The sequence below is a fragment of the Sphaerodactylus townsendi genome, linkage group LG04 (genome assembly GCF_021028975.2).
Source record: "Sphaerodactylus townsendi isolate TG3544 linkage group LG04, MPM_Stown_v2.3, whole genome shotgun sequence".
In the NCBI taxonomy this organism is placed as follows: domain Eukaryota; kingdom Metazoa; phylum Chordata; class Lepidosauria; order Squamata; family Sphaerodactylidae; genus Sphaerodactylus; species Sphaerodactylus townsendi.
This window is the reverse complement of record NC_059428.1, coordinates 22,295,735-22,425,015: the sequence shown is the minus strand read 5'-3', so window position 1 is coordinate 22,425,015 and position 129,281 is coordinate 22,295,735. Positions and strand designations below refer to the sequence as shown.

The window sequence follows — 129,281 nt, the reverse complement described above, 5'->3', positions numbered from 1 at the left end:
AATTGATATCTAGTATTCCCAAGAATTCTGAATTTTACCTGGATACCTAAAGGTATCAAAAAAATATCAGTAAGGTATATATTACATCAGAAATTTATGACTGCACACCCTGCCATAGTTCTTCTAACAAGATATCTGAATCTAACAGAACTATCAAGCTTTAACTGAGCAACAGTGAAATTTGGCTTCTTCAATAGTAGAGTTGGACTTTTTCAATACTCCATTCAATCATGGTGCCACCTTACTGCAATAACCCTGAAACAGTATTGTTCTGAGGAATAGTAAGGTAGGCTATTTGAACCAGGGACTTCCTGACAGCCCAATCCAGAGGGTTCTGGCTGCCAGGGGCAACGCTGCTGCTGCTGCTCTGCCTCCCAGGCAGGGCTCCCAGGCAGCACAGGGAGATAGCCAACAGTAGAAAATCCCCACCACCATCTGAAAGTCATCCCTAGGGCAAAACAGATTTATGTAAGTCCAAGACCAGTGTCTGGAACGCCCCTAGCCTGTCCCCTCCTGTGGCCTGGTTTACAATCCAAACAAACACCTGTGTGGCTAATGGTATTAATGCACCAATATCTCTAATAGTCAATATATATACACTTAAACAATTATAAATAAACTTTTTATACTGTATAACATAAACCATATCTACACAGGATTATTACTGTGTGATAATGTACACAAAGTAACATAAATCAAATAGTCCCTCTACAAAGGGCTCACAACAACAAATTAACATTGAACAACATCCACATGGTCTGTCATTCCCCAGTTGTTGAACAACTTTGTATACCTTCACAATGGCCCGTTATCCTGTGTAATATTAAGAAATAATCATTGTCAATACACAAAGTGAAGGTATACACAGTCATACAAAGTAATTCAACAACCAGGGAACAACCACCCATGTAGATAGTGTTCAATGTTAATTTGTTTTTGAACAAGTCACAACTAGGTATACAACTAGGTATACATTTAACATCTATATGCGACCACTTGCTCAGCTGGTACGGAGCTTTGGGCTGATCTGTCATCAGTACGCTGATGACACTCAGCTCATTCTGTTGATGGAGGGGGGAGCTGCCGCCGCCCCTGCAGCTCTACAGCAATGTTTGGAGGCGGTCGCTGGTTGGTTACAACAGAGCAGGTTAAAACTTAATCCATCGAAGACGGAGATCCTTTGGCTTGGTCATGGGGGTGAGATTGGGGATTTCCAGCCGCCGGTGTGGGAGGGGGCCATATTGGCGCCAACCCCCCCTCTGTTAAGCATGGCATGGGGGGGTCCACCTGGATAGATCTCTTTCCAGTGGGGGGCCAGGTGGCCCATATAACTTCCCGGAGTTGCGTTTTTCCATCTTCGACAGGCCCGTCGTATTGGCCCCGCTTCTCTCAACACTGACCTAGCCACTGTCCTTGATCCATGCAGCGGTCACCTCCAGACCTGGACTATTGCTTAACTTCTAAGGCTCTCACTGGCGGGCCTTCCCTTCGCGCCTGATCCGGAAACTGAAATTGGTCCAGCTTGTCTGGCGGCGGTTGCTCACAAGGAGTGCCTTTTAAGTGAACACATCTCCCCTGTGTTGCGCCGCCTGCATTGGTTACCTATCGAATTCCGAAGATGTTCAAGTTGTGAGTGGTGTTGACCTTTAAGGCCTTCTGGCGGCCTGTAAGGACCCTCGTACGCAGGGACCGCATTACCCCATATGTCCCGGCTCGTCCTCTCAGATCGGCAGAAGGCGAATCTCCTGAAGATCCCTGGCCCCTTGATGGCCCAGCGGCTGGCCTCCACACGGGCCAGGGCCTTTACAGCCTACGTGGAACGTGCCATCCAGCTGTTAGAACCCCTCGGGACCTTGGAGAATTCCGCGGGGCCTGTAGGCCGAATTATTCCACCGGGCCTTCAGGAAGGCCCAGCATGCCGATAATGCCCTTCCCTCCTCCCCTTGCTGGTAGGGTCCACTAACTTGTCGCACAGGGACCCCTCCTCATTTTGTGGAAGAGGGTGGTATATGGGTTTCGTGGGCCCTATTTTAGAATGTACCTGTTTTAAGATTTTTATGTTTTTGTATGATTTTGTGTTGTTCACCGCCCTGAGCCCTCCGGGGATAGGGTGGTATAGCAAGTTTAATAAATAATAATAATAACAATAATAATAATAGGTGTCTGACTTCTCCTTCAGTATTTCATGATGTGAAAGACTTGTAAAATTTAATACTTTATTGTTGTTACTGTTGCTGTTATCATCATTACATTTTAAGACACAGGGACCAAGTTGTGGTAAGACTACTGCAGTGTCTTTTTGTCTAACTTCTATCACCTATAACACTCCAGAGTCTTGTGGCTGAGAGAGGACAAAGTGTAGACATTTTTTTAAAAGAAGGGTCAAAAAGCTGATGAGATACACAAGTCTATATTTTGCAGCGCTAAAATGTTCCACTCAATTCTTCACACATTTGTTTGGGGACAAATCAATAAGGGAACACTTGGGAAGCAAGAAACAGAGTTAAGATCATGAAAGTGGATAGCTGTTTTTAGTGTGTTATTTATTCTAGGATGTTTTCCTAGGATTTATTCTCGGATTAGCCTTAATGGTTTTCTCTGGATTTAAGAAGGGAACAAATGGGGTGACAATGCAGTAACAAGGAAACCTGGGCAGGGAGATGATTTCACCCAAAGATCTGTTAGATCTTTAGCTGAATGATTCCCGCTGGATCCAGAATCACCCTGACTGCCCGTCTGCTTGCACTAGGCCAGCTTGGAAGAGCCATTTTAAGATTAAGTATCAATTATTCCATAGCAGTGGGTGCCAACTTGGGAAGTAAATTGCATTCAGCTGGGCTGGGTGTCTCAATGGTTGAGTCCAAGTGCATAACAGCAAGGCATACTGCTGCAAATTGTATCCACAGGTTTTTGGGAGTAGCACCTCTTGAATTCAGTAAGGTTTACTGATAAAAACACACAAAACCAAAGAACATGGTTGCAATCCTAAAAGTACTTAAATGTAAACGTACCCTTGTTTTCTTTTACTTCTCTTTTTTATGTTTTTATTTATTTATTTTATTTATTGTTCTACTTTTATACCGCCCTCCCCTGGAGGGCTCAGGGCGGTTCACAACAATAATAAGACAGTAGATATATTAAACATTAAAACAGTTTAAAAGCAGCATTCTATTTCTATATCAGTTAAAACCAAGATGGCATCCAGCTGTTTGAAGCTCCTACAAAAGGGAACAGACTGGTTGTTTCCAGGCACACTATCAGATACGGCTGGGACTCTCCAAAGGCCCGGTGAGATAACAAGTCTTACGAATTTCAGGAATTCGTTGAGGTCCATGAGACCGGGACCAGTCGGAGGGAGAGCATTCCACCAGGCAGGGGCCAGGGCAGTAAATGCCCTGGCCCTAGTGGAGTAGCCGCATCATAGAGGCCCGAGGGGATCACGAGCAGGTAATACCTCTGCCGAGCGCAGAGACCGACGTGGGACATATGGGGCCAGACGGTCTCTTAGGTACGAAGGTCCCAAACCGCGTAAGGCCTTAAAGGTTAACACCAGTACCTTGAAGATAATCCGGAACTCAACTGGGAGCCAGTGCAAGCGATGCAACACGGGCATGATGTGATCTCTGAAGGCACCTCCCGTGAGCAAACGTGCCGCCGCATGCTGGACCAGTTTCAATTTCCGGATCAGCCGCAAGGGAAGGCCCACGTAGAGCGAGTTGTAATAGTCTAACCTGGAGGTGACCGTTGCATGGATTACAGTGGCCAGGTCCGTCTGGGAGAGGAAGGGGGCCAGCCGCCGGGCTTGTCGAAGATGGAAAAACGCAACCTGGGTTACATGGGCCACCTGGGTCTCCATTGAAAGAGACGAATCCAGGTGGACCCCCAGGCTGCGGACGGAGGGGATCGGTGCCAATGAGACCCCTTCCCACACCGGCGGCTGGAAATGTTAATTTAATAACATGTTACATCCATCTTTCTGTTACCAAAACAAGTAGAAAAACATCTTTATAATAATGTTGAAGTACGCTTCCCATTTAGATCTATCAACTGAATCTCTAGCAACTGTGACAACGACACAGCCTGGGTAGTTAAGGCTGCATCTGGAAGCACCTAAAGGATCGATTGATAACTGGAGGGTTTTGCACATCCAGGTACTACTGATTTCTTTCTCTTTCCACCCTTTCTTCTTATTCAGTTGGGAGGACATGGAAATTTCTACCCTGAAAAGAATTAATTTCTCCTCTTGTAAGCCTGGGCTCTGGGGGGGGGGTGGGGGGGGGGGGGGGTGGGGGGGGGGGGGGGTGGGGGGGGGGGGGGGTGGGGGGGGGGGGGGGTGGGGGGGGGGGGGGGTGGGGGGGGGGGGGGGTGGGGGGGGGGGGGGGTGGGGGGGGGGGGGGGTGGGGGGGGGGGGGGGTGGGGGGGGGGGGGGGTGGGGGGGGGGGGGGGTGGGGGGGGGGGGGGGTGGGGGGGGGGGGGGGTGGGGGGGGGGGGGGGTGGGGGGGGGGGGGGGTGGGGGGGGGGGGGGGTGGGGGGGGGGGGGGGTGGGGGGGGGGGGGGGTGGGGGGGGGGGGGGGTGGGGGGGGGGGGGGGTGGGGGGGGGGGGGGGTGGGGGGGGGGGGGGGTGGGGGGGGGGGGGGGTGGGGGGGGGGGGGGGTGGGGGGGGGGGGGGGTGGGGGGGGGGGGGGGTGGGGGGGGGGGGGGGTGGGGGGGGGGGGGGGTGGGGGGGGGGGGGGGTGGGGGGGGGGGGGGGTGGGGGGGGGGGGGGGTGGGGGGGGGGGGGGGTGGGGGGGGGGGGGGGTGGGGGGGGGGGGGGGTGGGGGGGGGGGGGGGTGGGGGGGGGGGGGGGTGGGGGGGGGGGGGGGTGGGGGGGGGGGGGGGTGGGGGGGGGGGGGGGTGGGGGGGGGGGGGGGTGGGGGGGGGGGGGGGTGGGGGGGGGGGGGGGTGGGGGGGGGGGGGGGTGGGGGGGGGGGGGGGTGGGGGGGGGGGGGGGTGGGGGGGGGGGGGGGTGGGGGGGGGGGGGGGTGGGGGGGGGGGGGGGTGGGGGGGGGGGGGGGTGGGGGGGGGGGGGGGTGGGGGGGGGGGGGGGTGGGGGGGGGGGGGGGTGGGGGGGGGGGGGGGTGGGGGGGGGGGGGGGTGGGGGGGGGGGGGGGTGGGGGGGGGGGGGGGTGGGGGGGGGGGGGGGTGGGGGGGGGGGGGGGTGGGGGGGGGGGGGGGTGGGGGGGGGGGGGGGTGGGGGGGGGGGGGGGTGGGGGGGGGGGGGGGTGGGGGGGGGGGGGGGTGGGGGGGGGGGGGGGTGGGGGGGGGGGGGGGTGGGGGGGGGGGGGGGTGGGGGGGGGGGGGGGTGGGGGGGGGGGGGGGTGGGGGGGGGGGGGGGTGGGGGGGGGGGGGGGTGGGGGGGGGGGGGGGTGGGGGGGGGGGGGGGTGGGGGGGGGGGGGGGTGGGGGGGGGGGGGGGTGGGGGGGGGGGGGGGTGGGGGGGGGGGGGGGTGGGGGGGGGGGGGGGTGGGGGGGGGGGGGGGTGGGGGGGGGGGGGGGTGGGGGGGGGGGGGGGTGGGGGGGGGGGGGGGTGGGGGGGGGGGGGGGTGGGGGGGGGGGGGGGTGGGGGGGGGGGGGGGTGGGGGGGGGGGGGGGTGGGGGGGGGGGGGGGTGGGGGGGGGGGGGGGTGGGGGGGGGGGGGGGTGGGGGGGGGGGGGGGTGGGGGGGGGGGGGGGTGGGGGGGGGGGGGGGTGGGGGGGGGGGGGGGTGGGGGGGGGGGGGGGTGGGGGGGGGGGGGGGTGGGGGGGGGGGGGGGTGGGGGGGGGGGGGGGTGGGGGGGGGGGGGGGTGGGGGGGGGGGGGGGTGGGGGGGGGGGGGGGTGGGGGGGGGGGGGGGTGGGGGGGGGGGGGGGTGGGGGGGGGGGGGGGTGGGGGGGGGGGGGGGTGGGGGGGGGGGGGGGTGGGGGGGGGGGGGGGTGGGGGGGGGGGGGGGTGGGGGGGGGGGGGGGTGGGGGGGGGGGGGGGTGGGGGGGGGGGGGGGTGGGGGGGGGGGGGGGTGGGGGGGGGGGGGGGTGGGGGGGGGGGGGGGTGGGGGGGGGGGGGGGTGGGGGGGGGGGGGGGTGGGGGGGGGGGGGGGTGGGGGGGGGGGGGGGTGGGGGGGGGGGGGGGTGGGGGGGGGGGGGGGTGGGGGGGGGGGGGGGTGGGGGGGGGGGGGGGTGGGGGGGGGGGGGGGTGGGGGGGGGGGGGGGTGGGGGGGGGGGGGGGTGGGGGGGGGGGGGGGTGGGGGGGGGGGGGGGTGGGGGGGGGGGGGGGTGGGGGGGGGGGGGGGTGGGGGGGGGGGGGGGTGGGGGGGGGGGGGGGTGGGGGGGGGGGGGGGTGGGGGGGGGGGGGGGTGGGGGGGGGGGGGGGTGGGGGGGGGGGGGGGTGGGGGGGGGGGGGGGTGGGGGGGGGGGGGGGTGGGGGGGGGGGGGGGTGGGGGGGGGGGGGGGTGGGGGGGGGGGGGGGTGGGGGGGGGGGGGGGTGGGGGGGGGGGGGGGTGGGGGGGGGGGGGGGTGGGGGGGGGGGGGGGTGGGGGGGGGGGGGGGTGGGGGGGGGGGGGGGTGGGGGGGGGGGGGGGTGGGGGGGGGGGGGGGTGGGGGGGGGGGGGGGTGGGGGGGGGGGGGGGTGGGGGGGGGGGGGGGTGGGGGGGGGGGGGGGTGGGGGGGGGGGGGGGTGGGGGGGGGGGGGGGTGGGGGGGGGGGGGGGTGGGGGGGGGGGGGGGTGGGGGGGGGGGGGGGTGGGGGGGGGGGGGGGTGGGGGGGGGGGGGGGTGGGGGGGGGGGGGGGTGGGGGGGGGGGGGGGTGGGGGGGGGGGGGGGTGGGGGGGGGGGGGGGTGGGGGGGGGGGGGGGTGGGGGGGGGGGGGGGTGGGGGGGGGGGGGGGTGGGGGGGGGGGGGGGTGGGGGGGGGGGGGGGTGGGGGGGGGGGGGGGTGGGGGGGGGGGGGGGTGGGGGGGGGGGGGGGTGGGGGGGGGGGGGGGTGGGGGGGGGGGGGGGTGGGGGGGGGGGGGGGTGGGGGGGGGGGGGGGTGGGGGGGGGGGGGGGTGGGGGGGGGGGGGGGTGGGGGGGGGGGGGGGTGGGGGGGGGGGGGGGGGGGGGGGGGGGGGGGTGTGTGTGGGGGGTGGTGGGGGGGGGGGGGGGGGGGGGGGGGGGGGGGTGGGGGGGGGGGGGGGGGGGGGGGGGGGGGGGGGGGGGGGGGGGGGGGGGGGGGGTGGAGGGGGTAGGGGGGGGGGGGGGTGGGGGGGGGGGGCAGGGGTCGGGAACCTTTTTAGTTCAAAGAGCCATTTGGCTCGCTCGCACAGCCCCCGCTCATACGCCCCCTCGCTCACCCCCCGCCTGCTTGTTTGCCCACTGGCCCCCTTGCTCGCTCCCCCCACCCGCTTTCTCGCCCGCTCGCTTTCTCGCCGGCCCCCTCGCTTGCTCACCCCCCCGCCTGCTTTCCCGTGCCCCTGCCCCCCTTGCTCGCTTGCTTTCTTGCCAGCCCGCCCGCTCAACGCACCCCCCGCCTGCTTTCCTGTGCCCCCGCCCCCTCGCTCGCCCACTTTCTCGGCCGCCTGCTTTCCCGTGCCCTTGCCCCCCTGGGTCGCTCGCCCGCTCGCTCAACGCACCCCCCGCCCGCAGTCCCATGCCCCTGCCCCCTCGCCCGCTTGCCCGCCTGCTTTCCTGTGCCCCCGCCCCCCTCGGTCGCTCGCCCGCTCGCTCAACGCACCCCCCGCCCGCAGTCCCATGCCCCTGCTCCCTCGCCCTCTTGCTTTCCTGTGCCCCCGCCCCACTCGCTCGCTCGCCCGCTCGCTCAACGCACCCCCCGCCCGCAGTCCCATGCCCCTGCTCCCTCGCCCTCTTGCTTTCCTGTGCCCCCGCCTCGCTCGCTCGCCCGCTCGCTCAACGCACCCCCCGCCCGCAGTCCCATGCCCCTGCCCCCTCGCCCGCTTGCTTTCCTGTGCCCCCGCCCCGCTCGCTTTCTCGCCAGCCAGCCCGCTCGCCCCCTCGCTCAATGCACCCCCTGCCCGCTTTCCCGTGCCCCCGCCCCCCTCGCTCGCTCGCCCGCTCGCTTTCTCGCCCGCCCGCCCCCTTGCTCGCACCCCCAGCCGCTTTCTCGCCTTCTCGGCCGCTTGCTCGCACCCCCCGCCCGCTTTCTCGCCCCCTCGCTCGCACCCCCGCCCGCTTTCCCGTGCCTTACCCCCACCCCTCGCTCGCCCCTCGGCCCTGCCTCGCTCCGCTCGCTCGCTTACCTGCTCGCCTCACTGCCTTAATTTCTGCCCAGGCTTCCCCAGGAAGGGGCAGCCATGCCAGAGCCGCACGAAAAGCGGCGAAGAGCCGCTTGCGGCTCGCGAGCCGCGGGTTCCCGACCCCTGCCTTAGAATATTTAAATATGGCTATCATGTTACTCGTTAATCTTCTCTTCTTCAGACTCTACATATCTAGCTTCCTAAGCCTTAGGAAGAACTTCTTGACAATAAGGGCTGTTCAACAGTGGACACTGTCTTGGCTTGTGGTGGTGTCTCCTTGTTTGGAGGTTTTTAAACAGAGGCTGGATGACCCCTTGTCGGGGTGCTTTGCAGGAGCAGCAGTGGCGTAGGAGGTTAAGAGCTCATGTATCTAATCTGGAGGAACCGGGTTTGGTTCCCAGCTCTGCCGACTGAGCTGTGGAGGCTTATCTGGGGAATTCAGATTAGCCTGTGCACTCCCACACACGCCAGCTGGGTGACCTTGGGCTAGTCACAGCTCTTCTGAGCTCTCTCAGCCCCACCCACCTCACAGGGTGTTTGTTGTGAGGGGGGAAAGGAAAGGAGATTGTAAGCCCCTTTGAGTCTCCTGCAGGAGAGAAAGGGGGGATATAAATCCAAACTCTTCTTCTTCTATATCTGCTGGAAGAGGTTATGAAAAATCTGTCTGAAATGGGTTTCAGTCTAAAGCCAGAGCAATGCATGAGCTACAAGTCATCCCTAGCTGATATGATCTACTGAATCAGGGCCATTGATGTCCTTACTGCTCAGCAGGGAAAACCTGTGCCCTGTTGGGAGAACAATGTTGTTTATATATAGATGAGAGTGGAACTATGACTACTGAAACAGAAAAGATGAGAGCTGAAGTACAGGTGTTTCATGCAGTTGACCATGGTAAACATTGGGATGTAGCATCATTAGAATGGTTACCTGATATGTCCCCATTAAAGTCACTATTTGCTTTTTGTTCCAGATAATTATAATTGGACCTTTAGTGTGTTGTAATATACAATGTGCTCCCCACCTTATCTTGAATTGTGTCTCTTTATTTGGCCAGAGAAGAGCCCCAGCTCCTGAATGTGCTGAACCTATTTTGGGGTGCTACTGAAATTGGAAATGATAGCTTATGAGTATAGATTGAGCTAGAGATTTTAAAAATTGTGCAAAGAATTCTGTTGATTTATTTAGACGGTTAGAGAATTTTTTTTTAACGGGGGAAACTGTAGGGGCCAAAACTAAAATTTTGTTTTTATATTATAAGACAGAAAGTTGTATTTATTCACTGATATAACATTTCTTCTTGCTAAAGAAAGTTGTATTAATGTATTAAAAGGATTGAAGCATTTATTCACTGATATAACATTTCTTCTTGCTAAAGAAAACTGACAAGTTTTCCCTGTTGAGGCTGCTTTAGAGGATATAAAGCAGAATGTCCTCAATTTGAAAGCCTTTATTGGCATACAAAATAGACTAGTTTAAAATACAGTTAACATGGTAAAGATAACTCACATTGATAGCAGAATGTCCTGTTCTTATATATAGTTTGTTTTAGAACTTTTCTATATAAGCTGGTTAGAAAAGCCACTAAAATGTTTATTTACCGGTTTATTTATCGGTACATTTACCGATGAAGCAGCTATTTAACTGTGAAAGAATCTATCTTGTTGCACTCTGAACACTGAAATGTAATAACGACCCCTTTTGTGGTTTTACATTTCAAAACTAAGTCAGTTTTGAAATGTGGATTGCAGGAATGGGAGAATGCAACTTATAACATCACTGGGTTAACTTGTAATGCCGAGTCATCTCCTAAAGCAGAGTATTTCTTATAATCTGTCTTGGCACCCACATCACAATCTTTCCTCAACCATGGCCTCTAATAGCTCCAGAGCAGTCTCTCATTTCTTTTACAACACAGGCAATAGGTACATCCCTGCAGCAGTAAAGGTATTTAATGCCAAAATTGGATTACAGTTACTGTACGGGTCCCCAATTTGGATCTCTGCAGTTAATAAAACTATTAACACTTACAATCCAAATTTTTGCACAAAATAATGGGCCTACCTAACACCGTTTTCTTTGCTGCTTTATGCCTGGAAATAGGACAGATTACATTTGAGACTATGGGTTGGCTAAGGGCATTCAAATACTGGCTTAAAATCCATTACCAACACGACTCCTCAAGCCTCATTTATTTTTTTTACAGGATAGTAAACCAATGTTTTGGTCCAATATTATCAAAAATAAAATTGAATCTATTGGCCTTTCCCTGGAATTGCTTAGTATGCTCACCACTAGTGAGGCTTATAACACCCTGAAAGTGAAACTTCTCGATGTGGGATTCCAAACACTGACCAGGGCAGCCAAAAGGACATGCTCACCCCTTAGTCTAGCAATACCCCCGCCCCAAGGTCAAATAGCTATCTATCTAATTTCCTTGGTTAATCCAACACAACGACGAGCCCTGGCACTTGCCAGATTTAATGTTATGCCCTCCTCTTTTCTTTGTGGCAGGTTCAGTAAGCTCGAAAAAAACTCAAAGACTATGCTCCTGCAATCAAACTCAGATTGAAACTATAGCCCATTCTTTCTTTCACTGCTCAAGAACCAAGAGAGTCAGAGACAAATATGTAAATTCCATTCCACTATTTACTATGGCCCTTGCAGAATCGGTTGCTATTCTGATCCTTTTGAACAACGCCGACCCTGAGATTGTTGCAGACTTTCTCCTTGAAATAATGGAATGTAAATAACCCATTAATGGGTCTATGTACGTTTAAAGTAAATGTCATTAACTTTTCTTCATTATGCCACCTTATTCTAACACTTTACTGTAATATTACAATATATTATGATTGGAATGTAGCATGTTTCTGTAGCTGCTCTTGAAACATTTACTTGCAGTATCAATTTTAGATTTAACGTGTGTTGTAATTCCTGTCTTTCTCTGTTTTGTTTTCTTTTTTTCCCTTTTTCTAATGTCAATAAAGGCTAATAATAAACATCACTGGGTTGATAGAACATCAGGGGATATTAAATGACGGATGTTGGTTTGCTCTTGGGCCATAATTCTGACAAGGAGTCTTTTGATAATAGAAGAACAACAATACAGAGTGTACAGTTTATGTTTTGTGGACAAAAACAATGTCATCGATGAGGTTGCAGTGATGCGCCTCTGACAACTTGTGAACTTGTATGAATGCCTGCATTTTGCTTTTGTAAACTACTTTCAACCTCCAGGATCTAGCAGAGATCCTTTCATTCTGAATAAACCTTTTCTCCTATTAATTAATTAATTAATTAATTAATTAATTAATTAATTAATTAATTAATTAATTAATTAATTAATTAATTAAACTTTTATACCGCCCCATCCCCGGAGGGGATTGGCTGTTTGTTTGTTTATTGGCTGTTTGTTTGTTTGAGACTTCTAGGCCACCCATCCCAAAAGGCTTCAGGGCAAAGTACAAATCAGTAAGAAGAAGAAGAAGAAGAAGAAGCGTTTGGATTTATATCCCCCCTTTCTCTCCTGAAGGAGACTCAAAGGGGCTTACAATCTCCTTGCCCTCCCCCCCTCACAACAAACACCCTGTGAGGTAGGTGGGGCTGAGAGAGCTCCAAGAAGCTGTGACTAGCCCAAGGTCACCCAGCTGGCGTGTGTGGGAGTGTACAGGCTAATCTGAATTCCCCAGATAAGCCTCCACAGCTCAGGCGGCAGAGCTGGGAATCAAACCCGGTTCCTCCAGATTAGATACACGAGCTCTTAACCTCCTACGCCACTGCTGCTCCTAAACTAAAACTAACAGCAGTAAAACTAAAACAGCTACCACCCAGGTTTGGAGAAGTTTGGTTTATGTGGACCAATGTTATGGACCTCAAATCTGTAGCCCCCATCTCCTATTAGCTCCTATTGGAAACAATGGGAGATGGTGCACCCCCTTTGGGAGTCCATAGCTTTGGACCCCCTGAACCAAACCTCACCAAACTAGGACGGTTTCATCAGGATTGTCTCCCAACAAATCCCTGAAATTTCGGTGCTGCTAGCCTAAAAACTGTGCCCCCTGCAGGCCAAAAATAAAAAATACTTAAAAAACAAGGCCACAAACGGGGGTGGAGCTTCAGACATGTAATGGGGGTTTGAACCCAAGAACCCCCTTACCTATGTCCTTGCATGTACATATCTCAATTTCTTATTGTTCCTCCCCACCATCCCCACCCCCTCAATTTCCACTTCCCCTTCATTTAAATCTAATTCAGCCTTCTCTATGATATGTTCTGCATACAGATTGAAGAGGTTGGGAGTTTAAGTACATCATTTCTTAACATCTTTCTGTTTCTCCACAGTGTATCCTAATAGTAGCCTGTGGTCCAGAGTACATATTGGCCATCAAAGTGATCCTAAATTTTCATGATTCACACAGTCAAAAGCTTTGCTGTAATCTCTGAAACAAAAGCTGATTTTCTTCTGAAACTTAGGCCCCTTCCGCACATGCAGAATAATGCACTTTCAGTGCACTTTGCAGCTGGATTTTACTGTGCAGAATAGCAAAATTCACTTGCAAACAATTGTAAAAGTGGATTTAAAGTGCATTATTCTGCATGTGCGGAAGGAGCCCTTGTATATACATCCAAATTTATCTGTGATTAATTAACTGCCTTTTAACACTTTACTGCAAAGATGGGATATCAATATTTAAAGCCAACATTTAATTTAATTCATAGTGTGTGTGTGTTTGCTGTCAAGTCATGGCTGATTTATGACAACCTTTGAGGAGATTTCATGGCAAGAAATAATGGGAAGTGGCTTGCCATTGCCTGCCTCGGCATGGGCTTAGTGAGTTCTGAGAGAACTGTGACTTGTCCAAGGTCACCCAGCAGGCTTTATATTTATGGGTGGGAATTGACACCCATTGCTCCAGATTACAGTCCAGCACTTTCAACACTATACCATGACAGCTCTCATGATTAATGGTCTGCTTAAGGAATAATTAGGGAATCTCAAATAACAGCAATGGAAAGGCAGATTTCTTAAACCTTAGAGAACTGCGACCTATCAGAGTACACTTTGCTGGAGCAGAAGGGCCAATGGCCTAAATTGTTGCAAGGCAGCTGAGGTGAAATTATATATGGAGTTGCCAACTGGGCTGAGAAGAAAATCTGGAGAAACCGGGTTTGATTCCCCACTCTTCCACATGCAGCTAGTATTAAGTATCAACAAGTTAAGAAATAGTTAAAGGGACAACTAAATATAAAACTGTTAAGTATCAAATATACACATGTATTTATTATAAATAATCTACATATTATTAAAATAATCTACATTGATAAAAGGCCCATAATAGCCTGCCTTATGCACACAATAACGCAATCACAGTACACAGGGCACTTGTTGATCTTTAAAAACTGATGCCTTCCGGCCAACCGGCCTTCCTCAGTGGTCAAAAGTAATACAATAATACAGTGTATTAGCTACCAGACTGCAAAATACAATTACAACATTTTCATGACTGAGACCAGTTGTTAAGAGATTTATTTTAGATTAGCACCCAGGTCTTTCACACAAAGTCATGTTCTGTTAGACTTAGAGCATATGACGCAGTGTGCCAACCATGCCAAATTTTGCTATGGCAAAATCCTATAATGCCTCTTTCAATCTGGAGCAAATAAATGACCAGATCTAGATTGTGCTTAAAAACCTCCAGCCTCGCATAGGCTCAGCTGCGAGTGGCTGGTTTAGTAAGCTGCATGGCGATGGTGGAGATTTGAACTCAGGCCTTTCAATTCTTACTCAGCACTGGGTCTTTTAAAAGATTGTTCATGCCCACAAGTATCACCATCATTCTTCATAGCAAATGGAGAACTCACAAGAATATTAATAATAACCAGCAACATTATTGTTATTGAATAACTGCAACAACATCATTGTATGATGCTGCCTCTTCCATTGCCCAGTACAACTTCCATGCCCTTGCTGACCTTCTCTTAGCACAAACATAAGATTTTTAGCTTTCACTGCAGCAGACTAGCATGGGATCCCCACTGGACTTGGCACTAGGGCTGAGCTGGTCCATTTATTTGCTGGGCAAGTTACCTGCATGAACTATCAATAATGTCAAAGATGAATCCACATATAAGGCCAATGAAATAAATTATAATAATAAATTTAATTAAAAATGTAACTTTTATTTACATAATTTAAATAATTATGTAATTTTAGTTTATGTAATTACATATACATATAATTATATAGAATACACGTACATATATACATAATATTAAAAAAGAGCATTTTAGATTTATACCCTGCCTTTCTCTCCAGTATGGAGTCTCAAAGTGGCTTGCAATAATCTTCCTTCTCTGTTTCCACAACAGACACCTTGTGAGGTAGGTGGGGCTGAGAAAATTCTGAGAACTCTGACTAGCCCAAAGTCACTCAGCAAGCTTCATGTGTAGGAGCAGGGAAACAAACCTTGTTCACCAGATAAGAGTCTGCTGCTGTTATGGAGGAGTGAGCAATCAAACCCAGTTCTCCAGATTAGAGTCTACCACTCTTAACACCTACATCCTCTTGGCTCTCAAGAAATCATTGGGATACTGGGCAGAGATCATTGGTGGGGAGGTAGTTGTGAATTTCCTGTGCTGTGCAGGGGGTTGGATCGCTAGATAATCTTGGAGATCATCCATTTCACCTTTATGTTTCTACCGAACAGGAGTGTTGTGACAAAGAAGGCCAAAAATAACCATCATAAGAACAAGCCAGCTGGATCAGACCAGAGTCCATCTAGTCCAGCTCTCTGCTACTCGCAGTGGCCCACCAGGTGCCATTGGGAGCTCACATGCAGGAGGTGAAAACAATGGCCTTCTGCGGCTGTTGCTCCCGAGCACCTGGACTGTTAAGACATTTGCAATCTCAGATCAAAGAGGATCAAGATTGGTAGCCATAAATCGACTTCTCCTCCATAAATCTGTCCAAGCCCCTTTTAAATCTATCCAGGTTAGTGGCCATCACCACCTCTTGTGGCAGCATATTCCAAATACCAATCACACGTTGCGTGAAGAAGTGTTTCCTTTTATTAGTCCTAATTCTTCCCCCCAGCATTTTCAATGTATGCCCCCTGGTTCTAGTTTTGTGAGAAAGAGAGAAAAATTTCTCTCTGTCAACATTTTCTATCCCATGCATAATTTTATAGACTTCAATCATATCCCCCCTCAGACGTCTCCTCTCCAAACTGAAGAGTCCCAAACGCTGCAGCCTCTCCTCATAAGGAAGGTGCTCCAGTCCCTCAATCATCCTCGTTGCCCTTCTCTGTGCTTTTTCTATCTCTTCAATATCCTTTTTGAGATGTGGCGACCAGAACTGAACACAGTACTCCAAGTGCGGTCGCACCACTGCTTTATATAAGGGCATGACAATCTTTGCAGTTTTATTCTCAATTCCTTTCCTAATGATCCCCAGCATAGAGTTTGCCTTTTTCACAGCTGCCATGCATTGAGTTGACATTCCCATGGAACTATCAACTAAGACGCCCGAATCCCTTTCCTGGTCTGTGACTGATAGCACTGACCCCTGCAGCGTGTATGTGAAGTTTGGATTTTTTTACTAACCCAATCAGAGCATCTTAGAGGAAAGGCCAGAAAGATTTTCTGTTGTTAACAACTAGACATTTTGTCGAAGGCTGTCACAGCTGGAATCACTGGGGTGTTGTGTGGTTTCTGGGCTGTATGGCCGTGTTCTAGTAGCATTTTCTCCTGACATTTCCACCTGCATCTCTGGCTAGAGATACTCCACAGAGATGCCAGCAACAGATAGGTGTGAGAAATGTCAGTAGAAGCTGCTACTAAGCTATAACCATACAACTCAAAAGCTACACAACTATAAACAAGACATTTAATTACCATATTTGCTCATACTGAAAATGACCCTAAATGTAAGGGCCCTTTTCACAAATACACAAACGAAAATTTATTACTTGACACAAGTGTAATTGTATTGTCGAAGGCTTTCATGGCTGGAATCACTTGGGTGTTGAGTTGTTTCCAGTGTAATTGGCTGTTTGGCATTTCCCAAGCTGTATGACGATGGTCTGGGAGCTTTTGTTACTGCAATGAAGCCCAGAAAGCCCACCATAGCCAGTTGATTCTGGCCCCAAAAGCCTTTAATAATACATACAAATGTCATTTCTAGGCAAATACAAAACAATCCCTCTCCGTTTTTCCATGGAATCCCTAGTCTTGCATTTCAGGAAGTATCACAATAGTTTCTCAGCCACATGCACCGTTCTTCTTTCTGAACTGGTTTGCTGCATGCAGGGTCAATTTTGCAACTGTCTCTTCCAAAGGTGACGATTTTGAGTGACTTCTGGGGTAAGGTTCTTTGCTCGCAGGTCTTCATTGATTGTGCACATCCACCGTTTTCTGGGTCTGCCAAGTGGGTGGCTTCCACCAGGTTCAAGGTGCAGGGCTGTCTTTGCTACAGATGTTTCCTCATGGCGCATGACGTGGCCATACACATGCAGCATAAGAGTCCAGAATGGAACCTCTATGTACAAAGGCTTTTACCTTAGCATTCCAGAAGATAGAGATAAATGACAGGGACGCAACTATTCCAACCTTATGATTAGTGGACTTCCTAGAAGTATCCCCCAGGCCTCTCCTTGGACCCAGGATGATGGGCAGAGGGATTTTTGCTCTTGCACAACAAAATCTTTTTGAAAAGGGCTTCTCAAAGGCCACCCGGGGTCCTACACAGGCCAGCAGGGAAATCTAGACATGGCTTTCTAACTAAAGCATCTGCTACGCTGTAGAATGTCAGAGACTCTAATACACAGTGTAAAAAGTACATCAGTGCTTGATGCACAGACTTTACAGGGGAGAGCACAGTTTGGGAATTTCTCTTGACTCCTCTCCTAATCTTGGCCCAAAACACACACACACACAAACCTAACACTGATCCATCCGCTCACCACCCTAAATATCGTTCTGAAGTGTTGTTAATACAGGAAACTATGAAACAAGAATATTAATGCACTGTTGCACTACAGCTGTGAACATTCAATAAACTTTTTATAACGACTACTGTGTCTTCTCTATGTCTAATTTATTTGATCTTATATCTGATCAATATGTTTGCATAATTCATGCGACAAATCTTCAAATTCATATAACACTCAAAAGTAAATTTTCACAGCTTTAGTGCAACAGTTCATCAACATTCTTGTTTCATATTTCCTGCTGCACTAAAATATTAGTATATAATACAGGAAACTATTACATCTTTAATACCTGTTCCGGTTCCGGCTTTTACCTGACTCCCCTCCCGCCCCGCCCCTGCCATTATGTGAGATGGCTGAAAAGCACGGGATCCCCCGGGAACGCAACGCTGTGCAGAGTTACTCCAGAGTAGCCCCATTCAGCTGCATGGGGGATCGCGGAAGGCAGCTGGCGGAAGTCTTGTCCAGGGGCTTCTGGGCGAATCTGAAGGGAAGGGCAGAAGAATTTTGCATGGCCTGAACCACTGCAAGGGTTAAACCTACCGAGCTGTTTGCTAGAGCGGCCGAGTACGAGGGAAGGCGGATGAGAGGAAAGGCTGTTTGGAGGGAGGGACTTCGCTACTGAACTGGGGGGCTTCAGATGTGGAACGGGGGGGGGCTTCAGATCTGGCAGCCAGATCCTGGGAAGGTTTACTCACGAGTAAGTCACGAGGGAGGATAAGCGCTTCAATCTTGGCAGAGCTAGTAACCTTCCGTGTTTGTGTTTAAAGGGGGGAGCGGGTGGGGGGTTGAAATGCTCTTAAAATTTGGTTTTGTTATGTCTATCTTTTTAAATTGATTAGCCGTCCTGGTGGTTCTTGTGGGGGAAGAAAGGCGGGATCTGAATGTTTACAAATGAAATACGGCACAATGGGGTCCTCGGCCGTGAAAGTCACAGGAGGCCCAGGAAGGTTTCCTTGGCTCAGTCACTTGGGAGAACCATGGATGGCGACTGGCACCCCACTAGCTACGACACGTTATGCTCCCACTATCTCATCTGGAGTTCAATGCCCCCCCTCCCCACCACACACACACTCCCTGTTCACAAATCCCGGCACCCCTCTGCCTGCCTGCTGGCTCCTCGCACAAAGGTGCTGCCTATTGCATTCATCCTATTTTGGAGATATCCACAATGGTTTGCCGATTCTCAGTCATTTTATCCAGGGCTCCAGCGTATCTTGAGATGAAGCCCTTTAGACAGACTGATCTGCAAACATTGGAGGTCAGACTCCTAACATCCACTTTTAAGCAGCCTGACAGAGATGGTTTTATCCCCCTGAAGAACAAAATAGGCATATCTTTTGAATGCTTGATTAGTAATATAAAACAATGATGTTAATCCTGACCCACAAAGTACAACAAAGATGCCCCTTCTGTTCCAACGTAGCCCCCTTCTCTATTGGTGTGTTGCTGCCTTTGTAATATCTTTCCCTCCCTCCACCCCTCAATAGTCATGTGAATAAGAGTATCTTTCCACGCTTACAGATTTCCTGAGAGATGGGGAAGGAGATGGAAGAGCAAGACCCAGAACAACCTGGAATTGGCAAGAGATCAAGGAAGGGCCCCCATTCAATCCCAACAGGGAATGGTATTGAATTCAGGGAACGAGCTGTGGCAGAGACCCTGGATCAGGTCACCCTGAACTCAGATGTATACGGACAACACTTCCAGCAGTTCTGTTATTATGATGCTGATGGGCCCCGAGAGGTTTGTAGCCAGCTCAATGGATTTTGCCACCATGTGCTGAAGCCAGAGCGACATACCAAGAAGCAGATGATAGATCTGGTGATCCTGGAGCAGTTCCTGCTCATCCTGCCTCCGGAAATACAGTGCTGTGTCAGAGGTTTCCTTCTGAGTCAGGCAGAGGAGAAGATGCAGGGAGAAGAGGTGAGGAAGTTTCATTCACCCTATTCAAGTGATGACCTTCACCCAAGGCTTCCCTGATAGAGATTTTTGCCTGTGGAGAATTCACTAGGCTGGTATGAAAATCTACCCCTGATTCTTGCCTCTGTGATTGAAGCAGCTCAGCAGGCTGCTGCTGGGGTGAAGAGTCTCAGGCCCCTTCTGCACATACAGAACAGTGCACTTTCAATCCACTTTCAAACCACTTTGCAGCTGTACGGATAGCAAAACATACTTGCAAACAGTTGGGAAAGTGGATTAAAAGTGCATTATTCTGCATGTGCAGAAGGGACCGCAGAGTGGTCCAGGATTCGTATCCTCAGCCTTTTCTTTCTCATCCCCCTTCTTGCTATTTCAGATGTGGGGTCCATCCATGAAGACAGAAGCTAAATTCTCTGAGGCAGAAGGAGCTCCTCAGGGTGAGTGGCAGAGAGCACAGGCCCAGGAGCATGGCCAAGATGCCCTCGCACATGGTAAAGGCTGCCAATCGAGTACCGTGTCATGTTTAAAGTTTTGGTACTGACCTTTAAAGCCATTTGTGGCCTTGGCCCTGCTTATCTGAGGGACCGTCTCTCGATGCTCGCCCTTTAGGCCCCCTCCGCTCATCGAGGAGGACTCTATCATTGGTGATCCCTGGCCCCAAGGCTGATCTGGCACAGCCTCTACAAGAGACCCAGGAGCTTTTATAGCTCTAGCCCTCACCTGGTGGAACAGTCTTCCTAGTGAGATCAGACCTAGCAAGTGGACTTACAGAGTTTCCGCGGAGACCTGTAAAACTGAACCTGTTCCATGCCAGGCATTTGGCCAACAGGAATAATCTCCAACAGCCATAAGAACATACTGGCCTCCATTAAGGTACACAAAGAGGTTGAGGGCCAGCCATCTACAGCAAGTTTAAAATGTGTATTTTATGTATTATTATATGTTTTAAATTGTTTTTATGATTGATGGACACCGCCCTGAGACTTTGGGGGAGGGCGGTATATAAATCTGATAAATAAATAATAAATAAAATAAAGGTGACTTGCACCCAGGTGGTACTGTGGAAATAGTGGATTTGTTGGATAAAAGATTTAGAACCGGAGGTTGAAAAAAACTTTTGCACTGAGCAGTGATTTCTGGAGCTCAGGGCAATACGATGTAGTGATGGCCACTCACTTGAAGGGAGGTTAGGCAGATTCATAGAGGTGAAATACATCCTTATTCACATGAACGAAAATATATTTCACCTTTCTTCCATTCGATGATAAAGACAACTGAAACAAAAAGTAGACAAATCTGGTTGTAAATATCAGCCACAGCTAATAAACTTAATCTCCATGTTCTAGGGCAACACACCATTGAAAATCAGTTTCTAGGGGCCAGGCGAGAGCCAGCGCAGTTATTAAGATGTTGGACTAGGATACGGGAAACCCAGGTTCAAAGCCCCACTTGCGCCATGGAAGGTTACTGGGTGACCAGAGCCAATCACACCCACACTCATCCCTCACCCTTGGATGTATTTGGATGGGAGACCTCCTAGGAATACCAGGGTCATGACGTGGAGGCAGGAAGTGGGAAACTATCTCCAAGCGTGTCTTCGCTTGAAAACTCTACAGGGGTGCCATATGTCAGCTGTGACTTAATAGATATAAAGGTGGGTAATTAATGACTGCAGTGCCCTGCTTAAAGGTTTTCCAAGGGCATTTGGCAAATCACAGTCAGAAACAAGAGACCATGTTTTTAGTACCCCATCAGCTAGGGGAGGGTATTGGGGTGGACGTGATATGTTGTCTGACCAAAAGTCTGGATGCAGTCACTCTGGAAACCCATTGGTATTACCTTCGATTTTGGGAAGCATCGAATGATATGCTAAAATCACAACTGGTTTTTTGGCTAGTTGTGACAGTGACATGTCATGTGACATAATTTCCAGCCCCTTCTTGTTCTCCTGCAAGTCTAAACATTAGGGCACATGGAAGAGACCCAAAAGGGGAAGCACGGACGTCTGTGCCAGGATGAAAACGCCCATCTGAAATTTTAGAGCTCCAGAGTTAAGGGGACAGTAATAACCTGTCTCAGAAGTCTGATACGTGGATGTTTAGTCCATCCCACATCTCCCACCGTTTACTAATATCATCCCAAGGTCTCTTGAGTGTAGGTTGGACCAGGTTTCACAGCCCAGGTAATGAGGGTGGATAAAGCTGGAGCCAACCAAGAAAATACAATGGAATATTTAGGCTAACTCTGAAGAGGTGAGCGAACATGTTCACAGAGGATAGGGCTCTGCAAGGCTGCTAGTCAGAATGGATACTAGTCATAGTTCCTGTCTCCCAAGTTATCAGAGGAGCATGTCTTTTAAATTAGGTGGTGTGGAACACAAACAGGATAATGCTGCTTCAATCATCTTGCTTGTGGGATTCTTATAGGGGCACCTGGTTGGACACTGTGTGACCAGATCGCTTGACCTGATGGATCTTTCGTCTGATCCAGCAGGGCTTTTCTTATGGTCTTCTAATTTTTCTTTATTTGCAGGCATTAAAGAGACTATGTCAACCCATCAGTTTGCTGCTGCTCCTCCAGTCCAGGTAGGGGAAATGAACAGGGAACAGCTGGTTACCCCCTTCTTTCTCGGAGGGGAGGTGGGGGGCTTATTCTCTTTCTGTCTGAGTGAGAGAGGCTCTGAATGCCCCTCCCTTTACCCATGCCCAGTTCTCCATCCTGCCCCTCCCAGAATATCTCTGGGAGGTGCAGGATAGCCAGACAGTTTCTGGCTGTCATGATTTCTGAGGAGGAACTCCTCTCCTTCTTTCAGTGTCCATTTTTCATTGAGGAGGTGACTGTGTATTTCTCTGATGAAGAGTGGGCCCTGCTGGATCCAATCCAAAGAGCTCTCTACAGGGAAGTAATGCTAGAGAACTATTGGAGCCTGGTCTTTCTAGGTAAGGATCTTTCAAAGTAGCCAAAGGTGAAAATTAATGCCATTAGAATGATGCCGGATTGAAAATCTTGACAAGCATTGCTCACTTTTAGGCCTCCCTGCTACTTTGTTCTGCTGGGGGTCTCGAGGTGGTGGGGTGGAAGGGAAAGAGATGTTCAGCATGTCCTGGTAGAACCATTCAAGCATCGTGGGTGTCCCAGGAGCAGTTGAGGGCAATGTTGTGGCCATAGTCCAAGCCAGATGTCAAGCCAGGCCTGAGAGGCCCTCAAAAGATCCTGGCCTGAAGACAGGTCAGGGCTGAGAGGCCCTCAAAGGATTCTGGAAGGTGCCACATCCTAACTTCTCAGTTGCCAACCTTTACAATACACTCTTCTACCTGCCTGGGATTATTGCCATCTGCTCTGGCTGTCATCTGGAATGGCTCTGTCCCATTTCTAGTGGTTGGGATTTTGTGCTATGCTTTTGACCATGTTTCCAGAATGTTTCCTCTTGGATTTCTTTCCTTTTTAATATAAGAATCCGGACTTTTTCTCTCTCTGCCAAAAAAGCTAAAAATGTAGAGGAGACTACACAGGAGACAGAAAGCCTCCCATACGAAGGGATGATGGACAGTATCTCAAGACAATCTCAAGAGACAGTTTCTTTCCCCGATGAGCTGGCTGCAGGTGAGTATCCTTCAGAGGAAAGAATAACCATGGAGGATTTCTGATTACTTCTTAGAACTCTTGGTTTTGGTTGAATTATAAACCCTGCTGGTTACTGAGGCTTTCTGGAGCCTGGAATCTGGGAGGTTCAGAGGCTCCTTCTGAGCTCTCCTGCAGCTCTTGAATGGCTATGGTTTTCTAAAATATTGGATATTCCAGGGGAAAGGGGCTCTTAACTTGAGAATACCCCTGCTGGATGAGGACAATGCCCCACCTCCTATTTCCTAGATCACTCAACCAGAGGTGTATTTCCCTAGGGACATGGGGTACCTTGGTCACCGGTTTTGGGGGGGGGGGGGCGGCAAAAATTTCTGGTTTGTATATTTTTTATTTTTAAGTGTTTTTTCAGTTTCTGGCCTGCAGGGGGCGCAGTGATTAGGCTAGTGCAGGGGTAGGGAACCTGCGGCTCTCCAGATGTTCAGGAACTACAATTCCCATCAGCCCCTACCAGCATGGCCAATTGGCCATGCTGACGAAAACTGATGGTTGCAGTTCCTGGTTCCTGAACATCTGAGAGCCTGGGAGGTTCCTACCCTGGGCTAATGGGCAGTGGCACTATTCAATTTCAGGGTATCATCCAGAGACTGTCCTGATGATACCACTCGAGTTTGGTGAAGTTTGGTTCAGGGGGGCCAAAGGTATGTGTGAGGAGTTCAGGAACATTCTGAAAGTGTCAGTTGGAGGATGTGGCTCAGAACACAGGAAGGGCAGTTAGTGAGTGAGGGTTTAACTGAAGCTGAAGCCCAGTTCGTTTTTTCCTGAAGTTTTCTTTTGTTAATTCGTTAGAGCAACTTGTAAGCTTGCCTGTTATATGTAATAAACTACAAAAAAGAAGTTTCTATGAGTGTATTGAATCAATAAGCAATTCAAGTAGAAGGGGACTGTGGAGTCTTCCTTGACATGGTGGCAAGCGGAGGGATTTTGAAATACACTCAGTGAAGGAGCATTCTTTGTTGGTAAGCAAAGAGTGTAAATTTGCTCTAGTACAAACCACAGATTTCTAAAGTTGAATGTGCATGATGGATCTAACCAGTAGTAGAGCCCTCGATCTAAAAAAAAGTGAATGAGGGTGCAGGTCACACTGGAAGAGCTCCAGAATATGCACACACCATTTTTTTTTCTCAGCTGAGCCAGAATCAAGCGAGCAGAGTGGTAGCTCAAGAGTTGGGAAGCCACTTGGGACAGCTGTTGGAATGGCAAAGGAGTTGAGAGACATGGGATGAGAATGACCAAGAAAAGCGTCCTGTAGTACACCCCAGGAGGACTACCCAGAGTTAATGCAACCAGACGTGGGATAGTATAGATAGCGAGGCAGATTCCATTCCCTCAGGTACCAACCAGCACTGAGAGGGATGGATGAAGAGTGCACATAGCGCTTATGCATCGCGACAAGAAACCACTCATGAACTTGCTGGTGCATTTGGATAGACAGAGGTGAGTCGCACTGCGACTTGGCAGAAGAGACAGTTCCCCAGCGGTATCCAGCAGAAGGGGTGAGTCAGTGGAAAGCTTTTTTTTAGCTTCTGTTTGGAAGCTGCCTTGAGAGAAAATAGAAGTCTCCCTAAAGAGGAAGCAAGTGAGGGCGTTATGGCCTATGGCGCTTGCTGGAGATTTTAGCTCAGTTATTAGGTGAACTTACACTTGGGAAGAAGCCACCTATGAGGAATTTTTTTAAAAGGCAGGCCCTTAGCCAGATTTTGGAAAATCTGAGATCCAGTTGAGAGAGAAGAACTGAGGGAGCTTTCCACAAGAGGAAGCGAGAGCTATGTTCGCTTTTTATGGCCTCGGGATTGAAACTTATAGTTCAACAGAATGGTATAAGAGCTGCAAAGGTTCAGTCCATAGAAGACTTTTGCAACTTGATAGCAAAGAGAGCAATTTTTTTTCACACACTCCCCGAAGAAATCTCAGCTCTTGTTCAAGCTTGGCAAAGAGAAACTTCCAGGATTTATCTAGCAACATTGCTTGCATGCTGCAGACCAGATGGCCGCCATAAAAGAAAGCAAGGAAAGAAAACCAGCACGCTTTTGTATCAGAGAAGAGAGAATTGTTTAAAACCAACCCGAGAAATATTGAGCTTTACGTAAGTAAAGAGATGGAGAAAAAGTTCTGTTTCAGAGAGAAGGACTAATCTCTTTCCAAAGGCCCAGTAAAACCGGCTTGAGATCTATACACCAAGGAATATAATCTGCTTTTTTGTGTGGAGAAAGGGGTCACTTACAAATCTGCCAATGTGCAAGAAATAAGAGAGAAAACAAGCAAGGGTGCAACATGTTGGAAATCAATCGGGTTTGGTGCAAAAAAATGAAGATTGGGAGGAGATTAATGATTCAATCAGGAGTAGTTCTACTTGTTCCAGTGAAGGAGAAGAGCTATTTCTCGGGGTCACCGTGGTAGTATGAAGAACTCTGCTAAGTCCTGGAGAAACTCTTAGCTTGACAACTAAGAGATATGCTGGTGATGAAAGAACTTGTTAAATCCACTGAACAAGCAAACCAAGAGTGAGAATGGGAGAGTTACAGCTGGATTTGATGTAAATAGTGTGATATCTGAGGAACAGGAGACGGTGGGTTGGAGATCTCAGGGCTAAGTGAGGGTGTTACTTGAAGTTGTGGGTGGAAGGTTCTGTTGACACAGGGGCAGATATAAGTCTCTATCAACAGAAAGTTGTTAAAAACTAAAATAAGTCATCAGTTGGTGGGAAGGGATGCAGGTTTACCCCATGTAGAAGGACCCCTATGTACTTAGATTTAAAGTACTGGATTCATATCAGACTCCCCAGAATTGAGAAAGGTTATATATGCCATTGTACATGATGTTTCTGAGTATGCCTTTTATAATTGGAGCAGATGTGTTGTACAATCTAGACAAATGAGCGAGTAGTTACTAGGTCAAGAAACAAAACAAGCACTCGAGAAAAAGAGAGAAACAGAAGGGGCTCAAAGGGAAATTAGAAGATGTACATGTGAAAAGTTTCCAACTAGGATTCCTAAAACTCGGAAAAACTTAAGTCAAATATAGGTGAGCAAAAGAAAAAAATTAGGTGGAAGTGGAGTTGACAGCAAAAAGCTGAGTTAACTAAGCTCACAATTGGAGGGAAAGAAAGATGAGTCATTAAGCACTCCTAGTCCAGCTATGGAAGTTGAAACTTTCCATTTTGAGGGATAAAGAAAAATGTATAGTCAAGTGAAAGGTCTGAACAGTTTAAAAAATGAACAAAGATCATGTACTACTCTTTAAAAGAGTTATGTGAAAAGGCAGAGAAAAGTTGCTTCTGGAGGAAGTATCTAAAGAAAATCCTGAGAGATTTATATGTCCTTCGGCTTTATTTGTATACGCCATAAAAAAATGGAGGCAGGGCTTCTTTCTGAGAAGGAAAAGAAATAACCTTACAGTTAGTAATTCCAAGAAAGTACAGGGAAGCAAATTTTAGAACTAGCTCACTTAGTGTCCCATTGGCTGGACACCTAGGAATAAGAAAGCGACTATGGAAAGAATTCAAAGCCGCAGTCTTTGGCCAGGGTTGACTAAAGCAGTTAAGGATTTTTTGCAAGACATGAGATGTATGTCAGCGGGTTGAAACACTTACTAACAAGAACTAGTGTGTGAGCTACGACCCTACACCAGTAATTGATGAACCCTTTGCAAGGGTCAGTTTGGACATTTTAGGTCCCTTTACCTAAAAGTAGTTAGGAAAACAGTATATTGGAGTTATAGTTGACCATACAACCAGATTTCCTTGTGCCTTTTGTGTGAGCAGTTATTACATGTATTAGTGCTGCTAAGACCTTAAATGGAATTTTGTGTCCACATATGCAGGTGATAGAAAATTTACTAATGACTGATCAAGCCCTCTAATTTGATGTCTGGGTGATGAAAATTTTCTGTGAGTTAGCTGAGGGTTCAGCATGCCCTGTAGTGGCGGCATTATAACCCCTCAGTCAAATGGTTTACTGATGGAAGGCCATTCAGAACTTCTAGGACAATTGTTGAAGTCTTATGTACCTGAAAAACATTCCAATTCATGAGATCAAAGCGGTACCATATTTAGCCGTTTGCTCTCATTGATTCAGTCCAAGAAAGCCTAGGATTTAGTCCAAATCAAAGTTATTGTTTGGTAGAGATATCAGAGGGTCCTTTTGGGCTTAGCTAAGAACAAATTGGGAGAACTTTACTGACAACTCTTTTGTCCCAAAGGATGTAAATGCATATTTCCTGTGAGCTACAAAAGAACTCATACAGGAAGTGCAAGGACAGCTACAGCAGAGAATTTAAGAAACAGGCTCAGCAAAAACAAAGACCTACTTTGTGGATGTTACAGGCTAGACCACGCTAGCTTTGCAGTGGGTAATAAAGTTTCTTATTACTGTCAGTGGATAAAGCCTATTATTCAGTTGGATAATGGCTTAGAGGGACCTTTATGTGGAAATGTACAGGTTTTACCCAATGACAATTATGTAATTCAAGAAGATGATGGGCAGAGAACTGTGCATGCAGAATAGAGTTGAAACACCATTGTGAGAGAATCTGTAATGCTTTTTCCAATTACAAGTTATTTTCACCCTAACGAGATGAGTTTGTGGAATGGAATTTTGAGGAGTGTTCTGATGTGAGTAAAGTTCAATTTCAGATGGTTTATCAGAGGAGGCAATGTAAGCAAGTTAGACATTTGTTAAAAGGATTCCTTTGAATTGTTGTTTACCTGAACAGCCAGGTTTGATCTCCACCTGATTTCCACCACATTGACACTGAAGTGTCAGCACCCTAATAAAAACCACAATTCATACCCTATTATCTGTCAAGTATGAAAGAAGTTGTGGAGAAAGGAGGTTAAACAAATGTTGAAGTGGGATATTATTGAGCCTAGTAACAGTGCATGGGAGCACCCATGGTACTAGTGAAGAAAAGCAAAGTCTAGGGTCTGAGGGTGACCCTCCCTGAATTCAGTAGACTGTGTGTAGACTTTAGAAGATTGAAATCTAATGACAACTCTTGATCCTTATCCCACAACTCCCCGTTTGGAGGGTGGGTGGAAAGATTAGCTAGTGCTAAGTTTATAAGCACCTTGTACTGTTCAGAGGGGTGTGGCAAATTCCCCAACTTAAAGAAGCCTCTGAGAAAACAGCCTTTTGTATGGGTAGCTTGGGCATTTTTTCAATTTAAAGAGAATGCCTTTTGGGTTAAGCAGAGCGTCAAAACCTTCCAGAGGTTGATTGATAAGGTTCTTAATACTGGGTTAGATTATGCCTTTTGGTTATCAGGATGATATAGCCATCATGTCTGATTCCTGGGAGAATCCATTTGAAACATATCTGTAATGGTTTTGCAGAAGGTTCAGGAAGCTGGGTTAACTTTGAGACCTGATAAGTGTCAATTTGGATGGAAGGAGGTGATATACCTTGGTCACTGTGGCCGGCCTTGGTCAAATTAAGCCTCTTTAAAGCTAAGGTTACCAGTAGTAAAAATTGGCCCTATTCCAACCACAAAAAGGATATTCAGTCCTTTTAGGATTAGCATTAGGTTTTTTTATAGAAAGTTCAGCCACCCCTCAACTAAGTGAACTAACTTACACCATTATCAGACTTATGTAAGCGTTTAACTCCATTTAAAGTTGTTTGGAGGCGATAGATGTCAAACCTACTTTTGGCCAGGGGTAAAAGGTTAGCTGTTATGAAATGCTCCAGTATTAGTTGCTCCTAGATTTTAACAAACCATTTTGAAGTGTATACTCGATGCTTGGAACCAGGTTTGGGTGCTACATTAGTTCAGAAAGGCGAAGACCAATTCGATACATCCAATAGTTTTCTCTTGGTAGAAAGCTGTTACCCACAGAATGTGCATACTCAGCGCATCGAGGAAGGAATGCCTAAGCCATTTGTGGGCAATCAAAAGAAAATTACATCCTTACCTAATAGGGTCTAAGTTTATTGTAAGATCTGACCATAATCCCTTTGGCCTTTTTGAGCAAGATGAAAAAACAACAATGCTCATTATTTTGAGAGATGGTCCCTTAGCCCTACAAGATTATGAATCTTGGAGATTAGACATGTAAGGGGTAGGACAATGTGTGCTACTGATACACTAAGTGGAGTCAGAGTGTGGTTAATTATATATACCGTCTACCTGTATGGATATGATTGGATCTTAACTGAAATTTTGAGACATTTAGCCCCTAAATTTCAACTGAAAGAGGGCATGTAGAGGACCAGGAACATTCTAGAGGGTGTCCAGTTGGAGGATGTGGCTCCAGAACACAGGAAGGGCAGTTAGTGAGTGAGGAGTTTAACAGAAGCTGAAGCCCAGTTAGCTTTTTTTCCCTGAAGTTTTCTTTTGTTAATTGGGTTAAGAGCAACTTGTAAGCTTGCCTGTTATATGTAATAAACTACAAAAAAGAAGTTTCTATGAGTGTATTGAATCAATAAGCAATTCAAGTAGAAGGGGACTGTGGAGTCTTCCTTGACAGTATGGATCCCCAAAGTGGGTGCCCCATTCCCCATTGTTTCCAATGGGAGCTAACAGGAGATGCGGGCTACCCATTTGAGGGTCCATAACGTTGGCACCCCTGAACCTAACTTCACCAAACTCGGGTGGTATCATTAGAACAGTCTCTGGGTTTGTGGAGAAATAGCTCCTCCCCTTCCTTTTCTTTTTCTTTCCTCCCCTCGTCCCATCAGGTATCATGGATTTGGAGGACTTTAGAGATTCCAGATGAACCATCAGGAAGTGTTCCAGGGGAAAAGATATCTTGACCCAGCCTGACCAGTTCAAAGGAGGGTGGGGTCTGGGATCTGATAAATTGCTGTGAGTGAAGGGGCGAGGGCTCTTCTTCCTTTCCTTCTGCTGAGCAGCAGACCTCTTGCCTCAGCTGTAAAGGCAGCAGCCATTTTCGGGACCATGTGCTGCCATGCAAAGCAAGGCTGTTCCGTCATAATTTGGAGGCAGCCGTGGAATGAGAACAAACAGAACTGGTGGGATAAGAACAAACAGAGAACTTGCATTTTGGAACTGGGCACATGCACGCTCAGAGAGAGCAACGGAAGTTTTGTCGAAGGCTTTCACGGTTGGATTCAACTGGTTCTGGTGGGTTTTCCGGGCTGTGTGGCCGTGGTCTGGTGGATTTTGTTCCTAACATTTCACCTGCATCTGTGGCTGGCATCTTCAGAGGTGTATCACAGAGAAAAGTCTGTTACACACTGTGTCTAAGTGAGAAGGGAGAGTTTGAGTGTGGTATATTGTCCATGTCCCAGGGTGGTGAACCAATCCTTGAGTGTTTGGGGGGAACTTGCTATGCAATGGTGTGGTTGAGTGCAGTGTATTTCAGGTGGGTTATCAGTCCATTTTTTAAGTACTGAGAGCCAGGCTTTGCTAATTTTTAACGTCTGTTCTTATTGAAGTTGTCCTGGTGTTTGTGAATTTCAATGTTGCACTCATAGGTCAGATGTTGCCAGATGACATCACAGCTTTATTTCAACACTGCCTAACAACCAGCTACTTCCAATGGGACAATGAATTATTATGATCAGACCAATGGGGTGTGGAAACCCCTCAGCCCAGTGGATAGCCAATTTCTACATGGAACATTTTTGAGAAACAAGCCCTCAAAACAGCACCCAGGAAACCTGCAACTTGGTTTCTGATTTGTGGATGACTTACTTTTACAATCTGGAGCCATGGTGAGGAGGAACTGCTGAATTTTTCTGAGAACCACCTGCATAGCATGCACCCAAACATACAATTTACCATGGAAACTGAAAAGAGGGAAACTGCCTTTTAGATGTATGTCTTGGTCTTCATGACCCATAACCACCAATTAGAGTTTCACACAATTATACAGAAAACCAACACATGTACAGGTCGGTGTTGCATAAAACTCCAAATAAATACACATACAGAAAGGGCATAATCAAAACTCTGACAGATCGTGCAAAGCAGTTGTGAACCTCATCTCCCTGATGAAATCAACCATCTAGACTAGGCTCTCCAGACTAATGGCTACTCCACTACAGAAATCAGAAGAGCTTTAAGGCCAAGGAAAACCCAGAGGACTGAGGAGGAAACAGCCCACCACTGGAAAAGCATTCTCTACCATACATCAAGGGAATCACAGATCCAAAATAGAACTGATGATTAAAGCACATTACCTGAGTAGACCATCTGGCCTCTAAACCTTAAGCACCAGGAAAATACAGCAACCGTCTTATGCTCAGCAAAGGACAAGGAGAGACCCCCTCACTTCTGTGGCAGGAGGTATATTGCATAACACCTGTAGTGGTGTGTGGAAAGGTCTACATAGGAACCACAAAACGCATGACATTCAGACCTCGTTATTAAGAACACGAAGAAGAGACACTCGTCGGGTTTAACCATCCTAATCTGCGGTTGCAGAACATGTAAGTTAAAACAAAACTGGCATAATATTTTGTTTGAGGAACACTGAAATTCTGGACAGTCTCTAGAAGCTTTACTATGTCAGACTGCACAGGGAGGCGGTTGAAATTCCGCAAACACCAGGACAACTTAAATGGGAATGAAGAGATGTTAAAATTGTAAAAGCCTGGCTCCCAGTAAGCAATTCTTAAAAAAAACTGGGCCAGTAGCCCCACCCATGGCCACATGAAATTTTGCACTTCAACTACACACCTTTGCATGGCAAGTTCCACCCAAGTACTTTAAATGATTGGTTCCCCACCCTGGGACATGGACAATATACCACACTAAACTTTCCCTTCAGGCTTTTTATGTGGTATTTGTTTCATCTGAATGTGGTATTTGTTTCATCCGAATCTCCAAACCTTGAAAGTGATGCTGTTTCAGGGTAGGGGAGAATCCACTTACGAAAGCATCACTTTCAATGTTTAACTAGGGACTAATTCTCCTTTAGAGAAGAATTTGGGCTCCCAAGTTTAAACACCATTGAAAGTGATGCTGTTTGAGGATGGATTCCATTGGAGGTGTTTTGTGAAAAATGATGCTGACATTTGTTTGGTAAATGTTTTACTGGGGGGTGATTTGTGAGAGATTTACATGCTTAATACTGACTTGCACTGGCTTGGAGCTGTTTCTCAAGCTAACAACCTTCCTCATAGGGGTTGGTGTGAGGACAAAATTAGGAAAGAGATTTGGTGGAGAGAAAGCCATGTATGTTTTTCTGGGGGTGGGAGGTGTTTTGTGAGCTGGTGCAAAAAGTTATTGTTTGGTCATGGTGGGGGAAGGTGGCCACACATACTGGAGGGGGGCGCGTGCCAAACTCAGGTTTTGTCCCCGGGCTCCAGAGTGAGTCTCTGCACTCAACTAGGCCAGTTGGCCCTAATGTGGTGAACCTGAGCACCATAGCTCCCTACTGATATCTTTTGTGCCACTGACCAAATTTTTTTAGGGAGTGGGTGGGACCTAGTCAATATAAATGGACTACTGGAGATTTGATTGGCTGTGCAAATATTTACAAAATGTTACTTTGACAACATTTGCAACCGCAACTCAGGAATGTAGACTGTGGCAATCATGTTGTGGGTGGTTCCACCTCCTGCAAGTGGTAGGAACCATTTTGTTAAGGCTGAGGTAATCCACCACCCTGCCATGTCAGAATTCCAGGGAAAAGTGGAGGAGGTGCAACAAGGCCAAAACCCCAGTAACCATTCCTTATAGCTGTGACCTAGATACCTTTGGACCTTAACTGCCCCATCAACAACTGGCACTTCTTGAAAAAAACAGTGGGTGTCCCTGTTGAAATGTAGGACTCACCAAATGAGGTACTCCCCTCCTGATGCCAGGAAACACATTTTGTGAGGCTCAATCCAGGTTCTGATGTCTGCGATGATCCCAGTATGGAAACTCTGTATAATCAAAGGGCTCATCATCGTAGACATTTCTTGTATCTAATCATGAAAATATCTGCATGGGAAGTAAAATGTGAAGGGAGGAGGAAATATTCTCTGCCATCTATTTCCTAGAAGTAATTTGGGAAGTTTGGAAGAGGGGTGTGATAGAATATATAAACAGCACTACTGGAGTCCCTGGCCGGAGAAAAGATGTGATGACTGGCTCAGGTTGAGAGGATGGGAATGAGAAATTTTGATCATGGAAGCAAAACACACACCCATTAATCTAGAGTGGCTGATTGGTGGCTCACCCCCTTGCATGACTGCTGATTCAATCTCTCTGTTCCCGCAGAAAATGTCAAGGAGATGGTTGGGGAATTCCATGGCTTTTCACTGAAAATAGACAACAAAGAAGATTCTCAGTGTCACTTCATAAATCAAGAGAGACCAGAGAGGCAAGAGAGAAGCCATGGAAAAAAGATGATGGAAAAAACCATTCCTTTCCAAAAGGGGGATTTCCACGATGCAGTTGACATGGCAGTGGAAACATACAAATGCTTGGACTGGGAATTGAATGTCTCAAGTCAAACTCAAAAGCAAAAGCTCACTAGAAAAAATAATAACTGGAAGTGTGGAATGAGCCTCCTTTGTGGAGAAGAGCTCAGTAGGCACCAAGGAATCCATATAGCAGAGAAAATGCATAGCTGCTCAGTGAAAAATGAAAAGAATCTCTCCGATAGGAAGACACATAAATGTGGACAGACATTCCATAGCAGTACTGATTTTGAACAGAATTTACAAACCCACACCTTGGAGAAACCTTTTCAATGCTCAGAGTGTGGAAAGAGATTCAGGCGTAGTGGCCATCTTCATCTGCATTGGAAAATTCACAAAGTAGAGAAATATTTTGAGTGCTCAGAGTGTGGAAAGAAATTCAGCCGCAGTTCAGATCTTCAAACGCATTTAAGAACGCACACAGGAGAGAAACCTTTTGAGTGTTCAGAGTGTGGAAAGAGGTTCAATCAAAGTTCCCATCTTCATACACATCAAAGAACCCACACAAGAGAAAAGCCTTTTGAGTGCTCAGATTGTGGAAAGAGATTCAGTAACAGTGGAAATCTTCGTGTACATCAAAGAACCCACACAGGAGAGAAACCTTTTGAGTGCACAGAGTGTGGAAAGAGATTTAGTAACAGTGGCAATCTTCGTGTACATCAAAGAACGCACACAGGAGAGAAACCTTTTGAGTGCTCAGAGTGTGGAAAGAAATTCAGTAACAGTGGAGACCTTCAAAAGCATTTAAGAACCCACACAGGAGAGAAACCTTTTGAGTGCTCAGAGTGTGGAAAGAGATTCAGTCTCAGTGGCACTCTTCATCTACATCAAAGAACTCACAAAGGAGAGAAGCCTTTTGAGTGCTCAGAGTGTGGAAAGAGATTCAATCAAAGTCATTATCTTTATGTGCATCAAAGAACCCACTCAAGAGAGAAGGCTTTTGAGTGCTCAGAGTGTGGAAAGAGAGTCAATCAAAGTCACTATCTTTATGTGCATCAAAGAACCCATACAGGAGATAAACCTTTTGAGTGCTCAGAGTGTGGAAAGAGATTCAGTCGGAACGGCAGTCTTCATCTACATCAAAGAACCCACACAGGAGAGAAACCTTTCGAGTGCTCAGTGTGTGGAAAAAGATTCAGTAACAGTGGCAATCTTCGTGTACATCAAAGAACCCACACAGGAGAGAAACCCTTTGAGTGCTCAGAGTGCGGAAACAAATTCAGCAGCAGTGGAAAACATCATGTGCATCAAAGAACGCACACAGGAGAGAAACCTTTGGAGTGCTTAGAGTGCGGAAAGAGATTCAGTCACAGTAGCAGTCTTAATGTACATCAAAGGACCCACACAGGGGAGAAACCTTTTGAGTGCTTAGATTGTGGAAAGTGTTTCAGTCAAAGTGGTACTCTGCAGGTACATCAAAGAACGCACACAGGAGAGAAACCTTTTGAGTGCTTAGAGTGTGGAAAGAGATTCACTCACAGTGGCAAACTTTATCAGCATGAAAGAACCCACACAGGAGAGAAACCTTTTGAGTGCTCAGAGTGTGGAAAGAAATTTCGACGTAGTGGAGACCTTCAAATGCATTTAAGAACACACACAGGAGAGAAACCTTTTGAATGCTCAGAATGTGGAAAGAGATTCAGTTGCAGTGGCCATCTTCATTTGCATGAAAGAACCCATACAGGAGAGAAACCTTTTGAGTGCTCAGAGTGTGGAAAGAAATTCAGCAGCAGTGGAGAACTTCATGTGCATCAAAGAACCCACACAGGAGAGAAACCTTTTGAATGCTCAAAGTGTGGAAAGAGATTCAGAAACAATGGCAATTTTCGTGTACACCAAAGAACCCATACAGGAGATAAACCTTTTGAATGCACAGTGTGTGGAAAGAGATTTAGTAACAGTAGCAATCTTCGTGTACATCAAAGAACCCACACATGAGAGAAACATTTTGAGTTCTCTCCCAACAGATGTAATCAATCTGTCCTTGTTTTCTGGGGTCTTCCTAGGGGTTGGAAGAGGCAGTGGCAAGGCTGCTCATGAAGAAGTCATCTTTGGATCCTGTTGATCTATTCAACTACTGTCCAGTGTCCAATTATTCATTCCAGGGTAGTATAGTTGAGCGAGCAGCTGTGGTGCAGCTTCAGTGCTTCTTGGAGGACACATTGATACTGGAACCTTTTCAGTCCAGCTTCTACCTTGGCTTTGGTAGTACTCATAGACAATTTCTGAACTAGAACAGTGTTGGTCGATGTTGCTGTTGTTGCTTGACCTGACAGCAGCATTTGATACCGTCAATAACAGTCTTTTGGCTCACTGCCTTGCAAGTGTTGGGATACGTGGGACAGCCCTACATTGGCTGATCTCATTTCTACAGGGCCAGGGCCAGAGGATGATGGTAGTGGAGAGCACATCACCACAATATCACTTGGTGTGCAACATCCCATTAGGGACAATCCTTTCCTTGAAACAGTTTAACATTTACCATTATGCAAATGACACCCAGCTGTATCTGATGATGGGTGGCTTGACAGACACTACTCAGAATGCTTTGGCCAGATGTCTGGAGGACATGGGGAAGTGGTTGAAACACAACCAGCTGAAACTAAATCCATCAAAAATGGACATTGTGTGGCTGGGTCAGGGAGATTGAGGCTGGGGTGCGGGGAAGAGGGGCTACCTGCTAACTCTTGCTGGGACGCAGCCAACACCTTCGCCAATAGTCAACAGTTTGGATGTGATACTTGATGCCTCTTTCTCTGTGGTAGCTCAAAAATGTGGCTAGGCTGGTGTTCTGTCATCTAAGCCGGGCCAGGCTACTAGCTCTACTTGTTGCGCCCTATTCTAGCTACAGTGATCCATGCAATGGCCTCCTCTAGGGTAGTCTATTGTAACTTGCTCTACGCTAGGCTACCTTTGAGACTGACCCAACTGGTTTAGAATGTATCTGCATGACTTCTTGCTAGAACACTGTGGCAGGAGCACAACCAACCAATTCTCCACCAGGTGAAATTAGAGAAGCCAACAAAAACAAAAATGTAGTGGTAATGGGTGATTTTAAAATGCATGTTCAGGTCATAGTAAGGAGATATGCTAAATGACTGTGGCTTAGAGCAGATGGTTGTGGAACCAACCAGGGGAGAGGTGATCCTAGATCTAATTCTATGTGGGACCCAGGACCTGGTGCAGGAAGTCAGTGTTGTTGAGCCGATAGGGAACAGCGACCACAATGCTGTCAGATTCAGTATCTCAGCATGCGAAAAAGTGACAACTACTAATATAGTTACATTCGCCTTCAGAAAGGGAAATTTCTCAAAGATGAGGGGGATAGTACGCAGGAAGCTGAAAGGGAAAATCAAGAGGAAGTCAAAACTGTCCGCCAAGATGCTTGGAGGTTATTTAAAAAACACAGTCTTAAAAGCTTCCAGCTGGAATGTGTTCCTGCATAAGGTTAAGGAAAAGGCAGCACCCAGTCCAAAAGAAAGCCACCATGGTTAACAAGAGGTTGAGGAAAGTTCATCAGAAAAAAGAAAATGTCTTTTAGAAAATGGAAGTCCAGTTTGACTGATAGAAGAATATGAGAGGAACACAAAATGGTGGCAAAAAAGAGGAAGCAAGTTACCTGTAAGGGAAGCAAAAAAGGATTATGAGGAACTCATGGCTGCGAACATCAAGACCAGCAACAAACAGTTCTTCAAGTATATCAAAAGTAGAAATAGCTAGGGGAAGCGAGTAGACCCGTTAGGATGACAAAGGGAACAAAGGGTGTGCTAAAAGAGATGACAGGGAGATTGCAGAGAAGCTGAATGAATTCTTTGCATCTGTCTTCACCCAAGAGGAGGTGAGGAACATTCCTGCACCTGAACCAAGCTTCTTAGGAGGCGAATCCGAGGAACTAGCGGAGATAGTGGTAGACAAGGAAGAAGTTCTGGCAGCCATCGATAAACTAAATGCTACCAAATCCCCTGGCCCAGATTGCATTCACCCAAGAGTTCTTAAAGAGCTCAAGCATGAAACTGCTGATCTTCTCACTTTAATATGCAACTTATCCCTGAAATCAGGCTCCATCCCTGAAGACTGGAAGATGGCCAATGTCACACCAATCTTTAAGAAAGGATCTAGGGGAGACCTGGGAAATTACAGGCCAGTCAGTTTGACATCTGTTCCTGGTAAATTAGTAGAATCTATCATTAAAGATAAAATTATAAAACATGTAGAAAAGCAAGACCTGCTGAGAAAGAGTCAGCATGGCTTTTGCAGAAGCAAATCCTGTCTTACAAATTTTTATTTTATTTATTTATTTATTTATTAATCTTATATACTGCCCAACCCCCGAAGGGCTCTGGGCGGTGAACAACAGAAATTATAATTACATATAGGTTTAAAATAAGTTAAGTTAAAATGCAGCAAATAATAAAACTTACTAGAGTTCTTTGAGGGTGTAAACAGGCATGTGGATAAGGGAGAACCAGTGGACATTGTCTACTTGGATTTCCAAAAGGCTTTTGATAAAGTTCCTCACCAGAGACTATTGAGAAAACTCAGCAATCAAGGAATAAAAGGGGAAGTACACCTATGGATTAAAAACTGGTTGAGAAACAAGAAGCAAAGAGTGGGTGTAAGTGGGAAATTCTCACAATGGAGTGGTGTCCCCCAAGGATCCGTTTTGTGACCATTGTTCTTTAACCTATTCATAAATGACCTGGAAGTAGGGGTGGGTAGCGTGGTGGCCAAGTTTGCGGATGATACCAAATTATGTAGGGTGGTGAGAACCGCAAAGGATTGCGAAGAGCTCCAAGCGGACTTTGATAAATTAGGTGAGTGGGCTAAGAAATGGCAAATGTAGTTCAATGTAGCAAAATGTAAAGTGATGCACACAGGGGCAAAAAATCCAAACTTCACATACACGCTACAGGGGTCAGTGTTATCAGTCACAGACCAGGAAAGGGATTTGGGCGTCTTAGTTGATAGTTCCATGGGAATGTCGACTCAATACATGGCAGCTGTGAAAAAGGCAAACTCTATGCTGGGGATCATTAGGAAAGGAATTGATAATAAAATGGCAAAGATTGTCATGCCCTCATATAAAGCAGTGGTGCGACCGCACTTGGAGTACTGTGTTCAGTTCTGGTCGCCACATCTCAAAAAGGATATCAAAGAGATAGAAAAGTGCAGAGAAGGGCAACAAGGATGATTGAGGGACTGGAGCACCTTCCCTATGAGGAGAGGCTGCAGCGTTTGGGACTCTTTAGTTTGGAGAGGAGACATCTGAGGGGGGATATGATTGAAGTCTATAAAATTATGCATGGGATAGAAAATGTTGACAGAGACATTTTTCTCTCTTTCTCACAAAACTAGAACCAGGGGGCATACATTGAAAATGCTGGGGGGAAGAATTAGGACTAATAAAAGGAAACACTTCTTCACGCAACGTGTGATTGGTGTTTGGAATATGCTGCCACAGGAGGTGGTGATGGCCACTAACCTGGATAGCTTTAAAAGAGGCTTGGACAGATTTATGGAGGAGAAGTCGATTTATGGCTACCAATCTTGACCCTTTGATCTGAGATTGCAAATGCCTTAGCAGACCAGGTGCTCAGGAGCAGCAGCAGCAGCAGCAGCAGAAGGCCATTGCTTTCACCTCCTGCATGTGAGCTCCCAAAGGCACCTGGTGGGCCACTGCGAGTAGCAGAGTGCTGGACTAGATGGACTCTGGTCTGATCCAGCTGACTTGTTCTTATGCATTGGTTACCAGTGGAGTATTGAGCCAGGTTCGAGGTTCTGAGGTGCACTGACATTCAGCAAGGAGTCACTGGATAGTATGTCACCAGAAGTGGGGCTTCCATTGGCTTGTGTGCTGTCAGTTGGGCCCTACTGGATCCCTCACTGGCTCCTTCACTCACCTGTCCTCCTAAGTCATCAAGGCGAGGGGCAGGCATGGCTATTTTGTGGTGGGCTTTCAGCAGCCGCTTGGCCCCGCCCAGATCCCCCTCCCTCCTACTGACTGTCAGCCTCCCAGGCCAGCCTCCTGCCCGCCTGCCTTCCCTGGTGGCACTAGTCTTCCCTGCTCGCTGCCTCTGTCTGTGGCAATACTACCTGGCCCAGTGCTCCAGTGCTTCCTCGCAGCCTTGTCCCAGGTTTTTGGGTGAGTGCAGCTACCATGGGGGGAGGGAGCAGCAATGGGGGCACAGCAGCCTTGAATCCATTATTAGTCTGTGGAGCAGCAGAAAACAAACTTGCTCCATCTTCAACATGGCAGCCCTTCAAATATTTAAACATGGCTATCATGTTACTCCTTGATCTTCTCTTCTTCAGACTAAACATACCTAAACATTAGGAAGAACTTCTTGACAGCAAGGGCTGTTCTACAGTGGAATATACTGTCTTGGATTGTGGTGGAGTCTCCTTTGGAGGTTTTTAATGAGAGTCTGGATGACCACCTGTTTGGGTTCTTTGTTTGTATAGTCCTGCATGGCAGGGAATTGGACTTGATGGCCCTTGTGGTCTCTTCCAACTTTATGGTTCTATGATTCTGTGACTTCTGAGCTGGGTCTATCCTGAGAGCTCTTTTTCCACAGTGGGGAGTTTATCTGCTGGAAGAGGTTTTGAAAAATCTGTCCGAAATGATTGATAATGGGTTTCAGTCTACAGCCAGGGCAGTGCATGAGCTACTAGATGAAGTTGTCATGATATGTAAACAAAATGGAGTTCATTTCCTAGGATAGCAAATAGCTTAGTTAGCAACAGAGACGAAGCGAATCACCTTTAACGTGATTGCTGGATTAGACTGTGACTGCTCCTTTGGAAGACTGTTGCTGGGCAAAGTACCCTGCTTGAATATATAAAGCAGTGTATAGAACGCTGTATATATTCTTTAGTTATCTTTGTGATCTTAGCTTCATCTTAGTGCTTAGTCTGTGTATAGTATTGTATAGTGTTATGCTGCAACTATAAGTAAAGCCTTCTTGTGGAATGAACAACTTTGTGAAGTGCTTCTTCTTCCTAAGAGGTGGGAGGCTGCAGTGTGAACAGTTGGACTACTAGACCTGGTTGTCAACTCAATAGTAGTTCTGCAAAAAGTAGTAGGGCAAAAAGCTTCTGTAGGTGGGGAAGGGGTGGGGGTGAAAAAAGCTTCTGAGTGAGTGCTAGAAAAGAACAAAGGGGACGTTGCTAACAGGCAGGTGAAAAAGTTAATGTTCAGAAAAAAGGCCAAATATGGTATACAGGAAAAAGGTGAAGACAATTTAAATAATGGAATGTAATTGGATCATGCCTTAGTCTGTAAACCTTTGGTCCTCCCAGCAAGGGCCAAGGGGAGGGAAAACGCCCACTCGTTAAAAGTGAATATATGCATGCTGTTTGTGACTGTTAGGTGCACCTCTCTCAGTTGGAAGACACCTGTTGCTTGCAAGAAATGTATTTTAATAAACAGCTGTTTCTTCACCAAGCTTTGCCCAAAGTTCTTTAACAGGTCTTGAACCTGTGTTTCTAACAGAATGGTGACCTGACATGTCCCAGTTAAAGTGACTATTTGCTTTTGTTCTAAATAATTATAATTGGACCTTTAGTGTGTTGTAATATACAATGTGCTCCCCATCTTATCTTGAATTGTGCCTCTTTATTTGGCCAGAGAAGAGCCCCAGCTCCTGACCCTGCAGAACCTATTTTGGGCTGTTACTGAAATTGGAAATGATAGCTTATGAGTAAAGATTTAGCTAGGCTTTTTAAAAAATGTCCAAAGAATTCTCTTGATTTATTTAGATGGTTAGTGTATTTTTTTAAATGGGGCACAACTATAATTTTGTTTTTATATTATAAAATGGAAAATTTTATTAATGTATTAAAAGCATTGAAGCATTTATTCACTGATACAACATTTCTTCTTGCTAAAGAAAGCTGACAAGTTTTCCCTGTTGAGGCTGCTTTAGAGGATACAAAGCAGAATGTCCTGTTCTTATATATAGTTTGTTTTAGAACCTTTCTATATAAGCTGTTTAGAAAAGCCACTAAAATGTTTATTTACACTGGGGGTCAGAGGACAGCGTGGGCGTGTCTTTCCAGCTGCCCGGAACTGTACAGGAAGGCAAGGTAAGTCTCTCGGACACACCGGAGGGGCCAAAAGCGGTGCCCTCCCGCTAGTGCGGTTTGCACCGTGCCGGCGTGAAGACGCTGCTTTTGATAAAACTTGCTCAAGGAGTATGGGCGGGCCTAGCATGGTGCTGCTGCGATGCAGCAGCGCTTGCTGTGCAAACAGCGGCCCAGGGACAGTGTTTTTCCTGTCCCTAGGACGCTGGTTTCCACCCGTGTGGAAACTGCCTAAGTCAGTTTTGAAATGTGGATTGCAGGAATGGGAGAATGCAACTTATAACATCGCTGGGTTGATAGAACTCCAGGGGAAATTGAATGACGGATGTTATTTTGTTCTTGGGCCATAACTGACACGGATCCTTGATAATAGAAGAACAACAATACAGAGTGTACAGTTTATGTTTTGTGGACAAAGACGATGTCATCACTTTCGGCCAACTGGCCTTGCTCAATGGTCAAAAGTAATACAATAATACAGTGTAATAGCTACCAGACTACAAATTACAATGTTTTTATGACTGAGACCAGTTGTTAAGAGAGTTATTTTAGATTAGCACCCAGGTCTGTCACACAAAGACATGTCCTGTTAAAGGGTATGATGCAGTGTGCCATCCATGCCAAATTCCGCTATGGTAAAATCCCATGATGCCTCTTTCAGACCAGAGCAAATAAATGGCCAGATCTAGATTCTGCTTAAAAACCTCGAGCCTCCCATAGGCTCAGCTGAGAGTGGCTGGTTTAGCAAGCTGCATGGCGATTGTGGACATTTGAACCCAGGCCTTTCAATTCTTACTCAGCACTGGGTCTTTTAAAAGATCGTTCATGCCCACGAGTATCACCATCATTCTTCATAGCAAAAGGGGCTCTCACAAGAATATTAACAATAACCAGCAATATTATTGTTATTAAATAACAGCAACAACACCATTGTATGATGTCGCCTTTCTCATTTCCCTGCACAACTTCCATACCTTTGCTGACCTTCTCTTGGCTCAAACAGCATAAGATTTTTAGCTTTCACTGCAGCAGACTAGCATGGGTTCCCTGCTGGACTTGGCACCAGGGCTGAGCTGGTCCATTTACTTGCTGGGCAAGTTCCCTGCATGAACTATCAAGAATGTCAAGAATAAATTCACATATAAGGCCAACAAACTGAATTATAAAAAAAAGTGTAAATAATTTTAATAATTATGTAATTTTAGTTTATGTAATTACATAGACTCATACATAGACTCATACACACACACACACACACACACACACACATTATACTAAACAAAATTAGATTTATAGCCTGCTTTTCTCTCTTGTATGGAGTCTCAAAATAGCTTGCAAAAATCTTCCTTCTCTTTCCACAACAGATACCTTGTGAGATAGGTGTGGTTGAGAATGTTCTTTGAGAACTGTAACTAGCCCAAGGTCACTCAGCAAGCTTCATGTGTAGGAGCGGGGATACAAACCTTGTTCACCAGATAAGATTCTGCTGCTCATGTGGAGGAGTGAGGAATCAAACGCAGTTGTCCAGATTAGAGTTCACCACTCTTAACACCTACACCCTCTTGGCCCTCAACAGATCATTGGGATACTGGGCCGAGATCATTGGTGGGGAGGTAGTTGTGAATTTCCTGTGTTGTGCGGGGAGTTGGATTGTTAGATAATCTTGGAGATCCATTCCACCTTTTATGTTTCTACCGAACAGGAGTGTTGTGACAAAGAAGGCCAAAAAGAACCATGTATACCAATCAGAGCCTCTTAGAGAAACGATCTGAAAGACCAGCCAGATTTTTTTGTTGTTAATAATTTTGTCGAAGGCTTTTATGGTTGGAGTCACTGGAGTGTTGTTTGGTTTCTGGTCTTGCATTCCAGGAAATATCAGAATTGTCTCTCAGCCACTTGCACCATAAGAGTTCTGAATGGAGCCTCCATGTATAAAGGCTTTATACCTTAGCATTCCAGAAGATAGAGATAAATGACAGGGACACAACCATTGCAACCTTTTGTGGACTTCCTAGCAGTATCTGGTGGGCTTTTCCTTGGACCCAGGATGATGGACAGAAGGATTTTTGCTCTGACACAGCAAAATCTTTTTGAAAAGGGTTTCTCAAAGGCCACCTGGCCCAAAACACACACACATCTAACATTGATCCATTGATCCACCCTACAAGGACTTCCCACAGAGGAATGTACACAGATGGGGGTGATCGGCGTGCCCCTGGACAGTGGATTGATTATTGGCATCCCCCCCTTGTTACATTTCCTGCTTGTTTAGGAATTGGGTGTTTGTGTGTGTGTGAACAACAACGGTCTGCTCTGTGGATTTAACCATGAGAGAACAGAACCAAAACTGGAGGGGGGTGTAGGCGCAGAAGGCATAAGAGGAATATACTCTGAAAAAGCAAAGGTTTTCTTTTTGCCCCCCATTACTTTCTTTCTGTAATGGGTAGTTGGCAACCATGATGCAGCTGAACAAAGAAAAATGCAAGCTTGAAAATCTATCCTTTTTCTGTTACTAGGCAAGCTTGATAGCCCAGCAGAATGCCCCTTGTTCAGAGTTACACAGAATGTGCAAATTCAACTGTTTTTAAGGTCTTACTGCTCCCAGACAGATACCTTGGATTTTCCCTTCTTCTAGTGACAGAAGAGAGAAACATGAAAATGTTTAGGCTCTTTGTCTAAGGAGAAGGGCAACAAAAGACAATATAGATTAGAAAGAAACAAGGCTCTAGTTCATCTTGTGTCAAAGGCAGAGTACTGACATCTTCCAATAAGGGCACTAGTTTGCCCCATCCCCACCCTTTCAAATGATGATGATGAACTTTTGGGTGTATTCTTTTCACTGCTATTTTGATGTAACCTATAAAAGTAAGAGACAGCAGCCATTTCAACGTGCTCCCCTGATCCTGTTTTGCCCGTCTGTTGGCGTGAATAAAATATTTATCTGATTTTTATTCCTTTGTTGGCTTAAGCTTTTTGGCTTAAATATTTTGAACCCGTTACCCTGTTGTAACGGGGGGGGGGGGGCGATCTTTGCATTTCGCTCAAAGCAGCAGAGGCAATAACTTTTAATGCAATTTTCCACTTTGATGGTTGCCTTTTGCAGCTCACTTAAAGCAGCTGCGTGAGCCCAAAACTGCAAGCTAAAAGAAAGTCCAGAAAGAATTTACAGGCGTTTCTCAGTTGCTTTTAATATATGAGTGTACTAACTATAAAGGGAGATAAAATAGGAAATCCTTTTTTCATGATGTTACACATCTACATTACTGTACATTTGTTAAATCTTGCTACCTAGCTGCTGTCTCACATGATGTCTCCACCTCATGTCTCCTCTCTGGTGTCCTGTCTGCTCAAACAAAGAAACAGAGCTAACTTTATAACTTCAGATGTACTGCTCACTAACGTGTAAGCAATGGCTGTCTGACTGTCCAATACCTAATCAATAGATCAGGTCATAAACAGTGACTTCAGCAATTTGTTTATATACGAACAGTTAACCATTTTATAACTGAGTTGTGACAGACACTTGCAAAATCCCCAAAATCTTTAGAGAATGGAAAAACCTCTTCCACAAAAACAGGTCCCTATTCCCTCGCTATTTGCAAAATGCTGGGCGTGACTACGGATTTCCCAGGAGCGCTTTCTTTCTTTACCCCTCTCAGGGGCGGGAGAAAACATCCCTTGCACTGCAGGCTATCTTAAAACTTGCAGGATGCAGGTCCGATGGATGCCAGCAACTGTGAGTAGTTAAAGCTGCATCTGGACGCACCTAAAGGATCGATTGATGACTGGAGGGTTTTGCACATCCAGGTACTACTGATCCAGGTACTACTTTCCACCCTTTCTTCTTATTCAGTTGGGAGGACATGGACATTTCTACCCTGAAAAGAATTAATTTCTCCTCTTGTCGCCTGGGCTCAGCCCCTCAGTTCCTACTCTTCTGGCTCAAGGGACTTCCTCCACGCTTGCAATTTATGAGGTGTGTGTTGCCTTCAGGGACCAGATCGGTTGACTTGGTGCCACATCCAGTGTGAAACGAACAAAAACTTTGTGTGTGATCGCAAATGGTCTTCTGCATACCACGAAGCAGAAGCAAAACGACCAAGAGAGGCACGAAGTTTTCTCCTCCCCCATCCCCATTCTAATAAAAATGGTTAACAGCAAACTTAGCATTGCTTTATTTGGTTAGCCTCTTCTCTTTGTTGCACGCATGTCTGTCAGTTATATGCTGTCCCATAATATACAGTGGGGTTTTTTTTTGCAGTCCTGCTATTTGTTTAATGCCAATTCCAGGCAGTTACACGGTGTTCCGGGGACATTTTGGCCCGGACAGAGTTAATAAATGCGTGGTCTTTCTGCATTTTGATTTCTAAAATATCGTTCTGAAGTGTTTTTAAAACAGGGAACTGTTTTTGGCGGTACTATTATGTATGTATGTAATGCTTGTTCCGGTTCCGGCTTTTACCTGACTCCCCTCCCGCCCCGCCCGTGCCATTATCTGAGATGGTTGAACAGCACGGAATCCCCCGAAATCTGTGCAGAGTTACTCCAGAGTAGCCCCATTCAGGTGCTCGGGTGATCGAGGAAGGCAGCTGGCGGAAGTCTTGTCCAGGGGCTTCTGGGCGAATCTGAAGGGAAGGGCAGAAGTATTTTGCATGGCCTGAACCACTGCAAGGGTTAAACCTACCGAGCTGTTTGCTAGAGCGGCCGAGTACGAGGGAAGGCGGATGAGAGGAAAGGCTGTTTGGAGGGAGGGGGCTTCAGATGTGGAACGGGAGGAAAAAGCCTTGCAGCCAGATCCTGGGAAGGTTTACTCACGAGTAAGTCACGAGGGAGGATAAGCTCTTCAATCTTGGCAGAGAGCTATTAACCTTCCGTGTTTGTGTTTAAAGGGGGGAGCGGGTGGGGGGTTGAAATGCTCTTAAAATTTGGTTTTGTTATGTCTATCTTTTTAAATTGATTAGCCGTCCTGGTGGTTCTTGTGGGGGAAGAAAGGCGGGATCTGAATGTTGCAAATAGAAATACGGCACAATAAGTCCTCAGCCGCAAAAGTCACAGGGAGGTCCAGGAAGGAGTCCCTGGCTCAGTCACTTGGGAGGAATAATGGATGGCGACTGGCTGCCCCACCTAAGCTGCATTTTACATTATGCTCCCGCTATCTGCATCTGGGGATTCAATGCCCCCCTCCCCCACCACACGCACTCCTGTTCATCCCAGCACCCCTCTGCCCTTTACCCTCTGCTGGCTCCTCCCACAAAGGTGCTGCCTATTGCATTCATCCTGTTTTGGAGATATCCACAACGGTCTGCTGAATCTCAGTCATTTTATCCAGGGCTCCAGTGTACCTTGAGATGAACATCTTTAAATAGACTGATCTGCAATCATTGGAGGTCAGACTCCTGACATCCACTTTTAAGCAGCCTGACAGAGATGGTTTTTATCCCCCTGAAGAACAAAATAGGCATATCTTTTGAATGCTTGATTAGTAATATAAAACAATGATGCTAATCCTGACCCACAAAGTACAACAAAGATGCTCCTTCTGTTCCAACTGGGACAACCCTGATTAGGGTCGGTGATGTAGCCCCCTTCTCTATTGGTGTGTTGCTGCCTTGTGATATCTTTCCCTCCCTCCACTCCTTGATAGCCATGTGAATAAGAGTATCTTTCCACGCTTACAGATTTCCCGAGAGATGGGGAAGGAGATGGAAGAGCAAGACCCAGAACAACCTGGAATTGGCAAGAGATCAAGGAAGGGCCCCCATCCAATCCCAACAGTGAGTGGTATTGAATTCAGGGAAACAGCTGTGGCAGAGACCCTGGATCAAGTCACCCTGAACTCAGATGTATACAGACAACACTTCCAGCAGTTCCGTTATCATGATGCTGATGAGCCCCGAGAGGTTTGTAGCCAACTCGATGGATTTTCCCACCATGTGCTGAAGCCAAAGCGACATACCAAGAAGCAGATGATAGATGTGGTGATCCTGGAGCAGTTCCTGCCCATCCTGCCTCCGGAAATACAGTGCTGTGTCAGAGGTTTCCTTCTGAGTCAGGCAGAGGAGAAGATGCAGGGAGGAGAGGTGAGGAAGTTTCATTCACCCTATTCAAGTGACGACCTTCACCCAAGGCTTCCCTAATGGAGATTTTTGCCTGTGGAGAATTCACTAGGCTGGTATGAAAATGCACCCCTGATTCTTGTCTCTGTGATTGAAGCAGCTCAGCAGGCTGCTGCTGGGGTGAAGAGTCTCAGGCCCCTTCCACACACACAGAATAGTGCACTTTCAATCCACTTTCAAACCACTTTGCAGCTGGATTTTATTGTGCTGATAGCAAAACACACTTGCAAACTGTTGTGAAAGTGGATTAAAAGTGTATTATTCTGCATGTGCGGAAGGTACCTCAAAGTGGGGCAGGATCCGCCTCCTCAGCCTTTTCTTTCTTGTCTCCCTTCTTGCTATTTCAGATGTTCAGTCCATCCATGAAGACAGAAGGTAAATTCTCTGAGGTAGAAGAAGCTCCTCTGGATGAGTGGCAGAGAGCACAGGCCCAGGAGCATGGCCAAGATGCCCTCGCACATGGTAAAGATGACTTGCGCCCAAATGGTATTGGGGACAGTGAAGTTGTTGGATAAAAGATTTAGAACCGGAGGGGGAAAAAAACTTTTGCACTGAGCAATGATTTCTGGATATCAGGGCAATACGATGTAGTAATGGCCACTCACTTGAAGTGAGGTCAGACAGATTCATAGAGGTGAAATACATCCTTATTCACATGAACGAAAATATATTTCACCTTTCTTCCATTAGAGGATAAAGACAACTGAAACAAAGAGTAGACAAATCTGGTTGTAAATATCAGCCACAGCTAATAAACGTAATCTCCATGTTCTAGGGCAGCACGCCATTGAAAATCACTTTCTAGGGGCCAGGTGAGAGCCAGCGTAGTTATTAAGATGTTGGACTAGGATACGGGAAACCCAGGTTCAAAGCCCCACTTGCGCCATGGAAGGTTACTGGGTGATCAGAGCCAATCACACACACACTCATCCCTTACCCTTGCATGTATTTGGATGGGAGACCTCCTAGGAATACCAGGGTCATGACATGGAGGCAGGAAGTGGCAAACTATCTCCAAGTGTCTCTTTGCTTGAAAACTCTGCAGGGGTGCAATATGTCAGCTGTGACTTAATAGCAACAAATAGAAATGGGCAATTAATGACTGCAGTGCCCTTGCTTTAAGGTTTTCCAAGGGCATTTGGCAGATCACAGTCAGAAACAGGATATCGGACTGGGGATGTATGGCCAATTTTTGGTAGCCCGTCAGCTAGGGGAGGGGATTGGGGTGGACATGATATTTTGTCTGACCCAAAGTCTGGATGCAGACACTCTGGAAACCCATTGGTATTACCTTCGATGTTGGGGAGCATCAAATGATGTGCTAAAATCACAACTGGTTTTTTGGCTAGATGTGACAGTGACATGTCATGTCACGTCATTTCCAGCCCCTTCTTGTTCTCCTGCAAGTCTAAACATTAGGGCACATGGAAGAGACCCAAAAGGGGAAGCATGGACGTCTGTGCCAGGACTAAGGGGCCCTGTGGTTTGATCCATCTGAAACTTTAGAGCTCCAGAGTTAAGAGGGCAGTAATTACCAGTCTCAGAAGTCCGACATGTGAGTGTTTAGTCCATCCCATATCTCCCACCATTTACTAATATCCCCAGGTCTCTTGAGCGTAGGTAGAACCAGGTTTCACAGCCCCGGGAATGACGATGGATAAAGCTCTAGCCAACCAAGAAACTACAATAGAATATTTAGGATAACACTAAAGAGTTGAATGGACAGGTTCACAGGATAGGGCCCTGATTGGCTACTAATCAGAATGGCTACTAGCCATAGTGCTTGTCAGTTCTCCCCAGTATCAGAGGAACATGTCTATTAAATGAGGTGGTGTGGAACACAAGCAGGATAATGCTGCTTCAATCATCTTGCTTGTGGGATTCTTATAGGGGCACCTGGTTGGATACTGTGTGACCAGATCGCTTGACCTGATGGGTCTTTTGTCTGATCCAGCAGGGCTTTTCTTATGGTCTTCTAATTTTTCTTTATTTGCAGGCATTGGAGAGACTATGTCGACCCATCAGTTTGTTAGAAGTGTGGAAACAGCTCCTGCTGCTCCAGTCCAGGTAGGGGAAATGAACAGGGAACAGCTGGTTACCCCCTTCTTTCTCGGAGGGGAGGTGGGGGGCTTATTCTCTTTCTGTCTGAGTGAGAGAGGCTCTGAATGCCCCTCCCTTACCCCATGCCAAGTTCTCCATCCTGCACCTCCCAGAATCATCTCCCTCCAAGAGTGCAAAGTTTCTGGCTGTCATGAGGATTTCTGAGGAGGGACTCCGGGTCCTTCTTTCAGTGTCCTGCTTTTCATAGAGGAGGTGACCGTGGTATTTCTCTGATGAAAGGAAGTTGGCCCTGCTGGATCCTGGGGCCAAGAAGAGCTTCCTCTACAGGGAAGTAATGCTAGAGAACTATTGGAGCCTGGTCTTTCTAGGTAAGGATCTTTCAAAGTAGCCAAAGGTGGAAATTGCTGCCTTTAGAATGATGCCTGAATCAGAATCTTGACCAGCATTGCTCATTTTTAGGCCTTCCCCGCTACTTCCTTCTGCTGGGGTCTCAATGTGATGGGGTGGGAGCGAAAGAGATGTTCAGCATGTCCTGGTAGAACCATTCAAGCAGCGTGGCTGTCCCAGGGGCAGTTGAGGACAATGTTGTGGCCATAGCCCAAGCCAAACATCAAGGCAGGACTGAGAGGCCCTCAAGAGATCTGGGCCTGAAGTCAAGGCAGGATTGTGAGGCCCACAAAGGGTTCTGGAAGATGCCACATCGTAGCTTCTCAGTTGCCAACTCTTCTGCCTGACTGGATTTATGGTCATCTGTTCTGACTGTCATCTGGAATGCCTCTATCCCATTTGTCCTGGCTGGGATTATGTGCTGTGCTCTTGACCATGTTTCTGTCTTTCCAGAATGTTTCCTCTTTCTTGGATTTCTTTCCTTTTTAATATAAGAATCTGGACTTTCTCTCTCTGCCCAAAAAGCTAAAAATGTAGGAGAGGCTACAGAAGAGACAGAAAGCTTCCTGTCCGAAGGAATGATGGACAGTATCTCAAGACAATCTCAAGAGACAGTTTCCTTCCCAGATGAGCTGGCTGTAGGTGTGTATCCTTCAGAGGAAAGAACAACCATGGAAGATTTCTGATTCACTTCTTAGAACTTTTGGTTTTGGTTGAATTGTAAAGCCTGCTGGTTACTGAGGATTTCTGGAATCTGGGAGGCGGCTCTTGAGTGGCTGCTGTTTTCTAGAATATTGGATATTCCAGGGGAAAGGGGCTCTTTACTTGAGAATACCCCTGCCGGACAAAGCCCCACCTCCTATTTCCTAGAACTCTCAATTAGAGTAGGTGACCCTAGTATGGTGGCCATGAGCACTATAGCTCCCCACTGATATCTTTTGTGCTACTCAGCAATTATTTTTTAGGAAGTGGGATGGCCTACTGGGGTTTGATTGGCTGTGCAAATGTTTAAAAAACATTGTTTTGACAGCACTTACCACCGCAGCTCATGAATGTACTGTGGCAATAATATTGTGTCTGGTTCCACCTTTCGTAGCAGCCATTTCTTTGCTGTGTCCTCCCTGCCATGTCAGAATTCCAGGGAAAAGTGGAGGAAGTTCAACAAGGCCAAAAACCATGTAACCTTTCCTTATAGCCGTGACCTACATGCCTTTGGTCCTTAACTGGCCTACCAACAAGTGGCACCTCTTGAAAAAGCAGTGGGGGTCCCTGTTGAAATGTAGGATTCACCAAATGAGGTGCTCCCCTCCTGACCCCAAGAAACATATTTAGTAGGGCTCAATCCAGGTTTGGATGTCTGTGATGATCCCAGGATGGAAACTGTATAATCAAAGGGTTCATTGTCATAGAGGTTTCTTGTAACTAATCATTAAAATATCTGCATGGGAAGTAAAATGTGAAGGGAGGAGGAAATATTCTATGCCATCTGTTCCCTAGAAGTAGGTTTGGGATGTTTGGTAGAGGGGTGTGATAGAATATATAAACAGCACTACTGGAGTCCCTGGCCGGAGAAAAGATGTGATGACTGGCTCAGGTTGAGAGGATGGGAATGAGAAATTTTGACCATGGAAACAAAATGCACACCCATTAATCTAGAGTGGCTGGTTGGTGGCTCGTTCCCTTGCATAACTGCTGATTTGATCTCTCTGTTCCAGCCGAAAATGTCAGGGAGACGCTTGGGGAATTCCACGGGTTTTCACTGGAAAGAGACAAGGAAGAAGATTCTCAGTGTCACTTCATGAATCAAGAGAAAGCAGAGAGACGAGAAAGAAGCCATCGAAAAAAGATGATGGAAAAAAACATTCCTTTCCAAAAGGGAGATTTCCATGATGCAGTTGACATGGCAGTGGAAACATACAAATGCTTGGACTGGGAGTTGAATGTCTCAGGTGAAACTCAGGATGTTATCGATTTGCAAAAGTTCACTAGAAAGAAGGCCCGTAATAGCTGGAAGTGTGGAATGAGTTTCCATTGCGGAGAAGAGCTCATTAGGCACCAAGGAATCCACATGGGAGAGAAAATGCGTAACTGCTCAGTGAAAAACGAAAAGAATCTCTCTGATAGGAAGAAACATAAATGTGGACAGACATTTCATAGCAGTACTGATTTTGAACAGCATTTACAAACCCACACCTTGGAGAAACCTTTTGAGTGCTCAGAGTGTAGCAAGAGATTCAAGCGTAGTGGAGAACTTCACGTGCATCAGAAAATTCACACAGGAGGGAAACCTTTTGAGTGCTCAGAGTGTGGAAAGAAATTCAGCAGCAGTAGAGAACTTCATGTTCATCAAAGAACGCACACAGGAGAGAAACCTTTTGAGTGCTCAGAGTGTGGAAAGAGATTCACACAGAATGGCCATCTTCACGTACATCAAAGAACGCACACAGGAGAGAAACCTTTTGAGTCCTCAGAGTGTGGAAAGAGATTCACACATAATGGCAATCTTTATGTAGATCAAAGAACCCACACAGGAGAGAAACCTTTTGAGTGCTCAGATAGTGGAAAGAGATTCAGACAAAGTGGCGATCTTCACCTGCATCAGAAAATTCACAGAGAGAAACCTTTTGAGTGCTCAGAGTGTGGAAAGAGTTTCAGGAGGAGTGGCAATCTTAATGTACATCAAAGAACCCACACAGGAGAGAAACCTTTTGAGTGCTCAGAGTGTGGAAAGAGATTCAGGAGCAGTGGCAATCTTAATGTACATCAAAGAACCCACACAGGAGAGAAACCATTTGAGTGCTCAGAGTGTGGAAAGAAATTCAGCAGCAGTGGCCATCTTCATCTGCATGAAAGAACGCACACAGGAGAGAAACCTTTTGAGTGCTCAGAGTGTGGAAAGAAATTCAGCAACAGTTGCAGTCTTCGTGAACATCAAAGAAGGCACACAGGAGAGAAACCTTTTGAGTGCTCAACGTGTGGAAAGAGATTCAGTAGCAGTGGCGATCTTCGTACACATCAAAGAACCCACACAGGACAGAAACCTTTTGAGTGCTCAGAGTGTGGAAAGAAATTCAGCAGCAGTGGCCATCTTCGTCTGCATGAAAGAACGCACACAGGAGAGAAACCTTTTGAGTGCTCAGAGTGTGGAAAGAAATTCAGCAGCAGTGGCACTCTTCGTCTGCATGAAAGAACGACACAGGCGAGGTAGAAACCTTTTAAGTGCTCAGAGTGTGGAAAGAAATTCAGCAGCAGTGGCCCTCTTCGTCTGCATGAAAGAACGCACACAGGAGAGAAACCTTTTGGGTGTTTGGAGTGTAGAAAGAGATTCAGTAACAGTGGAGGCCTTCGAAAGCATTCCAGAACGCACACAGCAGAAAAACCTTTTGAGTGCTCAGAGTGTGGAAAGAAATTCAGCAGCAGTGGCCCTCTTCGTCTGCATGAAAGAACACACACAGGAGAGAAACCTTTTGGGTGTTTGGAGTGTAGAAAGAGATTCAGTAACAGTAGAGACCTTCGAAAGCATTCCAGAACGCACACAGGAGAAAAACCTTTTGAGTGCTCAACATGTGGAAAGAAATTCAGTAGCAGTGGCCATCTTCATGTGCATCAAACAACCCACACAGGAGATAAACCTTTTGAGTGCTCAGTGTGTGGAAAGATATTCAGACAGAGTGGCCATCTTCGTCTGCATGAAAGAACGCACACAGGAGAGAAACCTTTTGAGTGCTCAGAGTGTGGAAAGAGTTTCAGGAGGAGTGGCAGTCTTCGTGAACATCAAAGAAGGCACACAGGAGAGAAACCTTCTGAATGCTCAACGTGTGGAAAGAGATTCAGTAGCAGTGGCCCTCTTCGTCTGCATGAAAGAACGCACACAGGAGAGAAACCTTTTGAGTGCTCAGAGTGTGGAAAGAGATTCACAAAGAATGCCAATCTTCACGTACATCAAAGAACCCACACAGGAGAGAAACCTTTTGAGTGCTCAGAGTGTGGAAATAGATTCAGTAACAATAGCAATCTTAATGTGCATCAAAGAACCCACACAGGAGAGAAACCTTTTGAGTGTTCAGAGTGTGGAAAGACATTTAGCCGCAGTGGCCATCTTCGTCTGCATGAAAGAACGCACACAGGAGAGAAACCATTTGAGTGTTCAGAGTGTGGAAAGACATTTAGCCAAAGTGGCCCTCTTCGTCTGCATGAAAGAACGCACACAGGAGAGAAACCTTTTGAGTGCTCAGAGTGTGGAAAGAAATTCAGCAGCAGTGGCTCTCTTCACTGTAATGAAAGAACCCACATTGGCCAGGAGAGAAACCTTTTGAGTGCTCAGAGTGTGGAAAGAAATTCAGCAGCAGTGGCCCTCTTCGTCTGCATGAAAGAACGCACACAGGAGAGAAACCTTTTGGGTGTTTGGAGTGTAGAAAGAGATTCAGTAACAGTAGAGACCTTCGAAAGCATTCCAGAACGCACACAGGAGAAAAACCTTTTGAGTGCTCAACATGTGGAAAGAAATTCAGTAGCAGTGGCCATCTTCATGTGCATCAAACAACCCACACAGGAGATAAACCTTTTGAGTGCTCAGAGTGTGGAAAGAGATTCAGACAGAGTGGCCATCTTCGTCTGCATGAAAGAACGCACACAGGAGAGAAACCTTTTGAGTGCTCAGAGTGTGGAAAGCGTTTCAGTAGGAGTGGCAGTCTTCGTGAACATCAAAGAAGGCACACAGGAGAGAAACCTTCTGAGTGCTCAACGTGTGGAAAGAGATTCAGTAGCAGTGGCCCTCTTCGTCTGCATGAAAGAACGCACACAGGAGAGAAACCTTTTGAGTGCTCAGAGTGTGGAAAGAGATTCACAAAGAATGCCAATCTTCACGTACATCAAAGAACCCACACAGGAGAGAAACCTTTTGAGTGCTCAGAGTGTGGAAAGAGATTTAGTAACAATGGCAATCTTAATGTGCATCAAAGAACCCACACAGGAGATAAACCTTTTGAGTGTTCAGAGTGTGGAAAGAGATTTAGCCGCAGTGGCCCTCTTCGTCTGCATGAGAGAACGCACACAGGAGAGAAACCTTTTGAGTGCTCAGAGTGTGGAAAGAAATTCAGCAGCAGTGGCTCTCTTCGTCTGCATGAAAGAACGCACACAGGAGAGAAACCTTTTGGGTGTTTGGAGTGTAGAAAGAGATTCAGTAACAGTGGAGGCCTTCGAAAGCATTCCAGAACGCACACAGCAGAAAAACCTTTTGAGTGTTCAACATGTGGAAAGAAATTCAGTAGCAGTGGCCATCTTCATGTGCATCAAACAACCCACGCAGGAGATAAACCCTTTGAGTGCTCAGAGTGTGGAAAGAGATTTAGTAGCAGTGACCGACTTCGTTTGCATGAAATAACCCACACAGGAGAATAACCTTTTGAATGCTCAGAGTGTGGAAAGAGATTCAGACAGAATGGCAATCTTAATGTACATCAAAGGATCCACACACAGTGAGGTGAAACCTTTTGAGTTCTCTTGTGAAGTGTGGGAAAGATACATTCAGTCTGCCAGAGGCACTCTTCATCATCTACATCAAGGGAGTCTCGAAAGGGCCATGATTCGTATCCTTAGCCTTTTCTTTCTTGTCTCCCTTCTTGCTATTTCAGATGTGGGGTCCATCCATGAAGACAGAAGCTAAATTCTCTGAGGTAGAAGGAGCTCCTCAGGGTGAGTGGCAAAGTGAAACCTTTTGAGTGCTCAGTGTTTTGAAAGAGATTTCGTCAGAGTGGATGTTTTCGAAAGCATTTAAGAACCCACACATGAGAGAAACCTTTTGAGTTCTGACAGATGTAATCATTCTGTTCTTTTTTTCTGGGGTCTTCCTAGGGGTTGAAAGAAGCAGGGCAAGGCTTCTCTTGAAGAAGTCTTCTTTGGATCCTGTTGATCCATTCAACTACTGTCCAGTGTCCATTTGTTTATTCTAGGGCAGGGGTAGGGAACCTGCGGCTCTCCAGATGTTCAGGAACTACAATTCCCATCAGCCTCTGTCAGCATGGCCAATTGGCCATGCTGGTAGGGGCTGATGGGAATTGTAGTTCCTGAACATCTGGAGAGCCGCAGGTTCCCTACCCCTGTTCTAAGGCTCAATGTAGTTGAGAGAGCAGCTGCGGTGCAGCTTCAGTGCTTCTTGGAGGACACATTGATACTGGACCCTTTTCAATCTAGCTTCCACTTTGGCTTTTGTAGTACTCATAGATGATTTCTGAACTAGAGCAGGGTTGGTCAATGCTGCTGTTGCTGCTTGACCTGACAGCACCATTTGATACCGTCAATAACAGTCTATTGGCTCACTGCCTTGCAAGTGTTGGGCTATGTGGGACAGCCCTAAGTGGCTGATCTCATTTCTGCAGTGCCAGGGCCAGAGGATGATGCTAGGGGAGAGCACATCACCACAGTATCCCTTGGGGTGCAGCATCCCACTATGGACAATCTTTTCCTTGATACAGTTTAACATTTACCATTATGCTAATGACTGGACAGACACTACGCAGAATGCTTTGGCCAGTTGTCTGGAGGACATGGGGAAGTGGTTGAAACAGAACCAGCTGAAACTAAATCAATAGAAAATGGACATCCTGTGGCTGGGTCAGGGAGATTGAGACTGGGGTGGGGGGAAGAGGGGCTACCTCCCAGCCCTTGCTGGGATACAGCCAACACCTTTGCCAATAGTCAGGAGTTTGATGCCTCCTTCTCTGTGGATGCTCACAAATGTGGCTAGGTTGGTGTTCTAACATCTAAGCCAGGAAAGGCTTAGTAAGCTCTGCTTGTTGCACCCTAATCTGGCTATAGTAATCCATGCAATGGCCTCCTCTAGGGTAGACTATACTTGCTCTGCACTGGGCTGCCTGTGAGACTGACCCAGAAACTCCCAACTAGTTCAGAATGCATCTGCTAGAACTGCTTGCTAGAACACTGTGGCAGGAACACATGCAACCAGTGATGCACCAGCTGCATTGGTTACCAGTGGAGTATTGAGCCAGGTTCGAGGTTCTGTGGTGCACTGATATGCAGCAAGGGATCACTGGATAGTATGTCACCAGAGGTGGCTTGTGTGCTGTCAGATGGGCCCTGCTGGATCCCTGACTGGCCTTTTGACCCATGGGCCCATCTGTCCTCTTAGGTCAGCAAGGCGAGGGGCAGGCATGACTATTTTGTGGTGGGTTTTCTGCTGCCGCTAGGCCTGCCCAGATCCTCCTCCCTCCTACTGACTGTTCAGCCTGCCAAACTGGCCTCCTGCCTGCCTTTCCTGGTGGCGCTAGTCCTCCCTGCTTGCCTCCTGACTGTGTGCGGCAATGCCACCTGGCCCAATGCTCCCGTGCTTCCTCGTAGCCTTTTCCCAGGTTTTTGGGTGAGTGCAGCTACCATGGGGGGAGGGAGCAGCAATGGAGGGCACAGCAGCCTTGAATCCATTACTAGTCTGTGGAGCAGCAGAAAACAAACTTGATCCATCTTCAACATGGCATCTCTTCGAATATTTAAATATGGCTATCATGTTACTCCTTAAACTTCTCTTCTTCAGACTCTACATAACTAGCTTCCTAAGCCTTATGAAGAACTTCTTGACAATAAGGGCTGTTCAACAGTGGAATACACTGTCTTGGGTTGTGGTGGAATCTCCTTGTTTGGAGGTTTTTAAACAGAGGCTGGATGACCCCCTGTTGGGGTGCTTTGATTGTATATCTGCTGGAAGAGGTTATGAAAAATCTGTCTGGATTGGGTTTCAGTCTACAGCCAGAGCAATGCATGAGCTACAAGATGAACGGTCATCCCTAGCTGATATGGTCTACAGAATCAGGGCCATTGATGTCCTTACTGCTCAGCAGGGAAAACCTGTGCCCTGTTGGGAGAACAATGTTGTTTATATATGGATGAGGGTAGAACTATGACCACTGAAACAGAAAAGATGAGAGCTGCAATACAGGTGTTTCATGCAGTTGCCCATGGTAAACATTGGGATGAAGCGAGATTCCGGTTCAACCATGGCTGCCAACGCAGGTCCTTAACAAGAAGGGACATTACCCGTGTGTGCATTCCCCCCCAGCAACTATACAAAGGGGGTTGAAATTTGTTCCAAACGTGGGGAGAGATCAAGGAAGAAACACAGCTACCAAATGGGTCTGACAAGACCGACGGGGACTGTAGTTTGAAGAGCAAACGCACTACGGAGAGATAAAGGAGTAGGCAGCCGGGCTGAACAGCCGAGAGCTTTGAAACAAGTAAGATCAAACGGAACTATTAGCTTTGAAGAAAACGCTCCGGCCCACAGCAAACACCCAAACAAGAAACTTTAACAAGCATTGACACCAGAAAGAAAGCACATTTAAATGTAAATTGCTCCGAAACCTTGAAAAAGCAGAGGGCTTGAATGCAAAGTGCCTCAAGGGAGGGAAAGGAACAAGAAGATTACCATTCACAGCAGAACTTGGAGAGAAGGAGAATTGTGAGTTAAACCTGTCATTTCTATTTTGTTTACTTACGTTTTGAACGATCGGTGGCAAAGTGCCAACTAGTCTTATGTAAGGGCTGCAAAGGACTCCTGGGAGATCCGGTGACTTCAAAATAACTTCCCGGTTCATGAATTGAAACGGAAAGAAACATTTACATTTACCTATGAACCAGGAACTGTTTTGAATAAGAGGAACTAGGAAGTAAAACTATAACGGAGTTAAACAAAACAGCTTGAGCGGGGGTTACCGACGCTATTAAAATAAGAACACCAGAGGAACAAAGAAATAAAATACCAAGCCCTGCCACTGGGAAAAGAAGTGAGATGGCTTACCCAAAGAGAAATGGGACAGAGAAAGCTTTAAAGTCACAGACAACAATTGACTTGTGCACCCCAGATAAACAGCACCATGAGGGAAATACCAAATTGGAGAAAATGATGGAGCAACTGCTTGCACAACAGACTGAAAACTCTAGTCAGTTGACTGAAATTAAACAAGAGTTATCGCAGATTAAGAAACTAGAAGAAAAAATAAACCATGTGAGCAACATACTAACTGACAACATTTCACAAATGAAGGACGTAAAAGGGCAAGTACAAGTGCTACAGGTTCAAGTAAACCGCCAAGAGGACAACGCAGCAATCCTTGAATTTCACCTCAAAGAAAATTTTTTACGGCTAAGAGGGATCCCAGAAGAGGGGGAAAAAAGGACCTTTACACAAAGATTGCGTAAACAGACTTTAACCCTATCTGGGACCTGACACCTGAAGAAGCACTCAAAGAAATTGACATGACATACCGGATTAATTCAAAGATCGCAAGAAAACGCAGACTGCCCAGAGAAGTAATGGTGAAATGCGTCAGGAAATTCAACCGAGACCTTATACTGCGTGCACAAGCCAGAAACAAACTTCAAATTAGTGGCAAGGACATTATTGTTCTGAAAGAAATACCAACTTCAATTCGCCAGAAAAGAAAGGATTATGAAAAACTAGTTGATGCGTTGGGATCCCAAAATGTTACTTTTCGTTGGTTAGCTCCAGAAGGAGTATCATTCAAATATAAAGAAAGGAGGATGAATATCACTGACCCACAACGAGCACAAGAGTTCCTCGAAAACCTGAAGACCCTACCAGAAGCCGCCGGATGCTCATCATCATAAGGTAAAGATGTCAATTAAAATATTAAATTGGAATGTGAATGGGTTAAACTCGGAGAAAAAAAAGGAAAAACATATTTCATTATTTAATTAAAGAAAAGATTTCTGTGGCCTGTTTGCAGGAGACACACATTAAAAAAAGGTGAAGAATATTATTTAGAAAATAAAAAACTTGGTGAGCTGTTTTATGCTAGTCACAAGAGAAAGAAAAGGGGGGTTGCTATGTATATTGATGAGAGGTTACAACCGAAGGAAATTATATCTGACAAAGAAGGAAGATTTTTAGGTGTAGAAGTTTCCCTATTCCAGAAAAGGATTGTAATGCTGGGGGTATATGCCCCGAATGATAACAAAAGTGTATTCTATAAAACACTTAACACGAAGATAGGACAGGACATAGACAGAGAATGGATTTTGCTGGGTGACTTTAATGGGATAGTAAACCCAGACTTAGACAGATCAACAGAATGCAAAAAAAAATAAGGGGAAGGCTGCACAGGACAGATTTAGAAATCAGAGTAAGCTGCCAGAGACTTTTTTTAACATGGTTAATAACCTGGGAGTAACAGGCCTGTGGAGGGCTAAGGAAAGTAATGCCAGAGACTATACCTTTTACTCTGCCAGGCATAAAACACACACCAGAATTGACATGATATGGGTAACAAAAGAACTGTGTTTGCTAACTAATAAAATAGATATTAAACCACGATTATTTTCAGATCACAGCCCCATTTTATGGGAAATAAAAGCACAGATGTATCATAGGGATTGGAAAATGAAAGATTGGCTTTTACTTAACAGAGAAGTCAAAATGAACATACAGAAAAAACTGCAAGAATACTGGGAAATTAATGCTGGTTCGGTATCAAATTATAATATATTATGGGATGCTCATAAAGCTGTAGTTAGAGGACACCTAATAAGTGAGGAAATAATAAACCGTAGAAAGAAAAAAGAAAAACTAAAAGAGCTTGAGGGGAATCTGAAAGGACTGGAAGTTGAGCTAGTAAGGAGCAAAAAGAAAACCAAAATAGAAAAGCAGATTAGACAGGTGAAACAACAACTAGAAACACATTTAACTGACCAAATGGCCAGAAATATTACCTATCTTAAACAGAAACAATTCTTCTCAGGTAATAAGCCAGGAAGATGGTTGGCGATCAGAGTTAGAAAAGAAAAAGAGAAACACTATGTGACTAAATTGAAACAAGGCTCTCAAATAATTACAAATACAGATAATATACAAGAGGCCTTTCAAAAGTTTTACACTGAGTTATACCAGAAAGATAATATATCATATCAGGCAGTTAAGGACTATCTAGATAAACAAAAAAATTGACCAGATCTCACAAGATGATAAGGAAGTTCTGGACAGAACAATAACATTAACTGAGATAGTAGAAGCAGTTAGAGGACTTAAAAATAAAACCCCAGGACCTGATGGTCTATCGGCTGTATATTACAAAACCTATATTGAGACATTAGTTATATTTGGAAATAACGATGAACAAAATATTAGAAGGCGCTGAGATCCCAGAATTATGGAAACAAGCAAACATTACACTGATCCCTAAAGGTAAGAAGGAAATCTACGAAGTGAGAGAGTTTAGACCCATATCACTATTGAACCTAGATTACAAGATATTTACAGGCATACTAGCCAGCAGACTCAAAAAGGTAATAAATAAATACATTTCAGAAGAACAAACAGGTTTTTTACCAGGCAGACAAATTAAACATAATGTGAGAACTTTAATTAACATAATAGAATATTTAAACAGGACACCAGGAAAACAAATGGTGTTATGTTTTCTAGATGCAGAAAAAAGCATTTGATAGAGTCAATTGGACCTTCCTCCTACTAACGCTATTGAAAACAGGAATAAACGGGACATTTTGGAATGCGATTAATAGTATCTATACTGATCAGGAAGCGAAAATAAAAATAAATGGTGATTTAACAAAACAATTTAAGATAAACCGAGGGACTAGACAAGGATGCCCTTTATCACCACTATTATTCATAGTGGTGATTGAACATCTGATTTGGAATATAAAAACCAGTGAAGAAGTTAAGGGAGTCAAAATTAAAGGTGCAACTTATAAATTGAGAGCTTATGCAGATGACTTGGTAATATTTTTAGACGAACCCTTGAATAAAATAAAAATATTAAAAGAAATTGTGGAAGTATATGGAAAAGTAGCAGGTTTTAAAATCAACTTTGTAAAATCAAACTTATTAACACTAAACATGACAAAAGAAGAACAAAAGGAACTAGAAAGAAAAACGGGCATAAAAACTGCAAAGAAAGTAAAATATTTAGGTATTACAGTGGAAGAGAACAATAATGCACTATTGAAGAATAACTATGAGTTGAAATGGTCAGAAATCAGAAAGGATATGAAGAAATGGCAGCAGTTAAATTTATCATTACTAGGAAGAATTAACATATTTAAAATGATAGCACTCCCCCAAATGTTATATTTATTCCAGAACATCCCATTAATCACATCAATAAAATATTTTGAATCATGGAGAACAGATTTAACGAGGTTTATATGGTCAGGCCGAAAGCCAAGAATAAAATACTTAAACATGATAGATACAAAAGAGAGAGGTGGTTTAGCAGTACCAGATCTGAGAATCTACCATGATGCAGCGGCATTGACATGGGTAAAAGAATGGATTCCTTTAAATAATAAAACATTCCTCAAATTAGAAGGTTTTGATTTACTACAAGGCTGGCACAATTACTTATGGCCAAACAAATCAAGAAAGGAGGTAAGGAACACAGCATTTAAAAGCCACTGTGTTAGAGGGCCATTATATAAGATCTGGAACAAATACAGAGATACATTTTTTACAGGTATACCTCAGTTGTTATCAAGAGCAGAAGCACTGCAAATAAAGGACACAATCAATAATAATAGCTGGATAACGTATAAAGATACCACATATTGGGTGGGTAGAGAAATAGAATTTAAACCGAGAATAAGAATCACGAAGGAAGAATGTCAGATCCAATGGTTTTCATATTTACAACTAAGAGACAAGTTTATAAAGGACAAGGAAGATTGGGGGTTCACCAAAGAAGCCAATGAACTAGAAGAAGGAATTAAACATACAGGGAAGAAGGAACTTAGTAAACTTTACCACATATTACTAACTCAAGCTACAGAGACTGAAATTGTTAAAAATGCAATGGTGAAATGGGCAGAAAACACAGGGAAAGCAATAACATTAAACCAATGGAATAAGTTCTGGATAGACATTTATAGGCTAACACCTAACACAGATATATGGGAAAACAGTTTAAAAATGTTTTATAGAACGTACATAACACCCGTAAAATTGACAAAAATGCAAAAGGGATATCTACCGTTATGTTGGAAGTGCAAAACTGAGACTGGAACCTTTTTTCATGTGTGGTGGTCTTGCAAGGAGGTACAGAAGTACTGGGTAAAGGTGCATAATTGCATTGAAAATTTTTAAAAAATTCAATTTAAGAAGACATCTTTAACTTACCCTGTTTCCCCTAATATAAGACATCCCCGAAAAATAAGACATAGTAGAGGTTTTGCTGAAGTGCGAAATATAAGGCATCCCCTGAAAGTAAGACATAGCAAAGTTTTTGTTTGGAAGCATGCCCGACGAACGGAACACAGAAAAATAAGACATCCCCTGAAAATAAGACATAGCGCATCTTTGGGAGCAAAAAATAATATATAAGACACTGTCTTTATATTCCGGAGGCTCCTGATTTTCTGTTAGATCCTGAACTAGAGGAAACAAAGAAACTGAAAGAACATAAACAGGTGTTCACATACATGACTGTAGCAGCTCGTCTTACTTTGGCAAAACACTGGAAAGCAGTTATATATTCCAACGTTAGAAGAATGGGAGAGATAAAATGTCATATTATACAGTGAATGGACAGAAGCTATCAAACCAATTAAAGAACAAGGACTCTAGAGAATAAGTCAAAAATGGACTGCTTTGGTTTAGATATCTGTCAGAGAGACATAACCAAATAATTGAAGCAGATAGAATACTAACTTCCAAAACATGGGAATTATTAACCGATTAACTTTTAAGCTGATGAGAATAATACAAATATACTATTATAAATGAAACTAATAAAACTTTCATATAATACAAATTGCATGAAACTGGAAATACTAACAAACCCTTCTCTCTTTTTACAGATGTGAAGCAACAGATATTTCAGAACAAAGATAGAATGTCTGAAATAACTATTGGTGGGTATGCAAAAACTTATAACTTATGAGTATAGATTGAGCTAGAGGATTTTTTTAAAAAAAAAAAAAAAAAAAAGGTGTGCAAAGAATTCTGTTGGATTTATTTAGATGATTAGAGAATTTTTTAGCGGGGAAACTGTAGGAGACCAAAACCTAGAATTTTGTTTTTATATTATAAGACAAGAAAGTTCATGTTTATTCCACTGATATAACATTTCTTCTTGCTAAAGAGAAAACTGACAAGTTTTCCCTGGTGAGGAACTGCTTTAGAGGGATATAAAGCAAGATGTCCTCAATTTGAAAGCCTTAACATTGGCATACAAAATAGACTAGTTTAAAAAATACAGGATTCAAAATGGTAAAAGATAGCACTTTCACATTGATAGCAGAATATTACAACGTCCTTGTTCTTATATATAGTTTATTTTAGAACTTTACCTCTATACTCAGCTGGTTAGAAAAGCCACTGAAATGTTTATTTACCGGTTTATTGCTTCATCGGCACATTTACCGATAAAACAGCTATTTGTATGTGAAAAGAATCTATCTTGTTGCACTCTGAACACTGTGAAATGTAATAGGACCCCTTTTGTGGTTTTACATTTCAAAACTAGAATCAGTTTTTGAAATGTGGATTGCAGGAATGGGAGAATCACAACTCCTAACATCGCTGGGTTAACTTGTAATGCCGAGGTCATCTCCCTAAAGCAGAGTATTTCTTTATAATCTGTCTTGGCTTCCACATATAATCTTTTCCCTCAACCATGGCCTCTTAGCAGCTTAAGAGCAGTCTCTCATTTCTTGTACAACACAGGCAATAGGTACATCCCTGCAGCAGTAAAAGGTGCATTTAATGCCAAAATTGGATTACAGTTACTGTACTCGAGGGTCCCCCAATTTGGGGTCCCTCTACAGTTAATAAAACTATTAACACTTTACATAATCCAAATTTTGCACAAAATAATGGAGCCTACCTACTTACGTTTTTCTTTACTTTGCTGCTTTATGCCTGGAAATAGGACAGATTACATTTGAGACTTTGGGTTGGCTAAGAGCATTCAAATACTGGCTTAAAATCCATTACCAACACGACTCCTCCAGCCTCATTCATTTTTTTTTACAGGATAGTAAATTATTATGATTATTTATTCGATGTGATAAATCAATGTTTTGGTCCAATATTATCAAAAATAAAATTGAATCTATTGGCCTTTACTTGGAATCGCTTAGTATGCTCACCACTAGTGAGGCTTATAACACCCTGAAAATGAAACTTCTTGACGTGGAATTCCAAACACTGATCAAGGCAGCCAAAAGGACATGCTCACCCCTTAGTCTAGCAATACCTCCGCCCTAAGGTCAAGTAGCTAACTATCTAATTACCTTGGTTAATCCAACACAACGACAAGCTTTGGCACTTGCCAGATTTAATGTTATGCCCTCCTCTTTTCTTCGTGGCAGGTTCAGTAAGCTCGAAAAAAACTCAAAGACTTTGCTCCTGCAATCTAACTCAGATTGAAACTATAGCCCATTCTTTCTTTCACTGCTCAAGAACCAAGAGAGTTAGAGACAAATATGTGAATTCCATCCCACTATTTACTATGGCCCTTGCAGAATCGGTTGCTATTCTGATCCTTTTGAACAACGCCAACCCTGAGATTGTTGCAAACTTTCTCCTCGAAATAATCAAATGTAAATAACCCATTAATGGGTCTATGTATGTTTAGAGCAAATGTAATTAACTTTTCTCTTCTTCATTATGCCACCTTATTCTAACACTTTACTGTAATATTATAATATACTAGCGGGCCCTGCCACGCGTTGCTGTGGCAGTTGTCCTTCTCATCACAGTCCACAACCCACACAGATGTCCATACAGGTCCAATTATCCCCAGCGTAGCCTTTTGGGGTGGTCAAATGGAATCCCTCTTTCCCTTTTCAATGCACATTGTTATATGGTGCTGTCTTGTTTTTTAGTATAAGGTAACCCTTTCTCATTCTTTTTTTTTACAGGATAGTAAATTATTATTATTATTATTATTTATTCGATTTGATAAATCAATGTTTTGGTCCAATATTATCAAAAATAAAATTGAATCTATTGGCCTTTACTTGGAATCGCTTAGTATGCTCACCACTAGTGAGGCTTATAACACCCTGAAAATGAAACTTCTTGACGTGGAATTCCAAACACTGATCAAGGCAGCCAAAAGGACATGCTCACCCCTTAGTCTAGCAATACCTCCGCCCTAAGGTCAAGTAGCTAACTATCTAATTATCTTTGGATTAATCCAACACAATCGACAGAAGCTTTGGGCACCCTCTGCCAGATTTTAATGTTATGCCCTCCTCTTTTCTTTTCCGTGGGCAGGTTCAGTAAGCTTAAAAAAAAACTCAAAGATCTTTGCTCCTGCAATCTAACCTTCCAGATTGAAACCTTATAGCCCATTCTTTCTTTCACTGCTCAAGAACCAAGAGAGTTAGAGGATGCAAATGATGTGAATTCCATCCCACTATTTACTATGGCCCTTGCAGAATCGGTTGCTATTCTGATCCTTTTGAACAACGCCAACCCTGAGATTGTTGCAAACTTTCTCCTTGAAATAATCAAATGTAAATAACCCATTAATGGGTCTATGTACGTTTAGAGTAAATGTAATTAACTTTTCTTCATTATGCCACCTTATTCTAACACTTTACTGTAATATTACAATATATTATGATTGGAATGTAGCATGTTTCTGTAGCTGCCCTTGAAACATTTACTTGCAGTATCAATTTTAGATTTAACTAGCGGGGCCCGGCCACGCGTTGGTGAAATGGGAAAGGAACAGTAGCAGCAAATCAATTGCAGAGGCCAGCCGTACGTGCTCATGCAAACACGCAGCCTGATACTGTGCGATGTCATTGATGTGTGTGCCCACTTTCCGGGGGGGGGGGATGGAAAGGCATTCCTCCCACACATCTAGGCTGGCTGGTCATGATCCTTTACCTGGGAGTAAGTTTGGTTGGTGGCAATGGGTGTCGCTTCTGAGGGGTATGTCACGGTTGCTGTACCGAGCTTACTCCTGAGTAATGCGTGCCTGGTTTTCTTAACTGTAACCCCAGTATTCAGGGAATCTAGGGTGCCTGGCCCCTCCCTCCCGTCTCTTGCATGTCGCCCCTCACTCTCTTCCCTCCCTCACTTCTCTTCCCTTGCATGCCACCCCTCCCCCTCCCTTCCCTTTCCCTCTGCTAGGGTGGGTGGGTCATATCAAGATGCTGGGCCCCCTGCCACCCCTCACTCTCTCCCCTCTCTCACTTCTCTTCCCTTGCATGTCACCCCTCCCTCTCCCTCCCTTCTCTGTCCCTCGTGTGTATGTGTGTGTATGTGTTTCACGTCCACTCGAGTTACTGCCTCTGTACTGTTTCCACTGCTGATATCTGGCCATCTGAGTGAACATTCTAAGCTGCATGAACATTCTAAGGGTGACAGTTACACACAGGCAGCTGCATGTCCTTCACCATGGAGCGCCAGGAAAAAGGTGTTTTACCTGGGCCAGGTATGAAATTTCAGGTATGTGAACATCTAAAAACACTCTCGCCTGGCTGACTATTGTGGCTGGGAATTTTCAGAGGAATTGGCCCAGCAGTTACTGAGGTATACTATCATCAACAAATACACTGTTAGCTTTTTATATATATAGATGTGTGTTGTAATTCCGGTCTTTCTCTGTTTCGTTTTCTTTCCCCCCCCTTTTTCTAATGCCAGTAAAGGCTAATAATAATAAACATCACTGGGTTGATAGAACATCAGGGGATATTAAATGACGGATGTTGGTTTGCTCTTGGGCCATAACTCTGACACGGAGTCTTTTGATAATAGAAGAACAACAATACAGAGTGTACAGTTTATGTTTTGTGGACAAAAACAATGTCATCGATGAGGTTGCAGTGATGCGCCTCTAACAACTTGTGAACTTGTATGAATGCCTGCATTTTGCTTTTGTAAACTACTTTCAACCTCCAGGATCCAGCAGAGATCCTTTCATTCTGAATAAACCTTTTCTCCAATTTATACCTTATTCTCTCATATCTAAAGTCTTATTGGCTGTTTGTTTGTTTGAGACTTCTAGGCCACCCATCCCAAAAGGCTTCAGGGCAAAGTACAAATCAGTAAAACTAAACAATAACAGCAGAAAAACACTTGCCCCCTGCAACCATAAAACTGTAACCATAAAACACCAGCAGAACCCATAAAACAATAAAACCTGAGTCTCCAAAAATGGCAGCTTCCCTCACAGACCCACGGGAGACCAAACGTACCTTGCTGGGACTTTGGTTTTTTTTTATTGTGTCCCAAGGTGGCTGTAACACCCAGCATTATTGTCTTTTTCTAATGACTGTTGTCTTGTTATGTGACCAAAGTACAACATCCTCAGTTTAGTCATTTTAGCTTCAGAAGACTGTCCTAGCTTGATTTGACCTGGAACTGATTTTTTTGTAGTGCGGGGGTGGGGTGGGGGGAGAGTCTATGGCATCTGTAATACCCTCTTCCAACACCCCTTTTCAAATGAATCTTCTTTCCCGTAAGCTTTCTTCATCGTCCAGCTTTCACACCCATACATAGTAATAGAGAACACTATGGCCTGAATTAACTAGATCTTGGTTGCCAGTGACACATCCTTACAATTAAGAATCTTTTTTAACTTTTTCATGGGCTGCCATTCATAGTCTCAATCTCCTTCTGATTCGTTTTGATTGATGGTGGAGCCAAGGAATAGAAAGTCTTGGTCAATTTCAGTTTGCTCATTGTCTGCCTTAAAGCTGTGTAACTCCAGCAGTCATCACTTTTTTCTTCTTGATGTTCAACTGTCGTCCCGCTTTGGCACTTCCTCCCTTAACTTTCAATAGAAGTTGTTTCAGGTAGCCCCCATCTTCTGTTAGTTCCCATTGGAAACAATGGGGGATGGAGGCACCCCCTTTGGGAGTCCATAGTTTTGGACCCCCTAGATCAAACTTCACAAAACCTGGGTGGAATCAGTAGAAGACTCTCCTGATGATACCACCCAGGTTTGGAGAAGTTTGGTTTATGTGGACCAATGTTATGGACCTCAAATGTGTAGCCCCCATCTCCTATTAGCTCCTATTGGAAACAATGGGGGATGGGGCACCCCTTTGGGAGTCCATAACTTTGGACCCCCTGAACCAAACCTCACCAAACTAGGATGGTTTCCATCAGGATTGTCCCCCAACAAATCCCTGAAATTTCGGTGCTGCTAGCCTAAAAACTGTGCCCCCTGCAGGCCAAAAATAAAAAAATACTTAAAAAACAAGGCCACAAACGGTGGTGGAGCTTCAGACATGTAATGGTGGGGTTGAACCCGAGAACCCCCTTACCTATGTCCTTGCATGTACATATCTCAATTTCTCATTGTTCCTCCCCACCATCCCCACCCCCTCAATTTCCACTCCCCCTTCATCTAAATCTAATTCAGCCTTCCTTATGATATGTTCTGCATACAGATTGAAGAGATTGGGAGTTTAAGTACATCATTTCCTAACATCTTTTTGTTTCTCCACAGTGTGTCCTAATAGTAGCCCGTGGTCCAGAGTACATGTTGCCCATCAAAGTGATCCTAAATTTTCATGATTCACACAGTCAAAAGCTTTGCTGTAATCTCTGACACACAAGCTGATTTTCTTCTGAAATTTAGGCCCCTTCCGCACATGCAGAATAACACACTTTCAGTCCACTTTCAATGCACTTTGCAGCTGGATTTTACTGTGCAGAATAGCAAAATTCACTTGCAAACAATTGTGAAAGTGGATTTAAAGTGCATTATTCTGCATGTGTGGAAGGAGCCCTTGTATATACATCCAAATTTATCTCTGTTTAATTAACTGTCTTTTAACACTTTATTGGAAAGATGGGATATCAATATTTAAAGCCAACATTTAATTTAATTCATATTGTTTGTGTGTGTGTGTGTTTGCTGTCAAGTCACGGCTGAGTTATGACAACCTTTGAGGAGATTTCATGGCAAGGAATATTGGGAAGTGGTTTGCCATTGCCTGCCTCGGCATGGGCTGAGGGAGTTCTGAGAGAACTGTGACTTGTCCAAGGTCACCCAGCAGGCTTTATATTTATGGGTGGGAATTGACATCCATTGCTCCAGATTACAGTCCAGCACTTTCAACACTATACCATGACAGCTCTCATGATTAATGGTCTGCTTAAGGAATAATTAGGGAATCTCAAATAACAGCAATGGAAAGGCAGATATCTTGAACCTTAGAGAACTGCGACCTACACTTTGCTGGAGCAGAAGGGCCAATGGCCTAAATTGTTGCAAGGCAGCTGAGGTGAAATTATATATGGAGTTGCCAACTGGGCTGAGAAGAAAATCTGGAGAAACCGGGTTTGATTCCCCACTCTTCCACATGCAGCTAGTATTAAGTATCAACAAGTTAAGAAATAGTTAAAGGGACAACTAAATATAAAACTGTTAAGTATCAAATATACACATGTATTTATTATAAATAATCTACATATTATTAAAATAATCTACATTGATAAAAGGCCCATAATACCTGCTTTATGCACACAATAACGCAATTACAGTACACAGAAGGGTCCTATAGGGCACTTGTTGATCTTTAAAAACGGACGCCTCTCCCAGAATATCTCCTTCCAGAGTGCAGTTTCTGGCTGTCATGATTTCTGAGGAGGGACTCCTCTCCTTCTTTCAGTGTCCATTTTAGGCCTGCCCCACTTCTTACAACTCTTGGTTTTGGTTTAATGATAAAGCCTGCTGGTTACTGGCTCCAGAGGATTTCTGGAGCCAGTTTAATGATAAAGCCTGCTGGTTACTGGCTCCAGAGGATTTCTGGAGCCTGGAATCTGGGAGATGGCTCTTGAGTGGCTGCGGTTTTCTTAAATATTGGATATTCCAGAGGATAGGGGATCTTAACTTGAGAATACCCCTGCTGGATGAGGACAAAGCCCCACCTCCTATTTCCTAGAGCCCTGAACACGATGCTTTGACAGTACTTGCCACCGCAGTTCTGGAATGTACACTGTGGCAATCATGTTGTGGCTGGTTCCACCTCCCGCAGCAGCCATTTCATTGCTGTGTCCGCCCTGCCATGTCAGAATTCCAGGGAAAAGTGGAAAAGGTTTACCAAGGCCAAAAACCCAGTAACCATTCCTTATAGCCGTGTCCTAGATGCCTTTGATCCTTAACTGCCCCACCAACAACTGGCACCTCTTGAAAAAACAGTGGGGGTCCCTGTTGGAATGTAGGACTCACGAAATTAGGTGCTCCCCTCCTGACCCCATGAAATGTATTTTGTGAGGCTCAGTCCAGGTTCTGATGTCTGTGACGATCCCAGGATGGAAACTGTATACAATATATACTTGTATATAAGTCAAATTTTTCAGCACATTTTTGTGCTGAAAAAACCCACCTCGACTTATACACGAGTGAGGTGTATTTTAAAAAATATTTTAGGGTTTTTATTTTGTCGGCCGCCAGGGGGCACAGTTTTTAGTCTAGTGGCACCAAAATTTCAGGGTATCATCCAGTGACATTCCTTATGATACCAGCCAAGTTTGGTGAAATTTGGTTCAGGGGGTCCAAAGTTATGGACCCCCAAAGGAAGCGCCCCATCCCCCATTGTTTCCAATGGGAGCTAATAGTAGATGGGGCTACATTTTGAGGGTCCATAACTTTGGATCCCCTGAACCAAACATCACCAAACCTGGCTGGTATCAGCAAGAGATTATCCTGATGATACCACCAGGTTTAGTGAAATTTGAACCCCAAATTTAGTGCTCCCATCCCCCATTGTTTCCCTAAGGAAGCTAATAGTAGATGTGATTACCCTTTTGAGGGTCCATAACTTTGGACCCCCTGAACCAAACTTCACCAAACCTGGGTGGTATCATCATGAGGGTCTCCTAAAGATACTCTGAAAAGTTGGTACTGCTAACATAAACATTCCTCCCCTGACAGGTACCCTCAAATTTCCCCCAGATTCTCCCTTTAAATCACCCCTCCCCCCGAGTGGATTTAAAGAGAGAATCAGGGCTTACAGAGCTAGTTTACTGTTTTTCTTTTAAATAAATATTCAAAAACATTTTACCTACTGATGCCTCAATTAATGTAATTTTATTGGTATCTATTTTTATTATTGAAATTTACCAGTAGCTGCTGCATTTCCCACCCTCGACTTATACGCGAGTCAATAAGTTTTCCCATTTTCCTGTAGTAAAATTAGGTTCCTTGACTTATATGCGGGTCAACTTATACACGAGTATATACTGTAATCGAAAAGTTCATTGTATTGTCGAAGGCTTTCACGCCGGCTGGATTCAATTGGTTGTTGTGGGTTTCTTGGGCTGTGTGGCTGTGGTCTGATAGATCTTGTTCCTAACATTTTGCCTGCATCTGTGGCTGGCATCTCCGGAAGTGTATCACAGAGAGCAGTCTGTTACACACTGTGTCTAGTGAGAAGAGAATGTTTAGTGGGGTATATATTGTCCATGTCCCAGGGCGGGAAACCAGTCACTAAGTGTTTGGGTGGAACTGCTATGCAAAGGTGTGGATGAGTGCATTGTATTGCGGGTGGGGCTGTCAGTCCATTTGCAGCGTAGTCACATTTGCATTCCCTGCAGCAGCCACAGTATTGGTGAATGCAAATCCTGTGTTTGGGTGGAGTCCATCGTCCATGAACTTAACATGCCCTTTGCCTTTAATTCTGGTGTTTTTAAGTACTGGTAGCCAAGCTTTGTTAATTCTCAGTCTTTTCCTTCTTGTTGAAGTTGTCTTGGTGTTTGTGAATTTTAATGGCCTCCCTGTGCAGTCTGACATAGTAACCTTCCGAATTGTCCAGAATTTCAGTATTTTCAAATAAAATGTTGTGTCCTCTACTCGCTAGACACAGTGTGTAACAGGGTGCTATCTGTGATACACCTCTGAAGATGCCAGCCACAGATGCAGGTGAAACGTTAGGAACAAGATCTACCAGACCGCGGCCACGCAGCCAGAGAAACTCCAACAACCAGAAGGGTTCATTGTTGTATCTAATCATGAAAATATCTGCATGGCAAGTAAAATGTGAAGGGAGGAGGAAATATTCTATGCCATCTATTCCCTAGAAGTAGATTTGGGAAGTTTGGAAGAGGGGTGTGATAGAATATATAAACAGCACTACTGGAGTCCCTGGCTGGAGAAAAGATGTGATGACTGGCTCAGGTTGAGAGGATGGGAATGAGGAATTTTGACCATGGAAACAAAACGCACATCCATTAACGTAGAGTGGCTGATTGGTGGCTCATCCCCTTACATGACTGCTGATTCGATCTCTCTGTTCCAGCAGAAAATGTCAAGGAGATGCTTGGGGAATTCCACGGATTTTCACTGGAAAGAGACAAGGAAGAAGAATCTCAGTGTCACTTCATGAATCAAGAGAGAGTAGAGAGGCAAGAGCAAAGCCATGGAAAAAAGATGACGGAAAAAAACATTCCTTTCCAAAAGGGAGATTCCCATAGTGCAGTTGACATAGCAGTGGAAACATACAAATGCTTGGACTGGGAGTTGAATGTCTCAGGTGAAACTCAAGATGTTGTCCATTTGCAAAAGCACACTGGAAAGAAAGCCCATAAGAATTTCTCTAATAGGAAGACACATAAATGTGAACAGACATTCCATAACAGTATTGATTTTCAACAGGATCGACAAACCCCCACCTTGGAGAAACCTTTTGAGTGCTCAGAGTGTGGAAAGAGATTTAGGCATAGTGGAGAACTTCATGTGCATCCAAGAATTTATCCATGATTTATCCAAACTGCATGTCCTGATTCAGGGAAAGGATGAACCGCCCTTGGTGTTCATGGAACGCATCCGTTCCGAACGCCACAGGTGGACGGTGTTGGATCCTGATGATCAAGCCAACCGGTCCTTGTTGAATAGTATCTTTATTGGTGGTAGTGCCCTGGACATACAGAAAAGGCTAAATAGAATTGGCAATAATATCATTAAAGTCCTGGGGGAGCTCCTCCAAGCAGGACAGCAAAGCGGCTCGCCACCACCAGTTAGTGGGAGCTCTGCAGGGGGCTGCGGGTGGGAGACAAGGTTCCCGTGAGGGGTCTGGGGCAAGGGGGTTCTCCCGTAGCCCCCCTCTGTCCCCCGCAATTCTATCTTGTCCCAGGACCAGTGTGCCTACTGTAGAGAAACCGGACACTGAAAGAGAGATTGTGCAGCCCGGGTTGTGGCAGAATCCCACTCCCCTCCACAAACCAGAAATGACTCTGGATGTGAGTCTGCCCCATATTCCCAGCCCTGACCCTTGTTCGCTCACCCTTACCCTCAGGAATTTGGGAACGTGCACTAGGGGTGCCCAAGTCCCATCAGGTTCTAGCCAAGGGCTCCCTGTAACACGGTGCCTGAGCAGTGGCAGAACCTTGATATGTAGGCAGAATTTAGGACTTTTGGGCTTGAAAAAACTGCCACCCTTTCCCCTGATCCTGTAGACCCACAGCACCATGGAGTAGGGGAGCTAGAAGCCCTCCTCAGGCAGCGCCCTTCTGAACTTAGGCAGCTCGAGGAATGTTTAGATTTTTGCCGCTTAACAAGAATCCACACATAAAGTGTGCCTAGTACAGAGCAGCCTGTTTCAGCCTCCTACCCCGTTCCTGCCCCACGCCTTGCCAAACCAGCAACTGGGATTTCCCAATCCTCTTCTGGTCCTGTTGTCCTGGCGGTCACTGATGTGGAGCCCCTTGACCCCGTCGCCCCTCAGACTGAGGTGGAGGGGGCTCCCTGTCCCCATTTCCCCATTGTGGAGACCGTTTGCCCACTTAACCTCTGGCCATATCCAGAGTTCTGACCCTGACCTCTCCCATTCCCCGGCTCCTGACGATTCTGTACAAATTCCTGCCTGTGCATTTCCATCATTACCGCCGAACAAGGCCATAACCCCAGAGCATGTGCCGAGCTCAACAGTTTGGATGCTTCTTTGGGAATGATCCCATCTTAGCCCCGGTTACTTCCCTGACTCTGCCACAAAATGACCATGTCATCCCGGTCAATGTGAGGGGATTCTCTATTCCCATGTTAGTTGACATGGGGGCTTCCTACTCTGTTCTTAACTCTCGGGTCCCATTCAAAGAAACGGGAGAGAAAGTGCGGTTGGTTGGGGTTAGTGGATAGGCACAGTTGGTCCCCTGCCTTGCCCCCACTCTGTGTCTGTGGGTTGTGTAGCCACTGAACATTCCTTCCTCAGCATGGAGGACTGCCCTATCTCTCTCCTGGGTCAGGACCTCCTATCTAAATTGCATGCTTCTATTTCTTTTTCTGCCTCTGGCTGTTCCCTTGTTCTTGACCTGGAAATCGAGGGTGTTCTGGCATTGGTGTCTCCCGTCTGCTCCTCCGATCCTAGCACTGGTCCTGCAGGCAGTGAATCCAATTGTCTGGGATGTTGAGAACATCATCCAAGCCCCTAATGTCCCCTCCTGTGCATGTGTGTTTGAAGCCTGATGCCCTGCCTGTGCTGCAGAAGCCATATTTCCTGGCTCCCAGGGTCCACCTTGGCTTACAGCTCACCTTGGATAATTTACTGCATTTGGGGATTCTTGTGGAGTGTTCCTCCCCCTTTAACATGCCAGTCATTGGTGTGGAAAAGAAGGAAAATCAATGAGATCACTGAGGATCTCTACGCTGTGGTCCTGAACCCCTACATACTGTTGACCTTGTTACCCCCTGAACATGCATTTTTCACTTGCTTGGACGTGAAGGATGCATTCTTCTCGGTCGTGATTACCCCAGAGTCTCGCGCCCTGTTTGCATTCGAGTGGACATTTCCTGATGGCCGGAAAACTCAATTCCAATGGTGGTCCCTACCCCAAGGTTTCAAGAATAGCCCCACGTTGTTTGGAACGGCACTGGAATGCCGTCTGCAGGGGTGGGACCCCCCGGAGGGCACCCATCTCTTGCAGTATGTTACTTTCTGCTGTGTCTGAACCCCCTTGTTTGGAGGGCATTATTAGCCTGCTGAACTTTTTGATGTTTGAGGGGTTTAGGTTTTCCCAGTCTGAAGCACAGATTACTCAGCCTTCTGTGTTGTATTTGGGATATCACATTCAGAGGCGGGAGAGGGTTCTGACATCATCCAGAAAGGATGCGGTATTCCAAATGCAACTCCCAGAACCAGGAAAGGTCTCAGAAAGTTTTTGCGAATGGCGGGATATACGCGAAATTGGATCCCTGGGTATGCTTCTCTGTCTAAGCCCCTGCATGAAATGTTACAGGGGCCAGAAACGCTGCGTCTTGAATGGACACCAGAGCAGAGAATCACATTTCAGGGAATCAAGTATGCTCTGTTGGAAGCCCTGGCTTTAGGTCTCCCAGACCCGACAAAACAATTCTTCCTGTTTCTATACAAGCAGTCTGGCATTGCAAAGGGCATTTTAGCCCAGGACTTTGCAAACACCTATAGACCAGTGGCTTATCTATCCAAACAGCTGGATCTGGTAGCAACTGGCTGGCCAGCTTGTCTAAGAGCCATTGGTCCCTCTTGCCTGCTAGTTGAGGATGTCCTGAAATTTACTTTGAGTGCCCCCTAACCATTTACGTGCTCCCCACTGTTTCAGCAGTTTTGGAACAAAAAGGGGGGTCACTGGCTTACTCAACAGCATATCACCAGATACCAAACTATCTTGATAGTTAGCTCAGGGGTCCACTGTGAAGTCTCTGCTAGATTGAACCCTGCCACTTTGCTCCCAGGCCCCTCTGAAACTATAGACCATGACTGCATTGAAACCATGGATCTGACCTATGCAGCCAGAATTTATTTAAAAGATACCCCATTGCCAGATCCCGACTGGGAATTTTGGATGGATGACATCAGCTTCATGGAATCAGGGTCCCGGTACATGGGCTACGCAGTAATTTGCTAGGGGAAGCAATCAAGGCAGCAGCTCTATCACCATCTCTTATCTGCCCAAGCCCTGTTTCATGGGAAAGACCTGAGAGTAAACATTTACACTGACTATTGTTATGCCTTCGAGGTTTTGCATGCTTTTGGGGAATTATGGGCACAACGGGGAATGCTGACAACGAATGGGAGGTCAATAAAGAACACCCCCCCAAATCAGTGACCTGGATGCAGTACATCTACCCACTGAAGTCTCTGTAATACATTTCAAAGCCCACACAACAGGGGATTCAGCTGTGACCAAGGGAAATCGGATGGCAGATGCGGCAGCAAAGAAGGTAACTCAGCTCCCAGATAAGCTAGTGCTCCCTTCGATCCCCGCTCTGCCAGCCCTCGACCCAATATATACAGGACAAGAGAGTCAATTTGCTGAAGCAGAAGATTTAAAGTTTAATGATGATGGGTGGTGGATCACTGAGCAGGGAAAAGTCTATGTGCCAGCAGGAATGGTTTTCCTGGTTCTTAAAATCTTACATGAGGGTACCCACGTCAGGGGGGAGGGGCTAGCCAACTTCATCAGCACCCAAGATAAAGACTCCTTTCCTGCCTCAAGTTCCACTGCCGCTGCAAAGTCTCACTAGTAGCATAAGATCACGAGACTTTGCAGACTTTCATTCATTGTCTTCCAAGTACTATGTACTGTGTTTTACAGCATTTTTCTTTGTTCTTAAATGCCCTGTATTGTGTATCTGATCACCCTGCTTTGTTGTAACACTTTGAAAGTCCTATAAGAACCCTGTGGGGTCCCTCGCCCTGCGCGGCTGCACTAGCAAAAGTAAAAGTGGAGATTCTTTGGTATTGCAGTAAAGACTTTTTTTATTGATAAAAACCTTTTGCCTCCGAGCTGATTTATTGCTGCTTAGCTGAATCACTGCTGAATCACTATTAAAGTTGCCCTAGCAGCAGGTAACAAGAACACCATCTTTTGCAGAATCAGCCTCCCTCCCATAGTCTATTTAACAGCTATACATTCCCAGCGAGAACAGCACACATAGACTCCTACTGAAGCATCTGTACAAAACAGCATTTTTCTGATGATGAAATTAATCCAAGCATTTGAATGAGCTATGTACGTATGCTCCTTGTAAATGAACACATGCATTGTTGAAGATGTTCAACTAGCTGTTGTGAGTTTTCCAGGCTGCGTGGTCTGGTAGTTTCTGCTCCTAATGTTTCACGTGCATCTATGGCTGCCAATTGCAGAGGCATGTCATGGTAAAACATCTAATGACAGACAACCTCACAGTATACCACAGCAAGATGGAACAGCCAACTTCTCTTTCCTTTTCTAATAGATCCTACTCCAGAGCCATGCCAAGAAAAGTTAGGCATCAGGCTATTTAAGGCAAAATGACAGAAGCAAGAAAGTAGAGTATACCTAACCTTTTCAAGCTGCCTTGAGCAAAAGTAGCCCATATTTTAATAAGTAAACACAGAGCTTTCCCACCTCAAGCCCATCCTGATCCAGCCCCCTTTCTCAGCAGAAGGAAATGGTGTTCCACAGGGAGAATTTCTCATGATACCATGAACACATTTATAGTTGAACGTCTGATGCAAACCCCACATGTACCCTCGTTTCAGCTGCAACGTGAATACATTGGCTCATGTATACAATATATTCAGAATGTATTGAGCTATAATATGTGAACAGGGCTTGAAGCCCCAGGCATTCTCATTTTAGACGGAAAATGAAAAGGTGGGTATAAAACCTTGCTTTAGTAAGTGGAATGCCAACTTTGTCCAAGAACTTTACCCCTAGATACAAATCTCCAACTCAGAGCAAAGAAAGGGGCCCATAAATCTTGGCTCTGAGCAGTCACAGGCTCTTTTGGACATGGGAATCCAAGCCAAGCCATTTCTGTCCCCTTGAGGATGCTCAGCCAGGATTCCTCCTCCACTGTTCAGTAGGAATAAGAGGGGAAGGGGACACTGAGGCAGAGCCAGAGAGGAAGAAGCTTATTTGCAGCCTGTCTTCCTTTCCTGCAAGGAACTTAAAGCCTTTTTCTGCAAATAGGGACAGAGAGGCATAGCTATTCCACTGTCATTGTCCCAAGTGAGGGAAAGAGCCATGGAATGGAATGTTTGGAAGGCAGGACCTGGAGCTTTTGACAGAGGATGACTCAAGCTTGCAGCTGATTTTAGACAAGTTCCTCAGGTGCACTCTAATCTGAAGGGCGGCCTTGGGGACCCTTCCCTTGAAGACCACCTGCAGCAGCAGCCCCCACCGCACATACCTGCTGATTTCAGTGCACAGGTTTACAAAGCAAGAGTAGCCCAGGCGAGCGCAAAGCCCCGTGCGATCTCTAATACAAACTGCGAGGCACTCAGGCTCTGCTCAGCCAAAGTCCGTGAATGGTCAGCCCTCTCGGCCCACCCCTTCTTGCTCAGCCGGCCAGGCCAAGGCCTACCCGGGGGAGCAGTGCCTAGGTGGCTGCTCCTCATTAGGCAGCCAGTGTGCAGTGGCGCAGTCCAGGCTCCAGCCTCCAGGTTGGCTGATGGCCTGCCTCCTCTCGCTCAGCCGAATGGGCCAAGGCCTGCGGGGGGTGGCTCCTGGCTGGTTTCTCCGCCTCCTCATTAGGCAGGCAGCCTACAGCTGTGCAGCTTAGGTTGGCCGATAGGCAAAGGCCTGCCTGGCCAGAAGTATAGGCCAGAAGTATGGGGGGGGGGCAATTTTCCACCCCGGCGTGACTCAGTTGGGGCTGACTGGGGCGTTTGTCCCCAGATGTCCCCATTATATCTATGCCACAGAAGTAGAATATTATAGAACTTTGCAAAGAGTCCTTTAGAAGTCTCTGAGAATGTCACAGCTTTTCCAAGACTTCCAGAGATCTGAAATGTTTTCCCTTTGGGCTAACCCACTGATACAATTCTGAATTTGCAAAAATTGCGATCTTACCAACTAATGTGTTGTTGATTTGTTCTGAAAAGCCATTGTTAAGGAAATATGATTTAGACACAAATCAAGACTACAAACCTGGTTCACGATAGTTGCAGAGGGAATAGAGCTGTACCCAACCTTAAAAAACCCAATCATTTTTTCTTGGAAAGTTTTGAAGTCCATGAACAATTAATCATCTTAATCGTGTTTGGTTTATAAACCTCTGCTGAACTGATATAACTAATTAAAGAGCCACGGAATTAAAAAACTAGCACATCCATACCACAAATGCTGCTTATAATGTTGGCTTAGGTTGTTTACCATGATAGTCCACGCAGAGTTTGTTCTCTTAATTATCCTTTGCATAATATTAGCCATCACAATTACTTGCTAAAGTAGCTTGCTGAACGGTATTTCATAATGTTTAATGTATGCAATCTTGAATATATGCAGCGGCTTTTATGATTTAGTTGTAGGTATCTAGAATAGTGGATAGTGTTGTAACACTGAAAGATGTTAACCATTCTTATAATCCAGCCACTTCCAACTGAAACAACATGGCATTTGCTTATGAATGGCTCTATCAAGTATCCAGATCCATTTGCCCCAGTCGATAATTTTCTATAAATACACCAAATCCCAGTTAAGTTTTGACTTTGGCTATGTCATCTTTCCCTAAGTCATCTACCATCTTGAATGTTGGATAGGAAAAAGTAGACAACAGTGAAAATAAATACCTGGACAGAACTGGGTGCAAATATACAGTATCAGAAATAAGAATATGCTGCTGATATGGAAAGATGTCCACTAAAGCTGGGGTACACAATCAGGAGAACCACAGTGTGCTCTTGGTAGGTTGCATCACTTCATGCTGCAGGTTATGAGGTGAAGAAGAAGAAAAAGGGAGAAGAGTTTGGATGAATACCCCACCTTTTTCTCCCAAAAGGAGACTCAAGATGACTTACAAACTCCTTTCCCTTCCTTTCCTCACAACAGACACCTTGTGAGGTAGGTGAGACTGAGAGAGTTCTGAACAAATTGTGACTGGCCCATGATCACACAGCAGGAATATAGGAGTGGAGAAACAAATCCAGTTCACCAGATAAGAGTCCGTTGTTCATGTGAAGAAATGGGGAATCAAACCCAGTTCTCTAGATTAGAGTTTACCTGCTTTTAAGCACTACACCATGCTGCCACTCCTAGTGTAGGATGCATGGACATTTTTATAAATACTACTTCATATGATAATCATGTCACACAGAAAACTACTGTACATCTGGACTTTCCCTTACCTTCACAAGACTTTCTTCTGGGGACAAAGTCTCAGTTAACTGCTAGATGTAAGAAAAGCCTAACCTATGTTACAGGAAACATCTTGCTTGGAAGGAATCCAGATTCCAGAGATACTGCAGAATATCACACTAGTTTCACACATCTTCCATTGCTAAGAAATGTATAAGATGTACGACCAGAAAGGGAAATCCCACAAGTCACTGGACCTTAAAAATGATACCTTACATTAGTTAAGGCACATAATTTTTGGTTCCGTCAATCATATTATGGAAAGATGTCCATTGGTCTTCTTTCAAGATGGTCATTGGCCCCTCCCACTTGGAAGAATATTGGTTTCTGAATTCATTCACTGTAATTCCTCATCAAAGAAGCCTTATAACTGTTTAAGTAATTAGAATTCAGAATACATTAAGATATTAAGATGCATTCACAATCACATTCTCAATTGCATTCACAATCTCATTTGCACTTGTGATTGCAAATGCGATTACAAATATGATTGTGAATGCACTTGCAACAGCAAAAGAAGGTGCAAATGAACTCCAATGGGATACATGCAAATGCATCTCACCCCTCCCCACTCCTCACCCCTGACTTGTGAGGTTGACAAAACATATAACTCACCACACAATCACTCCACTCTGTGCCACGGAGAGAAACACATCTTACCATGACATGCCTCTCAAGATGCCAGTGATAGATTCAGGTGAAACATTAGGAGCAAAACTATCAGACAATGGTCACACAACCCAGAAAGCCTACAACACCCAGTAATAGAATTTGTTTGATTTTCAGCAAGAAGTAATGGGCAGTTGCAAATCAGATTAGCATATATAAGCTGTATCTCTTGCTCATACCTGTGAGGGAAAGGTATATGTGACAAATAAGTTTGAGCCTTATTTTTATGCCCTCCCCTTAAGTTATATAGGATAAATTTATGAGCTAGTCCCATAGCAGAATGGCAACAAATGATCCATTTCTTCCAAAGGCTTGAAGATTCTTTTGGACAGTGGGTGCCATACAGACTTTTCTCTTGAGGACTGTTTTTATAGTTCTTCCACTCTTCAAATTGTGATGCCATGTGTAATTTCTGATTTTCTCCATAATAAATTCAATTTCATTTTTTGATGTACTATTCTGTGCCAAAGCTGTTTCATGCTCTGCCCATCCATGAATCAGATTAAGTTTTATTGGGAAGTCAATGGGCTAAGGCTGGCAAGACAGTTGCAGAACAGCAAAGTCTGTACCTTTCCTTCCGAAAGCATAAGTATTTCTGGAGTGGGGGTGGGAGCTGAGAGGGAAATCAACCGGATGGGATAGTTAAAAACAATGCAATAGGATTAGGGCTGTGGAACCAACCAGAACACTAAAAACAGAACTAAACCAAAGCATAAATATTAACATGATGCATTAAATGATGAAAAGTTGGATGGGAGGATTCTATTTGCAGCTGTATATAGTAGTATAGTTCACAGTTCCTACTAATTTATCTAAGTAATGTTGTGAATCTGTTGTGGGTTTTCCGGGCTGTGCAGCCATGGTATGGTAGTTTTTGCTTCGAAAATTTCACTTGCATCTATGGCTGGCATCTTTATTTATTTATTTTATTTATTGAATTTAACATACCGCCCTATCCCCAGAGGGCTCTGGGGATCTTCAGAGACATGTCACAGTGAGATGTGTTTCTCTCCATGGCATAATGGAATGGAGTGATTGTGTGGTGGGGTATATGTGTTGTCTACCTCACAGAAGGGTGAGGCACGTTTGAATAATTCATCTGTGCATATCTTACAGAAAGCCAAGAGAGTGTAACAGAACATTGAGGTTGGTGGAAATCTACTAGAATTTAAGTTTTAGATACTTCTTTCCTTGACACTATGTTTTTCTTTGGAGGATATTTTTTTGCAAGGAAGATCATTCAGTCATGTCAGCCTTGTTTCCTGTCTTAAGTGGTATTGCCAATGCACGTTTAGCATCTGCTTCCATAACTAAATGAGATAGCACAGAACTTAGATTAGAAATTTCCAACATTTCTTTAAAGTTCATTGCCGTGGGAGTGAGATCTATTTGGGTTGGGATGGTACATGGTGCTTGGGAAGAAAGGTTTTAACCTTCCGTTTCCAGTAGAGTTTCATCATTCAAAACCGATTTCCCCTCGTGCTGTTATTAGTGAAAAGATCAAACCCATTTTTCCTTTTTTGCACATTGGTTCCAATTTGACATGCACACACATATGCACATACAAGTCGTTTATTTGCTTTTTTAAATGCTAGGAAAATCTGATCACAGGTTCACAGATGGTTTGGAAACCAATGGGATACCCTTCCTTTTCCTGTAGAATTTCACTAATCAAAACTGACGCAGACAGCCCAGTGGGAGAAGAAAAGGATTGAATCTTTTCTTTGTCTTTTTCCAATCCAGTACAAGCCTGTGCATGGCCATTTTGATAAGTGAAGATATGGGATGGAAGGGTTAAACCCATTTTACTTTCTCACACATCAACCCCTTGGATACAAGGGCTCCTTCCACACATGCAGAATAATGCGCTTTCAGTCCACTTTCACAATTGTCTGCAGGTGGATTTTGCTATTCTGCACAGTAAAATCCAGTGGCAGAGTGCATTGAAAGTGGATTAAAAGTGCATTATTCTGCATGTGTGGAAGGGGACATTGTTTTCCTTTTAACATTTCTTTTCCTATAGAATTTCACAAATCAACATTGGCCTTTGCCTTTGCTGTTATTGTTTACCTGTCTTTTTCCATCCTGGCACATACTTGTGTGTGACAGTGCTGAGAGGTGAAAATATAGGGCGGAAGGGTTAAGCCTGTCCTTCCCTCCAAATCTGAATGAGCACACCTTTCTCCTCTCCATTATTTGCCTTTAGAAATGCTGGGAAAACTTGATCCTGGATTCCCCAGTCTCATCTAGTTAGTGCCTCAGTGAGAATTAGGCTAGCGTCTCTATGTCTAATGGACATGTTGCTCTGATCAAGCCGCAGGTTGCTTTTGGCATCCCGCAGAGCTAATGAGTCAGTCTCTTCCCATTTCACTTCCCTGCCAAGCATATTACAGTGATCAAAATCCTTCTATTACCGGCGCAAATCCTTTGCCCATCAAACCCAGATCATTAAAATTAAAATTGCATGAAACCTTGATCTTGTTTTCCATTAATCAGGCCAGTTGATGGCATACTTGGGTGCAAATTTCTCTCTTCTGGGGGCAGCTGGTGTATTGTTTTTTGTTTAGAGCAAACCCTTTTGAACTTGGAGTGTGTAAATTGGAGAGAAACAAACAAGTGATGCTGCTTGTCAGGAAGTCAATATCAGCAAAATCTAAAAAAGATATAACCTTCTACCATTTTGCAGGGCTTGAAAATATTACAGCATGCTTTGAAGTTGCAACTGACTTATGGTGATCCTGTAGGATTTTCAAGGCAAGAGATGTTCAACATTATGGGCTAAAAATATTAAACTTACTGCAAGCCTAATGATAAAAGAGAACTGGTATAAAATGTTTTTCTGATAGTATATAACGTATAAAGTGGTCAAGAAGATGACTAAATAAAATAATAGTCTTTGCTGGAGATGTCATAAAGAGGTCGGGTGCTTTTACCATATATGGTGGACTTGCTGGAAAACTTTCCGAAGCAGCTAAATCAGTGGCTCTCAACCTTACTAATGCCGCGACCCTTTAATACAGTTCCTCATGTTGTGGCGACCCCCAACCCTAACATTTATCCATTTTACAGATGGAGAACACTGATGCAGAGAGTCTTAGGCGACCCCTGTGAAAGGGTCGTTCGACCCCCAAAGGGGTCGTGACCCCCAGGTTGAGAACCGCTGAGCTAAATGAACTATGCTGGCACTTGTTAACTGCAGCAGGAGTAACAATCACATTCTGCTGGAAATCTGATAAGAATCTTACAACATAATTTTGAGCCCTATTGGGAAGTGCGGGATATAAATCTAACAAATAAATACATTCATACATAAATGGAGTGTCCAGCCACTGAAAGTGCCCCCCCTCTTCCATTTTTATGGAATTAGGGTCCATTACCATCTGTTGGACCCACCCTTTCTTTTCCCCTCTCGGGAGGGTTTAAGAGGGATATTCTGGGCATTGTTATGTTATGTATTAATTGCTGCATTTTAATTTATATTATTTAGAGATTAACTTATATTTGATTTTTATGTTTATCTGTATTTGAATGTTATGTTGTTCACCGCCCAGAGCCCTTCGGGGGTTGGGCAGTATATAAGTTGAAAAAATAAATAAATAAATAAATAAATGAATGAATAAATAAATAAATAAATAAATAAATTTGTAAGATAAAATCAGAAAATATGCTACTATGGCCAAACTAACAAATCTTGTAAATAGATGGGCAAAACATGAATTTGATGAGAGTTGGAAACTTTACTTTTCATAAGAAGTTGAATCGATCAAGTATTGCTTTCTGATGGTATAATTTTTTCCCAACCTCTGCATTGCTGAAAACATCCTGCAAGAGGTTTTGAAGCAGAGGCAGGGCAGCCATCTTGTCAGAAATAACTCTACTTAGGATTTCTAGTACCAACCAAGGGTCTGGACTAGCCTGCTAATTGATCCCCTTTCATTTCCATGATTTTAAAAACATTGAAGGTCTATTACCAAAGTATTACTTGAAAGTCACAGTCATGGCAGACTGGATCCTTCCAATCACACATGGCCACTTCCATATAATTTCTTTCGGGTCTGAATTCACATCATTGTTATCACTATAAGTTAGGCACACATTTGTTTCTGGAAATAAGGGAAACCAGGCATTGCACCTTCGAAAGGGATGGGAGGGACAGATGTTCAAAGCTGGTTTCCCTTCTCTGGTCATTTCCCTCTATCATGAAGGAACAGCCCTACATGATGGCAAATGACCTTTTGTGAAGATGCTAGAATTTTGCTTTATTGGGTAAATGACAACATGATTAACTTGGACAATATTCATCTGATATTCATCTGATCTCTAAGTGGGACAAAAAAGGAAGTGGTTTGTATTTTTAAAAAGAGAGACTTGGGACCCTTTCTGTTCACTGTTCTAAACTGGATGTTATCCAATGCTGACTTAATTTATCAAGTAAACTGATAAATTTACACTTATCAAGTAAAGTGATACAGGGCCGGGCATTCCATACAGTTAATCTCAATCAGTCTATGAGCCATCCCTAAAGCACTCTGAAGCACTACGGCCATTTCACACAATGCCGCCACCACCTTTTTTCACAGTGTGTTCTTTTCTGGGTTTTTTTAAAAAATGTTCTATACAGCTTTATAGCTATAGCACTCATATTAGAATGTTCAAATGACAAAAAGACAAAAAGGAATGTGCCATGAAAAAAGGCTGAGGAAAAAGCGGCCCTTTTGGAAGCGCTCTAGACAATTTAAGGAGCACACAGCAGCGATTCAGAAGTGCCAGGAAGAACAAAAATGGGATGAAGCATCTTTCATATAACATGTCTGAGTCCTAGTGGTGTATCTGAAGGAAATGGCACCTGGGGGCAAGCACTGATTGCGCACCCCCAAATTGCACCCTCCCCACGAAATTGTGCCCCCTCCCAAATTGAGGCAGGCAAGCAGGGCAAGCGGCAGGCAGGAAAGTGCGAGCAGGGCAGGTAGGTGAGTGGGGCAAGGGTGAGTGGTGGTGGGGGATGAGTTGGGCAGGTGGGCGAGGCAAGTGAGTTGGTTGGACGAGAAGTGAGCAAGGTGGGTGAGTCGGGTGGGTGAGTGGCAGTGGGTGAGCAGGTGAGCAGTGGGTGGCCAAATGCAACCCCACATGTGACCCAGGCAAGTGACGTCTGGGTCTCAAGCCTCCTTATTGCACCCCCCCCCCCCAGGTATTGAGCCCTGGGATGCCAACGGGACATAAGCAGTTTTGGGGTTTCTGGACTGTGTGGCCGTGGTCTGGTAGATCTTGTTCCTAATGTTTTGCCTGCACCTGTGGCAGTTCTCTCTGTCACACCTCTGAAGATGCCGGCCACAGATGCAGGCGAAATGTTAGGAACGTGATCGTCTAGGCCACGGCCACACAGCCCGGAAAACCAACAACAACCAGTTGAATCCGGCCATGAAAGCCTTTGACAATACAACAAGCAGTTTTGTTTGGAATCATTAGCAACCAGGAGTCAAAACAGTTTGTCTGAGGTGAGTGACATAAAAAAAATCTGTTAGCAACCTGCTGCTCAAACAGATTATAGGGGCAGTTTGAAAGGGGTCCATCATCTGTACTGTAGAAATCAGAAATTAAGAAGTCAGATGGTGACAGAAAGTGCCATCAAGTCACATCCAACATGTGGCAACCTCATAGGGTTTTCAAGAGACATGTAGAGGTGGTGGGCCATTTCCTGCCTCTGTATCACCACTCTTGTGTTCCTTGGTGGAACTCCATCCAAACACTGAACAGGGTTAATCCTGTTTAGCTTTCAAAACTGAAGAGATTGGGCCAGCCTTAGTCAGAAGCCTTGCCCATTTTTGGCCTTAATTTTTAGAAGGGTTGGAGATCAAGCCCAAGTGTTCAAACGCTTGGTTGCTGAACCGAGGAGGGGCATCTACACCCTTTGAAAGACTACGAGTGCATCTCCAGTTGGTGTCAGGAAAGGCTCACACAGTCACAGTGTCTAAAAGTGTACAGAACTCACATCATCTAAGAGGAAGAGTTACCTCCCCCTGACTCAGAGGGCATCCAGAAGCACAGATGAATCTTTAATAATTCTGTAGAAGACAAAATGTCAGCAAAATGTCTGACTTCTGGGAATATGGTTGTGCCCTACGGAAGTCAACAAATCTATCACTGACTTCAACAAGAGTAAGGTCATACCCTGCAAAATTATGAACATTCTAACCAACATTTCCCTGTAACAATTCACAGTGCCTCTTGCCTCCTGCAGACCCAGAAAAGGAAAGAACTCTGTAATAATTAATAACAGCTAATGGCATCTGGAAGAATAGACATCATTTCTTTGTCTGAGGGGAAATGGAATTTTACTAGCCTTGTCACCTAATTGCTTTATTGAAATATTAGTTGCAATTCCCATTTACACTGGTCTACTTTAAATAGTAGAGCTTGTTACGATAGTGTGATCTTTTTTAATCCTTCGCCTTGTAATGGGCTCACAAGATGGTGTCTTTTTATTGAAAGCCGTAATTTTTCAGTTCTCTTTTTACAGGGAGTAGCAATACTGTTTAGTGATTATCACTGCAATAATTTTATCTGGTGTGGTTTTTAACACTTCAGACGTGTTATTCAAGTACCATAGAAGAAGGCTGCACAAATGACAGACCAAAAGAACAGAAAGAAATACTGTGTACATGCATCTCACCTAGGTTTCTTCATGGGGATCTGTATAAGAGTATCAAGCAGTTCACACAGCAACAGATTTAAGGGAAAAACAAGGACTACCACCTCTAGTCGCTATCCATTTTAATCCATATATTCCTTCTTAGAAGTCAGAGTGGAACACCTGCTTCTCTCTTTCCCAAATGCTCAAAAGGCACTAATAGGTTCAGAACCCCGCTCTATATAAACCAGTTTCCCACTCACACTTTTGTATAAAGTCCTTTTAAGGTGCAATTTTGAATGTAGACCCCTCCCCCCCGATGCTCTGTATTCTTAATAAATGCTGCCATTCTATGTAATCTGAAAACTATGCTTCAGTTATACTAATTTTCTCTGCTGTTGTTGAGGATAGCTTTTGCTTCTTTTATTTCATTTCACAACATTGCTGTATTTTTATGCCATTTATCTACAGCTAGTACAAAAATAAAACTGAAAAAATGCATTTAAACATTAGTGGGAATATTTTCAGCTTGAGGAAGAAAAAAGCAGGGTGAAATTAAAGTATTCAAAATTCATCACTACTCACAAGGGAGACTTGTGACTGCATCCAAGGGGGAAAAGGTGAATCCACCATTGGGAACAGCATGGGGGCCAGACCTGCAAATTTGTCTACCCCAGGGCGCTTGCCCTACAGAGGGGTGAATTTACTTAAATGCCACGCCAGCATCCCTGTGCCCCCACTGCCTGAGTAGTGGGAGGGGGGGGGGTCTGGGGATGTGGCCAGGGGAGTAGCTATGGGTAGTTGGCTCCCACTCAGCTGTCTCCCCTGTTGTGCTAATGTAACCCCCATGCTCAGAATGGGTTGACCCAGAAAGGGGTGGAGACTCAGAGCAGCAAAAAGGTTGCAGAGCTCTTTGGAGGAGACAAGGCTACCAGACTCGGACCTTGGTTGTATAAGGGTTGTTAAGGGTTTCTTTTGTGGTTGTAATGGGTGAGAGTTCTCCTGGAAACCTTCATCATGTTGAATCCTGTTCATCAAGCTCTTGGAGTCTTCAGGAGCCAACCCACTTGCAAAGAAGAATTGGACTTGGAAGTACCAGTAGACTGTAACTAGAAGGACTTGAAAATGCAACCTGAACAGGACCTTGAAGTGTGATGTTAAATGTTGATGTTGATGTTATATATTAAGTAAGTAAACCATTTTGTTTTAAAAAATTGTTGTTGCAAACTCATTCCAAGTTCTGCCCCACAGAACCCACAAGCTGAGGTTACACTGGCAGCAGGGCATTGGACCTGCGCTACCTTTTCAGTGGTGTAAGTCCATTAAGCTCAATGGGGGTTTTCTGGTGGTGGAGAGGCATTTTCATGTTTATAGCCTTCCCACACCATCAAGAAGCCTTCTTGTAAGTGGTGGGCTGGCTCAGCCACAACACCACAGCTGGGTTCACAGTCTGTTATGTGGGGCTGCTCCAGTCAAAATGGGCACACTCAAAACTGAATGGATATGGCAATTCAGTCTCATCCCTGTTGAATACATCCCCAGAGGTTTTTCAAAATCATATGATCACTGCCAGGCAGATTAAAGCTCTCTATTCAGAGCAGAGATGGGGGGGGGATCACAGCGCAGGAAAAAGGTTGCCAACTCTTAGAAAATTCCTGGAGATTTTGGGGGCAGGGTAAGAACATAAGAACATAAGAACCTGCTGGATCAGACCAGAGTCCATCTAGGCCAGCACTCTGCTACTTGCAGTGGCCTTTGGGAGCTCACATGCAGGATGTGAAAGCAATGGCCTTCTGCTGCTGCTGCTCCCGAGCACCTGGTCTGCTAAGGCATTTGCAATCTCAGATCAAGGAGGATCAAGATTGGTAGCCATAGATCGACTTCTCCTCCATAAATCTGTCCAAGTCCCTTTTAAAGCTATCCAGGTTAGCGGCCATCACCACCCCCTGTGGCAACATATTCCAAACACCAATCACACGCTACATGATGAAATGTTTCCTTTTATTAGTCCTAATTCTTCCCCCCAGCATTTTCAATGTATGCCCCCTGGTTTTAGTATTGTGAGAAAGAGAGAAAAATTTCACTCTGTTAACATTTTCTATCCTAGGGGTCGGCAACCCGTGTCTCTGGAGCTGCTTGCGGCTCTTTCGTCCTCATACTGCGGCTCTGCAGCGGTGATGCCAACAATGGTAAGTTGCACTTGGAACGCGGCGAGTGCGCCTCCTTCCCTGCCCCCTGCTTGTTTCCTCCCTCCCTCCCTCCCTCCCTCCAGCATCCTTTCCCCTCCTTCCCTCGCCTGGCGCCTGGGAAGGAAAGGAAAGGATGCCGGAGGGAGGAAGAAAGGAAGGAGGGGGCGGGGAAAGAGGCGCGCCGGGTGCCGGGTGGGGGAAGGAGGTGATACAAGCTGTGGTGTCACATTTTTTGCAATAAAAAAATTGGAAGTGACATAGATAGCTCTAGGAATTGCTGGAAACTCTATGGTAGACCCATAAAGTTTCCAGATATTCCTAGGGTTGTCCTTTGTCACTTCTGATTTTTAACCAGAAATTAATTAAAAAACAAAAACCTTTTTCTCCCACCTATGTTTAGAATGGAGATGGGCAACTTAAGCGGGGGTTGGGGGATTATCCACCCCAACAGGAGGCTTCACAGCCCTGGTGTTAATGGACACACACAGAGAACAACATTATAACCATTCTTCCCCAAAGGAATTTCCAAACGTAGTCTGCAATGAGAAATTGCTAAAGTCAAATTTGTCAACAGGTTTAATCATGTTAATGAGGCATTAATCATAGTTGACACTGCTTAGCTGCTTCAGATATTGACACCACCATCCTATGCAGAGTTACTTCAGTATAAACCCATTAACTTAAAAAGTTTTAGACTGGAATAGTTCTCCATAGCTTAATATAAGTAGCTGGACCAGACAGTTTTCTAAATAGGACCCACTCCTAAAGTTACTGTGTTGTGCAGTGGTTAAGAGCGGTGGACTCTAATCTGGAGAATTCTTGAAAGGTGTTTTGCTGGAAATCGTGTTGATCATTAAAGTCCTACAGAACTTGAATGATGTTTATCAGGTATCCCTTGGAGTTCGGCATAGAAAGGTCACAAATAATACCTCTCTAATCACAATTGCTTCACCCTGCCTTCATTTGTATGTTTACATATATACCACTGAGTTAGAATTCACTCCACAAATGTGATGAAGTGGACTCTAGTCCACAAAGTGCAATGCCTCAATAAAGCATTCATCTTTAAGGTACCAAGACCTTCTTTTCAGTTTCATCAGTCCTGCAAATCCTTTCCCATGCAACACTGTATGAAACCGTTTCTATGAAACTGCGCATATTTTCGCAGCATGGGGTGGCGAGTGCACAAGGCATGGCGTTTGCGTGAACAAGGTCACACAAGAAAGAAAACCAAGAGAGGGAAAAGAATTAAGAGAGGGAGAACTGGAGTCATCTAATTACAGGGATTAGTTCCATTTTACCTGCAGCATTTCTGTTCCCCAAGCTTGTCGTCTGGATAATGAAAGTAGTGTTAATGGTACCAATTAAGAAGTGTAAACGTGATTTATTGGTCTTTGTTATTTTCCAGGTCACTAAAGATGCAACAGGAAGACGCATATCCTGCAATCTGAAGACAATTTAAACTGAAGCAGTTCTTGGCAATTTAGGCGTTTAATTAAAGGCTTTTAAAGTTTAATTAAAAAGTTAAATCATTAGTCTAATTCTTGGTGGGGGTGGGGCGGAGGGAGTTCCTCTCTGCTTATGTGCCAATTATATAGCAGAAAGCAAGATAGATAATATTTGCTGTACTCCTTTGATCATTTTTCTCCACATTAAGACACAAAACTGAATTTTGGAAGGCAGAAGCAAACAGATAAATGGTTCAATTAAAAGCGGGCTGGGAAGATCCAGACTGAAAGATATGTTCTTTCTCTAGACATGATCACCCACTATTATTCTTCCAGTGAATTATGCTGCACGAAAATATTGGCAAAATTGTTTTGAATGACAACAATTGGATTTCCAATAGGAGAGGGCCAGATCTACTCACAGTCTTTCCACGTCACACACTGTACATTATTGAGTGAAGGGAAAGCATCATGGTCTTGCCCAATCCCATCAGATTGCGGAAGCTACGCAGGGTTAGTACATAAGAACATAAGAAGTACTTGGAAGGGTAACCACCAAGGAAGGCTCTGCAGAGGAAGTCAATAGCAAACCACTTCTGCTTCTCACTTGCCTCGAAACCCTTTGCTGGGGTTGCCATAAATTGCCTGCGACTTGACAGAACACACACATTATTGAGTACTGGAAAATACCTCCCTTTTCTGAGAATTTTGTGACAGCTTTTCAGAGGTATTTGTTTATTCCAGGGGTAGGGAACCTGCGGCTCGAGAGCTGCATGCGGCTCTTCTGCCCTTGCACTGCGGCTCCACGAGCTGAGCCGCCGGCCCCATCCTTGCCCGCCCTGCAGGCAGCAGGGCGGGCGCACCAACTGCCCGTGGCTGGCTGGGCCGCGCTGCGAGCTTCCCCTCTTGCCCGCCCCGTTGGAACGGGGCGGGCACTTTCCCGGCGGCTGGCAAGGCCAAGCCACCGGCTTTCCATGCGCTTCTCAGAATGAGTGGAGTAAAAGGTTAAAAAACCCAATATATACAGTGTTATCTTTATTTTAAATGTCAAAAATTATTTGCGGCTCCAAGTGTTTTCTTTTCCCGTGGAAAACGGGTCCAAATGGCTCTTTGAGTGTTAAAGGTTCCCTACCCCTGGTCTATTCATTCTAAGTTGCCCTGATTTATTCTCATTGTATTAAATTTCCTTCTCCTTGCTCTTTTTTGTTGTTTGTTTGTTTGTTTAAAAGAAAGCTAAACAAACTTGGAAGAACATGTGCTGTTGTCCTTAACTGAGATTCAAGGAAAGCTGGAGATGGATCCTTACAATTTTACAAATGTCCAGAAGCGGTCAAACTGTTCTTCCCGAAAATGAAAATAGAAGTCTTCTACAAAATGAGAAAATATTTTTGAATTATCTATACCAATAATTAGAATATATCTGTTTAATAGTTCCTTTGAACTTACCAGCTAATGCTTATTGCAATGTTTTAAATTAAAAATTAAATTAATTTTTTTTAATTTTAAGCAAAGTCATATTAAAACATTAAAAGTATATTTTTATAATTACTTTCAGCTTGTAGAACACTTTTTCTCTCAGTAACACATGACAACTCTTCTCCCCTCAAGTCTCTTTTTTTCTACCCTCCCTCTCTTCTACAAAATAAAGGCATAAGTAAAGCGTTAGATTTCGTTTAGAGTCATGGATAAGCCCAGTAGTGTGTGTGAATGCAGTTTTTAGAAACTTCTCCAGAGACATAAATGTAAAAGGTAAAACTTACATTTATTCAAGCATCTTCCGTTCACAACTTTGTTCCAAGAAAAAGGTAGATAGAAAGAACCCCAGTCTAAAGAGATTACTTTCCCTACGACAAGTGGGCACAACTAACGCGCCATCACGTGTGTGGAGGTGAGAGGATGCTGCAGTGGCAAAGGCCCCACTGAGCAGGTTGCCATTGACCATGCGCTCGGGTCAAAGGCTAGCGCAGAAGTGAAGGCTAGCCTGGGGAAGAAAGGAACTTAGTGGGCGGTCTCCTGGCCCAGACAAGGAGGGCAAACAAGAGAGGCAACATCACAGTTCGAGTGAGATACACAGCACCCCCCAGTGTCCAGGCATGCAGAAGTCGCTTATTCCAACATAAAGTTGTGAAGATTATGTTATATAATGAAATTTAAATTAGCTACTATGAAAACACTATGATGGGATATACATATTTCAAATAAATAAATACAAATAAACCTAGAACTGGGGGGAAATCCTTTTTTCTGTAAGTTTCAGCAATCTGCTTCAATTTGCACTAATGTCTGTAAGCACAAGTTATTTTTGTGCTTTCCCCTTCTTGTGTCAAGCTGAAACGAACTGAGAAAATTATGATCTGTGGGCACTGGGCAGAAGTCCTCATGTCTATTTAAATGGCAGTTTGGATCCAACCCTGGTTCTACTTAGTTGGATCTGGGTTAAATTTTCCACTTGTGGAAAAAGTGGGATTATTTCTGGCCATTCTCTTTTCCTACTGTGAGCCCACAATTTGCCTCTCATGCTATTCCCAAACGTCCCCTGTCCTTCAGAAGCAGCAAGCGCCTTGCATGAGTGGACAATTTAGTCTAGATCTAACCAGTGGTGGGATTCAAAAATTTTAACAACAGATTCCGATGGTGGTGGGATTCAAACAGTCGCAAAGTGCCAAACGGAGCAGAGTGGGGCACAACATGGCGAGGGCGTGGTCTGGGCGTTCTGGGTGAAGGGATTTCCAGAGCAGGGTGGGCGATACTGCAGCAGGGGCACTGGGCAAAATCTCCCCACTCCACCCCAATGCCACCTGGGTAGACAGTTTTGCAAAACGGAGCCAAGCACTGAGCAAATTCTGCCCTCCCCATCCCCATGCCACCAGGGTAGAAAGATTTGCCCACAGAAACCAAGCACTGGCCAAATTCTGCCCTGCCCATCCCCATGCCACCAGGGTAGAAAGATTTGCCCACAGAAACCAAACACTGGGCCAAATTCTGCCCTTCCATCCCCATGCCACCAGGGTAGAAAGATTTGCCTCGCGAGAAAACCAACACTGCTGGGCCCTGCCTCCCATCCCCATGCTACCCGGGTAGAAAGATTTGCTCACAGAAACCAAGCACTGGCCACCTCTGCCCTCTGCCCATCCCCATGCTCAGGTAGAAAGATTTGCCCACAGGAAACCAAACACTGGCCAAATTCTGCCCTCTCCATCCCCATGCCACTCAGGGTAGAAAGATTTTGCCCCAAGAGAAACCAAACACTGGCCACCTCTGCCCTCCCCATCCCCATACACCAGGGTAAAGATTTGCCCACAGAAACCAAGCACTGGCCAAATTCTGCCCTGCCCATCCTGCCACCAGGGTAAGAAAGATTTGCCCACAGAAACCAAACACTGGCCAAACTCTGCCCTCCCCATCCCTATATGCCACCAGGGTAGAAAGATTTGCCCACAGAACTGCAAACACTGGCCAAATTTGCCTCCCCACCCCCATGCCACCAGGCTAGAAAGATTTGCCAGCAGAACCAAACACTGGCCACCTCTGCCCCTCCATCCCCATGCCACCAGGGTAGAAAGATTTGCCTCATTGAACCAAACACTGGCTGGGGCCCTGCCCTCCCCCATTCCCATGCCACCAGGGTAGAAAGATTTCGCCCACAGATACCAAACACTGGCCAAATTCTGCACTCTCCATCCCCATGCCACCAGGATAGAGAAGATTTGCCCACAGAAACCAAACATTGGCCAAATTCTGCCCTCCCCCATCCCCATGCCACAATTCAGGGTAGAAAGATTTGCCCGCGAGAAACCAAACACTGGCCAAATTCTGCCCTCCCCATCCCCATGCCACCAGGGTAGGAAAAGATTTGCCCCACAGAAAACCAAGCATCACAAATTCTGCCCTCTCCATCCCCATGCCACCAGGGTAGAAAGATTTACCAGCAGAAACCAAGCACTGACCAAATTCTGCCCTCCCCATCCCCATGCCACCAGGGTAGAAAGATTTGCCAGCAGAAACCAAACACTGGCAAAATTCTGCCCTCCCCATCCCCATGCCACTAGGGTAGAAAGATTTGCCCGCAGAAACCAAGCACTGGCCAAATTCTGCACTCTCCATTCCCATGCCACCAGGGTAGAAAGATTTGCCAGCAGAAACCAAGCACTGGCTGGGCCTTGCCCTTCCATCCCCATGCCACCAGGTAGAAAGATTTGCCCGCAGAAACCAAACACTGGCTGGCCAGCCTCTGCCCTCCCCATCCCCATGCTACTATTGGAAAGAAAGATTTGCCCACAGAAACCAAGCACTGGCCAAATTCTGCCCTGCCCATCCCCATGCCACCAGGGTAGAAAGATTTGCCCACAGAAACCAAACACTGGCCAAATTCTGCCCTCTCCATCCCCATGCCACCAGGGTAGAAAGATTTGCCCGCAGAAACCAAACACTGGCCAAATTCTGCCCTCCCCATCCCCATGCCACCAGGGTAGAAAGATTTGCCCACAGAAACCAAATACTGGGCAAATTTCTGCACCCCCCCATTCCCATGCCACCAGGGTGAAAGATTTGCCCACAGAAAACCAAACACTGGCCAAATTCTGCCCTCTCCATCCCTATGCTACCGTGGTAGAAAGATTTTGCCCAAGCAGAAACCAAACACTGGCCAAATTTTGCACTCCCATTCCCATGCCAATTGTGGTGGTAGAAAGATTTTGCCTACAGAAACCAAACACTGGCCACCCCTGCACTCCCCATTCCCATGCCACCAGGGTAGAAAGATTTTGCCCACAGAAACCAAACACTGGCCAAATTCTTGCACTCCCCATTCCCATGCCACCAGGGTAGAAAGATTTGCCCACAGAAACCAAACATCTAACAAATTCTGCACTCCCCCATTCCCATGCCACCAGGGTGAAAGATTTGCCCACCCAGAGCCAAACACTGGCCAAATTCTGCACTCTCCATCCCCATGCCACCGGGATGAAGATTTGCCCACAGAAACCAAACACTGGCCAAATTCTGCCCTCCCCATCCCCATGCCACCAGGGTAGAAAGATTTGCCCAGCAGAGCCAAACACTGGCCAAATTCTGCCCTCCCATCCCCATGCCACCAGGGTAGAAAAGATTTGCCCACAGAAATCAAACACTGGCACAAATTCTGCACTCTCTATCTCTATGCCACCAGGGTAGAAAGATTTTGCCACTTGAAACCAAACACTGGCCAAATTCTGCGCTCCCCATTCCCATGCCACCAGGGTTGAAGGTTGCCCACAGAAACCAGAAAAACACTGGCCAAATTGCACTCCCCGTTATGCCACTGGGGTAGAAAGATTTGCCCACAGAAACCAAACACTGGCCAAATTCACCCATTCCCATGCCACCAGGGGTAGAAAGGTTGCTTCACAGAAATCAAACACTGGCCAAATTCTGCACTCCCATTCCCATGCCAGGGTGAAACGCTTAACAAAAAAGCAGTTACTTACTTTTAATAGCCAGGAGGAACAGGCTGAATTATTTCGGTGGGTGTTCCTGCTTCTCCTACTAAGGCAGGTCGGGAACCCGCTGCTCAAGAAGCCGCATGCTTCCGCACCGCTGTTCTGCATGGCTCCATGAGCCGGAGCCAGCCCGGGCCCATCTTTGCCCTCGCTTCCTGTGCAGGGGAACCAGAGGCGTGGGCGCATCTTTCGCCCGCGGCCGGCAAGGAGGTGCCGTAGGCTTTACCTCCTGCCCGCCCCGCTGCTTGCAAGGCGGGCGGTCTCCCGGCGGGCGGCCAGGCCGAGCCGCCGGGCCCATCTTTGCCCACCCTGCAGGAAGCAGGGCGGGCGCATCCTTCGCCCCCGGCCGGCCAGGCCGCGGTCTTTACCTCCTGCCCGCCCCGCTGCTTGCAGAGTGGCCGCTCTCCCGGCGGCCGGCCAGGCCGAGCCGCTGGACCCATCTTCGCCCGCCCTGCAGGAAGCAGAGCGGGCGCATCTCTCGCCCGTGGCCGGCCAGGCCGTGCCGTGGGCTTTACCTCCTGCCCGCCCTGCTGCTTGCGGGATGGGCGCTCTCCCGGTGGCCGGCCAGGCTTCGGAAAGCCGCCGAGACCCATCTTTGCCATACCAGAAACATGGCCCGAGCGCATCCCATCACCCGGCCCGGCCAGGCGTGCAGTGAAGCTTTACCTCCTGCCGCCCGCTGCTTGCAAGATAGGCGGTGTCCCGGCGGCGGCCAGGTGAACGCGAGCCTATCTTCGCCTCCTGCAGGAAGCAGGGCGGCGATCTCTTGCCCGCCGGCCAGGCCAGGCCAGCGGCTTTGGGCTTTAGCTCCTCCACCCGCCCGCTGCTTGCGGTATCCAGCGGCGGCCAGGAGCCGAACACGCTGGAGCCCATCTTTGCCGCCCTGCGGGAAGCAGAGCGCATCGCCAGCTGACCAGCCAGGCTTCCGTGCGTGGGCTTTACCACCTGCCAGCCCTGGCCAGGCGGTGCTCTCCAGCGGCTGGCCAGGCCGAGCCGCCCGAACCGCCGCCCGCCACGGAAACGGGGCGCTTCTACCAGCGGCCGGCCGAATCGTAACTTTACCTCCTGCCTCGCCCTCGGGCTGCTTAAAGATGGGCGGTGTCTCTCGGCGTCGGGTTGTGTCGGTTGGTTTATTCTTCGCCTGGCCGTGAAGCAGGGCGGGCGATCTCTTCGGCCATGCCGCCAGGCCGTGGCTTTATTTCCGCCCGCCCCCGCTGCTTGCGGGCGGGCGTTTCCCGCCAGGCCGAACCGCTGGGTTTGTTCGCCTCTGGAAGCAGGGTTGGCGATTTATCGCCTGCTGCCAGCCAGGCCGCAAGCCGTGGGTTTTTTACTGACCTGCCCGCCCCACAGCCGGGCGGGAAGCCTCGGCGTTGCCAGGCTGAAATGCCGGTCTGCCGCCTGCAGGAAGCAGGGGCGGCGATTCTTGCCCGCCGCCAGGCCGCCACTTTGCTTACCTCCTGCCCACCCCGCTGCTTGGTGGGCAGCGGCCTCTACTAAGGTAGGTCGGAACCTGCTCGCGAGAGGCCGCGATGCGTTCTCCGCCAGCCCCGCGGCTCCATGAGCGGAGCTGGGTTTGCCTCGGGCCTCTGCAGGGAAGCAAGGCGGGCGCTGCTCCCTACGTCGCTGGTGGCCGGGCTTTGGGTTTACCGGCCTACCCCCCCGCTGTTGCAAGGCGCCCTGTTTAAGGCAGGGTCGGGAACCCCGCTGACTCAGCGAGCGCGCTCGCGGCGTTCTTTCTCGCGCCGCTGTTCTGCTGGCTCCATGAGCGGAGCCGCCCGGGCCCATCTTTTTTTGCCCTCGCCCTGCAGGAAGCAGGGCCCGGGCGAGACGCCTCGGCTGCCGGCAAGGCCGAGGTCAGCTGTGGCTTACTCTCCTGCCCGCCCCGCTGCTTGCAGGCGGGCGGGTTCTCAAGCTGCGGGCGCCAGAATTACCGGGAAGCCGGCTGGGCTCATCTTTTGCCCACTCCTGCAGGAAGCTAGGGCGGGCGATCTCAACCGCCGCCAGGCCGCATGCTGTTCCTTTACCTCCTCCGCTCGCTGCTCTGCAGCTCCATGCCCGGAGCTGCCGTTAGGCTGAGTCAAGCAATTCTTCACCCTGCAGGAAGCAGGGCGGCGATTCTTTGCCTGCCAGACAGGCCGCGCCATGGCGCTTACTCCTGCCCGCCTGCTGCAAGCGGCGGAGCTTCGCTGCCGCCAGGCTGCTGAGCCGCCGATTCCATCTTTGCCCCCCCCGCAGGAAGCAGAGGCGGTATCCATAACCCGGCGGCAGTGCCTGCGCCGCTGTCTTGCCACTCTCCTGCCCACGCCCCCGCTGCTTGCAGAGTGGGCGCTCTCCCGGACGGCCGGCCAGGCCGAGCCGCTGGGCCCATCTCTTTCGCCCGCCCTGCAGGAAGCAGGGCGGGATGCGATCTCTCGGCCTCGCCGCCCAGCCAGGCCGTGCCATGGGCTTTACCTCCTGCCCCGCCCGGCGCTGCTTGCAAAGGCGGGAGGAGCCTCGGGCGGCCGGCCAGGCCGAGCCGCTAGGACTCATCTTGCCCGGGCTTGCAGGAAGCAGGGCGGCGATCCTTCGGGCCTCGGCCGTGTCAGGCCTGGCACCGCTGCCTTTACTCTCCTGCCCGGGCCCCCTGGCTAAGCTTGCACCAGGTGGGCGTCCCCGGGCGACGGCCGACCAGGCCGAGCCGCTGGGCCGATCTTCGCCGGCGCCTCTGCAGGGAAGGCAGGCTGGCGTGATTCTCGCTCGCTGGCCCGGCCAGGCCGCGGCTTTACTCCTCCTGCCCGCCTGGGCCAAGCTTGCAAAGGCGGAAGCGGTACCCGGCGGCCGGCCAGGCCGAGCCGCTGGGCCCATCTTCGCCCACCCTGCTTCCTGCAGGGCGGGCGCATCTCTCGCCCGCGGCCGGCCAGGCCGTGCCGTGGGCTTTACCTCCTGCCCGCCCCGCTGCTTTCAGGGCGGGTGCTCTCCCAGCCTCACACCACTAACTCCCATGGAGGGGAGGGGGATTAATCATTAACAGAGTTGCTGGGTCAGTTGAAGTTGAAGTTAATCATTAACCGGCAGTTTGCAGAACTGAGGAAGATTTATCAAAGGAGTTGAAGTTAATCTTTAACAACCTGTTCGCTGAACTGAAGAAAATTTAACAACCGGTTCTATCCAACCGGACCCTCTGTGCTTAATGTCGAGTGTCCCTTTTAGGACATGTCCTTTAAAATCAGTAACTAGATCCCATTAGCTTTCCCACTTGAGCTTAACTAATTCCCCTGATTGCACTGATCTCGTTGTTTACCTGCATAACTTTTGTTCATGCAGGTCCCGTTGATCCCCAGTATAGCCTGGGATTCAGGATTCAAAACGTGTCCCCCAACCATTCTCACTAGCAGAAAATATGCCAACCCCATGTGTGCCCAAATTAGAACTACATTTTAAACATTCATGATAAGATGAAGACCTTGTAACATATGGAATTGCCCATTTCCCCAAATACTTTATCTAACTCAGTGTTTCCCAACCTTTTCGAGGTCAGGGTACCCTTGACCTCACTCTTCATATCTCACGGTATCCCTGCCGCCACCCTCCACCTTCCCCTCCCATTGCCCCTGCTTGTCACCCCCCCCCCACCTTCCCCTCCCAGGGTGAAGGGAAGCACTGGGGGTGGTGGTGGCTGCTGACCTTGTGGCTGGCCCTGCCCCATGGGCCAGCTCCATGTCCTTGCTGGCGCCGGTGGGAGACACTACAAAAATGAGAGTGGTGATGGTAGTGTTGCCGTGGTACCCCTGGGACATGCTCACGGCACCCCAGGGTACCAGGGAACCCTGGTTGAGAATGGCTGATCTAACTTCTACCTAGAAAAATCACTAAGTTTTGAGGCCTATAGAAAATGAAGAGAAAGCCTTGGTAAAAGATGAAAACGTGGGTTAGATCCGCTCTCCTCCCCAGTTTCTATGTAGTCCCCCATGGCACTATCCTATGCTATTTTTTTTGGGGGGGGGAATCTTAACAATACATTTGTTTCAGGACATGGGGGGTCATGAAACAAGAAGGAAGAAGTGGGAAACTTTGTAGAACTCTGGATGTTGTTATGGAAAAAAAGATGATAGAGGGTTAAGAAAAAAGTCTTTCCTGGCAACATGATAGTAACAACGGACTGTGGAAGGGGCTGTTTCTCCAAGGTACAGCATCTGCTTTTCATGCAGAAGGTTACAGGTTTAGTCCTCAATATTTCCAGTCAAAGGGATCAGGTAGTAGGTGATGTGGAAGACTTCTATCTAAGGCCCTGGAGAGCTATTGTCGGTCAGAGTAGACAATACTGATCTTGAAACATCTATGATCTGACTCAGTATTAGGTATTCCATGGGCCTAACCCTTTCAGTGCTGCAGAAAGCAGGAGAAAAATGGTCTCTATATAGTGACACTCTAGGAATTTCCTCTAGTCTCTATAATAAAGGCTACAGCAATTAGGGGTGAGAGCCTATAACGTCATCTGGAGGTGTCATCACATCCTCCCCAAACTCTGACCTCCCCAGGCACCATTCCAACATAATTTGCTGAGGGGACGTGGATCTGGAGGCCAGAGGGGTCAGAAACCCAGGTACTTGAGTCACTTGGAGATGCATTGGCTACCCATGCCTCTCCCTCCCCCTCTGCAGGGCTCCCTTGTCACCCAACCCACTCTCCCACATTCTGGTCAAGCTTTGGCACTGGCCCTCTGAAAAGTGATACAAAGAGCCAGGAGAAAGCACCCACCTGGCTCTTTGTAGAAAAGTGGGCCCTTCCACGGGAAGCCAAAGTGCACTAGCCGGCCTCCACATATTCCATAAAGCCACATGGAGTGTGGTTGCATGGCATGACCTGGAGCACCTGCTTCCTGGCCCTGCCTCGCCTCTCCTGGCCAGGCACTATAGTCTTCAGATATGCTTCTATTGCAAAGATAGTGCTGGGAACCCGATAAAATTCAACATTCATACTTCTCACATTGTAAATGTAATATAAACCTTAGACTATTTGAGAAAAGCCAGTAGGCTCCTCCCAATGTCATAATTGGTCCTCCAAGAAACTGAGACAGTGAGACAGGAGCAGCAGTGGCGTAGGAAGTTAAGACTTCGTGTATCTAATCTGGAGGAACCGGGTTTGATTCTCTGCTCTGCCGCCTGAGCTGTGGAGGCTTATCTGAGGAATTCAGATTAGCTTGTACACTCCCACACACGCCAGCTGGGCGACCTTGGGCTAGTCACAGCTCTACAGAGCTCTCTCATCCCCACCTACCTCACAGGGTGTTTGTTGTGAGGGGGGAAGGGCAAAGAGATTGTAAGCCCCTTTGAGTCTCTTACAGGAGAGAAAGGGGGATATAAATCCAAATTCCTCCTCCTCCTCCTCCTCCTCTTCCTCCTCTTCCTCTTCTTCTTCTTCTTCTTCTTCTTCTTCTTCTTCTTCTTCTTCTTCTTCTTCTTCTTCTTCTTCTTCTTCTTCTTCTTCTTCTTCTTCAGAAAAGAGCAACAAGGTAGATACATTCTGTTTAGCCCTGGGGCCTTTAATGTTGTCTTCATGGCTCAGGAAGGAGCTGCATTCCTACAGGGAAAGAAGGCCTAAGAAAAAAAATGAAGAATCAGCTGTGTTGATTTTACACTGTCTTGAAAGCTTTACCAACGCCCAATCACCTCAGTGGCTGAACTCTTATCCAGAAGAAGTTCCATCCATCCTACTCATATCCAGGAATAATACGGTAACACTACAAAGAGGAGACGACTTAACTGGACTATAAATTATAGTAGCAGCACTATTTAATCTCCAGCTCTGTTTACAAGGTTAGAGCCTGAAAAGAAATTAGCAAGTAAAAAGGTAGAGTTATCCGAAGATGTCATTACTAATTTCAGGGCAGTGGTGAAGTGGGCGGATGTTTCAGCAAAGCCCGCTCTTGGCTGTCTTTTGATATAAATTGTGAAAAAAAGCGGCAGCATTTACTGGCATTATTTTCATATAACATTATAGCAGTATTATTATCTCTGAATAAATCATCCAGATGTTGGTTTTCTTGAAGCAAAGTGCATTGTTGCACTTATTATATACTAGTATTGGCGTGTGTTGTATGTATAAGGCAACACAAGGAAAAGATAGATCGCTGTGCTGCAGGACTAACAGTTGAAATTGATGGCCAAGGCAAGCATTATATGTGCACATAAACAATGCAGTGGGGGGCAGGACCATGTCCCCAGTACTGGCATCTACGTGCGTTCAGTGCAAGTTCTGAATAGAAGCTCTGAGCATACAAGCAATGCGTTATGTGGTGCCAAAATTTTGAAGCTCTCTTCTCAAGGATATTATTCTCTCTCCCATCTGTCACTGTCTTCCGCAAGCGATTAAATGCTTTTTGGTTTGGTCTGACATTCCCCCAGTGACCTCCTCATTCCTGCCTTATGTATTAATGGTTGTCTCTGTGTTTTATAAATTTATTTTAGTTTTGGTTTTAATCTGTTTTATGAGGTACTGTTATACTGCTCTGTTGTTAATTGTTAACTGCCTTGGTGTCCCTCCTTGGGAAGAAAAGGGGTATCTACATTTAGTAAATAAATAAATAATGCACATAAAATGACTATATATGCCACCAGGAACTCTCCTTTCTGCACTGTGTAAATATCTGCACTCTTTTTAGAAGCTGAGTTGAACACAGTGGCATACCCTGGGCGCCATTTATCTGGTCACGTGGGGGGTGATTTTGCACAGACCGAAGCCTTCCATGGACCTGCCGGGTGCCCCTTAGCTCAGCCCTGCAAGAGGAAGAGGCCGAAGTGGGTGGTCAACTTCCCTCTGTGGTCCATTTGATATGGGGAGTCACATGACAGCCACCTCCCGCCGGCCGGAGGGAAAAAAAGGCCGGCCACTTTCGAAGGGCATGCCAGCCAGTCCCGCCGAGCACGCTCTGCCTCCTGCCACCCCGGCCCGGCCCCATCCATGTCTGAGGCTAAGGTGTGCCTGCCGAGGGCCCAGGAGGAGCCGGGCTGGCAGCAGGAGTGCTGCAGCCACTGGCCTACCAGCCAGGGGGCACCTGTCCTGTCAGCTCCTGGGCTGGCCTCTGCTGCCCGCCGCCTGGTTATGACTCTGAGCACAGCCTCTGATGGAGGAGGTAGGCGGGGAGCAGCAGCTGGCACCAGGCTGGAAGCCTGCCGTGGGCAAGGCCTTGTTTTTGTACCCCCTCATCTCTATTGGAGGCTGGGGGGGGGGCAGAGGGGGTGTGTGGGAGCGGGTGAAAAAACAAGGCTTTGCCCCTGGACACTGGTTTATGCCGGTATGCCTCTGGTATGTAAAAAGCCATCAAGTCACAAATGACTTGTGGTGACCCCAGCAAGGGATTTTCAAGGAAAGTGAGAAGCAGAGATGGTTTGCCGTTGCTTTCCTCTGCAGAGTCTTACACGGAGATCTTTCTTCAAAGCACTGACCCTACTTAGCTTCTGAGTTATGACTTAATTGAGTTTCACACTAACAGAACACATGGGTTGCTGTTTTGATTTTTCTGAAGGGAATCTTCACTCAGATACTAAGCAATGAAGCTTATGAAAGTTGTAAGCTTCCAATAGAGAAAAGACAGGAAACTGACTTTCTGAGAGATAGTAGGAATTCCTGCTGTGTAAAACAAAGTGTGGGAGGACATATCTAGTGAAGGGATTGCCTTTAAAGTCTGTGTGAGGAAAAACTGTTTTGAAATACTTACCTGAGTGTAATCTGGGAGACTTTTTAACTAAGAGAAAAAAGGACTGAAAACTGAATATTATTTCACCAAGACTTAGGTGTAAATATCTGTATATATAAGCCTGAATATCTTAGAGTAACTAAGATATTCTATATTGCAACCAAATATGAAGAAAGTTACAGCAACAATTTGTATATACCGTATATACTTGTGTATAAGTCGACCAGTGTATAAGTCGAGGCACCTAATTTTACCACCAAAAACTGGAAAAACTTATTGACTCGTGTATAAGTCTAGGGCAGTAACTCCAAAGCAGGTGGGGGCAGGGAAGAACCGGGGCACCCACTCCCTATCAGATCGTTCCCCCCACCTCCCAGATCACCACAGCAGCCCCAGCCCTTGGCTGCTCTGGTGCAAGCAAGGAAACGCCAGACAGAGCATTCACCTGCTTATGAGCAAGGAAACTCCAAAGCAGGTGGGGACAGGGAAGAGCCAGGGTGCCCGCTCCCCACCGAATCACTCCCCCCTGCCACCTCCCGGATCCCCACAGCAGCCCCAGCCCTTGGCTGCTCTGGTGTTTTAGCAAGGAAATGCCAGACAGAGCATTCACCTGCTTTTGTGGTTTCCTTGCTTGCAAGCTAGGAAACCCAAAAAGCAGATGACTGCTCTGTCTGGCATTTCCTTGCTTGCAAGCAAGGAAATGCCAGAGCAGGCAGGGGCAGGGAAGAGCCAGGGTACCCGCTCCCTACCGGATCACTCCCCTCTCCTGCCGCCTCCCGGATCCCCACAGCAGCCCCAGCCCTTGGCTGCTCTGGCATTTCCTTGCTTGCAAGCAAGGAAACACCAGAGCAGGCAGGGGCAGGGAAGAGCCGGGGCCATTCATGACGCTGGGCGCATACCTGTGGGGCGCCCAGCAGGCTCCTGCCCACCGCCCCACTGCCACTGCCCACCACTGCTGCCCGTCGTCCCCCTCACTCACTCACTCACTCACTCACTCACTCACTCACTCACTCACTCACTCACTCACTCACTCACTCACTCACTCACCTTTTCCTTTCCCCGCAGGCTCTGAGGCTTGGCTTCAGGGAAGCTGCCGCTCGGGCAGGGTGTCTCTATGATTTTCTTAAAAGGGCAATGCTCCAAAGATCACCTATATTTTCGCATTGTATTTATGTACTAGAATCTTAAACCACTTTTTCTTATGTAACTATCACTCACAAATGTTATGTACATTGTTTATAATTTATGTGGCAGATCATATATTCTGTTATTACTGGAACCACTTTAAGTTAGACTGTCTGCCAATTAATATGTATTCCTAAATGATAAAATTTTTAAAAATGATTTAAAAGAAGAATGTAGCTGAAGAACATTTTTAAATTGTTATTTTATTTTTATAAAGATGGGAACGCACAATGTGAAATATAACTTAAAATCATCCCATTCATGCTACTGCTTGATTATAGCAGTGGACAAGGGGGCTGCTCAGTAACAGCCTTTACTTATAGTTGGAATTGTAGGAAGGAAGATCTCCTCAGGGTACTTGTAGGCAGAGGGAACACTCCATAGTTGTTATACCTTCCCTCCAGACATATACATGGATTTGGCCTATCAGACCCATCCTGTGCTCTTCTCTGTACCTGTGTACCCTCAGAAACCATCTGCACAGAACTTTAGAAAAGGATGGTGTCTGGAGAAGATAAAAAATAGTAACATGAGATTAAAACAAATGGATTTAGTTACGTGAATTGAGGCATTCCCCATTTTTTAAAAATTCTTTGTATTCATGTCATGCACACAATCCTATAGTAGGTCCAGGATGAGGGACTAGCTTATTGTATTACCATAGACTGCGTAGGCCTCTGAATTCTCTTCAGGTGCAAGAGAGAATAGGGAGAGTATACAAATTTTGTATACAATTAATAGGTAGAGTTCCCAACTTTGTTGAGGCTGTAGGCCATTTTTGAATTTGGAAAGCAGAGAGTAGGCACCACCGCAAAATGATTGAGGGCTGTTGGATTTTGGTGGGAGAAGAGTTAGGAGGTTTGCTGGCTAAGTAGAGAATACATTAGGAACTCTGCATATTTTGAAGATAGTTAGGGTTTGGGTGCCGTTCTTGCCAAAAACCAATAAAATCAACAGCTTTTCTGTTCCATGATGTAAGCGTGAATCAGGCAAGAAACTGCCTTGTAACAGTTAGGCTTACTCAGGCCCTAACTCTCCAGTAGCTTTGTTCCTGTAGTATTGAGAGGACTGGAGAAAATGAAAACGAAGAAATAATCAGCCTGTGTAGACCACTGAACAAACCTGTTCCTTAGCTGATTTCTTCAAGCTTACTGTGTGGCTCCTTCAAGTCTATAATCCCCTCGTAATAGACCAATGAATACCTATTGGTGCTGTGTCAAGGCTGCTAAGCTGTTGCCAGGGATGGGGAGTCCCCACCCCCCAGCTGCCATACCCCATGGCCAATCTGCCAGTTGGCAGGTAGACTTACTGAAAGTGGAAGGAGGTCTAGCCTGGTTTAGCAGTGACATCTCACTAATGCTACTTCTGGCTTGCGACAAAAGTGACACCATCACATTGCCAGTGATGCTGGATGCTCGAGTATTGGGCAAAATCCCTATTGTAAAACAGTAGGTGGCGTAGGAGCAGCAGTGGCGTAGTGGCTAAGAGCAGTGGCTAAGAGCAGGTGCACTCTGATCTGGAGGAACCGGGTTTGATTCCCAGCTCTGCCGCTTGAGTTGTGGAGGCTTATCTGGGGGATTCAGATTAGCCTGTACACTCCCACACACGCCAGCCGGGTGACCTTGGGCTAGTCACAGCTTTTTTCGAAGCTCTCTCAACTCAGTACCTACCTCTGGGGTGTTTTGTTGTGAGGGGGGAAGGGCAAGGAGATTGTAAGCCCCTTTGAGTCTCCTGCAGGAGAGAAAGGGGGGATATAAATCCAAACTCCTCCTCCTCCTCTTCTTCTTCTTCTTCTTCTTCTTCTTCTTCTTCTTCTTCTTCTTCTTCTTCTTCTTCTTCTTCTTCTTCTTCTTCTTCTTCTTCTTCTTCTTCTTCTTCTTCTTCTTCTTCTTCTTCTTTTTTCCACCACAGAGGAATGCCCTAGTCTGCCCCCAGCTATGCTGGGGGCCAGGTTAAGGCCAGTGCAGCTCTGAGGCGGGAGCCTGGCTCCCTGTTTGCCCTCCAGTGAGCCTAAAGAGTGCCACTTACGCTGGTGGGATGGGCAAATGCAATGAAGAGTTGATTTCTCCCTCTTACCCTGCATTGGGCTGCTCACTGTTTCCAAATGCTTCAATTACTAAATAAAGATGTATTTTTTTCCAAAAAGAAACAGTTTGTAGGGTGTGAAATTCAAGTCCATAGTTTCTAGGTCTGGAGACAGGGTGTTGTCACACCTCCACCCTTAACATCTCCCACAATTTCCCTACCCAGAGTTGACAACCTTAACTATTTTTACTTGTCTCAAATGACTGTAAGAACCCAATTGGGAATTACCGTTCTTTTCTCCAAAGAAAACAACATTACCATAGCGAGCTCATAACAACTCACAATAAAGACAAATTATTCTGAAAGGAGACAGGTTATGGGGATGTGTCTTTACATAAATTAAGAAACACAGCACTCTCAGTTAGGCTATAAGACAAGCTGAATCTAATATATTAAATGGCATTTGCAGAAATGAGTATGAAAAAAATGCCATCTGTAATTGCAAAACTGGGTACCCGTTATACAACATGCAAATCCTACCTATTTAAACATGCAAATAAGATTTTCCCTGCTCCACAACCGTATATGGAAAGCAATTCAAGTACCATTTAGATGGTCATTAGAGTCCAATTTTCCCTTCTAAGTGTTTGCTTTGTTAAAAGTCAATCTGCCAGAGGAAAACTACTGATTTGTTAGCATTCGATGGAATTCTGCATGTTCTATCCTTGACCCCTCCTCAAAGAAATAATTCAAAAATGGAAGGGAATCAAGGGCCCGCTCTGCACAGACTCCCTCAGTGGCTGCACACCGGCATATATGATGCCAGTGTAGCCCTGGGGCCATTCGCACGCTGAGGTTCAAGCAGCCCCAGAGCGCCTGTGGTCTCCGGAGGCTCCTCCATTTTGTTTCCCCACGCTTACCTTCCCTCCCCGCAGAGTTCTGCAGGGACAGGGAGACATGCCCATGCTGCCCTCCGAACTCTGGGGGTCAAAGGGCAGCATGGGTGCATCTCCGCCTAAAATTGGCGCCTCCGCCTAAAATTGGTGTTGTTTGCATGGCGCCGGCTGGGAAACACTGTTTCCCAAAAGCCTCGCTCAATAGTGTTTCCCTGCCAGTTCCCATTCCAGCAGCGCTGGTTTTGGCCCGTGCGGAGTGGGCCAAGGCCAGCTTCAGGTATTTGTGTGCATCCAATCAAGATACCTGGGGCTTTTCTGTGGCATGTTTTTCCTGCAGTTTGACTTCTTAATGGCATTCTCTCTCTCTACCCCCCACCATATGATTGTTTGCCAATCATAGCTCTTCCACTTCTTTCCTCAAACATTTTCCCATGTTTTTTTCAGACTACTGCTAAAGTGATCTGAAAAACAAACACAAACACAGCAAAAACACGGTGCAGAAAACTCAATGTGGTATTCTCATATTCTAAGACAAGAGATTTGCATCTGGACCTGCGAAAACTCCCCACTTGCTAACATCTGCAATCTATGGTTGCCAGTCCAAGGGAGGGTCATGAGGATCATAATCAGATAATAGTGTTATGTCACTTCCAGAGGAAATCTGGAAGTGTCATCACACCTGTCTAGGAATCACCAGAAATGTAATGGTTTTACTTACTATGAGAGACAACTGGAACAAAGTCACTACAAAAGTCACTAGGCTACAAAAATAAGCAGAGGGTTGCTAACAAACCACTTCTATTCATTTTCATTTCTATTCATTGTAAGAATAAATTTGAACATTTGTTAGCAACCGTTTGCTTATTTTTGTAACCTGCACATAGCGGCTTTGCTCTGTTTGTTGCTTGTGTGCCCATTATATTCACTTTGTTTTGTTTTCCCTTTAAGTGACATTATGTTGCTTCCCAACAGCAATTGTTTAATTTTTTATTTCCTTTTGCTGTATGCCAAAGTGCTAGCAGGCATCAGAAGCTGTCGGGGGGGGGGGGGGGGGGGCGTGGCGTGGCTTGGCACTACTTGCTTTATTGGGGTCGTTCCATGTACATTTTCCCAATGGTGTAAACAGTGCCCACAGAGGTGTTCTGGTCATAAAAACAGTGCAGGGGAAAATACTTAAGCATACTGCAGTGCTGATCTGAATCAGGTTTCCACACACTTGGGAACTGAGTTCCCAGTGGGAAAATTTGTAACTCACATCTGATTAAAAATCCTTGTGGTAATCTGGGCATGACTTGAGGAGTGCCTTGATAGTTCGTACAGGAGAGAAAGGTGGGGTATAATTCCAAACTCTTCTCTTCTTCTATTTCAAGTAAACATGCAAATAACTTGCTTTTTGTATTGTCGAAGGCTTTCACGGCCGGAATCACTTGGGTGCTGTGTGGTTTCCGGGCTGTATGGCCGTGTTCTAGCAGCATTCTCTCCTGACGTTTCGCCTGCATCTGTGGCTGGCATCCAGATCCTCTGAAGATGCCAGCCACAGATGCAGGCGAAACGTAGGAGAGAATGCTGCTAGAACACAGCCATGCAGCCCGGAAACCACACAGCACCCAAACTTGCTTTTTGTACGTTTGGTTAATATGCATATCACTGGAAGCAAAATGCAGATTGATTCTTCTGAAAATGACGGCATCTACACACACACACACACACACACACACACGGCAAGTTTAAGTGCAGGGGAAAAGAGGGGTAATTTTAAATTACACTGGGAAAGAAGAATGAGGCAGACAATAATATCCAAATGTTGGTGGTAGCTGCTACTGAAGCAATGTTGTTCTAATCTGCACACCCAACCAGATCTCCAGTGGCTGCTCGGAGGTAGGCCCACTTACTTTCTGAAAACATTTGGTGGGTGCCAGGCAAAATTTCATCCTAGGGATCCTGGTCTGTGTTGTCACAAATGCTGTTGCTGGTAATCACTTTTTCAAAGAGACAGAGAAAACCTTAGTATCTGAATGTAATCAGAAATAGTTAATGCACAATTTGATGTAGAAAACGGTAGCCCTATCCCTCCCCAGTATTCTTGCATGAGATCAAAACCTGTTTAGTAAACCTTTAGTGTCTACGGCTGCATCCTTGGCTTCTGAAGAAATGCCAACATCCTTTCTGGACCACTGCTGGTTGTTGGAACCAGAAACAAAAAAAATTATACCTGTGGAAAGGGAAGGTAGGTCTATTGTAGCTCAGTCATTAGAAGAAATTTGGCACACATATAGCACGAAAGCAGATGTTCTAAGGCAAACCTGCCAAAGCAAAGGCTATAATTAACCTCTTAAAGTATCTGCAATGCAGTATTTCCAGCTGACATTTTGACTTTTCTGTTTTCGTTGGTCTTGCACTGCTGAATAGTCCCGTTACCTTTGTTTTGCTTTTTTATGGCTGTTTTGGGGGAACAGCTTTGCTTTGACCTGCAGGCTCTATCCACCCAGCCCTCTCCCAGGGGTTCCCAACTCATCCTAAAGGGGCTTCTCTACTGCTGCTATCACCAGACCTTTTTAGGAATTTTCTACTGGGGAGGGTCGGGGTCCAACAGCTTCCTTTCCAAATCTGAGGCCTTGCCTGTGTATCTCCTGCTTCCCAGCTCCTGGGTACAATGGATAGGATTCATGGCCCTGGAGGAATAGCTGCTTGCCAACAGACAGCCTTCCTCCAACCTGGTGCCCCCTTCATAAAATAGCATGCCCAAGATTATGGAGGTCTATGTGGTACAGAGAACAGATACCAGCATCCAATCCTAAAAATTATTTGTTAAAAAGAGAATGTTTACAAGCATACCTTTAGCACAATGTCAGACTGAGTAAGGGATTCAAAAGAAATGAGGAAAAACCACAATTTTGCTGTCCCTTCCTCTATACATAACCTATCAGTTGTTAAAATAGGGGAGGCTCTTAAGCTTAGGGTGTTTCAGCTGCCTACGGATTTTCCATTACCTGGAAGATGTCCTTCAGCTCCTTGGGTGAGCATATGATCAAAATGGCTGCCGCCTCCAGAACAGACCACTTCAATGGTCTATCCAGAAGAGAGCTTTTTCTCTGCTCTGCTCCCAGTTCCTAGTCCCCAACCCTTTGACTTGGTCAGTCTGGGTCAAGGAAGCATTTTCTCTCTGCACAGGAGACATTATTCCAGAAACTGCTTCTTCAAGTTTTCATTCCCTCTCTTCCATAAAAGGAAGTTTTGTAAGATTCCACTCTAACCAACCCTTGCTGACGTCTTTGCTCTACTGAACTTATTAACTGAACAGGTAGCAACAAACTCAATAAGAGACTCAAAACAACACAACTATAGAAGGATTCGGAGATGAGTGCCAATTTAGATTCTCCGCATACTTGAATTATTATTTTTCGTCCTTGGCAACAACTGAACACACATTTCTCACTAACTCTTCAGTTTCAAGTATTTTGATTTCTGACACAGAATCCAACAGGCATCTGGAATCCCACAGTTGTGGTTTCCTTTCCAACTCCTTCATGCACCTTGTTTGTGCATGCTGGCACATTGCATCCCAGCCGCACAGGTGTTTTTTCTGCATCTCCGCTGAATGTTTCCTTCAACCCCTCATCGTGACATTTCTCCCCTTTTCAATTATCTGCTCTTTTCCCTCAGTGAGCTGTGGCATGTCATCCAAAATTCATGCCTTCCCTCCTTTTTGTATATTAATAACAGTCTTTGAAGACTCCATAAATGTTCATGGTGTCTCCAAGCCATTCTGAAAGTTGTTATTGTCAGGTTATGCTCTTGATAAAAAAGAAATGTATGGCAGTCAACATAATGGTGGGAGGAGATGATGCTTTTTTTAACACTTTTCTTTGACCTCCCTGTTTATGGAAGACTGGCAATTTTTACCTTGGTTCCAGCTTTGCTTGTTTGCTTGCTTTTCTCAAATACACACTTCTATTGCTTTTCCAAAAACTGCTGAACTCCAGAAGGAAGCTGATGGTAGAAAGAGCCAATTAATCTAGTACAGATCATTTTTCACATAGTACTGGCTGTTGGATGTGGACTTTTAAATCCTGCACACACCTTTGGCAAACAGGACTTGCTCTAGCAGATAGAGCTGAATGCAAATAGCTGGATTTGTGCATTTTAATTTTTCTTAATGCTACCACATTGAACTGTTGAACAACACATAGCTGAACCTCCTCATTGAATTGTTTACTAGAGCAAGGGCATACGGCTGGGACAGCCAGAACTTCACTAGTCACCATTTTGGGAAAGTTTGGGGGTGGCGACTAAAGAAAACAGCATCACAAGGCACATTGACATTACTTTTGTGAGGAGGCATACTGGAATGTATGAAAACTCTTAACTGGCTACACTCTTATTTCCGGGTGCAATTTAAAATGTTGTCATTGACCTATTCAGCCTTAAATTATCTGGGCCTGCTGTTATCTTTGCTGCACTGTACATTCTACAGCACCATAAGGAGAGTCTTCATTGAACCTTATTTTAATTCTGATTCCTTAAGTTCTGATATGGATAAGATCCAGTTTCTCCTAAATGATCGCTGTCCAAGATTAACAGAGCCAGTCCAGTCCAGAACCTTTATTAGGTATATAATCAAGAAAATGTCAAACATTTCCAGATACATTAGAAATCACTCATTGTTACATTGTAAAACATGCCTTAAAAATATGGCAACTGCGTCTGAAATTTCTACATTGGAATTGTTCAGGAGCTTAAACATTTTTCTTTTATCGGAGAATAGCGTGAATCCTGTTGGTAACAGTGCCCACAAGTCAATTCTAAAGTTGTTATACTTCGAACAATACAGCAAAATATGAGAGATTGAGTCCGATGTATAGGGACAGTACCGGCAGCGACATTCGTTGTGTGAAATATTGAGAAAGCGCCCTTGGAGGTAGACTGAGGGAAAGATTAACAGAGCATGTGGCTAAGTATTTTTTAGTGAAGGCACTCTATCCAGGATTTTTAAAATAAAGTTTTAACTGTATATTTGTGCCTTGTGATTTGATTTGATTTAAGACCACTTACTTGAGATGGTCCTGCTTAGTCAGTTGAGATCTGAATCAGAACCTTTTCACTGAATACATTTGCTTTTGGAAGTTAGGCTCATTCCGCACATGCAGAATAATGCACTTTCAAACTACTTTCAGTGCTCTTTGAAGCTGTGCGGAATGGCAAAATCCACTTGCAAACAGTTGTGAAAGTGGTTTGAAAACGCATTATTTTGCGTGTGCGGAAGGGGCCTTAGATGGGTAATTAGAAGGGCTGTGATAGCACCCTGTTGTGGAATTACCTCCACAGCCAACTTCGCTTTGCATCTATGTCAACAGCTCTTAGGCACCAGGTAAAGTCCACCCCCTTTACCTGTGCTTTCAATCACATATATTGTCTCCATCATGCTTCTAACATTTGTAGCTTTACTGCTAGTTTAATGTGCTCAGTTGTTTTAATGCACTTTGAATTTTCAATAGTTTTCAGTCTTGTTAGCGGCTTTGAGTGCCTTTTGGCAGAAAGTAGGCCTGTCTAGGGCTCAAACAAAGACTGCTTTTGATCTATGAACCAGACTTCAGATAAAATGAATTTCTTTGAGTTAAACCTCCTCTCTCTTTTTCCAGACTGCTATTTCAAGATACTACAGGAGGGTTGAGATGCGAGTCCTGTTCAAATCACTGGCACTTACACAAGCTTGAATGCAAGTGATTTTGTATTATGGGGCTGTGATCACAATCATGAACACTTTGCTATGGAAATAAAACCCACTGGACTGTATGTTCTCCAGAGTCTAATCCTGTGCATGTTTACTGAAGAGGAATTCCTGAGCCATCCTGTGGAGCTCATGCTGATTTCCACGTGCATGCAACAAATATGTATAGAACAGGGATGATTCTGTTTTTTGTTACAAACCTTGCTTTGATTTGCAAGTTGAAGCTTCTTTGGTCCACATGCAGGATAAAACTACTATAATCCATTTCCTCCAATCATGTTTATGAAATTCAGCAGAAATAGTGATTTCAATCGATCGCTGTTTTGAATGTATTGTCCACAAGCAGTTTAACCAGAAAGATGGGCCTGTGGATTACTGGTAGAGGATTTATATGCAGAAGATCTGAGATTCAATGGCATCTTAAGTCAAGGAAGCAGATGGTAGATCATGTGAAAATCCTCAGCTGAGATCCTGAAGAGCCACTCTTAACAGTGGATGATATCAACCTTGATAGACGAATGGTCTCAGAGGCCCCTTCCGCACACGCAAAATAATGCATTTTCAAACCACTTTCACAACTGTTTGCAAGTGGTTTTTGCCATTCCGCACAGCTTCAAAGAGCACTGAAAGCAGTTTGAAAGTGCATTATTCTGCATGTGCGAAATGAGCCTAAGACACTTTCATGTGTATATTGCCAAAAAGAGGCAAAAGAATCAGGTATTATTATTATTATTATTATTATTATTATTATTATTATTATTATTATTATTATTATTATTATTATTATTATAATATTTATAAACCGCCCTCCCCCGAAGGGCTCAGGGCAGCGAACAAACAAATAGATAGAGCACAAATAAAATCAAAATTTTAAATAGTTATTAAATATGGCTCTATATGTTAAAATCGACCCCCATTAAAATGCAGCATCTATCAAAATTACCGATGGCGTCCTACTCGTAGTCCCCTAAGAAAAGAGGGGGGGGGAGGAAAGAAGAGGAAGGGGGAACGGCAGGGTCCACAGATTTTAGAAAGAGGGTCCACAGATATTAGAAAGAGGTAGCAGACTATGTGGATGGCACTGGCCTGAGACCTGCTACTAGGCAGAGAATTTGGGGTGTGCATTGGGCAAAAGTCGAACTGAAACACCCCCTCCCCTACCCCAAAGGCAGCAACCGAAATGCCCCCCAATACCTCCAAAGACAGCAATTTTAAGGGGTCCAAAAAGCAGATCCTGAATTATGCTGAATTTTTTTTGGCATGATTAGGAATCTGCTTTGACCTGCTGCCAATGTTGCATTTAGCTCTGCATCTGCTCCACACGAAATATTGCAGATTTTTGGGGGGATTTGGGTTTAATAGACCCCAACATTTTTCAAACAATCCAAAAAAGCCAATATGGATCAGCTTTTTCGGCTTTTTGAAAATTTCCAGGAGCCTCATCCCAGGGGGAAGAATCCACCTGTGGGAGTCACATGCAGCTGCTCTGGTGGATTTGCACTCCCTGGCGCATTTACCTTGGCAGAGGGCAAACCCGCTGATGTGCAGATGCTTCCCCCCCTCCAGGTGCTGGAACACAGTGCTGAATGCCACACCAGCCTCCCAGCATCCTCCACCACCAGCATGGCGGGCGTGAGCCAGAGGCGTGAGCAGGGCAGAAGCCAAAATTAGTTGGCTCCCTCCCAGTTTTTGCTAGCATTATGTCAGCATGCCACAGTTAGAACTTAAGCCAGCCTTTTAGCTGTCATAAGTTCATTGCGACCTATAGAGCAGTGATGGCGAACCTATGGCATGGGTGCCAGAGGTGGCACTCAGAGCCCTCTCTGTGGGCACGCGCAAATGTAACCTCAGCTTGTGGGTTCTGTGGGGCAGTACTTGGAATGAGTTGCAACAACAATTTTTAAACAACAAAATGGTTTACTTTTCTTTACAATTTACACTTTTAAAACATCAACATTTAACGTTACAATTCAAGGTCCTGTTCAGGTTGCATTTCAAGTCCTTCTATTTACAGTCTACTGATATTGCCAAGTCCAAATTCTTCTTTGCAAGTTGGCTGGCTCCTGAAGACTCCAAGGGCTTGATGAACAGGTTGCAACATGATGAAGGTCTCCAGGAGAACTCTCACCCATTACAACCACAAAAGAAAACCCTGAAACAATAAACTCCAACATTTACAACATAGCAAAAACAACAACTACCTTCCCGAAGTAGTTCCCAACAATATTGCAATTACCTTAACAAGGTGTTAAGGGCTTATAGAAATCAAAGGTCCGAGTCTGGAAGCCTTGTCTTCTGCAAAGAGCTCTTTCAGCCTTTCTGCTGCTCTGAGTCTCCACCCCCTTACTGCGGGTCCAACCCATTCTGCGGCCAATCCATTCTGGGCATGGGAGTTACATTCTCCCCACTAAAATTCTGTCGTCCCGACAGTAATTACAATGCAACTCTTGAAATCATTGCACAATGGATTTCCCCAGAGATCCCACTGTACTTGGAGGAACCACATTTGGTGCATCTGAATGCAAGACATTGTCTTTCCCTTGCAAGGATGTCCAACTGTTCAAGACTTCGCTGGACTGGAAGTTTGGAAAGCTTTCCAGCAAATGTTACCAAAAATTCAGCCAAGCAGTTTTACCAGAAGGGATGGGGGGATTGCAACTGGAATCCCTTCCTTCATATAACTTTGCCAAACAGTGTTCAAATTAACACAGCAACATCTCTTGAACTTACATAACAGAAACAGTTTTATGGGGATCAAACCCCAACTTGCTGCACACTTCCATTGCGAAGCAATTTATACTTGCAATCTCACTTCCAAGCCCACGCCCGGTTGAAGCCATTTGTAACCTCGAGCTTGTTATTAGGTTCTGTGGAGGCAGATACTTTGGAATGAGTTGCAACAACAATTTTTAAACAACAAAAGTATGGTTTTACTTTTTTCTTTACAATTTACACTTTTAAAACATCAACATTTAACGTTACAATTCAAGGTCCTGTTCAGGTTGCATTTCAAGTCCTTCTATTTACAGTCTACTGATATTGCCAAGTCCAAATTCTTCTTTGCAAGTTGGCTGGCTCCTGAAGACTCCAAGGGCTTGATGAACAGGTTGCAACATGATGAAGGTCTCCAGGAGAACTCTCACCCATTACAACCACAAAAGAAAACCCTGAAACAATAAACTCCAACATTTACAACATAGCAAAAACAACAACTACCTTCCCAGTAGTTCCCAACAATATTGCAATTACCTTAACAAGGTGTTAAGGGCTTATAGAAATCAAGGTCCGAGTCTGGAAGCCTTGTCTTCTGCAAAGAGCTCTTTCAGCCTTTCTGCTGCTCTGAGTCTCCACCCCCTTACTGGGTCAACCCATTCTGGGCCAATCCATTCTGGGCATGGGGGTTACACAAACAGAGTGCCCCCCCCATCTAGGCTGGCCTGGGCCACTGGGCTCAATTATCAGCATTAAACCTAAGACCTAGTTTTGGGGAAGTAATGTAGGTAACCCTGTTAAGCGCTGTTAAACTAAAGCGTGATCCTTTACCTGGGAGTAAGCTCGGTTGCTGGCAATGGGGCTTGCTTCTGAGTAAACCCTCCTAGGGTCGTGATTCACCCATTGGAAGAGTTGCACGGTTGCTTCAAAGCAAAGCCATCAACTACCACCAAGCTTACTCCTGAGTAACGCACGCCTCGGAGCCAACCGTTTTTTCTAAATGAAAACCTCAGTATTCAGGTTAAATTACCGTGTTGGCACTTTGCAATAAATCAGTGGGTTTTGGGTTGCAATTTGGGCACTCGGTCTTGAAAAGGTTTGCCATCGCTGCTATAGAGGCTCCTCAGTGGTGTGAAGGCTCTTTGAATTTTCCAGCCCCCCCATGCCACCAGGAAGCTTCTTCCGGGGCAGTGGCCAGGCAAGGCCACGTTGCTGTGGCCGGGTGCCCGGCTCGTGGATGCTGCTGCTCAACTATTTCCAGTATAAAAAAAATCTCTTCTTAAACTTCATAGACAAGTGCTCTGACTCAGTATAAGGCTGTGCCATGTGGCTTATAATGTGAAAAAAAATAGCATAAAATGATGTTAAAATGCCAGGGGTGTGTGTATGTGTGGAAGTGGGAATGTCTTCCTAACTATACTTGAAAATCATAGCTATACATCTCTAGTGTAGGACTGGGCTATTGAATATGCTTTACTTTGGGGTATGATTCCCCTTGTCAAAGGCTTGCTTTGTTCTGGGATTTGTGTGTTTTTTAATTCTTCCATCAAATCTTTAAAAGAATTAATCTCTCATGCTTGGCATAATTTAATTCAAATCATATTGTTTGTTAATAAGCCTTCCTGTCCATTAGATTCTAATCTAACGGAGTTATTCATTCATGATTTGTAATCCTTGCCAAGTATATGCTGCTTGGCTTTCCCTGCACTTTACCCTTCCTTGGAAGCGCAGGCAGTAATTTGGCACTTTAAACAGATTTTCCAGAACTCCCAGATGGCGAAAGGTGATTTTACAGAGCCATTGTTCCATTTCAAAAAGAGACTGGTCTGGTTATTAATGAGAAACCAAAAATTGTTCTGCTGTCATCATGTAATTTCAAAAGGGCAGTTCCAACTCGCACGCTGATCATTTTTTTTCAATTACATCTTAAAATGTAATAACTAATTACCAGAAATAAGGTCCCAGATCATAACAATAGAGCTTTGTGCAAATGCAATGGTGTGAATTAATAGTGTGTGGGAAGGACTTTCAATGAGTAAAAGATTTACAATGTGCTGAAATATTGTTAGGAATTAAAGCTCGCTTAAAAATGACAATTGGTTTTTCTTGACACTGAAAATGTATTTTTGTAAGTCAAGACTGGTTGGCAGGGTAAACTTGAAATGAGATCTGAGATAAAACCTCTGCTCATATGTGTACTTGCTAAATATCCTTGGGCAAATCTTTACACTAAGTATATTATGTCTCGGGTGAGAGATTAAGCTACATGGGATTTCTAACCATGTGTATGCTAGTGACATACAAAACAGTGGCAGAGATTCTACCAAATCTGGTCCTCTATTTTTATGAACTCTTAATTAAAACTTTCTTATACAACTGCTCTGAAATCCTTCAAAGGATTACTACTTTGTGAACTACTGTTAATTTAAGTAAATTTATACAGTCCCTACCAATACCAAGAGAGGTTACAAAACTACAGTGCTCTCTGCAAGTGGAATAAGCAGGTTGTTGTTTAAAATTCTTATATAGCCTGCAGAGCACACCTAGATTTCATTTGCAAATATTTCAATTTCATTTTCCAAGATAGTGCTTTATTCAAGAAAGAAAAGAAAAAGCAAAGAAATAGTGTGTGCTGCATGATATTTCTTTTTCTAGGGTGACAGCTTGAAGCTGATTGTCTATCTGCACAGCAGGCCTAATTATTTTCAGATACCAAGGCCATTTATAGCATCTATAAAAAGTAATATCTTGGCTAGAACCCAAATAGGCCAAAGCTAAATTGCAGAGAGCAAGGACAATACATCCCACCCTCCCAAAACACAAGGTTCAGTGCTACAGATAGCTTATCAGTATTTCAGAATTCTTCTGCCAAATTGCTGTCCTAGCGCGTGGGCTGGGTCTATAGAGCTTTCAGGCAGAAGTTCCAGCTGCGATAATGTTAGCCCATGGGATTTCAGTATGATTGTGAGTATGTATAAAGTGGCCTTACTCTCAGTTAGCTCATCAGTCCATCTAGTGTACTGCTGTGTATTTTGACTGGCAACAGCACACCCAGGCTTCAAGCAGAGACATCCTTCCATTGCCGAAGTTCCTAATTGGAGATGGTGGGTGTTTGGTAAACCCAAACTAGGGGGAAAAAGCCCAAAATACCTTGTTGGTATTTTGGGTTTTCTTTCACCTGAAAAAGGCAGCAACAGAGAGCCAGCATGCAACAGAGAGCCAGCATGGTGTAGTGGTTAAGAACAGGTGCACTCTAATCTGGAGAACTGGGTTTGATTTCTCACTCTGCCACTTGAGCTGTGAAGGCTTATCTGGTGAACTAGATTAGCTTGTGCACTCCAACACATGCCAGCTGGGCTAGTCACAGTTCTTTGGAGCTCTCTCAGTCTTACCCAACTCACAGGGTGTTTGTTGTGAAGTAGGAAGGGAAAGCAATTTGTCAACCCCTTTGAATCTCCTCACAAGAGAGAAAGTGGGGATATAAATCCAACTCTTCTTCTTCTTCTTCTTCTTCTTCTTCTTCTTCTTCTTCTTCTTCTTCTTCTTCTTCTTCTTCTTCTTCTTCTTCTTCAATAAAAGGAAGCTGAAAAATCAGACCCTGAAAAATGCCAATTTCTTCAGAATTTTTGGGGCCTGTTGACCTGCCACCTTAAAAAAACCCTTCCCTTCCTCCGTCCCTCCTTCGCTTACTTGCAGCCAGGCATCCATCATTGAACTGCATGTGCTGCCTTTGGAGGTTGTTCATACAGTTTAACTCTGGACCCTGCCAGCAAAAACCCACAGTTTAAAGGAGACCTGGCGAGGCTGAACCTGCAGTTGAATGCTGGGACCAATGACCATTCAATCTGTCCTACCATTATTTCTTCCGTGTTCTTTACTTTTAATTGATGAGAACTATAATCCAAACTCTTACCGAAGGTTAAATATTCTTTTGACCAATTGATCGTTTACTGAATAAAACTTTATGTGGTGAGACCATTTTGACGTTTTATCAAATCTTTATTTGCTTGGACATATTTTATTTGCTTGGACATTTTTTTACCCTGCCAATCTCCCAAAGGACTTGAGGCAGCTTACAAGTAAAAAATATCAAAAATTTAGAAAAGTATAAAAACAATACAATAATATAAATAGGATAAAAATATAAATATTATAGTGAGACAAAAAGAATTAGCTGTTTCTTTAAATAAGAGATTCTTTACAGAAGTAAAGTATGGCCACCAAGTCCTGATGGGGTTTTACCACAGAGTTTCTGGTGATTGCTACTGCTACCCATTGTCACTTCCTGTATCAACTTCTGATAAGTATACGAGCAGTATTTTTTTAAAAAAATCCTGTAATACCCTATTCCCCACAGCCCTTCTGCCTGTTGCCAGGTACCATATCCGTGGGTACCATGTTAGGGATCTCTAGGGAGCACAGAGTTCAGATACCAGCTTGCCATGAGATTTACTGGGTGTCCCTCTCTCTCTGTATAATCTACTTCATTGGGTTGTTGCAGAGGCGTAGCTCCAAGGGGACGGGGGGGGGTGCACGATGCACTGAGTGCGCACCCCTGTGGGGGTGTGGTGAGGGCATTCTGGGGGTATGGCGGGAGTGTGGCTTGGAGTTCTGGGGCATGATGGGGGCATTCCAGGGCAGAACGGAGGCGGAGGATGCACCGGTGCACCGGGCACTTTCCCCCCTTCCTACGCCTCTGGGTTGTGAGGATAAAATGGAGGATGGAAGAACAATATACACTGATCTGAGCTCCTAAAAGGGCAAGGATAAAAATATACTAAATAGAAAAAATAAAGAGGACAGGATTGCACCCTGCATCATTTACACTTTCCAATGGATCTATATTTTTTTCTAGCCTCTTTGGAAATACCACCCTATTAAGAATAACATATCAGCTGCACAGGAAGCAATATGATGCCCTTTTCCCAGCAGACAATCTCCATTTTGTTTAAACCCTCTGATTAAGTTGTTCTCCACGCGACTGTGCCAGTAAAACATCTCCATACTTTATAGATCATTCCATCAACCATCATTCATAGAGTTTCCTGGCAACTCATTTAATTCATATCCCTCCATGCCCCCTCTTGTCATCCTCACTGTAATTCCCATCACAGAACACCGAGCTGTACTTGGAGTATGTATTTTTAATACTGCCATTTAAAGAATCATGTTGAGCCTGGTACTATCCACTGAACATGGGCAGAGAAAAAGACAAATTGTCCCTGGCGGAGAGACAACCTTATCAGCTTGCAAAAGATTCTGACATTTTGTGTCATGAGAATGTAGTAGAAATTAAGATATTATAGAAGATCTTCTTCCTTTCTGATGAAGGAAGCTTTGAGTTTCGAAAGCTCATAGCCTGAAAATCTTATTGATCTCAAAGATGCTACTGGACTCAAATCTAGTTGCTCTTCCCATAAAACACAAATGAGTGGATATAATTTCACCTGTGTTACCATTCCGCATTTAAATATTTCCACAGAAAGAAGCTATGCCAATTACAATTGGTTTAAAGACTTATGGGCTTAGTGATACCCCCCTCCCCCAGTCTTATGATATTTTATATGATGCAATGGTGTACCGCTTTTAAATGTGGGTTTAACGTGAGTTCAAATGTAGGCCCTTTCCCCACTTTCCTTAAGCCCCGCGCTACTCTCCTCAAATAGCGCGGGGTCCAGCTGCCTTCCCCACTTCAGGGGCGGTGAGAACGCAAGTAGCTGCCGCCTTCGGATTGCCTCTCTTCCGCCCACTCGACGCTTGGTAATTCCTGGCCTCTTTGAATGTATGTTTTGACGACTTCTCGCGACATGAGCACGGGTCGTGGGGAAGCCAGGACACGCGCCAGGAATTGCGCGCGCTGGGAGTTGCCCGCAGCAACCCTCGGGCAAAGGTGAGTGGGGAAAGGGCCGTATAGGAGTTTACATTGCAAAATTAAAATGATAAATACTGTAAGGGAGGGAGGATTTGTCAACTAGAGCTCCAGGCATGATGGTGGGTGGCCTTTAGTAGCTGGAGGGAGAGGAATTCTTGGGTTTGGAATCAGATTCACAACAGCAATGGTCCCCACCCATTTGGAGTTTGAAGACACCTTTGGAGTTCTGACACAGGCCAATTGCTGGAGGAGGAGTTAACCAGAAAATGTATGTTAGGGTCCCCCCTGCCCCATTTTAAAGATCTCAAACTGCCACCCAAGGTCTTATCCAAGCACCTACCATTTCTCTATGCATAGACTGAATCCTCTAACAGGGCTAGAGAGCTAGCAAGAATTGAAGAGTGTAGTGTGTGGCCTCTTATACCAGCACACAGGCAGCACGGGGCAGTGTTGCAAACTTAAGTGATGACCAAATTCTACTAAAACATTAGGAAGGAGGGGGCTAGTGGATTCAACACCAGACATACACACTGATTCCCACTGCCTCTTGGCTCAAGTACTTGTAACCCCTATGCTCAGAATGGGTTGACCCAGAAAGGGGTGGAGACTCAAAGCAGCAGAAGGCTGCAAAAACTGGTGAAGTTGGAGGAAGCAAGGCTACCAGGCTGGGACCTTGATTTAATTCTTTATAAGCTCTTAACACCTTGTTTAAGGGCTTGCTATGTATGTAGCTGATGAAAGTTCTTCTGGGGACCTTCATCATCTTGGATCCCATTCACCAAGGCTCTGAAGTATTCATAAGCCAACCACCAGCAGGAAGAATTGGACTTGGCATTTATCAGTAGATTGTCAAGATAAGGACTTGAAATGCAACCTAAAAGGACTGTAAATTGTTAAATGTTAAATGTTAATGTTAAAAAGTGTTATTTGTTAAGGAAGTAAACCATTTTGTTTTAAATTTAGTTCTTTGCAACTCCTTCCAAGTTCTGCCCCACAGAACCCACAAATAGAGTTTACATACTCACAGGCAAGAAACAAGGGTGCGCTGGAGGATCAGGAAAGCTCCAGATGCATGGTTATGTTTATAACCCATTTTTCTCTTCAGTGGGAATCCAAGGCCACTTGTATCATTCTCCTCTCCTCCATTTTATCCTCACAGCACAGGTTAATCTGAAAGAAAGGGGTTGACCCTAGCCCATCCACCGAGCCCGGGTAGCCAGCGTGGTGCAGTAGTTACGAGTGGTGGACTTAGTTGTGGTGAACCAGGTTTGTTTCACCACTCGTTCACATGAAATCTGCTGGGTGACCTTGGGATAGTCACAGTTCTCTTAGAATTCTCTCAGGCCCCTTCCACACAGCAAATGTATAACAGGTTGCCATTGGGATAAAGGAACCAGTTTTCCTGTTTTCGCATTCACATGCATCCATACAGGCAGCGATTGGAGCCCATGGAAACAATCCAGGTTGCTGTCGTGCCTTCGCATGGAGACGCGTCTTTAAAAAAATTACTTCCAGCCCATGCATAGCTATGGAGGCATGCACATATGAACCCCCACAGCCTTCCTGATGTCTCATGATACGACCATCTGTACCTGTGTAGCTATGCAGATGTAAACTGCAAAAAAAAATTTAAAAGGAAAAGGGAGACAAATACAGCGCTTACCTACTGCCTCGCGAGTGGCTGCATCCTGGGATTTTTGAAAAGACTCGCTAGTTTAGTGATTTTCCAAAAACCCTGTTTGGGGGAAATAACACAGGGCAGACTCGTTTTGGGGGGCGGGATCTGTGTGAAGTTCCCCTCCCAAACAGGTTTTTAAAAGCATCCCACACCCGTGTTTATTGGCCTGTGCAGAAGGGGCCTCAGCCCTCTCTACCTCGCAAGGTGTCTGTCAAGGTGAGACTCCTTATAGTGGAGAAGAGTGGGGGTACAAATTCAAACTCTTCTTCTCTTCTTCAAGCTTCCTCACTCTTCAAGGGTAGAGTGGGGAATCAAACCTGATTCTAGTCCAGTTCTCTAACGGCTACCATTCACCGGCTCTGTTTTGTGCAAAGCAATCTTAAAAAGAGCCCATGAATGCCATTGTTCCCCATTCTGAGTCTTAATACATTTTCTACCACTGGATATCCTTAGCCATAATCCCACTAAGCAGTGTTTTGTTCGTATAACTAACATTTAAAACCAAGTCTGTTCCCTTAGCAACTGCTAAGCAAGCCCAGAGCCACAAGAATAAGTGGTGTAACTAATGCTTGCTGTATATCTGCCCTCCATGAAATAGTTTGTCATCAACGCAGCAAATAGACTGCGCTTGAAAGAAGGGTTGGTTTTAAAATGGTGTGTTATTATTTTGACTCGGGATGCAATTTGTTTACATGGGTTAGAATGTTTTTTTCCACAGTTTAGAGCTGAATAGACTAAAATTAAGAAAAGAATAAATGCAAGAAATCTTTCCCTCCATTAAGTTTATGATGTATGCTTTGTTTGCAAACAGCTGCTGATGCTTCATGAAATTTTTGCAAAACAGCCACCCTGTAGATAATTTTGCTAATACATTATATAATGGCACAATTCTGTTCCTTTACTTTAACATCCACAAAAAGAAAAAAAAAGATAGTACTCAAATATGGCATCTGTCAGGATCTTCCTACAATGGCATAGTGTTGTGTTGCTCTTCCTTTCCTGTCAGTGCCTTCAAATCCATGGACCCCAGAATTCACAGCTCTGCAGTGCCAAGGGCTTTTATTGAAAATCCCATGTTTTATATCTGGTGTGGAGCTAATAGAAGATGGGGGCTACATCTTTGAAGGTACACAACTTTGGACTCCCTGAACCAAACTTTACCAGACTTGGGTGGTATCATCAGGAGAGTCACCTAAAGATACCCTGAAAGTTTGGTGCTGCTAGCTTAACAATTGCACCCCTGTCTGCCCCCCTGGCCTTGGAGAGCTGCTTTTATAAGCACTGAGGCCAGGGGTGGGGCTTGGGAAGGTGTGGCCATGCCCACGGGGTTGGTGGGGGCGTGGTCTCGCCCCCAACCCCCCCCCCCATAAAAATCTATACCTATGTCACTGAGGGCATTCCTTCAAGGGAACAGCCTGAAAGCCCATGCTGATGATTCAGGCCTCCTTCAGAGTTCTAGTGCCCATCTGGATTTGGAATAGCTTCATCACACTTTTTTTGCAGGACAATACCTCAAAGTTTGGAGATCTCCTACATCAATGGAGAGCCTCACCTCCTATACCAATGTATATATACCAGACAAAGTGCTCAGGTGGAAGATGAAATGGTGCCGTATGTATGTATGTATGTATGTATGTATGTATGTATGTATGTATGTATGCTAAGTACCATCAAGTTGCAAATGACTTCTAGTGATCCTAGCAAGGAGCTTTCAAGGCAAGTGAGATGCATAAGTGGTTTGCAATTGTGTTCCCCTGCAGAATATTCCTTGGTAGTCTTCCATCCAAACACTGACATTGCTTAGCTTTCGAGATTTGACAAGATCTGGCTATATCCTGCCACCTTTTCTTTCAAAATGGTGCCTTATGAAGAATTAACCCTCTCTTTGTCCAGCATCATGGGATCAATCCATCTCAGTCCTCCCAAACTGCTTTTGAAAGGTCAAACAACATATTTAATTTGACTGCAAGGACTCCACATCATAAGGACAGTATACCTACAAATAGCTTATGTGGATCCATTTTTGTCTATGAAGTGCAGGGGATGGATGAACCTGATAAATGTCCAGGATAAAAGCCAGTATTTGAGCCATCATGAGCCATTAGAAATGGCAAACAGAGGAAAGGTACAAGGACCACAGTTATATTCCTGGTTATGTGTGATCAAGTCCCACTGATTTCTACGGGACTTGCTCCTACCTAAACATATATTGGGCTGAAGGACTGCAATGTACAATTCACTTCTCCAGGAATAAGTCCCATCAAATAAACAAGTGTCACATTCAAGTAAACATGGATCGGATTGGGCTGCAGGGCCTCGGGTCTCAACTGAGGGTTGAGATTTGCTTCTGCCTGGTTGCAGATTTATTAAAGCATAAGAAGAGACTTGCTGGATCAGGTTAAGGATATCCTCTTCTGGAGGATTTGGTAGCCAGCTAGATGTCTGGAAGAAGCTAACGCAGATGAGGTTGGGAAAGCAAAACAACCTTCCCCTTGTGGTTTGTCAGCTAGCATCTGCCATTCAGTCTTTACCTGGATTGGATATTAGTGTTGATCTTCGCTGGAATCTTCCAAATTAAATTTAAACAAATTGAAATATCCACATCCCATTTGAATCTGATATTGTGGATTAGTCTGCAGATGAGATGTGACTCTGGGGTGAGTAGTGGAGTATTTGAAAAGCTAATCAAATATTTACTTCTGCTTATGGAGGAGGGCGGCCCCCTCCCTCATCTTCCAAACAACTAGCAGGAGCAGAGATGGGTAGGATTTATTATCTTTATCGAGGAAGATCAGGAATTATCATTGGCAACATAGACGAGACCTTTCTTGCATTTGGCTCTCTTATTTGTTCTAGTGCACAGTTGGTTAAAATTGGTTTTAAACCTCCCTTCATATAATTCAAATTCATTTCTTCTTCTAGGAGGTATGCTTGATATGCAAATGATTCTATTGTTTGTTTACTATATATAGTCACTTAAGAAAACAAAAATTAATTGTACCACTGGAAGCCTAATCCATCTTGATCCTTTTTGGACTCTGCATTATTTGCCTGGGAGCCTTTGAGCCACAGAGACTAGTAGAAATGGCTGGAAGAGGAAGCTGTTTCAAACCCCCAAATCTCTGAAATTGACTATATCTTCTGGGATGTCACTCATGACAAAACAATAGCTTTTCTCTCCCTACCCCTTCATTTGCTTAACATTTGGACCTATGGGCCCTTTGCTTTTCCCAGTGATAGCTGTTATAAGGAGAAAATCTCCAATTCTTTTCCATACACAGCTGGCGGGCCAAAGCAAATTCCAAATAGACAGGCATTCCTACAGTGTCGATGGGAAATAAATTAATTTGTGTGCTTAAAAAAAAAATCCCAGGAAGGCTTTATCTTGATTAGAATACACAACTGGGTACCACTTAGAATAATTTCTAGTTATTAGAAAGACAATAAGACCAAACACGATAATTGTACATTTCTTTTCAATGCAGCAGGAACTAATAGCGCATTATCTTCAGTATTGCGCACCATGGTGAATATCAGCCATCCCTTATTTAACTGTGTCCTTTGCAGTCATATACATTAATGATCATTAAGTTCACAAGGAGAAATCTTATTCTACTTAATGAGACACCAGGTAATTAGTGTTACCACTACTGACTACAAAAGGGAACTAGAAGCACAGAAATGTCTTTGGGAACCTTTGGGTCAAAAAATGCCTACAAACATAGCTTACAGTTGTCCTTTTAGTTGCTGATCCTAACAGGAATGCAAACACCCCAGCCATATCTTGGGCACCAAAGGGTGAAAACCAGGAGATTTCAGTAGTAAATTCCAGGCAGCCAAGTACACCAGGAACTGAAGAGCGATTTCTGGCAGAATAAGGATCAGAAATGGGCAGAAAACTGAGGAAAAGCCACAAAATCATAGAATCATAACGTTGGAAGAGTCCACTAGGGCCATCAAGTCCAACTCCTTGCAATGCAGGAACACAAAATCGAAGCACTGCTGACAGATGGCCAGCCAGCCTCTGTTTAAAAACCTCCAAAGAAGGAGACTCTACCACACTCCGAGGTAGTGCATTCCACTGTCGAACGGCCCTTACTGTCAGGAAGTTTTTCCTGATATTTAGGTGGAATCTCTTTTCCTTCATCTTGAATGCACTTTCTGTGTATGTAGAGATCTAAAAAGAAACCTGTTGAAAAGTATGAAAGAGATGGTAGATGAATCTGTTGATTCAGGACC

General features: G+C 45.6%; 1 protein-coding gene across 14 annotated transcripts; it reads left to right on the top strand.

The window, feature by feature from the left end:
- Positions 1-17,566: 17,566 nt before the first annotated feature.
- On the top strand, positions 17,567-77,509 carry LOC125431670 (oocyte zinc finger protein XlCOF6-like). 14 transcript variants are annotated; one of them, XM_048494687.1, is made up of 11 exons: positions 17,567-17,925; positions 18,750-19,151; positions 19,525-19,639; positions 21,681-21,733; positions 21,961-22,087; positions 22,635-22,751; positions 32,961-33,624; positions 52,042-52,283; positions 53,376-53,492; positions 53,812-54,047; positions 54,305-55,756. In XM_048494687.1, exons 2-11 carry the CDS (start codon positions 18,762-18,764, stop codon positions 55,190-55,192), a joined length of 2,949 nt encoding a protein of 982 aa, XP_048350644.1. In that variant the 5' UTR covers positions 17,567-17,925; positions 18,750-18,761; the 3' UTR covers positions 55,193-55,756. The 14 variants fall into 14 exon arrangements, 12 of the variants coding, with proteins under 12 accessions (XP_048350644.1, XP_048350638.1, XP_048350646.1 ...); XM_048494681.1 differs by lacking the exon at positions 53,812-54,047 and adding an exon at positions 34,297-34,863 and having other exon boundaries at positions 52,190-52,283; positions 53,376-53,801; positions 54,311-55,756; XR_007244332.1 differs by lacking the exons at positions 52,042-52,283; positions 53,812-54,047 and adding an exon at positions 73,443-77,509 and having other exon boundaries at positions 32,961-33,887; positions 52,804-53,801; positions 54,311-55,291.
- Positions 77,510-129,281: the final 51,772 nt, after the last annotated feature.

Coding starts and splice junctions, on each gene's coding strand:
- LOC125431670 (XM_048494678.1), top strand. CDS start 18,762: ATGGGGAAGGAGATGGAAGAGCAAGACCCAGAACAACCTGGAATTGGC. Junction 19,640..21,680: donor CCAAGATGCCCTCGCACATG/GTAAAGGCTGCC, acceptor CTTTATTTGCAG/GCATTAAAGAGACTATGTCA. Junction 22,752..32,960: donor CCCCGATGAGCTGGCTGCAG/GTGAGTATCCTT, acceptor CTGTTCCCGCAG/AAAATGTCAAGGAGATGGTT.